General features: G+C 45.2%; 2 protein-coding genes and 1 pseudogene across 3 annotated transcripts; 1 reads left to right on the forward strand and 2 right to left on the reverse strand.

The window, feature by feature from the left end:
• Window positions 1-9,981: 9,981 nt before the first annotated feature.
• Window positions 9,982-34,837, reverse strand: IL10RB (interleukin 10 receptor subunit beta). Of its 2 annotated transcripts, none has more exons than XM_060010384.1 (7): window positions 34,694-34,837; window positions 33,305-33,428; window positions 30,005-30,162; window positions 26,230-26,330; window positions 22,287-22,434; window positions 17,337-17,494; window positions 9,982-10,812 (listed from the first exon to the last, which is right to left on the reverse strand). In XM_060010384.1, the coding sequence occupies exons 1-7, from the start codon at window positions 34,740-34,742 to the stop codon at window positions 10,531-10,533; spliced, it is 1,020 nt and encodes a 339-aa protein (XP_059866367.1). In that variant the 5' UTR covers window positions 34,743-34,837; the 3' UTR covers window positions 9,982-10,530. The 2 variants fall into 2 exon arrangements, with proteins under 2 accessions (XP_059866367.1, XP_059866366.1); XM_060010383.1 differs by having other exon boundaries at window positions 26,230-26,396.
• Window positions 34,838-35,604: 767 nt separating this feature from the next.
• Window positions 35,605-61,766, reverse strand: IFNAR2 (interferon alpha and beta receptor subunit 2). Its single transcript, XM_060010382.1, has 9 exons — window positions 61,558-61,766; window positions 55,475-55,566; window positions 53,965-54,006; window positions 52,452-52,575; window positions 50,930-51,102; window positions 48,744-48,904; window positions 46,958-47,126; window positions 41,448-41,578; window positions 35,605-37,083 (listed from the first exon to the last, which is right to left on the reverse strand). The coding sequence occupies exons 2-9, from the start codon at window positions 55,527-55,529 to the stop codon at window positions 36,376-36,378; spliced, it is 1,563 nt and encodes a 520-aa protein (XP_059866365.1). The 5' UTR covers window positions 55,530-55,566; window positions 61,558-61,766; the 3' UTR covers window positions 35,605-36,375.
• Window positions 61,767-64,299: 2,533 nt separating this feature from the next.
• Window positions 64,300-65,188, forward strand: LOC132424238 (mortality factor 4-like protein 1 pseudogene; annotated as a pseudogene).
• The last annotated feature ends 78,991 nt before the right edge of the window (window positions 65,189-144,179 follow it).

Here is a 144,179-nt window from a genome sequence, read left to right on the forward strand (position 1 = left end):
AGACAAGGATGTGGTCCCACCACTTTAATAGCTAACAGTGTGAAACCAACGCTGTGAAAAGACAATGTTAAAAGGTGCTAAACTGCTTGGGGAAACAGTCTGGCAGTTCAACAAAGAGCTAAACATAAAATTGTCCAACGACCTAGCAATTCCAGTCCTGGTTATACACTCAAGGGAACTGAAAACACATGTTTACACAAAAGCCTGCTCTACACAAATGTTCACAGCAGTATTATTCATACTAGTCAAAAAGTGGAAACAACCCAGTTGTCCATTAACTGATGAATGGATAAACAAAATGTGGTAAGTCCATACAATGGAATAGTACACAGCAATAAGAAGAAATGAAGTATCGCTACATGCTACAGCATGGATGAACCTTGAAAACATGCTAAGTGAAAGAAGCCAGTCACAAAGGGTCACATACGATATCATTCCACTTATATGACTTGTTCAGAATAGGCACATTCTGTGTCCATTGACACAGAAAGTAGATTAGTGGTTGCCTAGGGCTGGGAGGTGACGGGAGGAATGGGGAGTGATTGCTAACGGATAGGAGGCCTCTTTGGGGGGTGATAAAAATGTTCTGCATTGATAGGGATGATGGCCATACAACCTTGTGAATATACTAAAAAATTTCGGACCCTACACTTTAGATGGGTGAATTGCATGGTACCTGAATTATATCTCAGTAAAGCTGTTATTTAGTTTTTGTTAAATGCTGAAGTTGCAGTACACACAGGATGCTAGGGCAGGACTGAGGAGGGCCACTAATGTGATTTAGGGGTTGGCTGGGAACTTCCTGTGTTCTTTGCACCAATACCGCTAGCGTCGCTTCTCTGTACAGCTTCCTGGAGTCCGCCGGCATTGTGATTAACCACAAAGTCTTCCTCTGGTTTAAAATAGAAACCATCTGTGTGTCGTTCTCTTGTTTTATTTGGCAAATGCAATCTGTTGTCAATCTGTTGTCAACAAATAAGACCATATTTTCTAGCCGTGAGTTCTACATAGAATCTCTGGTAGGCTAGAAAAAGAACGGGAAAATATTAATTAAAAAAAATTGAAGTATAATTGACCTACAATGCTATGTTAGTTCCAGGTGTACAACATAGTGATTCTATATTTCTCTACAAATATAGATTACAAAGTGATCACCATGATAGAGCTAGTTACCATGACCATGTAAAGTTATTATAATATTCCTGACTATATTTCCCATACTATGCGTTTCATCCCCAAGACTCATGTATTTTGTAACTGGGAGTTGGTACCTCTCAATTTCCCCTACCTATTTTATTCACCCCCATGGCTCCTCCCCTCTGGCAACCACCTGTTTGTTCTCTGTATTTATGAGTCTGTTCCTGTTTTGTTATATTTGTTCCTTTGTTTTTTAGATTCCACATCAAAGTGAAATCATATGGTATTGGTCTGTCTTTGTCTGACTCATTTCACTCAACATAATACCCTCTAGTTCCACCCATGTTGTCAAAAATGATAAGATTTAATTCCTTGTATGGATGAGTAATATTCCATTGTATATATGCCACATCATCTTTATCCATTCATCTATCAATGGACCCTTAGGTTTTTTCCATATCTTGGCTATTGTAAATAATGCTGTGATGAACATAGGGGTGCATATATCTTTTCAAATTAGTGTTTTTGTTTTCTTTGGGAAAATATCCAGGAGTGGAATTCCTGTATTGTATGGTAGATCTATTTTTAAGTTTTTGAAGAAACTCCATGCTGTTTTCCATAGTGTCTGTACCAACTTACATTCTCACCAACAGTGCATGAGGGTTCCCTTCTCTCCACATCCTCACCAACAGTGTTTTTTCTTGTCTTTTTGATAATAGTCATTCCGACAGGTGTGAGGTGATACCTCACGGTTTTGATTTGCACTTCCCTGCTGATAAGTGATGTCGAGTATTTTTTCATGTTTCTATTGGCCATCTGTATGTCTTCTTTGGAAAAATGTCTATTCAGGTCCTCTGCTTATGTTTTAATTGGGTTATTTGTTTTTGATGTTTCACTGTATGAATTATTTGCTTATTTTGGATATTAACTCCTTATCAGATATAACATTTGTAAATAACTTCTTCCATTCAGTAGGCTACCTTTTTGTTTTGTTGATACTTTCCTTCAGTGTGAAAATGCTTTTTAGTTTGAAGTAACCCCAGTTGTTTATTTTTGCTTTTGTTTCCCTTGCCCGTGGAGACAGATCCAAAAAATATTGCTAAGACTGATGTCAAAGGACATTCTGCGATGCTTTCTTCTAGGAGTTTTATGGTTTCAGGCCTTGCATTTAAGTCTTTAATCCATTTTGAATTTTTTTTGTGCATGGTGTGAGAAAGTAGTCTAGTTTGATTCTTTTGCATGTAGCTGTTCAATTTTCCCAACACAATTCATTGAAGAGGGTGTCTTTTCCCCATTGTATGTTCTTGCCTCCTTTGTCATAGGTTAATCGCCCATGTAAGTGTGGGTTCATTTCTGGGCTCTCTATTCTGTTCCATTGATCTGTGTGTCTGTTTTTGTGCCAGTACCATACTGGTTTTGTTTTTGTTTGTTTGTTTGTGTGTTTTTTGCGGTACGCGGGCCTCTCACCGCTGCGGCCTCTCCCGTTGCAGAGCATAGGCTCCGGACGCGCAGGCTCAGCGGCCATGGCTCACGGGCCCAGTTGCTCCACGGCACGTGGGATCTTCCCGCACCGGGGCACAAACCTGCGTCCCCTGCATCGGCAGACGGACTCTCAACCACTGCGCCACCAGGGAAGCCCTGTTTTTGTTTTTTTTAACCATACTGTTTTGATGACTGTAGTGCCTTTTGAAATCAGGGAGCATGGTATCTCCAGCTTTGTTCTTCTTTCTCAAAATTGTTTTGGCTAATCAGGGTTTTTTGTATTTTCATACAAACTTTAGAATTGTTTGTTCTACTTCTGTGAAAAATGCCATTGGTATTTTGATGGGGATTGCATTGAATCTATAGTTTGCCTTGGGTAGTATGGTCATTTTAACAATACTGATTCTCCCAATCCATAAACATGGTATACCTCTCCATCTGTTTGTGTTGTCTTCAATTTCGTTCATCACTGTCTTATAGATTTTTGAGTATAGGTCTTTTACCTCCTTTTACCTGCTTTAGCACTATAAACTTCCCTCTTAGAACGGCTTTTGCAATGTTCCATAGATTTTGGATCATTGTATTTCCATTTTCATTTGTCTGCAGGTAGTTTTGATTTCCGCTTTGATTTCTTCAGTGACCCATTGGTTGTTTAATAGCATATTATTTAGCCTCTATGTGCTTGTGGTTTTTGCATTTTTTTCCCTTGTAGTTTATTTCTAGTCTCATAGAACTGTGGTCAGAAAAGATTCTTGATATGATTTCAGTCTTCTTAAATTTACTGAGACTTGTTTTATGGCCTAGCACATGATCTATTCTGGAGAATGTTTCATGTGCACTTGAAGAGAATGTGTATTCTGCTTTTGCATGGAATGTTCTATATATTAAGCTCATTTGGTTTAATGCGTCATTTAAGGCCAGTGTTTACATAGTGATTTTCTGCCCGAATGATCTGTCCATTGATGTAAATGTGGTATTGAAGTCCCCTACTATTACTGTGTTACCGTCAATTTCTCCCTTTATGTCTTTTAATATTTGCTTTATGTATTTAGGTGCTCCTATGTTGGGTGCATATATATTTACAGTTGTTATATCTTCTTGTTGGATTGATCCCTTGATCATTATGTAATGTCCTTATCTCTTGTTACAGTCTTTATTTTAAAGTCTGTTTTTTCTGACATGAGTACTGCTACCCTGGCTTTCTTTCCATTTCCATTTGCATGGAATACCTTTTTTCATCCCTCACTTTCAGTCTGTGTGTGTCTTTAGATCTGAAGTGAGTTTCTTGCAGGCAGCGTATAGATGGATCTTATTTTTGTATCTGTTCAGCCACTCTGTGTCTTTTGATTGGAGCAGCAAGTCCATTTACATTTAAAGTAATTATTGATAGCTATGTACTTAGTGCCATTTTGTTAATTGTTTTCTGGTTGTTTTTGTAGTTCTTTTTTGTTCCTTTCTTCTTTTGCTCTCTTCCCTTGTGATTTGATGACTATCTTTAGTGTTGTGTTTGCATTTCATTCTCTTTTTTTCTGTGGGTATCTATTAAAGATTTTTGGTTTGTGGTTACCATAAGGATATATATAAAATTATTTTAATTTGATGTTCTGTTAAATTAGAATACACACCAAACCCTGCATTTTCACTCCCTCCTCCCCCGTTTAATGTATTTGACCTCAAATTGCATCAATGAGGTCAATGTATTTGACCTCAAATTGCATTGACCTCAAATTTTTGTTTTGTGTATCCCTTAACTATTTATTGTGGATATAGATGGTTTTAATACATTTTTCTTTTAACCTCCTACTAGCTTTATAAGTGGTTGATCTACTATCTTTACTGTATATTTGCCTTTACCAATGAGATTTTTCTTTTTATAATTTTTATATTTCTAGCTGTGGCCTTTTCTTTTCTGCTTAGAGAAGTCCCTTTAACATTTCTTATAAAGCCAGTTTAGTGGTGCTGAACTCTTTTAGTTTTACTTGTCTATAAAACTCATTATCTTTCCTTCAAATCTGAATAATATCCTTGCCAAGTACAGTATTCTTGGCTGTAGGTTTTTTCCTTTCATCACTTTAAATATACCATGCTACTTCCTTCTGGCCAGCAAAGTTTCTGCTGAAAGTCAGCTGATAGCCATATCAGAGTTGCTTTATATGTAACTAGTTGCTTTTCCCCTGCTGCTTTTAAGATTCTCTCTTTATTTTGCCATTTTACTTACAGTGTGTCTTGGTGTGGACCTCTTTGAGTTCATCTTGTTTGGGACTCTGTATGCTTCTTAGACCTGGATGTCTGTTTCCTTTCCCAGGTTAGGGAATTTTTCAGCTACTATTTCTTCAAATAAGCTCTCTTCCCCTTTCTTCTTATCTTTTCCTTCTGGGACCTTTAATATGCAAATGTTAATATGCTTGATGTTGTCCCAGAGGTCTCTTAAACTATCCTAATTAAAAAATTCTTTTTCTTCTTTTTTGTTCTGTTCAGCTTGGGTTATTCCCACTACTCTTACTTCCAGTTTGCTGATCCATTCCTCTGTATAATCTAATCTACTGTTGATTTCTTCTAGTGTATTTTCTATTTCAGTTACTGTGTTCCTCAGCTCTGTTTGGTTCTTCTTTATATTTTCTAACTCTTTGTTAAAATTCTCACTGTGTTCACTCGTTCTTCTCCAGATTATTTGTTTTTTTTTTTTTAATATTTATTTATTTGGCTGTGCCAGGACTTAGTTACAGCATGTGGGATCTTTGTTGCCAAATGGGGGATCTTTAGTTGCAGCATGTGGGATCTTTTAGTTGTGGCATGCAGACTCTTAGTTGCAGCATGCAGGATCTAGTTCCCCAACCAGGGATCGAACCCAGGCCCCCTGCACTGGGAATGAAGAGTCTTAACCGCTGGACCACCAGGGAAGTCCTCCAGAGTTTGTTGATCATCTTTATGATCATTACCTTGAAATCTTTATTGGGATTGCTTATTTCCACTTTGCTTATTTATTCTTCTAGGTTGTTTTTTTTTTTAAATAAATTTATTTATTTATTTTTAGCTGTGTTGTGTCTTTGTTTCTGTGCGAGGGCTTTCTCTAGTTGCGGAGAGCAGGGACCACTCTTCATTGCAGTGTGCAGGGCCTCTCACTATAGTGGCCTCTCTTGTTGCAGAGCACAGGCTCCAGATGCACAGGCTCAGTAGTTGTGGCTCACGGGCCTAGTTGCTCCGCGGCATGTGGGATCTTCCCAGACCAGGACTCGAACCCATGTCCCCTGCATTGGCAGGCAGATTTTCAACCACTGCACCACCAGGGAAGCCCATTTTTTTTTAATTTTTAAAAATTTTATTTATTTTTAATTTATTTTTAAATTTTTAATATTTTTTATTGGAGTATAGTTGCTTTACAATGTTGTGTTAGTTTCTGCTATATAGCAAAGTGAATCAGCTATACATATACATATAGCCCTTCTTTTTTGGATTTCCTTCCCATTTAAGTCACCACGGAGCACCAAGTAGAGTTCCCTGTGCTATACAGTTGGTTCTCATTAGTTATCTATTTTATACATAGTAGTGTATATATGTTAATCTCAATCTATCTCCCAATCCATCCCACCCTCCATTCCCCCCCTTCTCCCACTTGGTATCCATACATTTGTTCTCTATGTCTCTATTTCTGCTTTGCAAATAAGTTCATCTATACAATTTTTCTAGATCTCACATATATCCGTTAATATATATTTGTTTTTCTCTTTCTGACTTAACTTCACTCTGTATGACAGTCTCTAGGTCCATCCATGTCTCTGCAAATGGCACAATTTCATTCCTTTTTATGGCAGAGTAATATTCCATTGTATATATGTACCACATCTTCTTTATCCATTCCTTTGTTGATGTACATTTAAGTTGCTTCCGTGTACTGGCTATTGTTGAATATTGTAACTAGTGCTGCAATGAACATCGGGTGCATGTATCTTTTTGAATTATGGTTTTCTCAGGGTATATGCCCAGGAGTGGGATTGCTGGGTCGTATGGTAGTTCTATTTTTAGTTTCTTAAGGAACCTCCATACTGTTCTCCATAGTGGCTGTATCAGTTTACATTCCCACCAAGAGTATAGGAGGGTTCCCTTTTCTCCACACCCTCTCCAGCATTTATTGTTTACAGTTTTTTTTTTTTTTTGGCGGTACGTGGGCCTCTCACTGTTGCGGCCTCTCCTGTTGCAGAGCACAGGCTCCGGACACACAGGCCCAGCAGCCATGGCTCACGGGCCCAGCCACTCCGCGGCATGTGGGATCTTCCCGGACTGGGGCACGAACCTGTGTCCCCTGCATTGGCAGGCAGACTCTCAACCGCTGCGCCACCAGGGAAGCCCAATGCTGAAGTTTTATTTGACCACCCAGAAAGTGTGATTTGGGGCTACAAACCTAGTTTTGAGATTGTAACTTCTCAGGAAAGATACTATCTTGCCTCTCCACTCAGAAATAAAACCGAAACCAAAAAGGTTCACTTGTAGTCCCTGGCGAGGGTGTGTAGTAGGCTGAATAAAGACCCTCAAAAGTACCAGGTCCTAGTCTCTGGCATCTGTGAATGTGACCTTATTTGGGAAAAGGGTCTTTGCAGATGCGATTAAATTAAGGATCTTGAGTTGGGTAAGTGATCCCGGATAATTATCTGTGGGGGCCTTAAATGCAATCACAAGTGTCTCTATCAGAGAGAGGCAGAGGGAGACACACATACAGAGGAAGAGCAGGTGATATGATTGTGGGGCAGAGATCCGAGTGATGCTGCCGCAAGCCAAGGAATGCCGGCATTTGGATGAGGCAGGAACAGGTTGTCCCCTAGAAACTCTGAAGACTTTTTCGACACATTAAATTCAGCCTAGTGATACTGATTTTGGACTTCTGATGTCCAGAACTGTGAGAGAATAAGTTTCTGTTGCTTTAAGTCACAAATTTTGTGACACGTTATTATGGCAGCCACAGGAAACTGATATAAGGGTGGGATGGGATTCACTTATTCCTGGTTCACCTTCTACAGGGTAGCGGACACTCGTTGGGATTTCAGATTTATGGGGAGGCCTCCTTTACGCCCCACCTTGAGTGAGCCCAGAGCTTTGTCTTCCGTCTCCTGAGTCCTTGTGAGGGGCTGACATCTACAGGGTTTGTCAAATGCCCTCAAGGTGAAAGGTGGTACTTGACAAACTTCTCTAGGTTTCGGCCTCTGAATATTCCTTCCTTCCTTGCTAGGAAACATCTGAAGTGTTGTTTTCCAGCATTTTAGTTGACTTCACCTGAGGGTCAGGGAAATTGCCATCCTGCGGGACAGGGAAGTCTAGATGTAGTTCCCTAAGACTGCTGACATCTTGGGGGCCAAATGGTAGACATGTCTCCTTCTTATTCGTCGTGCAGAGACATGAGCAGATTTCATCATTAAAGAGGCGATCAAGAGACACACAGAGTCATGAGGAGGATAGAATACGAGGGAGACCTCAGCAAACATCCATCAGTGGTGGGAGTTGGGGATGTATGACGCGGGAGCGGGGGAGGCACTCAGACAGTGGACAGTGCATCTCTCAGTGTGGCTAGAGACCCTGGTGGCTGAGATGCCTCTGATTCCACTCCCACAACACAAAATATGGGGCGGGCCAGGGCAGCACCTCGGGTCAGCTCCCGGCCCTGGAGGACCTGTGCCTTTCCTCGCCCCCGTCCTAGCCGCACCGTGTCTCCCACTCTTGGTAGGAGGTTGTTACACCTGCAGTCTCCAGCTAGTCATTCTCAGGCTTCAGCTGGTCCCCCGAAGGCCTCCAGGATCTCCCAGCCCTGGGGGACAGGTGTTGCTAAAAATCCCTCTGCTGGGGAATCATGCAGAGATGTGATGACTCACTCCTGTCTTTCTCCTGTGCCCACCTGGGTGGGCTTTTAGGACTGGGAGATCCACATCCACTCTGTTTTGCTTTTGGAGGCCTGCTCGGGGTTTGAGTTTGCAACCACTGGAAACTGACTCTGGCTGATAGAAGCAGGAAGCGAGTGTCTCAACCTGATCCTGGGGAGCTCACAGAATCTCAGGAAGGGTTGGAGGAAGAGCCTCGGGAGGACACAGGCAGGAACAATGTCCAAATCAGACCTAGTCTGTTGCTGATGCTAGTTCCCCCTGGCTACTGGATGCTTCTACCAGAACCCCTGCCTCTACTGCTGCCCTGCACCCACCTCCCCATCTTCCAACTGAAAGCTGGACTGGAGCCCCGGTTGTGTGCCTATAGTCCAGCAGCAAGGGGGCTAGAAAAGAGCAGGTGGCATTTTGAGCCCTTAAAAAGGGCTGGAGGGGCTTCCCTGGTGGCGCAGTGGTTGGGAGTCCGCCTGCCGATGCAGGGGACGCGGGTTCGTGCCCCGGTCTGGGAGGATCCCACATGCCATGGAGCGGCTGGGCCCGTGAGCCATGGCAGCTGAGCCTGCGCGTCCGGAGCCTGTGCTCTGCAACGGGAGAGGCCGCAGCAGTGAGAGGCCCGCGTACCGCAAAAAAAAAAAAAAAAGGCTGGAAATGAGCAGGTGGCATTTTGAGTCCCTTCACACTTGCCAAGATGGAGATTCCTCAAACATATGAAGAGGAGTTTAGGCAGGGACTGGATGAATAATGGGGTATCTCCTTTCCTTCTCTCCCAAGTTAGGTGTATCTACACGTGTACAACTTGACAGCCCTCCCGTCACACCTCCTTCAGGGAGGCAGAGCTGAACTGCGGAAGAGAATTAATTTCTCCCTTGTCGTAAGACTAGCCCCAGATTACAATCAGGGGCGCTAAGAACCCAAAACATGGTGCTCTCTCCTTCACATTATTGAAAGAAATTTAAAAATACTGAACGGGTCAACAAACTTCTGACCTTTTCCCCCATGTTGTCTCTTTTAAAAAATGTCAAATTATTTCAAATAGTGGTTTTTCTATTCTGGGGACTTTTGATGAATCTGCTTTATTTGTCTGCTAGGACATTTGTTGCTGACCAAGGTTTGTGAAGTCAGCCACACCCATGAGATTATGTAGCTGGTAAGGCCAGCTACCGTTTATTGAGTGACTGCTATGTGCTGGCACTGGGGTGGGCATTTTTCACCAAGTGTCACTAATCCTTACATCCCCAGGTACAGATGAGGAAACTGAGAGGTTACAGGCTAATAAGTGTCCGAGGTAGAATTCAAAGCCCAGGGCCTTCTATTCTCTGAAGCTTCCCAGATGCTGTCGGGCCCCTGCGCCTGGCACAGTCCCTGGCTGACAGCAGGCAGGGACTGAGGAACATCCGCTGAATCAATGAACATTAAAGATGGCACACGAGAGCCTGGTTGACTCTGACAATCACACAGATGTAGTGTCATTAAACGAACGCACACGGATTAAACGGAGAATAAGACTTTAATTGAGCACCAGCATTATATACATAAAATGTGTCCGCATAGAAAAATAAATCCAGTCGAAGTGTCCCTGAGAATCCACAAAGTCTGTGCTCTGTACGTGTACAGTGTTTGCTGACGGTTACTTTTGGGTCGAGGCCATTTTTCACATCAGTCTATCGGCACTCTGGTCAGGTTTTACGGCATCTTGGTTTTTCTTCCTCATTTTAAATATTTTTGTTTCTCACCATTTAAAACTTGTTTTTCGTTTTGTTTTTTGGGCCGTGTGGCTTGTGGGAATCTTAGTTCCCCGACCAGGGATTGAACCCAGGCCCCAGCAGTGAGAGTATCGAATCCTAACTACTGGATCACCAGGGAATTCCCTGGAACTTTTTTATGTTGAGTGAGCACATGAGGCTGAAAATCACACCTTCAGTGGCTATTTTTTCAAATCATTAAGGCCTTTATAAGGTGGCTAGTTCCCAAGATGGAGTATTTGTGCCAAGCTCCTTGGTGGTGTGGACGTTGTCCCAGCGTCTGAGGTTCTCAATCCGGGGGTTACTCAGCTGGTCTCAGCCCTTGTTTGTCGGTTGCTCTGATCACCCTCAGAGGCAGGCGTGAGAAGGAGGGGGTCGCTGTGCCCGGCTGAGTGTGTGTCCTCCTTGGAGGTCAGCTCAGAGGACCCCTGCCCAGACAAGGTCCTAAGGCTGCAGCCCGCCCCAAGGTTCGGCTTGTGGCTTTCACACACTTCTGTGATGACGCTCAGTTTGTCAAAAACTTCATTCTCATCAGACAGTGGGAAGGAGAATAAGAGAAGTGTGCTGTGATGAGGGTGGTTCAGAAACTGCAAGAGAAAAAAAAGAGTTACTTATCAAATTTCCCCATTTCTTTTTCTGGGCTCACAGTTCTATACAGAACTCCTGGCTGGAAAACGCTGTTTTAAAAAAATGGGACAATAACAGTACGACACTTCCTCAAAACACTAAAAATAGAATTACCATATGATCCAGCAATTCCACTTCTGGGTATACACCCATAAGAACTGAAAGCAGGGCCTCAGCTCTCTCCCTCTCTCTCTCTCTCTCTCTCTCTCTCTCTCTCTCTATATATATATATATATATACCCGTCTTCAGAGCAACATTATTCACAATAGACAAAGATGGAAGCGGTCCAAGGGCCCATCCATGGAGGACTGGATAAACAGAACGTGGTCTAGCCATACAACAGAATATTTTCTGCCTCAAAATGTAATGAAGCTGATACGTTACAACATGGGTGAACCTTACGCTAAGTGAAATATGCCAGACAGAAAAGGACAAATGGTGCGTGATTCCACTTACACGCGGTACCTAGACTAGGCAAATTCACAGACAGAAAGTGATGGTGGTGGCCGGGGCCAGGGGCAGAAGGGAGATGGGGAGGTTTTTCTATCAGATACAGTTTCTGCCTTGAAGATGAAAGGAGTCCTGTGACTGGAAGGTGGTGATGGTTGCACAACAATGTTAATGTACTTAATACCACTGAACTGGACGCTTAAAAGTGGGTAAGGTGGTAAATTGTATGTTATGTGTATTTTAACCACAATTTAAAAAATGCGACAGTAAACCCGCATCTCATTTGCTGAGTGATCACAGGTCCCCCTCTGAGAGTTCCTCTTGTAAACCCAGAGGGAGACAGGATGGTCCCAGAGCTGTGGGGCTGATGCCGCCTGGGCATCCTTGCCTCTAGGAAGCTGGGATGCTGTGAGCACGGGGTAGATGTGTCTTGGAATAACAGCTAGTCTCCTGTGCATCCTCAGGCTGAGCTGGGGGCCCTCTTTGGTGCTCCCCAGCAGCCTGTGTGTCCCTCTGTTTCAGCCAGCTCCGTGGCGTCCGGTGTGGCAGCCACCAGCCACTTGAAACCTGGCCGGTCTGGATCTACGTGTGCTGGAGGTGTAAAACACATACCTGATTTTGAAGACTTCGTATGAAAAAGAGAATGTAAATATTTCAACAATTGAAAAAAATAATTGAGTGCATGCTGAAATGATATTTGGGATATATTGGGTTGCATAAAATGTATTATTAATATTAATTTCCTCTGTTCCTTTTTACTTTAAAAATAACCGTGGCTACTAGCAAATTTAAAATCTATGTGCTTTGTTTCCATCTAGCCCGTTTTACGAACGATGACTCATGGTGTGTCCCTTCCAGCAGACGGGCTAGTTACAGACGGGAACCAGCGTCTAATCGTCCTCCAACACTTCAACCGTGAAGATGCCCATGTACGTTTCCTGAAATATCTGCCAAGTGCACATTCTCCACTTTTCATCCTTGTAGGTTCACCGAGGCTCTTAAATCTTCAGGACGAGGTGCAGAAACGTTCCTTAAAGCGTGGCATTCATTTTTAACTTCTTCCCCTCAGTTGGTTCCACTTTAAGGGATCAGTTAAGCCTTCCAAAAGTAATTTCCATAGCTCAGCCCTGGGAGATGACTTAACCTAAATTCTACCCTCCCCCACCCCCACCAGCCAACCGAAGGGAAAGGCAGGGGTCAGGGATTTCGCCCAGGTCCGTTGTGCAAAGGCGGTAGCTGCGGAGAGGAGGGACCTCCCCAAAGGCTCGGGTCCAGTGGAGCCACGGGAACACACTGGAAGCTACCTTGACTCTCCTGGGAGACAGGAGAGGAGAGGACAAAGCAAGACGCGCTAAATGTCAAGAAAGCGAAGGGCAGGCTGGTGGCAGGCTCAGAGTATCCGCGGTGGGTAAACCTCCCTATGGCTTTTTCAGCTAAACGTCTCCATCCCCAGCAAATCTCCCTCAACTCAAAATTAGCCTCTGGGCCAGGGTTAATGAATTCTCTGCATTTTGAGTCAAACTGGAGAATTTCATGATCTGAGGACCCTGATCTGCTCGTGGGTTCCTGGTGCTTCCTTCGCCCTCACTCCGCTGGCCCCTCTCCAGCCTCCCCCGCCCACCCATATTTCTCACTGGCCCACAGTCAAGCCTGCCAAGTCTTCTAGCCTGGGAGGCCAGAGCTCCTGCCATCTGACCCCTTAATTAAACTCGCCTCTGGCTTCGGTTCGCCTGGTTCCACACTGTCCCATCTGTCCTTTCCTGTCTGATGAGCCCCTCTGATGGTGAAGCCACAAGCAAAAAGCAGGTACACAGTTTGGCTTCCTCTCGGCTCCCCACGTACAGAACACCTCCTACGCTGAGCGAAGGGCCCGCCCGTGTGTCCTTCCTGCTGCGAACAGGCTTCTCAGAAGTGCACCTCTAGAAGACGCGCGTCTCATCCTGCTGCTGCCGCAGTCTCGCTGTCACTCTCGTTAGAAGGTTCTGGCCGCTCTGAGTCTCCTGCCTACAGTCACGCGGTCCACGTTCTATCCATGGCAGGAGCTGTGCTGCCCACACTTGTTCACTGGAGCTGAAACAGCTCCCAGCCAAGTCCCTGTCCAGGAACTGCCCTCCGCAGAAGGGAGCTGCCTTGTACGAGTCCTTCCCAGGGGCAGCCCGGACAATGGACTGGCTGGTGTGGGAACAAAGGCCTGACGTCAGTTACCACGACAACATATTAACAGGCCCAGGAAAGCAAGAAGTGGCAAGGCCTCCCTAAGAGACGCACTTCAGAGGGTGGGGGAGTCACCCTGTGAAGAGTCAGGGGCCTGTCACATCAGTTTTAGGGACCCCACGGAATAGGGAATGCCAGGACATCCTCTCCAAAGGAAGGGACCGTTATTGTGTCTTACCCGCCACCCCTGCCAGGGAAGCACGATGCGAGGTGGGCCTCTGGGTTCTGGGGGGGCAGCACATTCCACACCAGGAATATGGCTCCTGGTGTGAGTGATACAGAAGGCTGCCGGCTCTGAGGGGGCCTGGAGCAGGAAAGGGCCCCAAAGAGGGTACGGGCTTTGGAGCAAGCCGTCCTAGCCACACCTCACGCCGGCTGATGCTAGGGTATGGCCTCACCTCCCAGTGACATCTCAGCTGAACCCAGTGAACATGAAGAGGCCGTGAGAGCCGGCAGATCCTTGGAGGGTCTGCGGTGGGAAAAGAGGCTGAGTGGAGTTTATGGCAAATCCCAAGAGGAGCGTCACTGTGTGGCCACTACAGTTCTGAGGCCAGGCTGGCCACCTGCAGCCGAGAATTATACGCTGTTTGAAAACAGCTCTGGGAGTATTGGCCATGGGGACTTGGGAGAGACAGAGCCTTGGGCCACAGGACACCAGGTGACCGTGCCACCTAGAAGTGACCCTCACGAGGCCTGTCAGACCCACCAGGTCCTGAGGTGGGGTCAGAGGGCACACGTGCAGGCGGCCCGGCCTCCCCTGCATCTACCCCTGCTGCACCAGTACATCTGCCTCTGTTCACACCATGACCGCGCCGGGGGATGGGTCCTCATGACCAGGAGAAGCGGGAAGAGGTCAAACGTGGCTCACAGGGAGGTCAGCGTGGCACACGGGCACAAACCAAAGATGGCCCACAGCTGCACTGGAGCCCCAACTGGGGGCCCTGATGGCAGTGGGGGGGAAGCTCCCAATAGGCAGAGCTCCGGGCCGTGCATCTGGTCATCCCCTTTGTGTGGAAAGAAAAGTGGTCCAAGATCAAGTACTCATGGAATCCGAGGCAGGGGCCGACGGCGAGGCTGGTGGTCAGGGGCCAGAGGAAGGGAAACTGGAAGGCCAGCACAAGGGAGTCCGGAAAGAGGCGCGTGGATGGACTGTGGGAGCAGCTCCAGGTGGGGAGGTCTCTGGACCACATATGAACTCCGAGACCCAGAGAGGGGCCCTCTGCCAGTGGAGCTCTGTCAGGCCTCAGCAGTGCCAGCCACGGCCCTGCAGGATAGGGACAGCCGATCATTCCCGAAACAGGTGTCAACTCCAGTCAGAGTACACTGGTGCCCCTTCCAGAGTCCATGCCTCAGAATGTGACTTTATTTGGAGATAGGTCTTTACAGAGGTACTCAAGTTAAAGGAGCTCATTAGGGTGGGCCCTGATCTGATCTGAGGAGATTCGGACACAGATGGGAGAACGCCATGTGACGATGAAGGTGAGATGGGGGGACGCTTCTACAAACTAAGGAACCAAAGGTTGCCAGCAGCCACCAGCAGCCTGGGGAACGACCGGGAACGGCTTTTCCCTCACAGCCCTTGAAAGGAACTGACCCTGCTGACACCTGCATCTTGGGCTTCCAGCTTCCAGGAACTTGAGACAATACGTGTCTGCGGTTTAAGCCGCCTAGCGTGTGGTAATTCTGTTATGGTGGCCCGTGCTGACTGACACAGACCTCACATTACATCATGTCAGGCCATGGGACCCCATGACAGCAGAGGAGGCCAGGAGTGCAATACCCTGATGGTATCGCATGCGGGGCCACCCACCCAGCGTCTGCCAGCCTGGAAGGACGACGGCTGGCCCGCTGAAGGTACGGGGGGAGGGGGGGACTGGGAGTGGTACCAGCTTGGAGACGGTGCCCTGTGAGGACCGGCCATCGTCCTCCAGCACTGGGCACGCACTGAGAATCAATGACAGTGTGTGATAGTGTGTCCCCAAGAAGTAGAGTACAGGGGCTCAGGGACCGAGGGGTAGAAGTAGGAGTGGCCCTGCCTGCCATCACTCCCACTGACCCACTTGGGGAACTGGTATCCACGCAATCTTAGGCTCTGTGAGCTCAGAGCAGGGGTCAGCAAGCTACGGCCCAGGGGCCGAAACCAGGTTTCTTTGTACGGCTCAGGAGTTAGGCACGATTTTAGAGTTGTAAGTGACGCCATTTAAGTGGTTACGTAAGTATCTACATAATATCTCAATCTTGGTCTCAAAGCCTAAAACAGTTACCATCCCAGTGGGGGACATTTCCACCAGGAGACACAGTAGGGATCCCATCGAACTTTAAGTGATAGCTGCCACCTCGTCATGCCAGGATCCTTGTGCCGAGAAACTAGCCAGCAAGGAAAGGAGTCGCCACACGGGTCATCAGGAGGAGAAAAGGCTGCTGCTACGCGATGGGAGCACCCGGCTGGGTGATGGGGCACCTCATGGTATTGGGACTTCCCCTGCCCAATTCTGATGGCAAGTGGATAAGCACAAGTGCCCAGATTCCTGGGGTCCTGTGACCAGGGGCTCAGTCCTCGCAGAGCGGAGAGTCTGAGTCACCCCGTCAGGTCAGTAGCCTATGTCAGCAGCGGCTGGTCAGGGGAGAGGGGCCTCTAGAAGGAGAGCCGAGCAGCGAGTGTTACTTGTGCCCGTGGGACCAGCTGCAGTGATGGGGCTGGACCCTGTTCCGTTAACCTTCCTCTTGTAACCTTGTAATCTAAGAGATCGACTTAGCTCCTCGAGAAGCTGCGCCCGTGGGTCCCGGTGGTTTATGGGGTGGGCTGGAGTGGACGCTGCAATGCGCCACCCAGATGTCCTTCAGGAAGGAGGAACTTGCTCCCCTGGCTGCTGGGAGTGGGGCTGCCTCCCCACTGAGCGTCTCCCCCAAGGTTCCCGGGGCTGAAGGAGCTGCCACATCTAGTTACACCTCTTCCTGGGGGCACCCACACCCAGCCCAAGGGTAATGTGGGCCCCGGGCCCTCTAGCCTCAGCCCTGGACATCTCTACCACAGCCCCTTCAGGACTGGCATCGTATCCCTCATCCCATCCTGCTGCCCTCTCTCCCGCAGAGGTGTTACTCGCAAGGCTAGCTCCACTAAGACTTCTGAATGCAAATCTCCATTTTGGAGTCTGTTTCCTGGGGAATGAGACCAAAGACAGGATCATTTGGGGCTGAGCCTGGCACATTTTCATTTCTAAGTGTGAGAGTATAGGCAGGATGATTTCATTTCTTTAGGTCACTTCCGTCCTACAGTCTCTATCCAGGTACATCCTTTCTTCTTCCCAAACCTTTTGAAAATAGCTTTCTTGAAAAAAAAAAAAATTGCTTTCCTAAAGTCTCGGACACACATCCCGTAATTTCAGTCGCTCTCAGATGTCCCACAGCTGAAACCGCACTTGCCCCTCCTCCCATCCTCTGCCCATGGCTGTTCGCGGACACTCAGCCTACAGTTTTCCCTCTCTCATCTTTTCTGCTCCGAGCTCTGCTTTATCTCTTCCTGTCCCAGGACCATCACCTTTGCTCCCTGATGACTTGGGGCTCGGGGAAGGGAAGGTCGGAGAAGGAACAACATCCAGGTTGGAGGACGGGATCCGGAAAACAAACCTTTACCCCCTCCCGTAGGGCTGTTCCATGAGCTCAGACTTCCCTGGAGTGGCACCAGGGATGGGACCAGCGTGCAAGGTGCATGTCATTCTCCAGGAAACCACGCTGTGCTGAGTTAGGCGGCCCTGACTTAGAAGGACAACTTCTGGTCAGCGTTTCCGAATCCACACCTGGCTCCATCCTGCTACCTACCTCTTTCAGGTGCTGTGGAAGAGAATTCCTCGGGGGGATGGCATGCTTGGCCTTCTTGTAAACGCACCGCAGCAAGACGAAGCAGCCAGTGAGCGTCAGGAGGGCGGTGCACACTGAGGCTCCCAGGACCCCGGCCACGATCCAGGTGGGGGCGATTTCTGCAGGGACAAGGGGCTGGGTCATGTTCTTGTCAGGCACAGATTGGCTGACAGTGACCGAAACACTATTTTCACCATCACAATCCAATGGTAACCCCTGACCGTTGGGGGGACCCACACGTTTGTCTCGGAAGGCGTGAGGAGGAAACCCAGCAGCTGTTCGAGGATCCAGAGGTTTTCAAGTCTCACCCTTTCCTGTCTTCCTCCAAGCTGGGTTTCTGGCATGATTGCTGGTACACACACAAAAGCAGCGGCCGCAAGAACTCTGACCCACTTTACCTACTCACAGGGTAGCAATCAGCTCCCTGGTGGGGATAAAGCTCTTCTGCCTTGAAGCAGAAAACACGACTCCCTGGGCCCCAGAGCCCCGCTGAAACACACGCGCTACAGCGTTCTGAACTGAGAACTGCACAGATGACCCCACCTGATCCCCTGCACTCAGAGACCTCCCCCAACAGTGTGGTTGCCAGCAGCCTAAGGCTGAGCTCTGGGACCACCCAGCACCCCCTTGAGCTCCTCTCTGGAAAAACTCAAGGCTACCAAAGGAATTTACCTTTGTTCTGCCAATTCTTGACCTTCCTTTCTTAGTGCATTTTCACAAAAAGCTCGGGACTGTAAATCTTTCCTCTGTCCCTTTGGGACCTACATGTATCTCCTACAACCAAGGAGCGTCTTTCTCAAGGACCTGAAAGCCATTTCTTTGAAATGTCATCATCGGGAAGGAGCGAGCCCCCGTCTAAGAGTTCCAGTGGGACCTACCCTGGCATGGTTGGTGACACTATGATGAACCCCTGGGGGACAGTGCCTGGGTCTCCTTGGGTCTCCAACCCAGACATTTGAGCATCTTAGACAAGGACATTCCACAGGCACACCTGGTTGATGGTGACAAAATTCAAAGGATGCTTTTGTGACTCACCAAGAGGGGGAAATGGGGAAGGAGAGCAGACACTGTTTCACACAGGCTGTGAATTGTGGGAGAATCTAGTGATCAACACCCTCTATATAAGGCTCTCTAACTTGTTTCAGTCTGTCTGATCATGCTGTCAGGTGGACTCCCTTTCTGTTTCACAGGGAAATCGTGCCTTTGCTTACCTATGGGATTAATCTGTAGAGTGGGCTTAGATGTTACTTCCTTCCTGTCATTTACTAGCTGAGCAACTTTTGGCAAGTTACTTCACCTCTCTGGACCTTCATCTTCTGTCTCTGAAAGGGGAGAAGAGCCTTTCAATGCTCTCATTGAAAACTTGTGAGGTTTAAATGAGAGAACTATGTTTAAAAAAACCTAAAATGAATGTTTGACAAAAGCAGATTCTCAGTGGGCTATACTTTTCCTTTCCTTTTTTTAAAAAAATTATTTATTTATTTATTTATGGCTGCATTGGGTCTTCGTTGCTGCATGCGGGTTTTCTCTAGTTGCGATGAGCGGGGGCTACTCTTCCTTGCGGTGCGCAGGCTTCTCATTGCGGTGGTTTCACTTGCTGCGGAGCACGGGCTCTAGGCACTCGGGCTTCAGTAGTTGTGGCACGTGGGTTCAGTAGTTGTGGCACATGGGCTTAGTTGCTCCGTGGCATGTGAGATGTTCCCGGACCAGGGACTGAACCCATGTCCCCTGCATTGGCAGGCGGATTCTTAACCACTGAGTCACCAGGGAAGCCCTACTTTTCCTTTTCTTTTAAAAAATGTTTGGGGGCTTCCCTGGTGGCGCAGTGGTTGAGAGTCCGCCTGCCGATGCAGGGGACACAGGTTCGTGCCCTGGTCCGGGAGGATCCCACATGCCGCAGAGTGGCTGGGCCCGTGAGCCATGGCCGCTGGGCCTGTGCGTCCGGAGCCTGTGCTCCGCAACGGGAGAGGCCACAACAGTGAGAGGCCCGCGTACCGAAAAGAAAAGAAAAAAAAAAGTTTGGATTTTGTCAGTTAATAGGTGATCACTTAAGAGTCACGAAATATTTGAAATAGTTCTCTTTTCGGTCAAAGTGTGTGCCTCATGCCATGTTCCATGACATAAACCTTAAGGAATGTTTAAACGCATGATTTTAATAATGTCCTTATTAATAACGGCAATGACATCGAACCCATATTGCGGGCTCACTCTGTGCCTGGCGCTGTCCTGGGTGACACCCTTTGATTCCCCTCATTTTGCAGATGAGGCGGCCAAGGCACCAGGCAGTTCAGGATGCGCCCCACACCACTCATTACGCTCGAGTTCGCAGCAGGGAAGGACGGGACACAGGACAACCGGGCATGTACTCAGGCCTGGGGAGAGCAGTTGGCAGGTGTTTAGAGGAAAGAGGGATGATTCCAAGGTCAGGGATTCTAGGGATTCAAGCTGGGTGGGGATCCCCAAAGCACAGAATTCTGATTCAAGCACAAATGATTCATGAAAGGAATAAAAAGATAAGCTCTTTTTATTTAACGGTGCTGTTGAGAGGCTTAGCCAGGGCAGGAGGAACACAGGCAGGTCGACTCAGCCTCAGATAGAGGCGTGGCACTGGACAGGGAACTACAGAAAAAGAAAGGAGACTGACAGAGAATTCCCTCCAGAGAGACAGCAAGACTTTCCATCTTCTATATGGCTCTGCATTCCTGAGAAAATGTGCTTAATATGATTGGAGAACAGCTTCGGATGGCACTGAAGAGATCACGTGCCTGGTTGAGGTGAAAGATTCCTAGATGCAGGCAAGTAATTTGTGCATTTACAAAACGAAGGAAAAAAACCCAACAAGAAGATTCAGGAAACTCCAGGCTGGAAAGCTTGGTGTGATATCCAGAAAAAAATACAGACATTCTGGAATGGATGGTTAAGTCGCTAATTACAAATACTTAAGAAAGATAAGGACAATCACAAAAAATAATAACATGAGGCCACCGAGAAGAAATTGGCTCAAAGTGGCTGCCTTTCCTGTTTTGGATAGGGTTACTTGTTGGTAAATTACGGCACATTATGGGCTGGTTTTTCCCAAGCTGTTTTCCTTGGAATGCTCATCCTCAAAAAAGATGTTGAGGGCTTCCCTGGTGGCGCAGTGGTTGAGAGTCCGCCTGCCGATGCAGGGGACACGGGTTCGTGCCCCGGTCCGGGAAGATCCCACATGCCGCGGAGCGGTTGGGCCGGTGAGCTATGGCCGCTGAGCCTGCGCGTCCGGAGCCTGTGCTCCGCAACGGGAGAGGCCACAACAGTGAGAGGCCCGCGTACCGCAAAAAAAAAAAAAAAAAAAAAAAAAAAAAGATGTTGAAAGATCAAATATGCTAAAAATGCTAATATATAGGGTGACTTTTCTGAGAGAGAAATGCGGCGTACCATCATTTCCAAGCACATCTGACTACCGGGCTCTTGTTTTGAGAAATATCCCATAACCACTCATGGGACACGGTTGTGACAGTGCTGCACTTGGCACTGGGTGTCAATTTCAGGTCATATTTGCCAAAGTCTTACATGGTGACTTTGTGGACAGTAAAACCAAATAGCTCACATAATAGTCCACTAGATTCAGATGGATTGGTGACCAGTAAGCAACTAGGTAGGCGGTCTAGAGGGAGGTATATCCTAGACACACCAACAGTTTAAACAACGAACTGGTAAGGACCCTGAACCTCCTACCAGCAAATCAGTTGATGAGACGAAGCAAAACAGGGAGAGAAATATGTTCAATGACAAAACCCAACATTCACGAAGAACTTGATAAGCTGAAATGATGAATCACTGTGACGGCAGCACTGCAGTTGCCTCAGAATGGCAGTGACACAGAAGATGAAAAGTTTTACTCTCTCTCTGGAGGGAATTCTTCATTACGCTCCTTTGTATTTCTGTAGCCCCCAGATCAGCACCTTGCTTCCAGGAGGGCCTCCGTAAATGAAAATGGTCAGGAGCAGACCTGCGTGTATGCATCCTTTTGTGGTCTGAGCTGGCGGAACCTCTGGACATCTTTAAGTGACAAAAAGGCCCCAAAGGGCCTGACGTTTGTACACAGACATCTAGGCCACAAGTTTTTATCATTCTGTATGCCAATGCAATGCATCCGTACAAAATTACTCAGTGTCTAGGCCAACTGGTACCCTCCCCCTCCCTCTTTTCCTCCTTCCCTTCCTCCTTCCCCATGTTTTTTTTTTTTAAGAAACACCAAGCGTGGAGGCACTCTGCTAGACACTGTGGTACACATCATATGTGGGGGACTGTGTTGAGGACCTGAATTCACGAGGAACCCTAAAACCAGCTTGCTGAGGACAGTGAAGGGGTTTCCAAACTCTTCCCATCACGTGCCTGAAGGAACTGGAGATGCGCAGCCTCGGAAGGAAAGGCTTCTGGCGGGGGGTGTCAGGGCTCGACCTTGGCTGGGTGGGCTTGGGAGGACTGAGACTTGCTTCAGGGGGCCCAAGAGGACAGAACGAGCACACTGGAGGCGGACGCGTGGAGGGAGACCTCAGCTTCCCGGACGGAAGGATCTCCCATCCATCCCTTTGGTCTAGGAGTGAACGAGCTGCCTCAGAAGGTGGGGTCTCCTTCCCAGCATGAGGCGGTCAGTCGCGGCTGAACTGGGTGGGAGTTTGAGCTGGATGACGATCTCTAAGGAGCCTTCCGGCCCTCACACTCCCGGGGAGTCTCTAAAGCTACTTAAGATGCTCAGAGGAGGGACTTCCCTGGAGGTCCAGGGGTTAGGACTCCGTGCTTCCACATTAGGGGGCGTGGGTTTGATCCCTGGTCGGGGGGCTAATATCCCACAAGCTGCATGATGCCCTCGCTTCAGGAAAAAGATGCTCAGAGGAGACAGAACTGTAGACGGTGCATCTCGAGACTCACCGTCAGCGGTTGTTTGCTCACAGACAGGCTCACTCCACTCCCCGGTTTTGTTCCGATCAGGAAGAAACCCTCGAACTTGAACACAGTAAGTTGTCTGTGACTCAAGATTTCGGAGGACCTCGAAGTCATACTGACCAGTAACTGGAAACTAGTAACAGAGACAAAAATAAGAACATGCCTCAGCAGTGAAGGGACGTCATCTATTCTCCCCCGCCTCCCCGCCCCACTTACTCGTTATAATCTTTCCTTCAGGCTCAAAATAGGAGGATGAAGGAAGCAGGCGCTCCTCCTGGGTCGTCTCAGGGGCCCCGGAGACCATTCTGAGGTCGGGGTGGGCAGGGCAAGGACTGACCACGGTCCTGCCAAACCACCTCATGCCCTGAATTCTCCAGTTTAAATGACAAACAAGCCATCCCACTTCCTTTTTTAAAAAAAATAAACCAGTTGTATGGGTTGAATTTCGCCCCTCCCAAATTCGATGTTGAAGTCCTAACCCCTAGTACCTTCAAAAGTGACTTGGTTGGATAGAGGGTCTTTGTGGATGTAATCAACATAAATGAGGTCATTAGCGTGGGCCCCAATCCAATACGACTGGTGTCCTTATAAGGAGAAAATTTAGACACAGACGTGCACACAGAATGCCACGTAAGGATGAGGCAGGGATTGGGGTGATGCCTCTATATACTAAGGACCCAAAGATCGCCAGCACCCACCAGAAGCTGGGCGAGAGGCCTGGAACAGATCCTTCCTCATGGTCCTTAGAAGGAACCAATCCTGCTGACACTTTGATCTTGGACTTCCAGCCTCTAGAACCTTGAGACAATACATTTCTGTTGTTTCATCCACCCAGTTTACAGTACTTTGTTAAAGCAGCCCTGGCAAATGAACACACCAGTCATCTACAGTAAGACTCAGTGTGATTTTCTAAGTCCAGAGCATGTTCCTGACAAGGCTGCCTGGGGGTCTCCTCTGAATCACTTCTCCATTCACGAACCTGAGCTGCCCGCCCCCAAGCGGCTCGACTCCCCTCAAGGGCACACCCCTCAGCCTAACTCTGGTGGGGGCGTCCCAGACTCATCTTAGTTTAATTTAAATATATCATAATTGATGATGTATTTCTGAATTTGAGAAACCAAAATAGTTTACAGCAAAATCAAGGGAATTCAAAGAGTACATACTGCCTGTATTTCCAGCATGGTTACAATTTCCTCACAGAAGGGCCTTATGAAAAATCTGTTACGTGAATAGGAGCTGCAATAGAAAGTGAGCACAGACTCTGTTTTTACTTTAGTAATTGGTTACTTTTCTTTGGGGGCTGGGCCTGCTGACAGCTTGATTCCTTTACTGTATAAGAAGCTAAGCTCATTGAAGGTGAGAATTGGATTTTACCAATTGAAAACATGAAGAGTACAGTATAACTTCTAATCATTAAAAGCAGAAATAAAAACAAAAAACCCCTGGCTTTCATTTCCAGGAACCCAATATTTCTAAAACCTTACAATGCATTTTTTTCAAGGCTAAACTCAGAGGTTGACATGTCAGAAGCATACATGGAAGAGGGTGGCACGGATGTGAGGGCTTTTCTAGCCTTTTTTCGCTTCTGGACAACTTCTGATTTTTTCTCACTTTCTCCCATCAGGAAGAAAGAATTTCTAAAAGCTTTTAATGCTCTTAGCTCGGCGACCTAATATGGCACTCTCTCAGAGACACCTGCATTCTAAAAGGGAACCATTTAATCTTATTTCTTTCGGGCTGCTGTAACAATACCAATGACTGGGTGGTTTATCAACATTTACTTCCCACAGTTTTGGAGGCTGGGAAGTCCAAGGTCAAGGCACTGGCAGATCTGGTGTCTGAGGAAGGCCTGCTTCCTGGTCCATAGCTGGGTCTTCTCAGGAGTCCTCACATGGTGGAAGGGGCAAGGGAGCTCTCTGGGGCCTCCTTTATAAGGGCACTAATCCCATTCACGAGGGCTCCACCTTTATGACCTAATCACCTCTCAAAGGCTCCACGTCCTACTACCATCACATTGGGGATTAGGTTTCAAAGTATGAATTTGCAGGGGAGTGTGGGTGGGGTGGGGAGAGGGGGAAGGGAACACAAACGCTGAGTCTACAGCACGTATAGACTGGTAAAGGTGACCCTGCAGGCACAGTGAGGGAGGCACTGGGGAGCAGGCAGCCTTTCCAACACTCCGTGTGTCACACCAAAGTCTTCCACACTGCAGGCAGAGTGAAGGCACAAATATGTAACCATATGCCTGTCCTGAGGGCATATTCTAGGTAAGAAGCTAAAGAGATAAACTGGGTTTTGAATTTCATGCCTGGGGCAGGAGGCACTCAGGCCTGGTAACTGTGGAATCTGATCCTTAATCACAGCAGGCTGCAACCTCCAGGAGTTACCTTCGTACCCCAGACTTTGGCAGGGACACTTGCATCTGATAAGTGACCATAAAACTTTCTGTGTTGCTTCCTAGGCACACAAATCCTGGGGCCTTGACTATAAGCAAAATCATCTATTCTGTGAAGAAGGCAGATACCCTGCATCAGTTAACGAAGCATTTTTAAAAACTGAAGTATAGTTGATATACAATATCTTATTGGTTTCAGGTGTGCAACATAGTGATCTGACATTTATATACGTTGCGAATTGATCACAACAGAGCATTTTTGGGGGAGGGAGATTAACTTGAGATTTTTGGGGGGCTACATAGTATGTAGATATAAATTTAATTACATCATTCTTCAGACAATATGCATGGGTGACCCTTTCTTCCCAAACGCTTGAGAATCAGTGATAAAATCAACATTTAATGCAGAGGAGATAACATACGCATAACTTAACTTACATAAAATATACGTAAGTTAGTTTAGGACCACAGATGGCATTCAGCTCAGAAGCACTAAGTGTAAGAGTTGAACAAAGATGAATGAAAATAGTCTTGACACGTCTACACAAGGGCACGGGAACCTCACGTATTGACCATACCCATTGTTCAGGTAATGGGACAAGCTTACTTTTTTCATTATGTCATTAAATTCCTCAACAATCCTATAAAGTAGGTTATTATCCCCACTTTATTAACGAAGTGGATTATATGCTCATTTTGCAGACCTGAGAAGCTGAGGTCAAGAATGTGACTAGAGTCACACAATGGCAGGGGCAACGTTCCAACAGGATCTTTCCACTCCCAGCCCATGTTGTGAAAGGCACTGTCCCTGGAAGAGGAGGAAAGCAATGGGGAAAAGTGGGGTCAGTCCAGTAAAATGTGACACCCACCATTCATCCAGGGCTGCGGCTGCCCTGGACACGGACTTGACTATTCTGTGGTGTACTGGGGCCTCATGCCATGCAACAGTAGACATTCACTGATCACCTGACTCCGCTGACTCCAAGTTCCACCAGCCAACAGCTGAGTCAGCTCTGCCTTCTTAGGCAACTTCCCTTTGGGGAGAGAAAGGCCTGAGCTCCTGCACCAGCACCCAGGAAGCCTGCTCTGTGCATTGCTCTTGTGGAATGGGAAGCATGACCTGACATACCGGCCATCCCCCACAATGGGAAGCTTCTGGAGCTCAAGGACCAGGCCTGAGATCCTCTGGACCAGTGGTCCCCAACCTTTTTGGTACCAGGCACCGGTTTCGTGGAAGACAATTTTTCCAAGGACCAGGGGCAGGGGGGTGGTTTCGGGATGATTTATTTATTGTGCAGTTTATTTATTTATTTATTTATTGTGCAGTTCATTTCTATTATTGTGCAGTTTATTTCTATTATTATTACATCAGCTCCACCTCAGATCATCAGGCATTAGATCCTGGGGCTGGTCCCCAACAGACCCCTGCTCTGGACCATAAGGTGCTGCCACCTGGCAAAGCCTCCCTCCGACCAACACTGAGCAAAGGAGAGGGAGCTTACATCTGCAATGCATGTGATTCGCCGTGCTTACCTTTTCGTCTGAGCCATTTTTCCAATATTGCACATGATAAGTCCATGAGTTATAAATATTCCTCATGCTCCATGTTTCAGGTTCATTCTTAATTTTCGGGGCTAAGAAACGCATATGTAAAGAATTAGCAAGTGCTTCTACTTGGATTCTGGGAGGTCCGATAATGGCTAAGTATGAGAACAAAGCAAAATGACAATCAAAATTCACATGTTAAAAACATCAACATTTACTTTTCGTAACTGGGCAGACCAACTGGGCTACTGAAGTACTCTGCCCTGTGATACACTGCTGAGGTGATGCTGACAGACGTGGCTAAGGAGGATTCTTGGATTTTGTTGCTTAAAAAGAAAAAAATCTATTAACCTTTGCCTTCATTAATCAGGTTTAGTCCATTTATGTTTACTGTGATTTGATATATTTGGAATTATTCCAACTACATTACTTTGTGTTTTCTGTAAAGAGTCCCATTTTTTTTTTTTAATTCCTCTCCTCTTTTTTTCTTTCTGTTGGGTTGAATTTTCTCTGTTTCCATTGTTGGGTTGGAAGCAACAGATGGTATTTCTATTTTTAGTGTTGAACCTATATAATTAAACCACTTTCCAGCAAATACATTTTCCAACAAAGTCTGAAACTAGATCTTCCCAGACCAGGGCTTGAACCCATGTCCCCTGCATTGGCAGGCGGATTCTTAACCACTGCGCCACCAGGGAAGTCCTGGGCAATCCTTCTAATGCATCTCTCGATCTGCTCTTTGGAGGGCTGCACTTGAGTTCTGTTCATGAGATTCTTCTCCTCCTTATTCTCTCAATTGCTATCTGGTGGTTTAATTAGTTTTCAATTCCTGATGTTCTAATGATGTTCATTTTATGACCTCTGGTGGGTCCCCATGACCTTCCAGCTCTAACCCGGGAATAGCTTTTTCAATGCCGACCAGCCAGCCTGACCCAACCCATCTGCCATCAGCTGTATCCGTCCCTCTGTCCTTCATCCCGGGCCAGCTGGTCTTTCTGCCTCTACACCTGCCTAAAATCAGTCTTTATTCTTCTGCTGATTGCATCACATTTCTTTTTTTTTTTTTTTTTTTTTTTTTTTTTTATTAACATCTTTATTGGGGTATAATTACTTTACAATGGTGTGTTAGTTTCTGCTTTATAACAAAGTGAATCAGTTATACATATACATATGTTCCCATATCTCTTCCCTCTTGCGTCTCCCTCCCTCCCACCCTCCCTATCCCACCCCTCCAGGCTGTCACAGAGCACCGAGCCAATATCCCCGTGCCATGCGGCTGCTTCCCTCTAGCTATCTACCTTACTACGTTTGTTAGTGTGTATATGTCCATGACTCTCTCTCGCCCCGTCACAGCTCACCCTTCCCCCTCCCCATAACCTCAAGTCCGTTCTCTAGGAGGTCTGCGTCTTTATTCCTGCCTTACCCCTAGGTTCTTCATGACATTTTTTTTTTTTCTTAAATTCCATATATATGTGTTAGCATACTGTATTTGTCTTTTTCGTTCTGACTTACTTCACTGTGTATGACAGACTCTAGGTCTATCCACCTCATTACAAATAGCTCAATTTCGTTTCTTTTTATGGCTGAGTAATATTCCATTGTATATATGTGCCACATCTTCTTTATCCATTCATCCGATGATGGGCACTTAGGTTGTTTCCATCTCCGGGCTATTGTAAACAGAGCTGCGATGAACATTTTGGTACGTGACTCTTTTTGAATTTCGGTTTTCTCAGGGTATATGCCCAGTAGTGGGATTGCTGGGTCATATGGTAGTTCTATTTGTAGTTTTTTAAGGAACCTCCATACTGTTCTCCATAGTGGCTGAACCAATTCACATTCCCACCAGCAGTGCAAGAGGGTTCCCTTTTCTCCACACCCTCTCCAGCATTTATTGTTTCTAGATTTATTGATGATGGCCATTCTGACTGGTGTGAGATGATATCTCATTGTAGTTTTGATTTGCATTTCTCTAATGATTAATGATGTTGAGCATTCTTTCATGTGTTTGTTGGCAGTCTGTATATCTTCTTTGGAGAAATGTCTATTTAGGTCTTCTGCCCATTTTTGGATTGGGTTGTTTGTTTTTTTGTTGTTGTTGAGCTGCATGAGCTGCTTGTAAATTTTGGAGATTAATCCTTTGTCAGTTGCTTCATTTGCAAATATTTTCTCCCATTCTGAGGGTTGTCTTTTGGTCTTGTTTATGGTTTCCTTTGCTGTGCAAAAGCTTTGAAGTTTCATTAGGTCCCATTTGTTTATTTTTGTTTTTATTTCCATTACTCTAGGGGGTGGGTCAGAAAGAATCTTGCTGTGATTTATGTCATAGAGTGTTCTGCCTATGTTTTCCTCTAATAGTTTGATAGTTTCTGGCCTTACATTTAGGTCTTTAATCCATTTTGAGCTTATTTTTGTGTATGGTGTTAGGGAGTGTTCTAATTTCATTCTTTTACATGTACCTGTCCAGTTTTCCCAGCACCATTTATTGAAGAGGCTGTCCTTTTTCCACTGTACATTCCTGCCACCTTTATCAAAGATAAGGTGTCCATATGTGCATGGGTTTATCTCTGGGCTTTCTATCCTGTTCCATTGATCTATCTTTCTGTTTTTGTGCCAGTACCATACTGTCTTGATAACTGTAGCTTTGTAGTATAGTCTGAAGTCAGGGAGCCTGATTCCTCCAGTTCCTTTTTTTGTTCTCAAGATTGCTTTGGCTATTCGGGGTCTTTTGTGTTTCCATACAAATTGCGAAATTTTTTGTTCTAGTTCTGTGAAAAATGCCAGTGGTAGTTTGATAGGGATTGCATTGAATCTATAGATTGCTTTGGGTAGTAGAGTCATTTTCACAATGTTGATTCTTCCAATCCAAGAACATGGTATATGTCTCCATCTATTTGTATCATCTTTAATTTCTTTCATCAGTGTCTTATAGTTTTCTGCATACAGGTCTTTTGTCTCCTTAGGTAGGTTTATTCCTAGATATTTTATTCTTTTTGTTGCAATGGTAAATGGGAGTGTTTTCTTGATTTCACTTTCAGATTTTTCATCATTAGTATATAGGAATGCCAGAGATTTCTGTGCATTAATTTTGTATCCTGCTACTTTACCAAATTCATTGATTAGCTCTAGTAGTTTTCTGGTAGCATCTTTAGGCTTCTCTATGTATAGGATCATGTCATCTGCAAACAGTGACAGCTTTACTTCTTCTTTTCCGATTTGTATTCCTTTTATTTCCTTCTCTTCTCTGATTGCTGTGGCTAAAACTTCCAAAACTATGTTGAATAAGAGTGGTGAGAGTGGGCACCCTTGTCTTGTTCCTGATCTTAGTGGAAATGCTTTCAGTTTTTCACCATTGAGGATGATGTTTGCTGTGGGCTTGTCGTATATGGCCTTTATTATGTTGAGGAAAGCATCACATTTCTTTAAGTCATGATTCCAAACTGACTTCCTCCTCCAAAATTCAACACACAAATCCTTCTAGTTTTTCTCACTAACAGCGCTGGCTCCAACTCGTTTTTACCCTCGAGGCATTAAAGTCATCAAATTTATATTTAATTATCTTATTGCTTTATGCCTATCCTGTCCTATCTCTCCCACAAACTTCTTTAAGGCCACAGCCCTTTTTATTACATTCCCTAAGCTCCTTGTGCAAGGCCATCCACTTGGTGGGCACTCAAAGAACTCTTGCTGACGGGCCAACCAAGGGGGAAATGAAATCAAGGCAAGGTGATGACATAACAACAAAATCAAAACCAAGATGGCTTACTGTCATCCACAGGACAGAAGGTGATGTTTATCCAGTCTGAATGCTCGTCTTCAAATTGAGCCCTGACCCTCAAGGTGTGGTCACCGTACTTGGAAAGACTTGAGAAATCACATTCCGTCAAGACAGTACTTGTGCATATATCTTGGAATTTCCTGTAACTACAAAATCAGAAGAAATCATGAGAGTTCTAACCTCAGTCGCTCTGAGGCTGACTGACGCTTTATTCTTCTGCTACCAAAGGATAATGGAGGATAACGTGAGGAGAATAAAGCAAATTCTTTACTGTCAATTTCAAAGAATACTATGTATCGTTCACACGAGCATTTTCCAAACTGTGCTCCATGGAACCTTAATGATCCTTGAGGTATCATAAGACTTTCAAAAACAGTCCATCCCACAGTCAAACAATTTGGGGCAAAAACTGGGTGAGACATGAACAGGTGTCTGTCTTCACAACAGAACTGCTCAGAGACTTTCATATCCTAGTAAAACATGTCTTTCCAAACAGGGGTTGAGTATTCAACATATTTGACCAAGAAAGCTGCCTTCTTTAACTATGTATTTCTGAAACTTGTGGGGCATGGTTTGTGAAATGTTGATATTCACAGATTAGCCAAAATAAGTGTATCATAATGATTTCAAATAATGTCTTGTAAGTGACTATTGTTCAGTTACGCTGGAAAAATTATAAAATTCGTTGACCTCAGATCTCCAGCCCTGGCACCAACCCCTGAAGGGAGGGTGGCAGAAACATGAAGTGGAAGGAAAGGAATGTTTGAGAATACCTACCAGGTACGTGTAACTTAACCTCACAACAGCCAAAGGAGCTATAATTAGCTCCGCCTGAGGTAAGGAAATCCAGGCTCTGGTCTTGCAAAAAGTAGGAATCTTGTCTGACTGGCACCTTCCTGTCTTTGTGCCAAGACCAATCTGGTTACCCTAAGAGGTCATAATGAAGATGACGGTGATAACAATAATAACAGCCAACACTTGTCAAGCACATAGGTGTCAGGTGGGGCACTGATTTCGCAGTATTATCTCACTGAATTTTCACAACCCCAGGAGGGCGGAAGTGACATCACTCCTATTTTATAGGTGAGGCCCAGGTGTAGAGAGCCTAAGACGCTCCCCCATGGGACTTGGGTCTGCTTGACTTCAGAGCCCATTGCCTCAGGCACCACTCCACAGTCCACAGCACTCTTAGGAGGCAGAGATAATTGGGCTTATGCTATTTCACTGTCTGCTTTTTTCACTTAATAGACCACAAACATTTCTCTAATCAATCAAGTCTCCGTGGCTGCCTAACATCCCATCGTTGGGGAAATCCAAGGGTCATTTCATGAAGGGGGTTTTCTCACATGCGGCCATTTCTTTCCATGCATTTAAACTAATGCATGAATTGGGTGGAACACAGGAGTATTGCAAGAGTTGTTCTGCAATAACTTCCGTTTCACTAGGTCATTTTTATTGCACCTACAGATGTTTTTCTTCCCATTAAGTAGCTAATAGGATCTATTCCCCATATTTACACCTAATTGTTTTAGATGTTTCCATATTCAAATCACCAAGCCATCCTCTGAAGATCCCTCCACCACCGGCCAGCCCTACCCAATGTACACATACAACAAGAATTTGTACTGTGCAACTGCTCAGGTTAAATTCTAATCAAACCTTTTCCAGAGCCACAGAAGGGTAATCAGATTTTTCAGGATCAAATTTCTTCCACACCCAGCACGTCTTTTGTTTTCCCCAGCACAGGCCATGCTTGGTCTGCAAGTCTATGCTGAGGAGACCTGGAACCCAGGTATCCATTCTTGGTTATTGGGAGCTCTCATCTAAAAGACAAACACCTAAAACCAAACGCCGCTACTCCAATGGCAAAGAAGCAAAGAACAGAACAACAAGAAATAAACCACAGGGGAGGGGGACAGACAGAGAGGGAAGCTCATTTTCCACAGTGAAATCCCTAGAGCTATCAAGACAGAGTGGAGAAAACACAGACGAAATTATAAAACCAGTCAGTGCTAGAAAATACACCGCAGGAGAAAGATAAATCTCAGAATGATGCTTATTAATTAAGTCCTTGGGGAAACTGACAAAACTGGAATATGGCCTTAAAGGACTGTATCATTGGTGAAGTTACCAAATCTTGATAACTGTACCACAGCGATGTGAAAGGTTATCCTTGCTCTCATGAAGTACACAATGAAATATTAAGGGGCAAAAGCAAGAAAATGTGGCGAACCTTAAAAATTGGTGAATATAGGCTCTTTGGAAGTTCTTTGTATTATACTTGAAATTTTGAAATGTTTTGTTACCTGGGAATTATTTCGAACTAAAAAGTTTAAAAAAAATGTAAACGAGGATTATCTTATTCATCTTTCTCCTTCTTCTCTGACTTAGCAGGCCTTGGATATGTCTGTAAAATAAAGGCCGGGTGGGAGGAGTGTGGGATCCGTGGCATCTGAGACCCCCAATTCCTCCCTCCTCGCTGAAGGAGCTGTCTGCCTTTGACGAAGTTTCTGAGTCACATGGGAAGCAGGTGTGCGGCTCACTGGCCTTTGGCTTCCTGTTGCTGTCTGCACCTGGCACAAAGGTGCGTCATCTGCACTCCAGCCTGTGGTGTACAGTGGCAGGCTGCCAAGGGAGGGCTGGCGACAGGCTGGGCAGGTCCTGGGAGGTCAGAACACCACTGAGGCAATCGTGGTTGGTGATACCTTCCTTCATAAGCGTCTGCCCAGCAGCTGTCTTACATTCAATTTCAGAGTAACTGAGTGCTCACTATGCAAATGACCTGCACCCCTCCAGCACTGGGGTGTGCAGTTTATAACCTACTGGAGGGGGTCGGCGGTAAGTGAGCAAGGGGCTTCCTGCCTGCTTTGAATACCTCAGTTTTCTTGGATGGCTTCCACTGTTGACTTCTAGCAACACTACTCTAATAACTGGAAGATGGTCACCACTGGCATTTGTCTCTTAGAAAACACTCATAGTGACAAGCCCGATATGTTCGCATTGCGGTAGGCTGCCACTGTGGCCGATGACACTCACCATCTACATGATAAAATGTCTGTCACACCATGAACCATCACAAGAAAAAGGAAAAAGGAGTTTACTTGTCTGTTTTCAGAGAACAGCGCTTTCACAAGAATTTCTGGGACAGAAAGAAGAAGGCCAGGAGAGAGGCTCCCCCTGGGCTGTCAAGGTCACTGGGGTGACAGCAGTCAGACTCTCTCCTTGGTCTGGCCCAGTGACCAGTCCAGCCAAAGCCACCATCCTCTGACAAGAGCACCCCAGACTTACCTTTGGTACTGAGCTGTGAAAGTCAGGTTCCCCTTGGGAAAAGCAGGCGACTCCCACTGTAGAATGTTCCTGAAATTAACTGAATTCATTCTGACATTTTCAGGAGGTGGCACCATTCCTAATGCTGTAAAAATAAAGGGGAAAAAGTTGGCAGCTCTCTTCCTCTAAAAGGCTGTCCAAGAAAATAACCATATCCCATACTCAGGTCTTCCCTATGGCGCCAAGTCTTCAAATGGGCATGTGGGTGAAGGAGAGACATGCTTCAGCTGTGCTGAGGAGTCTAGATTGTATCTGAAGAGAAGAAATTGCTAAGGGGAGGAGGATAGTAAGAGTGAAGTGCGGATGGCTGAGGGTGACCTGGATTTGGGTGGTGGTAGAAAGGTGTGAAGGGGTGGGTAGATGGATTTTAGATATATTTCCAGAGGTATAAAATCTAGGTTTCCTAATACATTTGGTGTGAAGAAGTAGATGTTAATATCCACTCCTGGCTTAAGTACCTGATGGCCTGACTGGAGCTGGGGACAGGGAAATCAGGAGTCCCAGTTAGAATTTGCATTAGGTTTGAGATGTGAAGGATACGTAAGTCGGTATATCAGAGACAGCTGGATGAATGAGCCTGGGGCACAGAATATAGATCTGGGCTAGAGACAGAAATAGTTGTTAAACTTTTTAATAGAAAACGCCAAACATACAGAAAAGTACAGAGAAGAGTATATTAAACCGCCACCGGCCCATCACCCAACTAATGCCAACAGATATAAATTTGAGAGTCCTGAGCCCATAGCTGGTATTTAATGCTAGAGTTCTGCTGATACCCCCTAAAAGGGATAGTGTAGGGGAAGGAGAGAAGAGGGCTCGGGCATGAACTTGGCTGTATGGAGATCTGGTAGAGGGGGAGGATCCCAAATAGAAACAGGCTGGTAGGTAGGAGGGAAACCGGAGAGCAAGGTACCCTGGAAGGCCAGGGATGAGTTCATCAGAAAGGAAGGAGGGATCCATAGTGCTGTTTGAACCTGGGCTAGCAATTTAGAGCAGGACAGGAAGGGTTTCACTGGATTTAGAACTCAGAAACAATAGAGCTGCAGAGTTGAGGGGCAGAATTCAGATCTTGTGGTGCTGGGGACTTAGTGGGAGGCCCTGACGGCCCGCCCAGGCACTTAGTCACTTTGAGTGCGCCTCTGGGGTCCGCTCAGGGGTCGTCTTTGGGGCCATCGCTGCCCGACGTCGTAGCCGAGCCTCCTGGTTCCCGAGCGCACCTCGGGTCGGGACGCAGCGCCAAGGCGGGGCCGGGTCTCCGCGCAGGCAGCCCGGCTTGGGAAGCGCGCTGGGCGCGCGATTGAGCCGACACTCCGGAGAATGCCCGGCGTCCCCTCCCCGCAGACCCCTCACCTGACACCAGGAGGCAGCCGCCCAGCCAGCTCCGGAGGCTCTGCGCCATGGTCGCGCATGGAGCCCGGGAGGGCGCTCGGCGGGCCGCGGGCAGCCACCGGGCACCGGGGTACGCGCCCCTACGCCCGCTTCCGCGCCAGCGTAGGGAGCTCTAGTGCCCCCGCCCCGAGGCTGCTTCCGGTAACCGGCGGGGCGGGGCGACGCGAAGCCCCGCCCCTGCCTCGGACCCCGCCCCCGCGCGCCAGTCTCTAGAGGCCGTTGTCACCCGATTGGCAGATTGGCAGGGGCAGGTGCAGAGGTGGAAGGGCACTATCCTCCTCCAGGTGAGTGGAAAACGGATTGTAAAACAGATTGCAAAACTGTGCGTGCCGTGTCCCTATTACCTTAAATGCATGCTTTGAAAGGAGTCGCAAGTTAAATAAATACACTCCAACGCCAACCCAGAGGTGATATCTGGATGGTGGTGGTTTACACCATGCAGTATTCCCCAAGTTTTCTCCAGGGAACAGGCACGGCCTCTGTAACCCCTCTCCCCGCAAATAAACTGATTTTAAAGCACTCCATTAGCAAATCCAGTTTGAGAGGGTCTTCTTTACCGTAACTCCCCCCTCCCCCCAGGGATAAGCAACAACACAAAGCCAAGTCATTTCTTTGTCAATAATCGTTTCTCTCACAACACTGCTGAGTAAGGCCTAATTTCCTCTTTTTCAGCTCTGCAGTGGTGAGGTTGGAAAACCCAGAGCAGGGTAAGTACCAGGGGGTGTAAGACACTGCCTGACGTCTGTCGCTAAAACACCTCACATGAACTTGAACGCAGGGAGGGAGAATGTGCCTTTGGCCCCCATAGGCCACTGCACAGAGTTGGAGGGAGTTTTGTGCAACCTAGAGATGCCAGCAGAACCACACATCCGCTGCACATATATCCTGTCTAATAAGAAACAACTCTGAAGACATTCCCAAATTTATATTAAAAAGCGTGTTTTCTTTTTTACCAATCTCCAACCATTGTACAAAATTAAATCTTAAAATATGACACAGAGATCCTGTCCCTCTCCCTTATGCAAATGTTTCTGTATTAGTCACCCGGCCCGCACTTGGTGTGTCTGTCTTCCTCACTCAGATTGAGGAGGGTTGTGCAAGGGGCTGAGAGTTGAATTTTCAAGAGTGTAGGCGACAGAATATCATCAGGGAGGTGCCCAAGACTTGGCTGGACCTTCCCTACTTCTAACCCAACCCGAAGCCTGTGCTTCTGTTTCCTGGTGTGTGCCACTCCTTTCTCTCCCGCAGCCCAGCCTCCCTCCGCTTTTTCTGCTGCTTTCCAGCTCTTCCCTGGAGCCTTTGGTAAACAATGCTGACTGCTCCTGCTATAAACCCTGCTCTTTACTCTGGGGAACATGATGCAGAAACATTAGACATCCATGAGAATAAAGGGAATGGGCAGGGCCTTTTCCCTTCAAAGCAAATCACTTTGAACTGGTAAACAACACACTGAATGATACCAGAATACTCTGTTTCCCACCTCCCCTTCCCCCAGACTGGGAATTTGCACAGATGATGTCACCGGTCTCCTAATCTTTCCGTCGGAGAACACTTGGAGACCCCAAAGGAGCAAGTGCGGGTGCTGGGAGGGACAGCACCGGAGGTAGCAGGTGTCCAAGTTAATTAAATATTTCTTGATTCATTCATCTCATTACATAACCATCCCCCATGTCAACATCCGATTCGGAAGTGTCACTTTCATCAGAAGGAGAATCTTCAGGCCACGGATACTCCGCAGAGGGGCCGGGGAAGGGCAGCTGTGTCCCTTCTCCACTGGCCACCAGAAGAAGGTTCGATTCTGTCTCGTCGGGGTCCTCTAGCACAGCTGTCTCTTCTGGACCAGATGCTAACATTGGAGTGACTTCTGAGTCGTCGTTGTCCTCAAGGGCCCTCACGCACACAGAGTTCAAATCCACATTGAAGACAATTCTGTCCCCAGACCCCTCCGTGGGGCTGCTGTCCTCCTCGGAAAAGGGGTCCTGCAGCAGGTTCCCTCTCCCCTGGTAGCCCCTACTTGTGCATTCCGACTGCCAGGGGCTGGGCCCTGGTGCCGTCAGGGCCTCAGCATCAGCCTCGGGCTCGGGCAGGTCACGCTCCTCAGTAGCCGGGTCACTGCAGTCCTCCAAGGTGGCCGAGGACACAGAGGCGGGCCACAGCCTGCCCGTTAGTCCGTGCGTGGTGTAACCACCTGCGCTTATTCGGGGGGCTGCTTCATCATCGCTGTCACTTTCATCATCATAATTATAATTCCACACTTTCTTCTTTCTGTTGATGTGAATGAGCTCCACGGTAGCCACTTTTTCCAACGGAGGCAGCTCGGGAAATACCCAGACTGACAATTTATTAAAATTCTTTAAAAAAAAACAACAACAGAGGGGATCAATTCTGAGTGTTTGTTCTTTACTTTTTGACATCATAAAACTTAATGAGGTTAACTACACAGTGATGGGGAAGGCGGTAATGAGGACGATGACAAAAGCAACGACAACAATGGCTAATGGTTACATAGTGTTTACTATTTGCAGGGCACTGCTTTTAGTAATCTACACACGTTATCATTCATTTTACCCTCACAACCGCTCTATGAAGTAGGCTTACTACTCTTATCCCCACTTTATAGATGAGAAAATGAGGCAGAGAGGTTAAGAAACTTGCCCAAGTTTCACAAGTTTCAGGAATACTAAGTGGTGGAGGCTGGGTTTCAAACTAGGAGGTTGCCTGCAGCAGAGACTGGCCCACGCCTTCCTACTGCCATTTCCTCGCTGCTTCTTGCTTATCAGGGGAATCTATCCATTTAGTCTGGATAGATTTCAGCCCTGGATTGCTGACATTCTTAAGGGTATCAAGGAACTGTGAGTAAGGAGAGATTCTAGGGAGCCGATTCCACTGGGGTCAAAGCCCTCTGCACTGGAGGACCTTAAAGAGGCAGGTGACCCCTAAAGGGTCAGAGATGAGAAGAGCAGGGAGACTGCAGCTTGCTCTGAACCAGCACCTCCAGGACACAGAAGGTGAGGTGGGCTAAGGAGACTGGCTACAGTGGGGTCATGCTGAGGAGGGTGGTCACGAGATTCCTTTCACAGACCTGGAATCATCAATGACATCCTCCTCCTCTCTATTCTCTTGCTCAGGCTGCCCAATTTGACAAGCCTACTCTTCCCTGACTCTCTCCAGACCTAGCCTTGGGATGAATTGTTCCGTTGGGTTGCTCATCATTTTTCTTATTGATTTATGGGGGTTCTATATATAATCTATAATCTAGATGCCAATTATTTGTCGATTATCTATGCTATATGTAATTTCCCCCAGTCTCTGGTTTAACATTCTACTCTCTTTATGATAACGTTTGATGGAAAGAAGTTCTCAATTTTAATGTAAGAAGATGTATCACTTTTCTTTCTTCATGGTTTCTGCTGAATCTTCCTTGCCCCAAAGTGAAAATCTCCTTTACTGCCTTCTAAAACTTTTAACAGTTTTGCCTTTCACATTACAGTCTTTAATAAGCCTGAAATTGATGTTTGTGTATGGTGTGAGGTAGGGATCCAATTTCATTTCCCCCCATATAGGTAACATTTACTGACCTGTCAATCCTTTCCCCATTGCAATTCCTACTTGTCATTAGTCATGTTTCCACATAGGTGGGTCTGTCTCTGGGATCTCCATTTGACTAGATCTTTGATAATGCTTTTCAATAAGGTTAGATAATTTTCTCCACAATGGGCTTATGACATCTTCTGTTAGATATCTTCCTTGTTTTTAAAATATTTTTATTACCATTGTAATGGTATTATAAAAATGGTATGTTTTCATTTAAATCGCATTATTCCATTTAACTGTATGATTCCAAGTTCAAAACCAGGTAAAACTAATCTATGCTGTTAGTAATCAGGAAAGTGGTTATCCTGGAAATGGGCAGTGACTAATAGGTAGGAGAGACTACTGGGGAAGCTGGTCATGTTTTCTTTCTTGATCTGGGTGTGAGTTATGTGGGTACATTGAGTTTGTGAAAATTCACAGAGCTTTTTGCTATGGTTTGTGTACTTAATTTCTTGGATGTTGAAAAGCAACTTATATAAAAATATATTTGTTTTCTAAGTGATTGTTGCTAATGTATAAAAATGCAAGCATTTTTATATTGATTATTTTTGTGTGTAACACATTGCTAAACTTATCAGTCCTAATACTTCGTCTCTAGATTCTGAATTTCTTACTTAGCCAGTCATATCATCTATAAATTATCATTGTCTCTTCCCCCATTTTTCAGACTTTAAGCTCCATAAGGGCACATTTTTTGTTTGCTTTATTCACATCTAAATCCCCAGCACCTATAACATGTAGACACACAGTAAATACACAACACGTATTTGTTAAATGCAAAAGAGGAGAAGGAGGGGGAGGGGAGGAGGATGGAAGAGAGAGAAAAGACAATGTTTAAAATTTTTAATATCTGTTCTTGATTAAACATACATACACAAACATACTAGACCTAGGGTGTTCTGTTTTACTATTCCTAGAGTTTTTACTTAAACACAGAGTAACAATTTTTAATGGAGAAATACCAGGCGGACACAAGATAACAATACCTCCTGTCATTACTTGGGGTTAACAAAATAACAGGTATAAATATAATTGGCATATAATTTGGGTGCATTTTAAGGATGGGAAGAGCCCCAGGGAGACCTGGGAGGAGGGTTAGTAATGAGTTTAGGTAATTCAGGCAGATTACCTAGGAGGTGATGGGTGTGGTGCTAGGGGCCTTTAAATCTCAAGGCTGCATGAGAAATATGATTGGGAGTGGGATTTACCTAAGACCTCAAGGCCAAAGCAGTACTTGGCCAACGGAAGAGTTGGAGTAAAGGCTGAGAGTAAACTTGCAACTGAACACTAACATAAAAGATTCAAAATATACATTGTTAAAGATACAAAGATAAAAGTTACACTGATAGATAAAAACCAACCATTCTTGCAATACAGGGATCACAGTATGGATGAAATCCAACACAGAGCAATTTCCTTCTCATAAGCTACAACCAAATGCCACCTAGGTTCAAATACTAATTGTAAGTAAAACCTCCCAAAGCACCCCTCCCCCCAAACAATCCCTCCCCCAACCCAACCTGAATAAGAACAAGAGAAAGAAGCGTACATCATGCATAACAAAGAATGAAATAATGCCATTTGCAAAAACTTGAATGGACCTAGAGTTTATCATATTAGGTGAAGAAAGAGAGAAAGACAAATATCATATGCTATCACTTATTTGTGGAATCTAAAAAAAATGATTCAAATGCACTTATTTACAAAACAGAAATAGATTCATAGACATAGAAAACAAACTTATGTTTACCAAAAGGGAAAAGGGACAGGGGTGGGAAGAGATAAATTAGGAATTTGGGATTAACATAAACATACTACTATGTATAATGTAGGTAAACAACCAGGACCTACTGTATAGCACAGGGAACTATAGTCAATATCTTGTAATAACCTATAATGGAAAAGAATTTGAAAAAGAATATGTATATATTCTTCCTGTACACTTGAATCACTTTCTGTATACTTGAAACTAACACAACGTTGTAAATAAACTATACTTCAATTAAAAACATTTTAAAGAAACAAAAGAATTAGAAAATAAAAAGCCTACACTTTTATCACCTGTGGAGGGATATTTATTTGTGGCTGTTAAAAAAATTAGAAGAAGAGGGCTTCCTTGGTGGCGCAGTGGTTGAGAGTCCGCCTGCCGATGCAGGGGACACGGGTTCGTGCCCCAGTCCGGGAAGATCCCACATGCCGCGGAGCGGCTGGGCCCGTGAGCCATGGCCACTGAGCCTGTGCTCCGCAACGGGAGAGGCTGCAACAGTGAGAGGCCCGCATACCGCAAAAAAAAAAAAAAAGAAGAAGAAGAAGAAGGTGAATGAGTTCAAACGTAGAAAAATAAGATATTTCTGATAATTTTCTAATGTAGAAGGAAAGTGACACGATAGGGAAAATGAAAAATGATGGGCAAAGCGCTTGAGTCAAAGCACATGAGGAAGCTTTAGAAATATGTAAGATCAATACCCAGACTTGGCTGAGTGCTAAAGGCTCTGAGCAGGAAGAATATGCCTCGGGAAGCAGAGAGAAAATACGAAGACAGAATGGCTGGTTTCACTAACAATGAACACAAATGAGAGCAACTCTGGGGGACAGTTATACTGCGATAGATGAACAAAAGTAGAAAAAATGATTAATGCCAGCAGAGCTTTGGAGAAAGGTGTCCATCTCTATGTTGACACTAGCATTATAAATTAATCCTTTATATTTTTATATAAGATAAATTCACTTTGTGTATCTATTCCATGGAAGTAATCCAAACTAAAAAGACAACCTGTATAAAAATGTTCATTGCATTGTTCATAATGGCCAAAGACAGACATTGAAAGGAAAAGAAATCAATCCAAATGCCCTACAGTGGAGAAGTGATTAAGGGAAAAAGGAGACGTTAATAACAATGGAAAACTATGTTGATTATTGAAAATCATATGTGGACAAAGTATAAAAAGAAAGCAGAAAATTCAAAATAGAGGTTTATAGGGATGGAAAGGAATCCAGAGTAATAAAACACCTTGATGTTTTGAGACAATGGGGTTTTCTTCTGTGTAAATATTTAAGCATATAATGAAAATTCTTAAGTTAAAATGAAAAATAAAGACAGGAATTAAAAAAAAATACCTACCAAAACTTTGGGGAAATTATTTCTTACGCATATGTAACCGATCCGTTTCAGCATCATTACAGTGCTTATGACGACAGCAGCCACTAAAAACAGAGTAATTATTCCTCCTATTGTGGCAGATTCTGATGACTCTGTTGATGAAAATTAAATGGCTTTATTTCAAAATAAATCCAATGAACAACTGCGGTTGGGAATAAATGTACATTGATCTGGCGGTGGAGGGGTTTATCAAGGGGGCAAAAGTTGGAAAAACTATTGTTAAATACCAAAGAATGGAAAGTAATCCAAGTACACATTTTAAAAAATTGATAAAAATTCAGTTTCTAAAAGTAAAATTTCTTCCAGTAGATAATTATGCTCTGTAACTGCACTGTCCAATATGGCAGCCACTAGCCACATGTGACCATTCAAGTGTAAATTATCAAAATTAAAAAAAAAAGCTTTCTGAGTCATACTAGTCAGGTCTCCAATGCTCAACAGGCACAGTTAGCAGGCACGGCAGGCGGGGAGGAGTGGAAAAGGGGAGTTTTTCTGAAGACAACAACTGCGTCACCCTGAAGCTGGACTTTGGCCACGCCAGGAGCCTAGAACTTGCTTTGTCCTCTTAGGAGTTCTCCTTTAGTTTCCTGTCAACATTACTTTTGGAAAATCTCAATTTTCTGAATGAAAATACCTTTCTTCCATAAGTCCAACTGGACTGAGAAGAAATCAATAGTTACATAACTAAGGCTCTCTTAAATTTCCAGAAAGACTTTTCTTAATATTAATCCTAGAGCCACAGCCTCAGGCAAAACAAATACAGGAGAGGAAAAAGTAAAGATGGCTCACATATTTTTAAAGTCTTTCAAAAGGTTAAAGAATGAACAGAAAGAAACTCGGGGAAGGTCTGCTCCCTCAGATGGCAGAAGATTCACAAACCCCTTTCATTCCCATCAAGAATGAATGGGTCATCTTCAAAAAATCTACAAACAAGACATGCTGGAGAGGGTGTGGAGAAAAGGGAACCCTCATTTACTGTTGATGGGAATGTGAATTGGTAAGACCATTATGGAGAACACTATGGTGGTTCCTTACAAAACTAAAAACAGAGTTACCATATGATCCAGCAATCCCACTCCTGGGCATTTATCCAGAGAAAACCATGATTAGAAAAGACACATGCACCCAATGTCCATTGCAGCACTATTTACAATAGCCAGGACATGGAAGTAACCTAAATGTCCATCAACAGACGAATGGATAAAGAAGATGTGGTACATATATACAATGGGATATTACTCGACCAAAGAAAAAGAACAAAATAATGCCATTTGCAGCAACATGGATGGGTCTAGAGCTTGTCATACTGAGTGAAGTAAGTCAGGGAGAGGAAGACAAATACCATATGCCTTTATGTAGAATCTAAAAAAATGGTACAAATGAACTTATTTACGAAACAGAAACAGAGTCACAGATGTAAGAAAGAAACTCATGGTTACTGGAGGGAAAGGGGGGGAATAAACTGGGAGATTGGGATTGACATATACACACTACTGTATATAAAACAGATAACTAGTGAGGACCTACTGTATAGCACAGTGAACTCTACTCAATACTCTGTAATGACCTATATTGGAAATGAATCTAAAAAAGGGTGGATATGTGGATATGTATAACTGATTCACCTTGCTGTACACCCGAAACTAACACAACATTGTAAATCAACTATATTCCAATAAAAAAGAAGAATGAATGAAGGCATGTCATATCAATGGCAGTTCTACAATCAGATCTAGCCATAAAGGCACACCTTTATAATACAAAATTCTTACACGTATAGAGCTTTCATTCCTGAAGAGGATTCTGTGAACCAAAGTGATTTCTTTGGAGAAGCAATGATGTCATGGAATTCTGACCCATGGGTCCACCCCTCCTCCTGCCTCCACCCTCTACCTGAAATTGCCCCCCTCTCTGCACCCTTTCTGCTTAATTTTTCTCCGTAGTACTTACCATCACTTGACACACACTATATTTTATTTTTTAATCTTGTTTCTCTGTCTCCCAATATAAGATCTATAAGCTCAGGAATTTTTGTCTGTTTTGTTCACTGCTGTATCCCCAGTATCTAGAAAAGAATCTGGCACCTAGTAGACCCCTGATAAATATTTGCCAAATGGGGAATTCCTGGTGGTCCAGTGGTTGGAACTCCGCGCTTGTAATGCAGGGGGCATGGGTTCTATCTCTGGTCGGGGAACAGAGATCCCGCAAGCTGTGCATGCATGTGGCACGGCCAAAAAAATTTTTTTTTTGTCAAATGGATAAGCACAGCTTTCCCTCAGGACCTTACTGAAAAAACCCAACCAATTAGTTTAATGTTTGACAAAGGGGAGACATTCCTCCAGCTCTCTGGACTAAATTCCCCCATATCAATACTGCCTTAAGATACCAGTGTTCACCACTGAGTCCCAGTAAGTTAACTCTGATCCCAGGTCATCCTTCAAGAATTCCCCACCTGAGTTTGGCTAGTTGAGGGTGGCTCACACGGCCAGTTTGGATAGTGAGAGGGGCCACGTTATATGAACCTACTTGGTTCCTGAAGTTTCAGACGAGAATTGGGACATGAAATATTTGGATAGTGAGGCATACCTGTACGTTAACTGTCTCACGTAATGATAAAAATAATGGAGGTTGACAATATGCAAGATGATGTGTTCACACCAAGGAAACATGAAGTGATGGGACTGCATGCTGCTGCATGACCATTTCTTAGTGGGTGAAACAGAGAAAAGTCGGGGAGAAACTGAACCATCACAGAACAAGGATATCAACTTCCAAAGAAGCAGTGCCTTTAGTCAGGCTTGGATTCACCTAAGTGCAGACTGAGTTTCAGCAAACCACTGTCTGTCATGCCATATTACTGGGTTTTTTTATTGCTGTGATATTGTGATTTATAATAAGAAGTACATATTTAGTCTTTGTCCCCAGTTCTGAAACCCTTAGAATTTCCTAAGTGATTAGAGCAAAGAAAGTGAAAGGAGCATTTTTTGTTATTCATAACAAGCCCCTCTCAACCTCACTTGGTTTACATTAAGGAGATGATTTTTGGAAAGTCCCAGAGGATGGGCACTGGTTGCCAGGGGAACCGACCCTGTGATTTAGAGAGTTGGAACTTTCAGCCCCACCCCTTGACCTCTGGGGAGGGGAGAAGTGGGAGGTTGAAGTAATTGCCAATGGCCAAGGATTTAATCTGTCATGTCTACATAAGCCTCCTTCAAAACCCTAAATGATGGGGTTTGGAGAACTTCCAAACCTTGCCCTATGCATCTCTTCCTTCTGGCTCTTCCTGAGTTGCAACCTTTTATAATAAACAGGAATCTAGTAAGTAAACTGTTTTCCTGACTTATGTGAGCCATTCTAGCAAATTATCAAAGCCAAGGAGAGGATTGTGGGAATCTCCGATTTATAGCTTGTTGGTCAGAGTCCACGTGACAACGTGAACCTGCGACTGGCGTTTAAGTGGGGGAGGGGCAGTCTTGTGGGACTGAGCCCTTAACTTGTGGGATCTGACGCTTTCTCCAAGCAGATGGTGTTAGAATTGAGTTAAATTGTATGACGATGAGCTGATGTGGAAGAAGTGTTTGGTGTGGGAAAAAGCCCCCCACAGATTTGTAGTACAGAAGTATTCTGTTGAGCAGAGGAGAAATAATTTCTTCATTCAATTGGTTTCACAGTTCTGTTTGTTTATAAGATCACGGTATAGTAATAATAATAATAATAATAATAATAATAATAATAATACCTGGCCTTTGTCCCTGGTTCTTGGCACAGAATTTCAAAAACCCCTGGAATTTCCTCAGTGATAGAGTGCCTTTTAGGGACCATATCTGAGTTTATGTTAATGAGCTGAACTTCTGGAAATTCTGGTCCCACCCCTGACCTCTAGGGAGGGGAGAGGGGCTGGAGATTGAGTTAACCACAAATGGCTGATGATTTAATTAACCATGCCTACGTAATGAACCCAATAAAAACTCTGGACAGTGAGGCTTGGGGAAATTCTGGTTGGTGAACATATCAAAGTATAGAGAGGGTGGTGTATCCCGTCTCTGCAAGAACAGAAGCTCCTGCCCTTGCAGCCTTCCAGACTATGTACCTCTTCATCTGGCTGTGTATTTGTATTTTCTATAATAAAATGGTAAGAGTAAGCATAGTGTTTTCCTGAGTTCCATGAGTCATTCTAGCGAACTATTAAATCTGGGAAACTCTGAATCTGTCGCCAGGTTGGACAGAAGTGTGGGTAGCCTGGGGACCTAGGACTTGTATGGCAAGTTGTAGGACTTGTAGGACTTGCTGGCATCTGTAGCGAAGGCAGCCTTGTGGGACTGAGCCCCTTAACCTGTGGGGCATGCGCTAACTCCCTGTAGTATCAGAAATGAATCGAATCTCTGGACACTTGGCTGATGTTGAGAATTGGTGTTAGAACACAGATATGTTCATTTGTTTGGGGTTTACATTTTTGTAGGCATGAAGAATCTATATGCAGTTTTAGGTGTGCCCATAGGTAACTGACATTATATAAATTATTGAAGCTAAAGTCATGAAATAAAATTGGCCTGTGTATCATTCCTTTAAAATTAGCCTGTGTAACACTTGATTCTGAGGAATACTAGAGAACAAAATCACACGGCCTGGAGTTACAGCAAACACCAGGCACCCTGATGTGTCAGGCACTGGTTAGTGAAGCTCACTTCAGACACAAGCCATAGCACTTACAGTCACTTCCTTATAAATCTCGTCTTATTTTATGTTTACTCTGGTAGATCAGAGCATTAAAGAAACGCTCACTGGGCTTGGGAAATTCAGAAAGGCTTCTTTGCGGGGGAGATTTTCCTTTTTGGCAAAACTGTTGGAGACCTAGTGACTTCCCGAGAGAATAATCAGCAGTGGATGTTCCTAAGCCTGAAGGACTGTTCTCCCTGCAAATTCCTCCATTCGAAGGAAGGTTCGGGGAGCATGCTGTCTACTGTTCTGATGCTTTGGTCACAGAAGGGCTTTCAGCATTCAGCAGTGACTACCTCATTCACACTGGCAAGTTTCTCTTTCATCTATGAGCTACAGCCAACCTTCCTGAGAGCCAGGCCACATATATGAACCTGACCACATCCATCATTCTACCCTTTGATACCTCTGCAGGCAGTTGCTTCGGCAACCCAGCCTCCTCCAGCACTTGGCTTGAATAATGGCCGGGCTAAGGGCGCACAGAACTGAACTTGATCCTGACTCCCTGAAATAAAAGCATTTCCACTTCAGGAGGATTTCTGACGTTAAAAAGGAAGATACCTGATTGTCCCCATGGTACGGCAACATAAAAGTGACTTTACCATATGGTAGAGACTGACTGACAGAAAACATCTCGGTGATGTGCCTTGGTTGGAAGAAATGCCTGTGCTGCTCCACGACTTTCAGATTCTTTTCTTGAAACAGGTTTTCCCTCAGAGTAAAAGCAAAACAGGAATTTTCAAAAACTGTCGTACCTGATTCCCATCCAGGTTGGAAGAGGGTACATTTTAAGGGAGATCTATTTATTTTTCTCGGATGTTTAGGCTCGAAATAAACAGATACACAGTAGTTTGTTTTTGGAATTAACTTGTTGATGATATAAATGAAATTTTCAGTGACGTTTCCATTTATTTGGGGTTTATGCTATAAAAATAAACAAAAACATCAGTAAGACTTTAAGTGAGAATTTCATTTAGACGCAAGCCTTAAGAGAGTCTTTAGAGATTTGTCTTCAAATCTTAAACAGGGATAGAAATATCATAGGCTTGGCAAGAAAAAGTATTTTATCAGTTACTTGGGGCAAGCAATTTATCACAAAACTACATGTACGTGTATACACACACATACATGCACACGCACACACACAGGCACACATACATTTTTAAACCATGAAATCTAGTCTAGCAACTTCCTTTTACAAATGAGGAGGAAAAAGTCCCAATGAGGAATAAAGGTCTCCATGATGTCATGTTTGCAGTAAGATAATCTTGCAAAAATAAGAAAATAAGATTATCCTATTTCATTAATGATACGTGTCTATACTTCAGAAACTGCTTTTATACATATTAACTCATTTGATTATCAAAAGAGTCTGCAGGGCTTCCCTGGTGGCGCAGTGGTTGAGAGTCCGCCTGCCGATGCAGGGGACGCGGGTTTGTGTCCCGGTCTGGGAGGATGCCGCGTGCCGCGGAGCGGCTGGGCCCGTGAGCCATGGCCGCTGAGCCTGCGCGTCTGGGGCCTGTGCTCCGCAACGGGAGAGGCCACAGCGGTGAGAGGCCCGCGTACCGCAAAAAAAAAAAAAAAAAAGAGTCTGCAAAGCAGGCATTACTCCCATTCTCCAGGTGAGGAAACTGCAGCTCAGAGTGGTTAAGTAACCTCCTCAAGGCCACACAGCTTATCTGTGGCAGAACTGAGGCTGATGTCTAGTTTCCCTGTCTTCTCCTTAAAAACACTTTGCCTCTTCTTCCCCAGCTACTTCTGTTCCATTTTGGAATTAAAGAGATGATCTGAAGGTTCTTTCCTGAAGAATAACTTTTGTATAATGTTTTATAGTTTTCAAAGTACATCCTTACCAGTAGTTTTATAAATGAGGATTTCCACCAGCTCAAATACAGCCTTCTATAATAATATTTTTCTGCAAGTTTATATTTGAAAGGAGGAGGAATTATTTTTGAACACCCTGCCCCCGTAGCAAACTAAAAGCTCATGCCTGGAAAACAAGCAATGAGGAAGAAAAAGGACAGAAACCACAAGTGTCATGGTGAGAGGGCTGTCCTCGAAGGGAAACTGCAAACCGACAGTGGAGAGTCAGAACCTCTGGGTTGCATACCTGGCATAGTCGTTGCGGCCATCGTGTGATTTTAAGTCGGCAACGTTTGCTGCCTGTTTCACCGGAAGCTCCCTCCCACTGTGACGCGTAGGCGTAGTCCCTGCTCCTCTCGTGCTCATGAGATTCCGTCCACTCTCATCTCCTCCCCCAGACATTGCTCCCTGCCATGCACGCCCCGGAACATGCCTTCTTCACACGAACATGCTGTCATTTCTTCCATCTTAAAGAGTCCCTCCCTCGACCTCACTTTTTCCTCCAGGTACCACAGCATCTCTCTCCTTCCCTTTATAGAGAAACTACGGAGACCTCTTTCCTAAAGTCAGACCACACGGAAACCTAGACCCTTCAGTTTTAATTGTTCAAATCATTACAGATTTTTTTTTTTTTGGCAATGTATTCATTGCCAACTCAGTACTGTTTTGACCACTTACCTTCTTAACGGTCCCCCCTGATTGTTCTTCAATTAATGCTAAGTAAAACTGTAATTCTTCCTCATCTGGTATCTTGGGAGCGACAGACTGAAATTTCACATTGACACTGATGTGGTCTGTAAAACCAACAATCTCAAACTCTGGTGGGTCCAAAGGCAGTGCTTAGAAAACAAAACAAACCCCAAGGTCAGTCAATAAACAGCATAACCGTAATGATACCACTGTCATGATACAACCATACCTCTTTACAACTGTCTTTTAATTCCCCGTGGCCCTCGTTGAGCTGTGGGTTATATATTCTTTTTATTGGTGAAAAACTGAGAACAATAAAAGTGAAGTGATTTGTTCACTATTACCACAAGAAATGGAACACAGATTTGGGGATGAAAGGCAGTATTTCCCCAATGTTCAGGTTGTATTCTCAACACAAGAGTGAAAATGACTTCTTCTCATATAATAATAACACATAAACATTGCAGAAATATCAGAAAATACAGATAGGATTGTCTCTGAATGTGGTTAATCCTCTTTTGTCCATGCTGTACGTGTGTAAACATATCTACACATATAAAAACTGAACGAGTGTACACACACACACACACACACACACACACACACACATCTAAACTAAAATTAAGTCCTTCTTACACTGTTTTGCATGGTATATGTTTTCACTTAATTTATTTCATAAACATATTAATGTATGTTTATCTACATCATTACCTGGCAAACTAGGGCCCGTGGGTTAGATTCTGCACAGCCTGCAAGTTTGGAATGGCTGTTATTTTTGAAAGGGTTGTGAACAAATGAAGGATATGTGACAGAGACCATACATGGCCCACAAAGCCCAAAGTGTTTCTTCTCTGGCCCTTTATAGAAAGTCACTGACCCTGCTTCTTCATCATAGTTTTTCACAGCTAATTCTATTCCACTAAGCGGCTGTCCCATGATTTAACTAATTCACTCTTTTGAACATTTAGATTGGCTCTAAGTTTTCTGAATAGAATCTATACATCAGTGAGTATAGATTATAGCTCTAATTCTTAGAGCTCAATCTTTGCATTTGGCTGTAATCATTTCTTTAGGACAAATTATTAGAGGAATTCTGGATTAGAGCAGACACATGTTAAGCTTTTCCATACGTACTGCCAAACACCTTCAGAAAGGCTGTCAAAGCACGCTCCCTGCATTTCCTCGAAATCTGGGTATTTACACACTTTTAATATTTACCATTTTGAGTCTTGAAAAATGAGATCTCATTACTCTTTTAATACACATTCTTTAATGGTCTGAGTACCATGTTCTATAAGTTGGGCTATTTCTTTTCTCTGTGGACACATACACAAACAGGCAAGTCCACAATTCCAGAGAATCTCATAAGTATCTAAGTTTGCCACAGCAGGATTCAGTTGTCATCTGAATACGTGCTTTGCTAAGCACATATATGAGAGTATACACCTACACAGCCTTTAACAGGACCCTGAAGTCGAATCTTTCTCTTGGAAACAGGCTGCAGATCAGAACACTGAAGAAGTGATGGAGTCTGGCTGAGAGCCACTGCCAGCTGCTCTGTAGCTGTTAACACAAGTGCCCATGGGAGCTGACTCCAGTTGTAGGGAAAGAAAGAGAGGGCAGACCCGCTCTTGGGATCCAGTCTTCTCTGAGTCTGGGCCCCGCGTGCGCACACACCTGGGCGTTCACACGTGCAAGAGCTACTGGGCTCTGATCTGGGGCAGGGGCTGAAGTATTAGGAAAACATTGGCCCAAGGAGTTGTGACAGCTCTTACAGGCCATCCGAACTCCGTTCCCCACTTCCTGTCGGGCTGTGAAACAATGCAAAAGGTAGCAGCTTCTATACACCAGAAATGAACACAACATTGTAAATCAACTCTACTTCAATAAAAAATAAATTCAAAAGAAAAACAGCAGCTACTACTGCCTGAATGCCTGCCTCGTACAGGCATGGATGCAAAGGACAGGTTAGCATTCCACTTTTTGGAGAAGAAAACGGAGGCTCAGAGAAGAAAAGTCACCACTCCACGGTTACAGAGTTGGAAGTAGCAGGGCCAGGAGGTGAACCTTAGCCCTGCATCTAAAACACCTCTGTAGAACTTCCAACTTCATGGCAAAGCACATAACGATGATCTTGGTGATGATGATGAAGATAATAAACAAGATTGACTCACTGTCCATTGCCAGGAAGAAAGAGCCCATACAACTGACCAGCTCTGCGTTCCCTCTGAATCCAACCACTTTGGGGATGTACATCTCTGTCATGTTTACCCACACATCTGTTAGGTCACAGAATGATCTTGTGATATTTGTACAGTCCCCAACGATCTTCATATCTTCCTGTTTACTTTGAAAGGCAAAGAAATGGTAAAAGAAAACTTTAGCATTTATGGGACAAGAAACCATTAACTGCAAGCCCCACTTCCACATTCTCGTCTAGCTCTGCTCAAATGTCCCTGTGTTGTCATCTGCCCTCACAACCTTATTTCAAATGGCACACCTTACCCTGTGCCCTCCACCCCTCTCTCTTGATCCCTCTTTCCTGTCTCTACTTTTCTTCATACCATTTGCCACCGCCTGCCCCATTATATCTTTGTTTACTGATATCTCTGCCTACTTTCAGAATGTCTGCTCCAAGAGAGCAGGGATTTTGGTTCATGGTTTGACCCCTGGCATGTAGTAGGTGCTCAGTAAATATTCGCTGTATGAAAGAACGAGCAAATGTTGGGCGTTCATGGCAGAGGCCCCAGATCTCCTGGCCCCTACAGACAATCATGGATGCCCCTCGCTGAGAACCCCTGTCTCTCTGGCTGAGGACCACATGGTCCAGTCCTAAGTCAGCCTGTGCTATATGGGGACAACACAGACATCTGCTCTCTTAAGCTTCAGAAAGGTAGGTGGGTGACACATGTGACTGCCTAACGCAGGGAGAAACTTAACGACTTTAGCAGGTACCAAAGAGAAACCCACAAGAGGCCCTCCAGTGGGTCAGTCAGCAGCAGCAAAGAGCTATAAGCCAAATAAACAGCCAACAAAAGGACACCCCGAAGGGCTACTGGATCAAAGTAATGGCTTAGGAGGGTGATTGTTAGACGTGGGAAGAAGAGAGCCAAAGAGGGCTCCATCCATTAGGTCATGAGTCCCTCAGCAACCCCTAAGTAGGAAGATTAGCACAGAGAGGCTGCACTCTGCGTGGGTTAGTGACCAAGCCAGACTTTGGACCTGGGCCTGTCTTAGTCTGGACCACGCAGCTTTCTGACGTGCCACATGCCTCCCTGAGTAAAAGAAAGTAAACACAACCCATCAATATGGTCACCAGATCTTTGGACTTCTGTCCTCAGAAAATGCGGCACTTTTCAACACCCAGACTTACTGAGTTAGAGAAATAATTGTGACAAACAGACACAATAATTATTTTGCTTCTGAGGCTTTGACATGTAGAAATCAGCTTTGGTTCTAAATGCAAGCTTTGTCAAAAATAACTTTGGGTTGTTCAAGTATTCAGTGTAATTAAAAATGGATGGGTCTTTTGTCTTTAGACTTTTAAAGCTCTGATTAAAAAACCGAAATTGAGAAGGGGCGAAAGAGGGGGAGAGAGAGAAAAGCTCTATCACAAGTAAGATCACCTCTTCCCCACTCCCCACATTATAGAAAGATAATATATTTAGCAAGAGAAAAATGAAATGTCAAACCAACCTCATGATGGTGTACCACAATGTATAGTGAGTTGGTACAATTGAATGGTTTTTTAATTCCCATGATAAGACTGACTGCAAATTTCGTAATGTCATCTTTAAAGTGCAAGATTCATCTGAAAAATCTAAAGGGAACAAGAGGAGAAAAAAAAAAAAGAAACAGAGATTGAAATTTGGAGCCCAGCGTTGTACCTCGGCCACTGTTCAAACTGTCCCTTGGGATCTGGAGCCCGACGCTTCTAGCAGAGAAGCCCTCCCAAGAGCCCTGGGATCTTGGAAACACAGAAGGAACTGGTTTGGCTGGACACGAGAATCTATTAATACGATTAATAGATAAGCAACACGTTGTCAGGGTGGACAAGCTTAGGAAACAGGAACTCAGCGCTTGTAAACAGAATTTGGGCTCATCCAATTATCACTGACTCTCAGCGGCTGTTTGGATCAAAACAACCTATGTCATCCTGGGCCACCCCATCCTCTCAAGTCAACCCTCAACCCCTGCTCCAGTCCCCCTAAGTAGCTTGGCCCATGGCAAGCTTGGCCTCCTCTGAATTCCCCATCACAGAGAGGAGAGGGAGAATGTGTGTCCAGATTGAATCTTCCATTTCATCCCCAAGCCTATGCTGAAGTATTGATAGGTGCTATGAACACACCCATTTTACAGACTGTGAAATTGAGAAGTCGAGTTATGTAATGTTAGGTAGCTGGGAAGTGGCAGCAGCAAAGGAGACTTCACAGCTACACTTGTCAAACCCTGCCTTATACGGTTAAAGTTTCCTGTGGTTAGGACCTGGGCCTTGGCTTTTTGGTTTCTAAATCTTCATCCCCCAGGACTCATCACAAGGCTGGATACATATTTAATGCATAGTGGTGTTCTGTGGACAGGTTTATATGTAGGTAAGAAATTTAGTTTAAAAAAATGTGTTTTCCCTTATCTGGTACCAGGTACCAGGTAACAGGTGGAAGAATGCAAATTAATGGGAAATTATTTCTGGATGATTTTTTGTTTGGTACAGTCTGTGTCTCCTCATTCTTCCATTAGTGAGAATATTAAGAGGTGAATATTCTTTTAAGGGGTTTAAAGATTAACTCTAGTGTTAATTTCTTATAATAGTTTTATGAGACAAATGTGAAAAACAGTACTGGCTAAATTCTCCTTTAACAGGGAAAGTTTTTTTTTTTTTTTTGTGGTACGCGGGCCTCTCACTGCCGTGGCCTCTCCCGCTGCGGAGCACAGGCTCTGGACGCCCAGGCTCAGCGGCCATGGCTCCGCCGCATGTGGGATCTTCCCAGACCGGGGCACGAACCCGTGTCCCCTGCATCGGCAGGCGGACTCTCAACCACTGCACCACCAGGGAAGCCCAGGGGGAAAGTATTTGAGGAAAAAGATTCAAACAAAATGGCAACAGATCTGGGATCAGGAATCATATTTCCCACACTTTTGACTTCTAAATGGTCACTCCAACACTCTGACCCTTACACAAAATTTTGTCAAGCCAAGAAAAATCTCTTACCAGGCAAAACATACGAAATACCAAACATGAGGCTGATGTGCACTGGGAAGAAGAAAAACATGTTAGACAAGCAACAACACTTTCACCAGGTTCAATTTACGATTGCTACTCTGAGTCTGGGATTCTTCCTCACAGATGTATTTATATTGGATTGAGACTTTTCTTGCGCTAAAGAAAAAAAGCTCAAGTAAACGGTTCTTTTTTTGCGGTACGCGGGCCTCTCACTGTTGTGGCCTCTCCCGTTGCGGAGCACAGGCTCCGGACGCGCAGGCTCAGCGGCCATGGCTCTCGGGCCCAGCCGCTCCGCGGCACGTGGGATCTTCCCGGACCGGGGCACGAACCCGTGTCCCCTACATCGGCAGGCGGACTCTCAACCACTGCGCTCCCAGGGAAGCCCAAGTAAACGGTTCTTAGAGAGCTGACTTTGGTATCAGCAGCTCGTTGTCTAAGGATGTTTCGTCCTGACCGGATCCAAAATAAGATGTCTGGGAGCTGATCCTAGTCATGAGGGTTGGCTGGTTGAGGGACTGTCCTGAGAAGCAGTCATCTGTCTGGAACAATTCTCAGAATATGAATAAGCATGTTGCTAATTAAAGGATTTCCAAGGTAAAGATATTTACCAGGGTTGGTGGAAGAAGAAAGGTCTTGGTGATGGGAAGCGGGGATTCTCATGTGTTTCCTGGATGTCACCACAACTTGGCGAGTCGGGGGGCGGGTTAGGGGCATTTTTAGTAGGTGGGGGAACAAGGCTGTCATATACTCTCCAATGCATGGCACTTGTCTGGGGAGAAGTGACCAACTCATGGCTACCTTACTGATAAACTATGGAACAGATGACACAGTGATACTGAAATAGAATCAAAAGAATGGTAAAGAAAAGGCACACATGAATAGGGCTATGGAGAAAGAAATCAATAATAAATGAAGTGTGGAAACAAAAGTTCAGGGATGACTTTTTGGTTTTGTGTTGAGGAGGGAGATAAGGCGTCTGGCCTCTTTCCAAAGTAGGAATATAGTGATAAACTCCACCCTGGATTAGAATGAGGGTATTAAGGGAAATTACTCTTCAAATTACAGTGAGGCTAACCCTGTTCATTATTGAGCCTTAAGTTAATTATTATTTGTTTGTTTTCCTAAAACAACAGTAGGGCAGAAACCCATTGTGAATCAAACCATTAACGGTTGTTTCCTATCTACATTCCAATTGGCTCTTTTTTATTTTTAACATCTTTATTGGGGTATAATTGCTTTACAATGGTGTGTTAGTTTCTGCTTTATAACAAAGTGAATCAGTTATACATACACATATGTTCCCATATCTCTTCCCTCTTGCGTCTCCCTCCCTCCCACCCTCCCTATCCCACCCCTCCAGGCGGTCACAAAGCACCGAGCTGATATCCCTGTGCTATGCGGCTGCGCAGCTGATACTGGATCCTCAAGGCAGGGAAATCAATTGGCTACTCCCTAACAGGGTCCCTGGCAATGGAGCTATGAGAAAAGTAACACTTACCCATGGGATACAAATTAAGTGGTCCAACCGCTGAGACATTCTGGCTCAAAACCATCTTTGTTATTTTATATGTCCTTTCTTTACTTTCACATCTGAAAAGCAATCAATATTAGGTGATCAAAATTCTGAAGTGTCTCATTAAACTGCAAAGATAACGGACAAAGACAAGACAATGAAAGATCAGCAGGAGATTCCTGATTCCAGGCCCTTCTGGGAGCTGGACCATTTACCCCATTACACGAGCAGCTTTACCTCAGCTTCTGGCACCAATTCCCTACCTAGGCAGGTAGAAATTTTAAATTTAACTTTTGAACAGATAACATAGTCATTTGGTTCCAAAATTTTAAACATACAAAAAAGTAAATAGTGAAAAGTCTTGCTTCCTTCAGAAAACTATTTTTATTTGTTTTTTTGGTGAGTTCTTCAGAATATCTTCATGCATAAGCAAAAACAAACATGTACTCTTATCCCCCCCCAGCCCTTTTTTTTTTTTACACAGAGATAGCATATACATTCCCTGTCCAATTCCTGCTTTTTCTACTTAAAAATATATTGGGGAGATCTTTCTACATCAGCACCAAAGAGAATTTCCTTGTGTTTTTAAATAGTTGCATAGTCTGCTCTATGGACATACCATGATTTATATAATCAGTCCCCACGACGAACATCTGAGTGGCTGCCAACTGTTTCTGCAATGGATAATCTTGGAAATGCCTTATTCTGCACATGTCAAGTCTAAGTGTGAGAAAGATTCCAGAAGTAGGATTGCTAGGCCAGAGGGTGTATCAGTCAGGGTCCCAGCAGGAAACAGCACATTCAAGTTAGGATAATTTGAGGAAGATTTTAATCAAGGGACTATTTACTATTGTGTGAGCCAGATGCAGGCCAACCACAAGGAGGAGTGTAGTATCTGAAACTAACAACAGCAGGGGTTCTTACCATCCTGGGCTTGAGGCGCAGGGGGAAGATATCAACACTGGAATTTGGAAGGAGAGAATCCTGTGTGAGGAGCTAGGATGTAAGCCGACCCTAGGTGACTGTGCAGCGAGGGGGCTGAGGGATAAACGTTCCTCACTGTCTTCTCTTACCTGGGGCTCCCCATTGGCTGAACCCAATCAGAAGTCACAGGACAAGGCTGCGGGCAGCTGTACCCATACAAGACAGGATCCCAGGGCACAGGAAAGGGTGGGCAAGGTGGAGGCTGGGTTTGCAGGGGCAGACAGAAGAGACCTGGCACAAGGGGCCGTTTGTAATTTTTCCTGCTTTTCTTCGGCCGCACGGCGTGTGGCTTGTGGGATCTTAGTTCCCCGACCAGGAATCGAACCCGTGCCCTCTGCAATGAAAGCGCAGAGTCCTAACCAGTGGACCACCAGGGAAGTCCCTGCATTTGTAATTTTGATCGAAACAGTCACACTCTCGCCACTTGTGGCTGTAACAATGTACACAACTGCCTGCGACGTGCGAGAATTTCTGCTTCCCCACAAAGGAAGTGCTTGTGGGGATGGGTAGTGATTATGATCGTGATAACCATCAAGCTCTTGGATTTCTAAAAATTAAATTCATAAATGCAAAGTTGTCTTCGGACTAATATTCATTTTGTATTTCTCTTATTCTGGGTAAGATTGAGCATGTTTTCATAGATGGAAGAGCTATTTCCTTTCTTGTTATCTGTCTGTATCTTTGTCCATTTTTCTATTGAGCTGTTGCTTTTGTTTCTTATTGGTTCGAAGGAGCTTTTAAAGTATGAGGGAAACTGGCCCTTTGTGATATGAATCACGTCTTTTTTAATTTTTCTCTGCCGTTGTCACTTTTCTCTGTCACTTGTCCTTTGATTTGCCCGTGCTATCTGTGTTTTTTTAATTATTTTTTTTATTTTTTATTTTTATCTGTGTTTTTTAAACCATGCAGAAACTTCTGGGTTCTATGCTTTCAGATTTAAAGGTATTTTCTTTCTTAGCACCTGCATTTTGAGTTACAGCTAGAAAGTCTTCCTCCCTCCAAGGTGAGAAAGGAATTCTTCAAACATTTTAAGGAACCCCCAATCGGTCTCATTCCTTCTCTCCCTCGGAGCTTTCGTCTCCCTCCATCCAAACAACTGGGTGTTCTTCAGTCCCCCAAAACACGGAGGCAGTATCAAGCCCCGAGTCAAAATGAAAATGGGAGCATGCCTTGAAGTAGCAAACTCAAGAAGCAAACCAGACTCAGGAAGGTAGCAAGGAGGAAGAGGGGGTCCCCCCAGGCACACAGCCAGCTCAAGAAGCACTCTCTCATGCACAGGGATACTCGGGGCCAGTGCCACTCCCCACAGGTGCACACATGCACTTGCACCTGAAGGATGCTGGGAACCCTCTCCTGTTGCCACCCAGCACACCAGCCTGGGATGGGCTTGGGAAAATCAAACCCTGAGTCTCCCCTTTCCAAGGATCTGCCATCCCAATCCACGGCGTGCTGGTGACGCTGAAGTGTCTTTAAACCTCTGCTCCTGGCCACGCTGACCTAGAAACTTCACCCGCGATGGACCAGCTAGCCACGCCCTGGGTGAGGCGGGCCGGGGGCAGCTTCCAGTCTGCCTAGCCTACCCTCCCTGTACACATGCCAGGTGGGCATCAGTGCAACATGGGAGTCTCCCACTGGATGCAACCCAGCTGCTGCCCCCATGAAGAGTGTCAACAGTCAAGGGGTGTAGAGAGAGAGGCCAGGCAGGATCCCCATCCTGCAGAGAAGGGGCGAGTAAGACCCAAGTGTGAACTGAGACTCCAAGCCTGCCGTGTGTTCCATTGTCCCACCAGATTTCACTAACAAAACACAAGTTCAAAGATAAAATGATTAAGAATTTCAAGACAACCACAGGAGAGCAATCAACCAAGTGTGGGACTCTTCTACATGCAGGGCCCCTGGGGACTGAAGCCGGCCCCGGCTACAGTGATGAGAGTAACGAGAGCTTCAGGAAGCCTGATCTGGTTGGAGTCTGGGAGAGTTTTAAGGAGCTTCATGAACAAATCCAGGCAGGATGCCAAGATGGGAAATTAGATTTTCCAAGCAAGCAAGCATCTAGTACCAGAAGCCTAACTGGAAGTGGAGTATGAGTCACCAGGAACAAAGAGAGGGAAGAGGCGTCCCCTGGCCCAGTGCAGGACAGCAGGACTTCTAATTGTGTAGTAGTGTGTGTGTACTTCTCAGCTGCTGAAGACAGGGAAGGTTTTGCAGATGCAGAACAAAGGCAAAGATGTGATACCATCAGAACAAAACAGAGGAACCAGAGGCCACAAGACAGATGACCAGATAACAAGGGAGTCACACGCAAAGTGGCATTCTACAACCCTGGTGCGCCCATCACCTAGGGAACGTCCACAACCGTGCAGGCCCTCTGCTGAGGAGTAATGATGGGAGATGACATCACATCTCACAAAGATATCTCTGTGGATGTTCTGAATGGATACAATGTTATGGGATAAGTTGAGGTGCCTGGATAGCTCATGGGTGGTAGGTGGCAATTTTGACTTGGAATCTTTTGGATTTCTCTAGAAAACCCTGGTGAGACCTGATAGCGTGATAGTCAGGAGGACTTTTTAATGTGTTTCTAGCTTGAATTCAAGTCTGCTGTTTCGTGTGCTATGAAATGCCAGTTGTAATTCGGTGATTCTTCACTTGGATTAAATGCTCACGTTCGCACTTAGATCTGGCTTTTGCACAATATAAAGGAGAATCGTAAGATTCATGCTAGTAATTACATTTATGGTTTTTTACTTAGAATGATCTTCAATAGAAAAAAAAAAGGGCAAGTTGAGAGACACCATTGAAGAAAAGAAAAAGCTTTATATTTTAGTACCTTTGGTGGTACTTTTTCCTACTTTTTAATCCAATGGGGCCCTGCATTTTAATTTTGCTCTGGGCCTTGCAAATTCTGCCACCAGCCCAGCCTGTAGTTCACTGCTGCCTGACAAGAAACCAAAGGCTTAGGTTGAATTCAAGGCTGCCACCAGCCTTTCCAGTGTTCCCACTACTGTCCCACACAAGTGCGGAGCTCTGGGCAACACATCACATCCTGCTCTGACACTCCCATCACCACCCACCCTGCCCCCTCCCCGACTCCCCACCCAGCAATCCTTGCCATTGCTACCCAAAGAAAAAACTATCCATTTTTAAGGCCCAGCTCAAAGAGATGCAACCTGGGCAAAGTGATTCTTCTCTGAATTTCAACTCCTCCTAAACAGACAGACAGACAGACAGACAACCCTCACGGAACTTGCTGCCCCCTATTCTCCTGGTAGAGAGCAGAATGCTGTCTTTTCTCCTACCCAGCACAGCCTGACACCTTGCGCATCTTTGCTAATCAACGAATGAATGGATTCAGAAAGACTCTACAAATAAAACTACATACTTTTTCTCCTGGATATTAAAAAAATAGATACAAAAAAAAGCACAAAGAAGAAAGTAACAATCATCTTTATTTTTACCACCAAGCACCAACCATTGTTTACATCTTGGCATATTTGTTTCTAGTTTATGTCTTGTTTTGGTAAAAATACTTCTACACGCTCATTAAAAAAATTAAAAATAATGTATAAAAGTAAAATCCCAGCATCCTGATATTTCCGTCATTAACATTAGGTGAACAGAATCCCAGAGATCTTTCTGTGCATAGACACACACAACACACACACTCACACAGATGTTTCTGTCTAAATTTAATTTTACTTGGAAAAAAAACTGAAGCAAAGGCTGAAGAAATTGTTGACATTTAAATGATTTCCATAAGAAAGAACAGCTCCCTAAAATATCCCTCTAAAGTTAAAGAAAATTACAAGACATCAGGAAGTTGGAATATGATCTGTTCACAGCATTCTAACTGTTCGACCCTGTTTACCGATCCATGCTTTCAAACAAGAGAACTAGGACTTCCTTGGTGGTGCAGTGGTTGGGAATCAAGTCATTTCCTGCGACAAACTGGTCAAACCTTATCACAGATGCGCATATTACTAGGAAACATTTTCTTTAGAGCAAATTTTGCTATGGCCTCGCTTCCACCCCTTTTGTCTCCAAGCCAGAACGGTAGGGTGGAGGATACTTTGAAACCTGTCCAAGATGCGGGACAAGCGACGGAAGGCCTGTTGGTCTCAGCTGCCGGGGTCAGTTAGTGTGACACCTGGGGGAGGGGGGGACTCCAGCCCTCTCGCTGGCTGCACCTGCCTCTGCACCTCCCACCTCGTTCTGCTCAGTTTCTAAGACTTTTTGCCAAACAAAAGCAAGGAAATCAAACAAACATTAAAAGAGAGACAGACAGACAGACGGGACATCTAGAGTTTCTCAAAGCCATCGCTAGCCACACAAGTGGGTTGATGGATCCAATTAACTGGGTTTAACTGGTTTCTTTGGTCAGGGTTGAAACGCGAGCGTCGACTCGCACCCGGTTCCTCATTCCTTCCCGACCCTGGAGGGGGACCCACTCCTGTCCCCGCGACGCTGTCCCATCGCCCCGTCCTCCCTCCAGCTTCCAAGCGATGGGTCTGAAAGGACATAGGACACTCCAGCTCCGGTGGCCCCTCCGTGACCCTCTTTCGCCCGGGAACAAGGGATGGCTAAAGTCAGTTTGCTCTCTTGGAGGGCGGGCGGAAAACCCCGGACCGGAGACCCGAGCCGGTAACTCAGTTTTGCAAGGCGCTGTGGATCGAGAGGCGTTTTACTTTTGAACTTGACAGTGGCTCTCATCTCGCAGCGGCCCGCACCCTCGGTGTGGCAGGTGGTGGAGCCGCAGGGCTGGGCGCGTGAAGACGGCTCCCAGGAGGGGCGATGAGCGCGGGACGGCCGGCCAGGGCCGAGGGCAGCGCGGCCGCGGGGGCCCGTCAGTGGACCCACTCCAACGACCCGCCGGGTCGCGGGGGGCGTGGGCAGGCGGCGGCCCCCGGGAGAAGGGCGGCGGCAACCCCCCCCCACCCCGGCCCGGAGCGTCCGCGGGAGCCCGTGGAGTCCGGGTCGCGGGAGAGACAGGAATCTGGAGAGGGATTCCGGGAAGTGGCTGGGGGGAGGCGGCGTTCGCCCGGTCCCCGTCCCCTGTCCCCGCCACCCCAGTAGCCCCACATTACCTCGGCTGTTTGGCCTCGCCGTTGTCCTCGGGGTGCCAGCCTCGGGCGCACCCTCCGCAGCCGGGTTCCGCCGCCACCCCTCCGCACCCCTGGTCGGCGCTCGCGACCAGGACGCGCGCGGCTGGCGGCCCCTTCGGCAGTGACGGCTGTCGTAGGGCAAAGGCGAGAGAAGTGGCGGGGTGGTGGCCCTCAACCTCCGCTCCGAGGATGCCCCGGATAGGTCCTCGGGGTCTCCTCCCCGAGAGGTGGAGCAAGTCTTTAGTGCGGGTGCGCGCGCCGAGCGCCGGCCCCCAGCGGAGAGCTCGGGCCCGGGCGGGGCGGGGACACCAGATCTTGGTAATTTACCCAGATTTATTAAGACGGCGCCTTCCGCCGCCACCCCTCTTCCATGTAAGCTCCACTGGGGAAGAGAGAAAGGATTTTGGCTGTTGTGTTTACAGCAGGGCTGGAACAGTGCCTGTCACTTAGAACAATACCTAGCACATTTATCTACTCAATAAAAACGTGTTGAATGAATGAATGAACGAAAGACCGAACGGGCTCTCTCCTGCACCACCCCCTCTTTACTAGTTCCACAAATTGCTCAGATCATAATTCTCCAATCAATAAAACAGGGATAAAAATAGCTATCATTGAGTCGTAAAAGCTTGGTATAGTTCCAGGCTCAAGCAGAACTTTGTAAACATGGTAAATATTGGCTCCCTCCCCCTTCTCTGTGGGTCTTTCCTCTGTGCTCCTGGTTGCCCAGTCCTCCACCGATCAATGTCTTTGGGGGTAGGTAGAGAGGAAAGACAGTCCCTCATTATTTTGTTTACCTATCATTTATATCCCATCAATTTCCAAAATAGAACATGAGGTAGCTTTCAGTAAAATGTATGTAAATTAAAAAAAATTATTTCTATTTATGTTTTGGCCGTGCCCAGGGGCATGCCAGATGCAGGATGCTAGTACCCCAACCATGGTTGGAACCGTGCCCCCAGAAATGGAAGGGCGGATTCGTAACCACTGGACCACCAGGGAAGTCCCAAATGTATGTATATTTTAAACATTAAAGCTACTGAAATATACATGTTAAAATCCTTTTGAAGGAGGAGAAGAAAAAGAAAAAACAACTAACCATCTAGGTAATTCTAATTGAGAATTCAGTTTCACTTTCAGTTTTCTGACAAGGAAGGAGTACGATGCTTCACACTTTTTGTAGATGTTAAAAAAGAACATTTTCGTCCATCAAATTAACTAACATTGGCTGTTGCCCCTCTGTACGAAAGGCACAGAGACGATCATAAGAGGATGTCAGACTGTTTCACATGTTACCCTTACTCTTCATTCAAGAGGAACAGAGTTCCCACCAGTCCCATAAAACCCGACGGGAACTCATCATGGGGCCTTGGTCCTCACAAAAGACATTCAACATTGAAAATATTTTCAGCAGCAGTTTAAGAGAAGATGCAGAAATAGTCTCTGAAAGTGGAGGAAAGCCAATTCAAAATTGCATGTACCTTTTTATAAAGACATATGCATATATTACAACTAAAAATATATCAAAATGTTAACTATGACTAATTGAAGATTGGGTGATTATATATGATTATTTTTTTCTTTTTACTTTCTAAATTTTCTAGGTAAAAATTTTTACTTATACAATCAGGGAAAAGATTCGCTTAAAAACAAATGCTGGACTTCCCTGGTGGCACAGAGGTTAAGAATCCACCTGCCAATGCAGGGGACATGGGTTCGAGCCCTGGTCCAGGAAGATCCCACATGCCGTGGAGCAACTAAGCCCGTGTGCCACAACTACTGAGCCTGTGCTCTAGAGCCTGTGTGCCACGACTACTGAGCCCACGTGCCACAACTACTGAAGCCTATGCGCCTAGAGCCCATGCTCCGCAGCAAGAGAAACCACCGCAATGAGAAGCCTGCGCACCTCAACAAAGAGTAGCCCCCGCTCTCTGCAACTAGAGAAAGCCCACGTGCAGCAACAAAGACCCAACACAGCTGAAAATTAAAAACAAAAACAAAAACAAAAAACAAATGCTGTCCACCCCAAGATGTAAAGAGTTTAGTATTTGTCACTCCACTCTTCACAAGAGAAAAGCTGAACCAATGGTAAAATCAACTCTTCTTAGATCCATTAGTGAATGGAGGTCACAGGGCAAACTGCAGCCCCCAAAACTGGAGAGACGGGCAAATGCAGAGAATCAGTAGACAAGGAGCAGAAGCCTCAGAAAACAGGAAAACAAACCGTGCTTGACTTACTGCTGGAGGCTGAGCATGGACTAGCTTGAGAGTTAAAAACTCCTGGGGCGGGGCGGGGCGGGGGGTGGGGCTTTTCTGATGGCGCAGTGGTTGAGAGTCTGCCTGCCGATGCAGGACACATGGGTTCGTGCCCCGGTCCGAGAAGATGCCGCGGAGCGGCTGGGCCCGTGAGCCATGGCCGCTGAGCCTGCCGCGTCCGGAGCCTGTGCTCCGCAACAAACTCCTGGGGAAAAATCGGCCCGGATGTAGAGCTGGAGGTGCCTGAAGGCGTGTCTGACGCGGAGCTGGGCGGGGTAGAGAGTAGGGGACAGTAGTCGTCGAGATGGTGGGAGAAGGAGGAGGGGGCGGCAATCACTTAAAATTGGTGCGGAAGCAGGACCGGAAGCCTAAATTCCAGGAGGATGAGAGAGTGCTGTGCTTCCGTGGACCTCTTCTTTATGAAGCAAAGTGTGTATAGGTGGTCATAAAGGATAAACGGGTGAAATACTTTATACATTACAGTGGTTGGAATAAAAATCGAGATGAATGGGTTCCAGAAAGCGGAGTACTCAAATACGCGGACACCAATTTGCAGAAACAACAAGAACTTCAAAAAGCCAGCCAGGAGCAGTATGCAGAGGGGAAGATGAGAGGGGCTGCCCCTGGAAAGGAGACTTCTGGTCTGCAACAGAAAAGTGTTGACGTGAAAACAAAAAAGAACCAACAGAAAACAACTGGAAATGGAGATGGTGGTAGCACCAGTGAGACACCCCAGCCTCCTACAAGAAAAGGGCCTGAGGAGACCCGATTGTTGAAAATGAGGAAATATTCATGAACAGAGTTGAAGTTAAAGATTCCTGAAGAACTAAAACCATGGCTTGTTGATGACTAGGACTTAATTACCCGGCAAAAACAGCTCTTTTATCTTCCTGCCAAGAAGAATGTGGATTCCATTCTAGAGGATTTTGCAAATTATGAGAAATCTCGAGGAAACACAGATAATGAGTATGCTGTTAATGAAATTGTGGCAGGGATAAAGGAGTACTTCAGTGCAATGTTGGGCACCCAGCTACTCTACAAATTTGAGAGACCACAGTATGCTGAAGTTCTCACAGATCACCCCGATATGCCTACGTCCCCGGTGTACGGAGTGCCACAACTACTGAGATTATTTGTACGTATTGGAGCAATGTTGGCCTATACACCTCTGGATGAGAAGAGCCTTGCTTTATTACTGAATTATCTTCATGGTTTCCTAAAATACCTGGCAAAGAACTCTGCAACTTTGTTTAGTGCCAGTGATTATGAAGTGGCTTCTGAATACCATTGGAAAGCTGTGAGAGGTGCTTATACTCACTCATGTTTGGATCTCTGTAAACACATTTTTGTTTCTTAGTGCTTCTCTTGTACAAATGATGCACTTTGGAAATGTTACTGTAAACAGAAGTGATGTTTGTTTTCTGTTTGATTTTAAACAGCAAATAAAAGGGGTTACAGCTCCTTTTTTCTTTTCTTTTCTTTTTTTTTCATTTCAAAGTTGCTACCAGTGTATTCAATGATGGACAACAGAGAGACGTACTGTAGAGTGTTTTATTGCTTAGTTGACAAAGCTGCTTTTGAATGCTGGTGGTTTTATTCCTCTGACACTACACACTTTATAATATGTTAATACTATATGACAAAATGCTAGTTCCTAAGGTTCAATTCAGTGTGTATAACTGAACACACTCGTCCATTTGTGCTCCCCCTTTTTTTTATGGTGCTGACAGTAAAGACCCCGTCCTTTGCAAGTCATCTATGTTGTTCCTTAGGCATTTTATCTTTGCTCAGATTGTCAGAGAATGGTGGCTTGTTTCATGGTTTTCGTATTTGTGTCTAATGCACATTTTAACATGATAGACGCAATACATTGTGTAGCTACCGTTTTCTGGAAAAGTCAATCTTTTAGAAATTGTTTTTCAGATCTTCAATAAATTTTTTCTCTAAATTTCAACAAAACAAAACAAAACAAACCCCCAAAACTCCTGGGGACCCAGTCTTAGCGGGGTCCTCCTACTTTCTTGAGCTTTCACACAGGTGCCCCACCAGAAGGAAGAGAAAGTTTCCTTCCCATTTAGCCACAGGGAGGTGAAAAGTAACCATCTGAAATACACTGAGAGTGTTCTGTTTAAAAAAAAAAAAGCCTGCTTTCAAGGGGAATTATTTTAGCCAAATCTACTGTGACCCAGCTCAAAGGTGATTAGACAACTTAGCCCCCTCAAACCTTCCTGTCATAAGGGGAGGAAAAACAGAGGGACAGAGGCTAAGAAACTCCTCTGAGGGTCACAGTCCAGAGGTTCAGGCTCATTAAAAAGAAAAAACAAACCCTGAAATTTAATTTTAAGATTATTGAAAGTTTCCCCTCCACAAAGCCTTCCACCACACCTATAAGACTCCAGTAGATTACAACTCTATTTAAGAGAGAGTTTCTAGGGAAACCCAGAGACAACAAGGAAGACAAAAAATGGAGATACTGGAAGAAATCAAAGCCTCTGACACCTACAGGGGCAGCAAGCATTAAACACAGACTAACTCTTAACCAGATAAACATGACACTTCATAGTAAAAGATTGTTTATCTCAGCTCCTGTTATCTGATACATCATGTCCAACTTTCTACAAAAAGTATAAGGAAAAAAAAAAGCAGGAAAAACACAATCTGAAGAGACAGAGTAAGCTTGAGAACAAGATTAAGATGTGACAGAGAATCTGGAATTATCAGACTAGGTGAATACATGACATCATGCCTTCATCAAAACCCATAGAACTGCATAACATAAACAGTGAATTCTATTCTACAAACTATTACAGCATTTGGTTAATATTAATGTATCAATATTGGCTCATCAATTGTTACAGAGGTACCACACTAGCCTAAGATGTTAAAGATAGGGGAAACTGTGTGGAGGAGAAGAGGCCTGTGGGAAATCTCTGTACTATATGCTCTATTTTCCCATAACTAAAGTCTACTATATTTTTAAAAATACACATTTGTTCATTCATTCAGAAATATTCATTGAGTACCCACCCATGCCAAGCACTCTTGTAGGTTTTGGAGTGAGTAGAGTATATGACACAAGCCAAGTTCCTGCTGTCCTCTGGAGCTTATGTTCCAGTGGGTGGGGAGGTTGGGGTGATAGTGGTACAAACTATAAATAAACAAGATAACTGCAGAGTGACATGAAGACAAAACAACAGGTGGTGAGCTGGAGGCTTCCTGGCTGGTCTGGGAGGAACTTTCTCAGCTGAGGACATCTGGGCTGAGATCTGAGCTATGAGAAGTCTGAGGCCAAGAGTTCCTAGAGGGTGGGGATACAAAAATAGTTACTAATTACGAAGGGAACCAGAGTAGCTTTACAGTGACCAATACTGGCAGAGTTCGTCTTAACCAAGCAATGTGAGGTCGTCTTAACCAAGCAATGCAATCAAACACCATCAACGATGGAACGAAGTCAAATTCCACACCACTCAACAGGGAGCAATACCATATCTGTGACACTTCCATCAAATGTGCGTAACCAGAGAGAGGGACATTCTCCAAAATCTCTGGCCCTAGTCTCCTAAAGTCACGGAGGTTAAGTTGTGACGGTCAAAGTCTGAGGAATCATTCAAGACTAAAGGAAACTAAAGAGACATGACAACTAAATGCGATCTGTGACTTTGAGATAGATCCTTTTTTTTTTTGCCCTGTTTATCAATTTTATACTCATTAGCTTGCATCGGCCAATCCCAAACTCCTAATTTATCCATAGCTCCAAGCCCCCTCCAACTTTCTCCTTTAGTAACCATAAGCTATGTCTTTAAGCACTTTCAATTTAGTTTCACTATTTGAAAACTACTGTATTATTTTTAAGAACTATCCGTTGATTATATTCTACTTTAAATGTATTAGTTTTTAACCCTTTTATTCCTATTTGCAGTACTTTATTTTTTCTAATTTTTTTTAACATCTTTATTGGAGTATAATTGCTTTACAATGGTGTGTTAGTTTCTGCTTTATAACAAAGTGAATCAGTTATACATATACATATGTTCCCATATCTCTTCCCTCTTGCGTCTCCCTCCCTCCCACCCTCCCTATCCCACCCCTCCAGGCGGTCACAAAGCACCTAGCCGATCTCCCTGTGCTATGCGGCTGCTTCCCACTAGCTATCTACCTTACGTTTGGTAGTGTATATATGTCCATGCCTCTCTCGCGCTTTGTCACAGCTTACCCTTTCCCCTCCCCGTAGACCTAGAGTCTGTCATACAGAGTGAAGTAAGTCAGAAAGAGAAAGACAAATACTGTACGGTAACACATATATATGGAATTTAAGGGAAAAAAAATGTCATGAAGAACCTAGGGGTAAGACAGGAATAAAGACACAGACCTTCTAGAGAGACGGATCCTTTTAATCAGAGAGGGCATGACCAGTGACACTTGAAGAGGGTCAGAGGATTAGACGGTATTCATGTATCAAAGTTGAGTTCCTGATTGTGAGGCTGTATTGTAGTTTATATAGAAGTGTGTTCTTGTTTGTAGGAAATAAACACAAAAGTATTTAGGGGTGACGGAGGCACCAGAAAATGGTTCAGAGGTAAAGGGCTCTGTACTGTAGTTCAACTTTTCTGTAAGTTTGTGATTGTTTAAGAGTAAAATTTTATTGAAGATGTACCAAGAAGGAAGCAGAGAGGTAATACAATTTTGGGTCTTTGTGGAAAGGTATGAGCTGGAATTATACATTTGCGCATCATCAGCATGGAGCTGAAATGTTAAATAATCAATTGTGTGGGGTCACCTAAGAACAGATGGAGAAGACAGATGAGCACCGGGCCCCTGGGTCTCACCAATGTTTAGATGGTCAGGAGGGAAGCAAGGCAAAAAAAAAACAAGCAAAAAAAAGTCATACATGGTCAGTGTGGTTGGGAGGAAACCAAGAGACTAGATGTCATGGAAGCTGAGAGAAGAGAATTTCTTGATCACTTCTGTTGAATGTGTTGAGGGATTAAGTAAGACTAACTAGTGACCAGGGCTTTGCCACTCAGAGGCTGCCGGTAATCTTTTTTTTTTTTTTTTTTTGCTGTACGCGGGCCTCTCACTGTTGTGGCCTCTCCCGTTGCGGAGCACAGGCTCCGGACGCGCAGGCTCAGCGGCCATGGCTCACGGGCCCAGCCACTCCGCGGCATGTGGGATCTTCCTGGACAGGGGCATGAACCTGTGTCCCCTGCATCGGCAGGTGGACTCTCAAACTCTGCGCCACCAGGGAAGCCCTATCCGTAATCTCTTGATAAGAGCTGTCTCAGTGGAGCCCAGTTAGAGAAGAGGCTGAATAATGGCTCCCAAAGATGTCTACATCATGACCCCCAGAATCTGTGACTATGTTTACTTGTGTGGTAAAAGGGACTTTGCAGATGTGATTAAAGATCTTGAGAAGGGCAGATTATCTTGGATTATTTGGGTGGGCTCAGGGTAATAATGAGGCCTATTTAAAAGGGAGGCAGGAGGATCAGAGTCAGAGAAAGAAGATGTGAGAACAGAAGGAGAGGCCAGACATTGGAAGATGCTGTCCTTGAAGACGGAGGATAGGAGCCGTGAGCCAGTGGATGCTGGTGGACTGCAGAAGCTAGAAAAGGCAAGGACATGGACCTTCCCCTATAGTCTCCAGAAGACACAGCCCTGCTGTCATCTTGATTTTAGGACTGACCTCAAAAACTGTAAGATAATAAATTTGTTTTAAGCGGCTGAGATTGTACTAATTTCTTATAGCAGCAGTAGGAAACCAACACAAGAAGAGAGGGTTAGGAACAAAGATGGGAGGTGAGAAAGGAGAGGAAACAACTTTGAAGAAGTTTTGTTGTGACAGTGAGCAGAGGAAAGGGGTAGGAGCCAGGGTGGGCCATGGGTATTCATGGGTCATTGAGTATTTTTAATTTTTAATTAATAGACTTAATTTTCTTTTTCTTTTTTTGCGGTACGCGGGCCTCTCACCGTTGTGGCCTCTCCTGTTGCAGAGCACAGGCTCCGGACGCACAGGCTCACTGGTCATGGCTCACGGGCCCAGCCACTCTGCGGCATGTGGGATCTTCCCGGACCGGGACACGAACCCATGTCCCCTGCATCGGCAGGCGAACTCTCAACCACCGCGCCACCAGGGAAGCCCTAATAGACTTAATTTTTAAAGGCAGTTTTAGATTTATAGAAAAATTGCGTGGAAAGTACAGAGAGTTCCCATCTTACCCCTCCCTCCAGTTTCCTCTATTAATATCTTGTAATAGTGTCCTACATTTGTTACAATTGCTGAGCCAATGTGGATATATTGTTATTAACTAAAGTGCCTGGTTTACATTAGGGTTCACTCTTCATGCTGTACATTCTATGAGTTTTAACAAATGTATAATGTCATGTACTCACCATCACAGTATCACACAGAGTTAGTTTCTAAAAATGCCCTGTGCCGCATATGTTTGTTCCTCATTTTCTCCTCCTTAGCCCCTGGCAACCACTGATCTTTTTACTATTTCCATACTTCTGCTTTTTCTAGCATGACATACAGTTGGAATAATACAGTACATAGACATTTCAGACGGGCTTCTTTCCCTTAGCAATATTCATTTAAGGTTTCTCCATGTCTTTTTGTAACTTGATAGTACCTTTCTTCTTAGTGCTGAGTAATATTCCATTGTACGGATGTACGACAATTCGTTTATCCATTCATCTATTGAAAGACATTTTGGTTGCTTCCAGGTTTGGGCCATTATGAATAAAGCTGCTATAAACATCCATGTTGGACTTCCCTGGTGGCGCAGTGATTAAGAATCCGCCTGCCAATGCAGGGGACACGGGTTCAATCACTGGTCCGGGAAGATCCCACATGCCGCGGAGCAACTAATCTGGTGCACCACAACTACTGAGCCTGCGAGCCACAACTAGTGAGCCCACGTGCCACAACTACTGAAGCCTGCACACCCAGAGCCCATGCTCCGCGACAAGAGAAGCCACCACAATGAGAAACCCGCACACCGTAACGAAGAGTAGCCCCCGCTCGCCGCAACTAGAGAAAGACCGCGTGCAGCAACGAAGACCCAACACGGCCAAACATAAATAAATTAATTAAGTAAAAAAACATCCATGTGCAGGTTTTTGTGTGAACATTTTCAACTCATGGGTAAATGTCAAAGAGTGCAATTGCTGGATTGTATTTTAAGAGTTATATTTAGTTTTGTAAGAAACTACCGAATGGTCTTCCAAAGTGGCCGCACCATTTTGCATTTCCATCAGCGAGGAATGAGAGTTCTCGCTTCTTCATGTCCTCACCAGCATTTGGTGCTGTCAGTGCTTTGCATTTTAGCCATTCTAATAGGTGTGTAGTGGTATCTCATTGTTTTAAGGGATGGGTATTTTTAAGATGGGAGATTACTATGCATGTTCACAGTCTATTGAGAATGGTCCTATAGAGAGTGGTAAATTGATAATGGGGAAGAGAGGAGATAAAGGCAAGAGTGAAATTGTTGCGATAAGAGGGGGGAATCCAGGAACACTGGAGGGGCTGGTCTTAGGTAGAGGCGATGTTTTGCCTTTTGTAACAGGAGAAAGGAAGGCAGAGAGAGGGTAGATTTGGAGGCAAAAGATAAGAGAATGCCTGACAACTTTTGCTTTTTGCAGGAAGTAAGTGGCAAGGTCATCTGCTGAAAATAAATGTGTGGACAATACTCTCGTATATCAAAGACTTCATAATGGGAGGGGACCTGTGAAGGAATTCCTCCGGACTGAAGAGAGTACTCGTAGGGGTTTGACCCTTCCCTTCATAAAATCCACACCCCTACACCTCTCTGCTCTCCTGGGGGTGGGGGGAGTTCAGTGGAAAGAACGCCAAATTGGGAGTCCAAGACCTGCCTCTGGTCTCAACCCTGGCATGAACAGCCCATTGGTCAAGTCTACTTCTGAGGTCAGAGGCTTAGCTCTAACTTGCACTTGGTGGCTCCGGGCTAAGATTCTAGGTGCTGTGCTCATGATAAGCTATGAGTTCTCCCTCAAACTTGCATGTGTGACAATGCTGGAGTCAGCTCCTCCCCTGAGTCTCTGACTGAGAAACCCCCAACTGTAGTTTGACCACATTTAGCCTCTCTCTGTGCAGCTGCCCTCCTTAGCCCAGGCAAGTGGAGTGAAGGAGCAGCGAGGAGCTGCTTCTTTCAAGTCAGCTGCAAGCTGTCTCTACTAATAGCAGTTCAGGGAATTGCAGCCTTGGCACCTCGTGCCCCTGTGAGCGATGAGGAGTGGATGCCCCCAACCTCAACTAAGGGACTAAGCCACAGGCACATGACTCTCTTTCCCCACTTCTGATTCTCAGAATGGCTCATTTCCTTCCTCTTCCCCACGCTTTTTAAGCCAGCATTGCCCTCTACCTTGGCTCTAACCATACCCTCACCTTGTGGGGTATGTACCAGGGCCTTGTGGCCACTGCAATTGAATGCAGTCGAGATCATCCCCCACGCTTGCTTGAGAGATGGGTGCCACCAGGGCTTGAAAGGAAAGAAAAAAAGAAATGAGGGGATTTGAGACAACTTTCTCATCTGGAACATGCCTGAGAGACCATGTGATTCCTGAGGTCTCTTGAGACTTTGTATTGTGGCAATGAATTAATTTTGCACATACATTAATAAACATCATCTAGTGAGTGACTACATAAATGTAGGTTGATTTAAAAAAAAAACCCTAAACCTCATTGTTTTCTCTCGTACCCCAAGTCTCCCAATGGCCCATGACCATCTGTTGGGAGAACCCTGTGCATAGAAAGCTGTTGGATTCCCAGGAGACCCCGCTTTTCTACGGGAGTAACCCCAAAAGTCAGGTAGCCCATATGAGGCTGGCAAGGGCAGATCAAGGTCCTTGGACTCAAACCTAGGCCCCCGTGCGTCCCTGGGAAGCAACGACCCAGGGAGAATTCAGTCTGTGTCTACAGAGGGAAAACTGTAAGAAACTCCAAGACAAATGCTGTGAGCCCTCTTGATGGGATTAGTGCCCTCTTAAGAAGAGGGAGAGGGCTTCCCTGGTGGCGCAGTGGTTGAGAGTCCGCCTGCCGATGCAGGGGACACGGGTTCGTGCTCCAGTCCGGGAAGATCCCACATGCCGCGGAGCAGCTAGGCCCGTGAGCCATGGCCACTGAGCCTGCGTGTCCAGAGCCTGTGCTCCACAAAGGGAGAAGCCACAACAGTGAGAGGCCCGCGTACCGCAAAAAAAAAAAAAAAAAAAAGAAGAGGGAGAGATGACAGTTTGGGGCAGAGAGAGTTGGAAGTATGGGGGTCATTGAAGAAGTTTCCAGGAGGGAATTTGTTCTATGCACCCAGAGTGAAGAAGACTTCGGCTGCAAGGAAGGATTTGGAGACCAGCAGTGTGCCAATGGCCACTGATGCTGTGAGAGCAGATGAGCTACTCCAGAGAGATTAGGGAGTAGGGCCCAGGGATGTGAGGACAGAGCAGCAAGCAACCTCAACATGTACAGAACAGCAGAGGAAGGTGAGCCTGTGGATGAGACAGGAAAGGAGGGTCAGGGAGATGACAGAGAACGCAGGGAGCTGTTGCAGCTGCCGAGGGAAAAGGATGCACGGAGGAAGTGGTCCAGAGTCAAAGGGCACCGCAGTGTCAGGAGAGTTAAGGGCTGAGCAGTTGCCTGTGACCTGGTGGAGCACACGTGTTGTCCAGTTGGGAGGGCGAAAGCATGGGCTGGGGACTGAGACCAAGAATGTAGGGGGCTTGTTTGCAGGCAGTTTTGCTGGGAAAGTGTGGGAGGGAGCTAGTGTTGCACGTGTGGGGTGTAGGGAGGAGAGAGGTCCTGCTTCATTCTTACCCTTTTTCTTCTGCAAGTGGGAGAGCCCTGAGTGTGTTTAAAGGCTGGTGCAAAGGACCTAGCAGCACTTGGGAGGGGCAGGCAACAGAAAACCAGGAAGCCTGAGGTCTGAGTGAGTGGAAGTGCCAGGCGGTCTCCCCAGATATGTTCAGACGAGGCGTTTCTGAGAACAAATGGTAATTTCTACTTACATTTTGGAAGGTTTCCGGGGTGACGAGTTTGTCCTGAAGAAATCAGTCACTGCCTCTTTGGTGCTATCTGGAAGCCAAGGGCTTCGCCTACCCTAGAGGGAATACACTTTTCAATTCCATAATATGTTCTTTCATTTAAGAAGTACTTTTTTCTTCTTCATTTGTAATTAGACCTCAGGTACACAGAATAGAAATTATTAGTCATAATCCTCAGTACATGACATTCGCTCATCACTGGTCCATATTTGTCCTGCCTCAGATTAGTTATTTTATTTTATTTTTAGTATTTATTTATTTATCCAGTTTTATTAAGTTCTAATTGACATACAGCACAGTATAAGTTAGTTACTTAAAATAATATAATAACATCTATGAACCCACTTACCCTCTTCCCTCCCCAATCTAGACCCCCTAACAATAACCTACATCTAACTCTTCAGCTTCGTGACCCTCTGCCTCCCCCCAGCTGGGGCATCCAGAATCCAGTCCACCAGCTCGTTCTTTTCTTTTTCTGTATCACTCTGTTGCATCTATATGTAATCCTTTAAAAGCACTTTTAAAATTTGAGTTGTTTTTAATTTAGAGTCTCTTGGGACTATATGTTTTTCATATGATGTTAAATTTCTAAGGCGCATGCACATTGCTGCAGGTGACCGCGTTCATTCCATTCAAAGCTATATAATGTTCATCACATGAATAGAGCATTGTGGAAGGCAGAATTCTAAGAGGGCCATGAAGCTTCCTAGGCCCTGGTGTGCACACACATCATTTCATCAAACACTAGGTGCTGCTGTGATGGGATTTTACAGATATAATTGGGGTCCCAAATCAGCTCTTAAGAAAGGGCACTGGACCACTCACACGAGCCCTTGAAATCTGGGTCTGGAATCAGAGATAGAAAGCTGCAGTGGAATTTGCAGAAGAAGACTGTCATGTTGTGGAGAGGGCCCTGTGACAGGTGGCTTCTTGAGGCTGAGAACAGCGCCTGCTGACAGCCAGCAAGAAAGTGGGGCCTCTGCACTACAACCACTAGGACCTGAATTTTGCCAACAACCAGTGAGCTTGGAAGTGGACACCAGCCTCGGATGAGATGGCTGCCCTGTCCAACACCTTGATCCAGCCTGGTGAGACCCTGAGCAGAGAACCAAGCCACGGTATGTCCTGACTACTGACCTACAGAACTTTGAGACAGTAAATGGGTATTGTTTTAAGCCACTAAGTTTTTGGTAATTTGTTATGCAGCAGGAGAAAATAAACCCAACCATAATTTCCCCATTTTTCCTCGAGTATTTGTGTTGTTTCCAGGTTTTTATTATGGAGAGAAGTCCTGCTCTAAACACTCTTGTATACTTTTGCTGGTCTTACTGGTGAAAGAGTTTCAAGTATGTTTCTAAAACAGAAACTGTTGATGTGAATTTCTAACTTTTGGAGGACATGCCAAACTTTCCTCCAATGCTCTTACATCAGTTTATACTCCTACCAGCAAATATGCAACTATTTTTGTTTACGTTAGCTTCTATCTCAGTTGCATGTGGTTAGAAGATCTGGTTTGCATGATATCTATTCTTTGCAATTTGTTTAGGGTTTCTCTGTGGCCTAGTATATGATCAGTTTTTGTAAATGTTTCATGTGTGCTTAACAAAATGTTTTCTTTAAGTTTTGGGTGCGTAGCTCTCTCTATTTTTTTTTTTTTTAGATGATTAAATCTTTTACCTTCTTGCAGATTTTTTTGTTGTTGGTTGTTTACTGGACCTATCATTGATTGAGAATGTTGTATTGAAACCTTCCACTGTGAAGGTGGGTATGATCAGTTTCTCCCTATATTTCTATCACTTTTTGCTTCACATATTCTTAGAGAATTATCATATTTAGAGATCTTCCTCATCCTTAGTAATACTTTTTGATTTATTTTGTAATGTATGACTGACCATAAATCCTGATTTGCCTAAGAAGTCTTGGTTTATTTCTCTTTCCCTGTTGTAATTCTTAATTATTCTTTTTATTCTCAAAGGTATGCTGGTTTATACAATAAATTATATATAGTTACCCTAATTTTAGATGATATTAATATTGCTACAAGAGCTATCTTTTGGCTAGTATTTGCCTGAGATGTCTTTCTCCATGCTTTTGCTTTCAACCTTTCTGTGCTCTTATGTTGTATGTATATCTCTTCATCTCTATTTCAGTTATTTCTGCGCTGATCTTTATTTTTTCCTTCCTTCTACTAACTTTGGGCTTTATTTGTTCTTCTTTTTCTAGTTCCTTTAGGTATAAAGTTAGATTGTGTATTTGAGATTTTTCTTGTTTCTTGAAATAGGCCTGTATTGTTATGAACTTCCCTTTTAGAACTGTTTTGCTGCATCCCATAGATTTTGGTATGTTGGGTTTCCATTTTTGTTTGTCTCAAGGCATTTTTTGATTTTTCCTTCAATTTCTTCGTTGACCCACTTGTTGTTCAGGAGCATGTTGTTTAATCTCCACATATTTGTGATTTTTCCAGTTTTTTTCTTATAATTGATTTCTCATTTCATACCATTGTCATTGGAAAAAATGCTTCATATGATTTCAGTCTTCTTAAATTTATTGAGACTTGTTTTGTGGACTAGCATATGCTCTATCCTGGAGAATGTTCCATGTGCATTTGAGAATAATGTGTATTCTGCTGCTTTTGGATGGAATGCTCTATATCTATATCTGTATCTATATCTATATATACATAAGTCCATCTGGTCTAAAGTATCATTTAAGGCCAATGCTTTCTTATTGATTTTCTGTCTGGATGATCTATCCATTGATGTAAGTAGGCTATTAAAGTCTGTTACTATTATTGTATTGTTGTCAATTTCTCCCTTTAGGACTGTTAATATTGTCCATATATATTTAGGTGATCCTATGTTGGGTGCATAAATATTTACAAATGTTATATCTTCTTGTTGAATTGGCCCCTTTATTGTTATGTAATGCCCATCTTTGTCTTTTACTATATTCTTTTTTTTTAAGTCTATTTTTCTGATATAAGGATAGCTATCCCAGGTATCTTTCGGTAACCATTTGCATGAAACACATCTTCCCTTCACTTTCAATCTGTTTGGGTACTTACATCTGAAATGAGTTTCTTGTAGGCAGAATATAGATGGTCTTGTTTTTTTATCCACTTAGCCACTCTATGTCCTTTGATCGGAGAATATAGTCCATTTATATTTAAAGTAATTGTTGATAGGTATGTAGTTATTGCCATTGTTTTACTTGTTTTCTGGCTGTTTTGGTAGTTCATTTTTGTTTTTCCTTTTTCTCTTGCTTCTTCCCTTGTGGTCTGATGACTTTCTATGGTGTTGTGCTTAGATTCCTTTCCCATTATCTTTTGTGTGCCTACTATAGGTTTTTGCTTTGGGGTTACCATAAGTCTCACATATAGCAGCCTATATATATACAAAAGTCTATTTTAACTTGATAGCAAGTTAAGTTTGAATGAATTATAAAACTCTACATTTTTACTCCTACCATCCCAATTTTTATGTTTTTGATGTCACATTGTACACCCTTTTATTTTGTGTATCCCTTAACTAGTTATTGTAGTTATAGTTATTTTTACTACTTTTGACTTTTAACCTTCACACTAGTTTTATAAGTGATTAATCCATTACCTTTACTATATATTTACCTTTACCAGTGTGAGTTTTAATTTCATGTTTTCTTGTTACTAATTAGTGCCCTTTCTTTTCAATTGCTGGTTTAGTGGGATGAACTCCTTTAGCTTTTGTTTGTCTGGAAAACTCTTTGTCTCTCTTTCAATTTTGAATGATAGCCTTGCTGGGTAGAGTATTCTTGGTTGAGAGTTGTTTTACTTTTATTACTTCGAAAATATCATGCTGCTTCCTCCTGGCCTGCAAAGTTTTTGCTGAGAAATCTGCTGATAGTCTTAGAGGGGTTCCCTTGTATGTAACAAGTTGTTTTTATCTTGTTGCTTTTAAGATTCTCTTTAACCTTTACCTTTTTTTTTTAACATCTTTATTGGAGTATAATTGCTTTACAATGGTGTGTTAGTTTCTGCTTTATAACAAAGTGAATCAGTTATACATATACATATATCCCCATATCTCTTCCCTCTTGCATCTCCCTCCCTCCCACCTTCCCTATCCCACCGCTCTAGGTGGTCACAAAGCACCGAGCTGACCTACCTGTGCTATGCAGCTGCTTCCCACTAGCTATTGGTTTTACATTTGGTAGTGTATATATGTCCATGCCACTCTCTCACTTTGTCCCAGCTTACCCTTCCCACTCCCCGTATCCTGCAGTCCATTCTCTAGTAGGTCTGACCTTTACCTTTTGACATTTTAATTATAGTATGTTTTGGTCTGAGTCTCTTTAGATTTATATTTCTTTGGAACTCTCTGGGTTTCCTGGATCTGGATGTCTGTTTTATTTCCCAGGTTGGGGAAGTTTTTCAATCATTATTTTTTCAAATAAGTTCTCTGCCCCCCTTTTCCTTCTCTCCTGCTTCTGGACCCCTAGAATGCAAATGTTATTGGGTCCCATATGTTTCTTAAGCTATCTTCACTTTTTAAAATTCTTTTTTCTTTTTGCTTCTCTATTTGGGTGAGCTCCTCTGCCCTGACTTCCAGCTCACTGATTCTTTCTTTACTTCATCTAGTCTGCTGTTCAACGCTTCTTTTGTATTTTTCAGCTCAGTCATTGTATTCTTCATCGCTGTGACTTCTGTTCATTATTTTCTTATATATTTTCTCTCTCTTTGTTGAAGTTCTCACTGTGTTTATCTATTTTTCTCCTGGTTTGATGTACATCCTTATGACCATGACTTTGAACTTTTTATTAGGTAAATTACTTATCTCCATTTCATTAAGGTTTTTTTCTTTCATTGGGAACGTATTCCTCTGTCTCCTCATTTTGCTTGACTCTCTGTGTTTATTTCAATGTATTAGGGAAACAGCTATCTCTCCCAGTCTTGAAGGAGTGGCCTGTGTAGGAGATTAATTTTATTATTTAAACTTGCCCTAGCTTTGGTTGTCACTTGAACCTTTGTGATCGTCTAGGCAGCCTGATTTATTCTTGATAGGTTCAGTCACTGAGGGTGTGCCAAGACCTTTGAGTGTTCCAGAGGGAGGGATCTCTGTCCACACCTAGTATTAGGCTGATTAGAAGCTAGACGCTCAGGCAGCAGCTTTTTAGGTATGCAAATATACACCATCCTGTGAGACTGCAATTGTAAAGGTTACTGACCTCCAGACCAGATGATCTGGAGGTGTTTCCTTGGCAAAAGTTGCAAAAATTGTGGCTCCAGTTGAGTGTGTGAGCTCCTTTCTGGAAGATACTGGTGAGCTGTAGTGAGGCCAAGGGAGAGCACAGAGATGGTGTCTCCTGGCCTAGGTTCCCTGAGAGCACTTCTGTAGCCTGTAGATGTGTGGTAAACCTGAAGCCTACTTCTTAGGCTGGCTGAAGCTCCAGGACAAGGATTTAGGCCTTTTTTCACAAGGGCACTGGGGTTGTGTGTTTCAGTCTGCTGTCTGTGCATTGCCCTGAGGATGGTAGCCTGCCAAGAACCGTCCCTCTGATTGTTTCAGGCCAGTAGGTCCCAGAAATGCAATCTCCCCTGGCCCATCAAGGGGCATCTCCTATGTGAGCTGTGAGTGCCTTCCTGGGTTTGGTGGGACCATGCGAGCACCTCTATCCCTAGAGAGAGTCCAGACAGGGTTCTACCCTTCCAGCAGGTGCCTTAGGATTAGCAAATGAGTTTCCTTTCCATATGGTCTTGGTGTGGTTCAAACTGTGGCTTTTGTTCAAGGTCCCAGGACAAGTGAGTACTCCTGTGAGCCCTTTAAGAGGGGAATCTCTGTCAGCTCGGTGCTTTACAACCACCTAGGGGGTGGGATAAGGAGGGTGGGAGGGAGATGCAAGAGGGAGGGGATATGGGGATATATGTATGCATATAGCTGATTCACTTGGTTATACAGCAGAAACTAACACAACATTGTAAAGCAGTTATACTCCAATAAAGATGTTTAAAAAAAAAAAAAAGAGTGGAATCTCTGTTCCCTACAGCCCTATTGTTGCAGGAAAGAAAATAGAGCCGGAGAGAATGGTCATGTCCCAGGTCTCAGGTGAGTCCCTGGGACAGCCGCCAAGTGTGTGTTCTTGGCTTTGCACAGGAAAGAATTCAAGTGCAAGCCATAATAAAGAGAAAGCAGGTTTATTCAGGGAGATATGCACTCCACAGACAGAGTGTGGGCTATCTCAGAAGGTGAGAAGCCCCAGGGTATGGGTTTGTCAGTTTTTATAGGGGTGGGTAATTTCATATGCTAATGAATGGGAGGAGTATTCCAGCTATTTTGGGGAAGACGTGGGGATTTCCAGGAATTGGGCCACGGCCCACTTTTTGACCCTTTATGGTCAGCTTTGGCACCTGTGGGTGTGTCATTTAGCTTGCCGATTTATTACAATGAGTGTATAGTGAGGCTTAAAGTCTAGTGGAAGTCGACTCATCCACCATCTTGGACCTGGATGGTTCTAACCAGTTTATGTCATGTCTTCAATGGCTATCATTCTTTTAAAGGTTGTGCCTTGCCCCCTTCCTGTCTCACTATGGTTTTCCTGGACATAAGCTCCATTGGTTTTCAAAACAAGACATCTTCGGGGTTTCGGTTCAGGTCCCAGGGATTGGGGTGCCTCATGTGGGTACAGATCCTTCCCTCTTCAGGGAGAGGCTCTGTATTTGTGAGATCCCTCCTGATGGTGGATCTCTGTGCCAGCGGTGGGGTTTTTGGTGAGACTGCATCTCTGCCTCTCCTATCTGTCCTGATGATGACTCTCTTACCCTTTGTTGTGGAGGAGCTGTTCAGCCAGTTTTCAGACCTTTATCAGAGGGAATTGAACCATATTTATCTGTAAATTTGTTGTGTCTACAGGACGTGGTAAGTTCAGTATCTTTTTATCTTTTTATACCTCCATCTTTAGCTACCCCCTACCCCCTTATTTCTTGATAGTTTATTAGACTCATTTTAACTTCTTGGACTTTAACAACATTTCTGTTTCTGATGGAATCTGTAATCCAGTATTTGTTTTTGTTTGTTTCGGAAATGGTTATTCTTACCAAATGTCTTTTGTTCTTTTGACCTGTGAGCTCATTTTTTCCATGGTGAGGCTGGGGGGGTGGGGATTGATGTCTCTGTTAGGCATTATCTATGGAAGAAAGCTGGACTCTAGCCACACTTCCCCGCGAGGGTGATGAGTGAGACGGGTCAGTGCCAGACACCACCGTCAAATCTTCAATTCAGTCCTCAGAGTACCAGGAATTTTCTGGGAAAGGCAGCAGTGAGGAAAATTCCAGAAGCAGAATTCCCACTGTGGAATTTCCCGTGAGCTGTGTGAGCAGTGGCCGGTTGCCAGCACAGACATCTAAGAGGAAGAGCAAAGAATGATCCTGGCCTGCGGGCTTTTGAGATGTCTCTGAGGAGAGCAAGTTATCCCATCACTGGAAGCCCAGTTCTACTTAGGTCTGTTGGAAACAAGAGGAATCATCAGTCTGACTGAATATTTACTAGGAGAAAAGATGAGTGAGAGAACAAACTGATGTGTTCTCGCTGAGTCATCATCTGGCAGATCCAGTGATGGGCTGTGGGTGCTGGGTAGTCGCTTTACTTTTTAGGCAGTAGTTTCTTGAGTTGCTCCATCCTGTGCTTCTTTGTCTGACTCATTGGGCATGATTGATTCTCTCTGCCCCATATTTATCATTTCACTTATTTAACAGCTGGTTGGAAGAAAAGTTATAATATAATACACACACCTCAAACCAGTCAATACTTATCCTTACTACATGGCATATGCGCTATTCCTTTCCTTTCCTCTCCTTTCCTTTCCTCTTTTTCTCTCCTTCTGTCTGAGACTCACTAAAGTGATTTCATGACCCATTAATAGGTCCCAGGATACAGTCTGGAAAACATGGATTTGGAGGAAGGCAAAGGAAGCCCACAGGCTGCTGTACGTGAGGAGGTGATTAAACACAAAAACAGGGGAGGTTACTTCTTAGGTTCAAATTAGTCAGGCAGACACAGTGACAGGACCTCCCCCACCAGCCGTCCTGGCAGGCTGGGAGGCTCTGCCCCTGCCCGTTCTTGACTGGGGCAGCCACAGTGGTGAGGTGACTGTGTGCCACAGCAGCACCCCAGGCTGTGCTGGGGGCTCAGCCCGACAGCAGCTCAACACGCCTCTCACAGCGACCTGTGGGTTTCCTCTGCTTCCCTCCAAGTTAGTGTTTTCAGAGTCTAGTTCAGCACCTATTCGTGGGTCATAAGAGGAATAGGAAATAATAATAGGAAATAATCATAATAGGAAATAATAGGAGATAATAGGAACTAATAGGAAATAATCAATTTAGTGAGTCTCAGACAGCATTAGAAAAAAGAAAAGCAATGGAATGGAATAGAAAAGAGCAGAGCACATGGTACATAGTAAGGATAAGTACTGGCCCGTTTCGAGGGTGCCGCATATGGTGTCTGTGTGGTGGACGGTGCGTGTGGTGTGTGCGTCTTCTGTGTGCTATGGTGTGTGGTGTATGTGGGGAGGGCTGGGGAGGGGTGTATGCGAGGTGGATGTTCTGGGATGTAATCAGAAGTGGCTTTACCTCGAGGCTGATGGGGAAAATGTTCAAGTGTTGAGTTATGGGGAAGTCATTCTGGCTTATACGTGGTTTGCTCTGAACTTTATGTGAAATAGAGTGGCCTGGCTCATGCCCTGTCAAACATACACAGCACATCTTTAACCATTAAGGTCAAGAATATGACCTTAATGGTTAAAGAATATGACCTTTAACCATTAAGGTCAAGAATTAAGGTCAAGAATATCCACTTCGAAGGTGACAAATGACTCCCTTTCTGTGTCCATGTTAACCCTCCCTTGAAGATAAGGTTCCCTTCCCAGATACCAGGGTCCAGCTCTCTCGCTGTATATGTACTAAGCTGTCTCTTTTTTTAAATTTAAATAAAAATCTATAATTTATACAGACTTTTTCTTTAAATAAACAAGGTTTTCTTAAAAAAATATTACAGAGGGATTTTTTTCATCAGTTCTTCATACAGTACAATCCTCTTGTTGAACAAAAGTTATACTGGTAATGAGTATTTACAGATCCAAAATAGACTCGAGCTTCAGATATAAAACATTTAACATTCATTCTAGTTCACTGATTAGTCACAGAAATTCAATATCTGCCCAGATATACACAATTCAGTAAAAAGCTGTCTCTTCTGAAACCTCGAAGGAACGTTCCCTGTCATGTTAAATGCATGTTCTTTGTTCTGATAAAGGTATGACTATGTTGACAACCATGCTTTTATGCAGCAGTTCCTCAGAGCTACTGAGAGGCTGCCTCCCAGGCTATAGTCCTCAGTTTGGCTCAAGTAAAACTTTCTTCTCTTCCTTATTATATATTGATTATTGATTATTTGCTTTGACAAGGCTAATGAACTTGAACTTCAGGGACCCTAGCACTTTGCAAAGCCCTGTCCCTATTTTGGTAGTTGGAATGCTGTACTGTATTATTTTCCTTAAAGAGGGAAAAGCTTTACGGTAAGTCCCCTACATACATACGAACCTTCAAGCTGTGAACTTTCAAAGATGCGAACGTGTGTTCACATGTCCAGTCACGTGTTAGTTCACGTGTCTGATGTACATTGTCACCTGCGTGCATTCTCTACAAGTGGTTGTGCTTTTGTGTACTTACTTTGTGTAGCTTACTGATGAAGACCTGATGGAATTGGAGGCCCAGAGAAACGACGAAGAGAAACAAGAGGAAGAAGTAACCGAAGAACAGAAGAGATTCACTATGCAGGAAACGGCAAGGGGACTTTCTTTACTTGAGGAGGCACTGTTAGTTTTTGAGGCACAGGACACAAATGTAGAACGGGTACACGAAGGTTGCAGCAGCCGTTCAGGATGCAATCCAGTGCTACTGTGTCATCTACGATGAGAAAAAAAGAGCTACTACCCAGACATCACTGGATTGTTCTTTCAAGAGGGTAGATAGAATTGAATCCAGCAAGGAGCCAGAACCTGTGCCATCAGCGTCAGGCGTGAGTGAAATTGCAGCCCTCCGTCTCCTATTACTGACGATCCTTCAGCTCTACCATCTCCCACCGCCTCTCCCTCCTCTAGTCAGTAACTCTTCTTGCCTGTTCACTCGATGACAGCCCCAGTATGCCAGCTGTTGCACTGTACTACTGTACTTTTCAAGGTACGGTACTGTAAGATTAAAAATGTTTTCTTTATTTTTTTTGTAATGTTTTTTATGTATTATTTGTGTGAAAAGTATTATAAACCTATTACAGTACAGTACTATATAGCTGACTGTGTTAGTTGGGTCCCTAGGCTAACTTTGTTGGACATACGAACAAATTGGACTTACGAACGCGCTCTCAGAATGGAACCTGTTTGTATGTAGGCGAATTCCTATATTCCCCTCAAACCCTGAGCCTGTTTCTGGTTGGGCTGTAGCACACTGTACTTCCTGTGAGTCACAGTCAAACAGGAAAAACACAAAACCTTATGCTTTCACTTTCCACCTAGCAGCCAGCGCCACCTTGATAAGTACAAATTCACTCTCTCACGTGAGCTTCCTCGGAATAAAATGCAGACTCCTCAACGGGGCCCAAGGCCTCCTGTTCTTGTTCCTGCTTCCTGCTCCTGTCTTATCTGGACCCCTCCAGTTAAGACAGGAGCCATTCTCTGCCCCTGCTATAGTCTACATTAGTGTCCTGTCCTCCAACCCTTTGTTCGCCCTCCTCCCTCAGGGGGTTTGCAAGCAAATGTTGTTCCCTGACCCTGGAAGACCTTTGACCTCCTCTTTTCTGGCTGCTCCTTTCTTTCCTGGTCTCTGCTGAGCTGTGCCTCCTTCCAGGAAGCCCTCCTTCCCCAAGTGTGAGGGGAACTGACTGTTTACCATCCTTTGTTTACCATCTCAGTAAACAACGCATGCTGCGGCCATCAGGCCACTGTGGCCACCCCTACGGTGAGCCCTGAGGGAACTCGGGATGGAGATAAACTGCCCACTGCCAAGTCCTCAGCCACTGCTGCCCCCGTCCTGTGGTGCACCCTGAGGGGACTCAGGGTGGGGAAGCACACGATACAGGCCCTAGATAGCTAAGGTGCCTATCCAAGGAATGATTTCAGCGAGTCCAGACTCTTGCATCTTCCAGTACATAGAAAAGTGCTCAATTCTTTAACTTGAGACGTCTGCTTTTCTTTAACTAGCAGTTATATTTTGCTGTTCCGACTACCTGGTCTTTGTTGCAAAACCCCCTATACACCCTGGATCCTCCCTTACCTCTTCGGAGCTGTCCCTCAGAGTTCTTCTGAGAGGCTCTCTCCCTGGCTTGAAGTCCTCAGAAAGTCTGCCAAATAAAACATAATTCTCAACTTTTAAGTTGTGCATTATTTTTCAGTCGATGTGATCGTCCTGTAAAGCCCAGGGCATCCCGCACTTCTACCATCAGAGCCCGCTGACACCACGTTAAGGCTTAACTTGACCCTACGCTGTGTGCCTGTCCCATAGCAGTTCCTGTTATGATTACTCCAGGTGGGCCCTGCTGCACGTGCTTGCCAGGTGCTAAGTCCTCCCCTAACACCAACCCTAAGAGTCAGGAGCTGCTGGGGAGGGGGTGTAAGATGGCTTCAAAGATGTATTACACAACATGGGAAACATAGCCAATACTTTGTAATAACTGTAAAGTAATCTTCAAAAATTGCATTAAAAATTTAAAAATTAAATTAAAAATGTAATCAAAAAAAACCAAACAAACCAGTCAGGAGCTGTTATCACCTTCCCCATTTTACAGATGAGAAAACACAGGCTCAGAGAGGTTAAGTAACTGGCTCAAAGTCACACAGTAAGTGGTCAAGCCAGGATTCTAACCTTAGGATCTGCCTCCAGAGCCCCCTTGGTGAGCACGAAGTAGAAGGTACTCGATGAGAGCTGGTTAAATGGATTGTTAAGAGAACAGAACATGTAAAACTCGTATGTAACCTAAGCTGATCTTTAAAAAGAAAGCTCAGGAAAAAAAAAAAAAAAAGCTCAGGTGAGCCCCCAGATGGGGTTGGAAATGACAGGTGGCACAGGGGCTGGGGAGAGCTGGATTTCACTGCAAATGCCACTGTGGAGCTGTGTGCGCTTAGAGGTGGCCCTGGAGGTGGAGGAGCTCCAGGATTGAGAATGGGGGCTCCAGCGAGGTGAGCACGATACCGGAGAAATGGGGAGAGACAGCGTGCTCAGGCATCAGAGAGGAACCCCCCAACCTTCTGCAGGGCACAGGGAGAACCAGAATCTCAAAGCACGTATTGTAAGGCTGTTTGCTGTGGATTTTGTGATGTAACCATTGATCAATCTGTACCCCGCCTTGATACTTTCTGGAGTACTCACAGGGCTTTTTTTGTGTGAGTGGATTCCTTTGACAGAGCTCAAAGAAGTCTAAGGATGCAGGCCCAGTGAGCTGGCCTCATGCGTTATGACAGGGACTGGCCTGAACCCATCATACTTGGATCTTCAAAGCGACAGGGGTCCTAACAGACTTCTGGGTTCTAGAATGAATGGCTGAGTGAATCATCGTTGATGCAAAACTACCCTCTCATTTCACTGGAACTGCCCCTGGTCTCACAGCCCCAGACTCTAGCTTTTCATTTTTTTGTAAAAATTAAACTCTACCTCAAACGTTTTGACGTGCCCAGTAGGTACAAGTAACCTTATGGTAAAGCAAGTGCACTTTTAGCAAAGAATCCTACTTTCAGCAGAGAATTGTTCATTTCTGGTCACATCTACTATACTAGTAGTGGTAATGGTGTATTTTGCATAAAATCTTTGATACATGGAGGCATAAAGCTCTACATACAAAACCTTTCTAAGGATGTTTATTTGCAATGAACCAATTGTTGAGGAAGATGACCGGTTACTATTTGGAGGAATTTGTTCATCCTTAAGACAACTCTTTAGACAGGGTAGGCCACATTTTAAGACGGCAGGGTGGGATCTGTGGTATGTCTAAGGGCCAGTTCCCCTGACCCCTCAGGACATCTGTAAATGCCTTTGTTCCTGCTCCAAGGCTCTAAGTTAAGGGTGTATTGGACAGGGCTCCGTCTGCCTGGGGAGCAATGTGCTCCATTGTAGCCAGGTTGCTCTTGTCTAACTGTAGGATTGGTGAGGCCTCCCAGGCCCAGTGAGGTTTCCTGTGCCACCTCAGGGGAGCCGATCAGCAGAAGCGCCCCAGCCTTGAGTACGTGAGCCGGGGGTGGGGGAGGGGGAATTAGGAGGGAGGGAAGTCTCTGAGACTGGGCTTGAGGATGTCTGGGATGGCTCTAACTAGCCTGGGTTTATTGTCTGCCACTCCCCATTTGGTGAGTCAGGAACCTGACTGGGCCTCTGCAGATGGCTGCCAGCTGCCCTGCTTGTGTCCTGAACTCCCAGACTTTCTTCTGTGTCGTTAGATACGGGAACTTGCGTGACTTTGCCAAGAGGTGCTTGGGTCTGGGCTTTCTTTCAATCTGAGCACACCGCTGATGTCTGCTAATATGGCGGTGGGGCGAAGACCTTTGAACCACTGGTTCATCATCACGTGAGTAAAAACAATATAGGTGATTTAATTTTTAGAAAACAATGGAAACACATTTAAATAGATATGTTTATTTTTAACATATATTATAATATGTAATATATACTATATATATAATATGGAATATATAATATGTGTAATATGCAATATTTTAAAAGATACATTTTAAAAATATATATTAAAATAATAAAAAAGGTTTTTAGGGTTAAACAAAACTGCAATGGCTATTATGGGCTGAATTGTGTCCCCCCCCAAATTCATATGTTGAAGTCCTAAGCCCCAGTACCTCAGAATGTGACTGTATTTAGAAGTAGGGCCTCTGAAGCGGCGATTAAGATAGAGTGAAGTCATTAGGCTGGGCCCTAATCTAATATGACTGGTGTGCTTATAGGAGGGAACTGGGACACAGACACAGGGAAGACCATGTGAGGACCCAGGGAGAAGACAGTCATCTACAAGCCAAGGAGAGAGGCCTCAGAAGGAATCAACCCCGCCAACCCCTTGATTTCAGACTTCTGGGCTTCAGAACTGAAAAAATAAATTTCTATTGTTTGAGCCACCCAGGCTGTGGTACCGGCAGCCTGGCTGGCTAACACAGTAGCCATCTTGTTAGTGTCTGTAGCATCTATTATGCTAGGCAATGGCTCCCTCTGCTGGGTCTTTATGTTAAACGTCAAATGCCCCGAAAACAATGCATTTCATGTTTGGACACTATAAAATTACGAACAAAGTACTCAGATACTTCTTTATAGAATCCTCGATAGAATTAAGAATGTAGAATCTTCACTGGATGCTTTACAGAATCCTTCACCTGTAAGCAGGGTTGATATTAAAAATATTCAGCAGCTGGGGTGCGGGGTTGCTACTGTGCCTGGTGTGGAGGCTGGACTGAGAGGAGGGGGTGGGGAGGGTCCTGGGGGAGGAGCTGGGTGGCCAGGGCAGCATTGGGAGGACCAAGGTGGGGGGAGCAACTATGCACCAACGCTTATGGAAGATGCAGCCGTGTGGAGGGTCCCGCTGAAGATCAGTTTGTAATCATATAAAATTGTTTTCCAATACTTCCTTTTAAAAACTGCAAATCGTTTTTTTTTTTAATTAATTAATTATTTATTTATTTTTGGCTGTGTTGGGTCTTCATTTCTGTGCGTGGGCTTTCTCTAGTTGCGGAGAGCAGGGGCCACTCTTCATCGCGGTGTGCGGGCCTCTCACCGTTGAGACCTCTCTTGTTGCGGAGCACAAGCTCCAGACGCTCAGGCTCAGTAGTTGTGGCTCACGGGCCCAGTTGCTCCACGGCCTGTGGGATCTTCCCAGACCAGGGCTCGAACCCGTGTCCCCTGCATTGGCAGGCGGATTCTCAACCACTGCGCCACCAGGGAAGCCCTAAAACTGCAAATCTTTAACTTAGTCTAGTGCTCCTAGAAATAGTCCTCAAGCAAGTACTGTTTTCTAAGCAGGAAATCACTGTCCTTCTGTCATTTGTGGTTGTTCAACACACATCTCTTGTAAGTCAGATTCATGCTATTGACCTCACTCCCCTCCTGGTGGACAAAATGCATCGCTAATGCCACGAACGAGACAGCAAGTCTTGAGACCAAGTCTGGAGCATCGCAGGTAGAGGGTTAAACTTTCCAGCACTTCCACCGCTATGAAACAGAGGGCAACCCAAGCAATTTGGGCTCCAAAAAGCTATCACGAGAATGAAAAAATCAGCCCCTAGGTTGGTGCACACAGTAAGCGCCCAATAAATAATTTTTAAATAAGTGAATGGCGATCGGACACCATGAAATGAAAACACTTGGCAGCCTGCGTTCCAAACTTGGGTCGTCACTAGGCTGTTCTAGATCGCTTCTATGAAGTGAGGATTTTCTTCTGTTGTCCAGATAGCACCTTTTCTAGATGCAAATGAGAAAACCAGGGGTGAAAGCACAGAGCCCGTCCAGCCTCAGCCTCCATGACCCAGTCCAATAAGAGGAAACAGCATTTGAAATAGGGACTGCCTGGCATGCCCAGGCTGTGTGGAGTGGGGTGTGTGGTCAAACCATACTCCTTAGAAGGATAAGGAAGTTTCCAATGAGTCCTAACTTGAGCTTCCCGTTCATTCCATCACTCATGGATTCAGGAAGCATTTACTGAGTGCCTCCCATGTGCCTGGCACGTGCAGGGGTTATGGCAGTGAGCACAAGGGACACAGATCCTCATTTCTGGGAACTTACACTCATGAGGGGGACAATTACACAAATGTTGTAATCGTGATGAGATTACATCTAATTAGGGAGAAGTACAGGGTGACAGGGCAACATGAGAACAGGAAAAGGAGCAACTTCCAGCTGTGAGCGGCTGGGAAGGCTTACCCAAGACAGTCATCTCTAAGACGAGGCTTGGGAGGGGAGGCAGAGGGTGTGGTGACATGGAGAAGCCTTTCAGGAAGACAGAACAGCCTGTGTATATGTCTAAGGCAGTGGCACCATCAGAGCAGACAGGGGCGTGGCATGGGGGTGCTCAAGTCCAGCTGTGGGGCAGTGGATTTACCCAATTCCCAAGAAGATGCCCACATCTGGGCTGCACCGGTCCAGAGGATATGCTTTTTCCAAACTTGCACAAAGGGGCTTTTGGGCTGGCGGGTCCTGAAACCTGGCTCATTCAGAAAACTGAAAGTATGACAGATCATGGGGAGCGAAAAGCTCTTGGCCAGTTGCCAGCTGCTCCTCGTAGATACCTGTCCTCATCTTTTCATGTTGACCTACAAGTCCTGGACTCTCTGTTCAGGTAAAGTCCCTCTCCACCCACTGACCTTGCCCCTTAGGGAGATATCTCTTATCCCCCTGCATAAGCTCTCACCTCCTCTGGAGCCAACCAAATGCTTCATGTGCTTACATCCCACCAGAATCACCCGAGACCTTGGTTTGTGGCTGTGGTCACTCCATGCCCAGTGCATAGCACATAGTAGGTGTTCAACTAAGTAGGTAGTTGAATGAATGAATCTGTTTTCAAAAACATGGGGACGTCTCTTTGGGAACAGCTCTTGCTCTGCCTGAATGCAGGCTCCATTGTAACACGCATTTAGCGCTCACTTCTGTGCATACCGCCTGCAACCATCAAAGGTGATACACACTCTTAACCTCTAACATCTCACCTCTCTGGAGCCACAGCAGCCTTCCAGAGGCCGCCAAGAACAAAATAAAGTACTCTCAGAAAACAGGGCACTGAGGACCACGCTCTGAGTGCTGCAAAAGCAGCTGTCAGTGCTCTCTGTCCTAGCTTATTAACTCTTATTTTACACACAATGATAACTAGTGTGTATTCTCTGTTGTCCTAGCCTCCTGCAGAATAGAAGTTGTAAAAAGAAAGCATGGGTCGTTGGGTTGGGGGGTGGAAAGAAGGAAAAGAGGAGGCTAGCTGGATGAGTTCAGCCACGGCTGCTGCTTCTGGGACCCTCTTCCCAATACTCTTGCAGGGACACATGCCCTGTAGACAGTTCTGCTTTTCTGCTCCAGTTCACCCTTGGGGGTTGCCTCTGTGGTGTGACCATCAGCCCCCAGCTTCTATTTCCTCTTTCTCAGGCTTAGCCTCTGAGACACCATGGAACTGACGCTGCCTATTCTGATTACGTGCAAAAATCGTATCCCAGCCATCAAGCATTTGATCCTCAATTTCCAATTGGTTGCAAATTGGTGATCACTTAGCCTTGAATAACATAATTTCCTCTGAGTATAAGAAGATGCTTACAATTGAGAAATTCCTTGCTTACACAATTTTTCTTCTTTTCTCTTTCTGGCACCTGCCTGTGGTTTAGATGCCATATTTTAACTTCTCCTTCCTCAGAGGGTCAACCCAACTCTGCTGTCTTGTTGCATCTGGGTCTGTTCCTACTTCCACCCACAGTCCAAAGTTCACAGAAACTTCTCCGATCCCCCTCAGGTGGGCTTTTTCCTTGGGCTCTGTCCTAAAAATAACTTCACTACCATCTCAAATATGCCTAATCACCCCAACTTGCATAATTTCTGTTTTCTGCACGTAGATCATACTTTTTTTCTAATACATCAGCAAATATTTAGTGACTTCGTATTTATGTGCCCAGTATTCTGTAAAGTGTAATTGGGGAGATAGACTGGAAAACCCGATCTTGCCAACTAGAGTCATCTCAGCGGGTGAGAATACAAGAAAGCGTGAGATATGCAGCCTGGAGCACCCGGCACTGGGCAATGGCTCCCCACTTCTCTCCTCAGCGATGCAGGGGAACATGATATTTCCAGCTACCATGCATCCCCATCGGCTTGGGCTTGCTCCGCCCCTTACCCAACCAAGAAATTTTGGGAATGATGGGATATTATCAAAGGGACAGTCTTTTTTTTGGTTTGGTTTTGTTTTGTTTTGTTTTTTGCGGTATGCGGGCCTCTCACTGCTGTGGCCTCTCCCGTTGCGGAGCACAGGCTCCGGACGCGCAGGCTCAACGGCCATGGCTCACGGGCCTAGCTGCTCCGCGACATGTGGGGTCTTCCTGGACCGGGGCCCGAACCCGTGTCCCCTGCATCGCCAGGCGGACTCTCAACCACTGCGCCACCAGGGAAGCCCAAAGGGACAGTGTTTTTAATCTTTATTTTATATTGGAGTACAGTTGATTAACAATGTTGTGTTAGTTTCAGGTGTACAGAAAAGTGATTCAGTTATACATATACATGTTCCTATTCTTTTTCAAATTCTTTTCCCATTTAGGTTATTACAGAGTATTGAGCAGAGTTCCCTGTGATATACAGTAGGTCCTTGTTGGTTATCTATTTTATTTTATTTGTTTTTTTATGTTTGGTTGCATTGAGTCTTCATTCCTGTGTGTGGGCTTTCTCTAGCTGCAGCGAGTGGGGGTTACTCTTCGTTGCAGTGCACGGGCTTTTCATTGCGGTGGCTTCTCTTGTTGCAGAGCATGGGCCCTAGGCTTGCAGGCTTCAGTAGCTGTGGTGTGTGGGCTCACTAGTTGTGGCTTGTGGGCTCTAGGGCACGCGGGCTTCAGTGGTTGTGGCACACGGGCTTAGTTGCTCCGCGGCATGTGGCATCTTCCCGGACCAGAAATTGAACCCGTGTCCCCTGCGTTGGCAGGCGGATTCTCAACCACTGCGCCAGGGAAGTCCCTGGCTATGTATTTTAAATATAGCAGAGGGTACATGCCAATCCCAAACTCCCAGTTTATCCCTCCCGCTCCACTCTTCCCCCCTGGTAACCACAAGTTCCTTCTCTAAGTCTGTGAGTCTGTTTCTAATTTGTAAATAAATTCATTTGTATCATTTTTTTTTAGATTCCACATATAAGCAATATTATGTGACATTTGTCTTTCTCTGTCTGACTTACTTTACTTAGTATGATAATCTCCAGGTCCCTCCACGTTCCTGCAAATGGCATTATTTCATCCTTTTTAATGGCTGAGTAATATTCCATTGTATATATGTACCACATCTTTATCCATTCCTCTGTTGATGGACATTTAGGTTGTTTCCATGTCTTGGTTATTGTAAATAGTGCTGCAATGAACATTGGGTACATGTATCTTTTTTAATTATAGTTTTGTCCAGATACATGCCCGGGAGTGGGATTGCTGGATCATATGGTAACTCTATTTTTAGTTTTTTAAGGAACCTCCATGCTGTTCTCTATAGTGGCTGCACCAATTTACATTCCCACCAACAGTGTAGGAGGGTTCAAAGCGACAATCTTGAACATTCTCTATTTCTCAGAAGAGTCATCTTTAGAAACGGTGATACTTAGTAATAAGTCACCGTATCACACCTTACTGAGTCCCGGCCATGCAGCTTAGGCAGCTGCAGTGGAGGATGGCTGGCCGAGATAGGGCTGTTTTCTGAGAACAGATCACACTTCAAGGAAATAAACCGAGTTCTTGAACTGCCTTTGCTTCCAAACTGCTGACTGCGACCGGCAGGACCACACTGCTCTGGCAGATAAGCCTTGAAAAGGGGCAGTTGCCGTCAAGTTCTTGGTCGACCGTGGTCCTTCCTTACTCAGGAGGACCGTGTGAACATGAGTGTCTGCACACTCAAGCTTGGAGCCCATAACTGTCATTTCTCAGCCTCTCTGAGTCTTCATTTCCTCGTGTTGAAACATGGAGATCTTAATTCCTACCTCACAAGGGCTGTGGTGGAAATTCAATAATGTTGTGAGAGCCCTTAGCACTGTGCTCGCATTAAGTGCTTTCTCAATAATTATTTGCCAGGTGGAAAAAAAAAGGTATTTACTTACAAGCCTGCTATGCAATTTTTCTTGGTAGATGTACACAAGGGCCATCTGCCAGTTATATCTTGCTAAAATAAAAACAGGTGGAAACTGTCTTAAGTGGAATTGCTATAGAAGAGGTGTGTCCGTTATCATTGTTTTACAGGCTTCAGTTAATCCAACGTGTTCCTTGCTTGCTTTCCTTCCCAGGAATTGTTCCGTGGGTGAACTCCGTGAGCTGGGGGCTGTGATCATTAGACCAAGGCCATGCACCTGTCCCCTGTGGGCCAGTTAGCTCAGCTTGGTTCCACGTCCGTACACATTGATCTTAACCCAGCTGGCAGACTCACAAATGTGTGACCATGTCCCCAAGGACACCAGGGGAATGTGTTTCTGTGGATATGGCAAATAACTCCTGTCTGCTGGAGAAGCAGCTTCGCAACAGCTCTGTTATGGTTATTGTGACCTGAAGGTGGCGCTGTTTCTCAAGGAAGAGTGGTATGGGGCTTTTACAGGCTGTGTGAAATGTTGGACCGTCAGAGTTGGAGAGAATCTGCAAGGTAACTGGGTTCAATTCCCTCCTTTTCCAAGCAAGGAAACTGAGATCCAGAGATAGAACACTCTTGCCTGAAGCCAAACCACAGAGGCAAGGCTGGATACAGGTCTCCCAGATTATACACTTGCAGGTTTCACTACACTGTTTCCTGGTCCTAATGGTATTAGGCAATTAATAATGCTTACAACAAAATGCAGTGAATCACGGATACCTAAACTGGTGATGTTTCCAAAGAGCTACACTGTCATTGAATTTCAAATGTCTATTATTCCTAATCACAGGCCAGGTTCAATCTGTCTGTTTTGGTTTTTATTATAAAAGGCATTTTTATGTATCTATGTTTTCACGGATGATTTCGTTTTCTTTTCCATACAAAAGAAAGAAGGAAAATCATTGGTATGGGTGGAATTTTATTCTATACTGATTTTTTTTTGAAACGTAAGCATGATTTCTGTTTAAATGATCACAATTGAGATGTGGGTTTTTAAAAGATGCTCGTGGATAGAAGCCTGATAATGAAAATAATTCCAAGGTAGCTATTTTTAGCCCCTTTCCTAATTCACAGAAAGTGGAGCACATCAGGGAATGGATATAGTAGGTACATCCCCACAGGCACGCACAGAATCTAAATTCAGTCTTTTAGAAGGTTTCTACTGTGGAAATAATTTTTTTTTTTTAAGTAATCTTTTGCTTACTTTCCGGGGAGAGTAAGAACTGAGGAAAGTGAGAGAAGTAAGTCCTACATCCTCATGGTGGGCCTTGTCACAGGATCATCAGTGAGGTCCTCCAGGTGTTCAGAGCCTGTCTTACAGAATTCAAGGTCGCTAAAAAGACAGGGCCTGTACCTCTGCTCTTGGCACCAGTTAAAACTTTTCTTGAGATGCAGATGAAGCAGAAGACATCATTCCAGTGATAGCAGCGTCGTTTCCCCATTCACCTGGGAGAGATGGAGTTTATAATTCTTATATTTGTTTTTTTCCTTCAGAGCTAAGGGAGACGTACAAAAAGATCTTTTCTGAAATTTCGGTCTACTGGATTCAGGAAGGCTGGATTTCTATTCTTCTGAAAAATATTCTTTATCAAGTAACTTAGATTTTTTTTTTCCATTGCAGCTTCCTATGATATAGCAGAATTGCAGAATCTTCAGGTTGTGCTCTGCTCTTTATTTTTACCTCTATCCACACTCCCTTAAAAGACCCCCTTTGTTACATCAGCATCACCCGGTAGCCGGTTAGGAAGGCAGAGTCTCTGGCCCACCTCGGACCTATGGAATCAGCCCCTGATGTGTCAGCCTTCCCCAGGTGAGTTGTGCGCCCATGAATGTTAGAGGAGCACAGTCTAGAACACACAGATCTATCAGGTGGGAGCTGAAATGCCCGTAAACATTTACCTTAGTTCAGTCTCTGTTTTCATATCAGTGTTTTATCCTTCTCCACTTAGCCTCTCTCGTTCATGCAATTCCATAGATATTTATTGAGGTCCGTGATGTGGCTGAAGGGCTGAGAATAAAGATGAAAATCCTTGGCCTCCTGGAGCTGATGGGGGGAGATAGAAAAGAAACTTTACTTATATTTTTAAAAATTTATTTCTTTTTGGTTGTGTTGGGCCTTCATTGCTGCCCACGGGTTTTCTCTAGTTGCGTCGAGCGGTGGCTATTCTTAGTTGCAGTGCGTGGGCTTCTTGTTGCGGTGGCGTCCCTTGCTGCAGAGCACAGGCTCTAGGAGCACGGGCTTCAGTAGTCGCGGGGCGTGGGCTCAGTATTTGTGGCGCACGGGCTTAGTTGCTCCAGGGCATGTGGGATCTTCCCAGACCAGGACTCGAACCCTGCATTGGCAGGCAGATTCTAAACCACTGCGCCACCAGGGAAAGCCTAAACTTTACCTATATGTATAATTATATAATGTGCAGCATGTTGTAGAGCGACAAGCTATGGAAGAAAATAAGGCAGGCTAAGGGGGATGGGAGTGTGGGAAAGGGTACAGTGGCGTATGGGATGGTCAGTGCCGGCCACTCCAGCAAGTGGGGCCTCTGAGTGGAGACGGGAAGGCAGTGGAGGTGGGAACGTGTAGAGGACGGGACCTGGGGCAACCCTCTGCCACCCTCCTTTAAAGTTGCTACGTGGGTCCCTGTGTGTCAGGTTTGCCAGATATAGCAAATCAAAATACAGGACGCCCTACATTTTTGAATTTGGATTTTTGAATTTGAATTTGAACTTGTAATGTTATAATATATGCATATATATCAATAATTCAATACATGTGTCAGTACATAAGCCTGGTACTAAGTTACAGTATATGTATTAAGAAGTTTTCATCATTTATCTGAAATTCAGATTTGACTGGGGGTCCTGTATTTTATCTGGTGACTCCTCTGTGACCAATGGCCCCGGAGCAGGCCATGGCTGGAGGAGGGCGTGGCTTTCTCCGCAGAATCACCATTTCCTTTCTCCATCAATCTGCGTCTTCCTTCCTGGGTCCTGGCCAGCGGCACCCGGAAGGCAATGGCTGTCCGTGACCTTGTTGTTATCCCCATGGATGATGCCTGAAGGTGGTTCCCCTGGACCTGTTTTCTGCAGTCAGATAAGAATTTCCTGAACTAAATACTCCTAAAAAGACTTTTCTAGTAAAAAAAGACCCATATTTTAGAATACCTCTAGTTATACATTGCCTTGTGACTGTATCAGCCATCACCTGTTAGAAAAAACCACTAACCATTCCTTTGTCCATCTAGTATGTATGGGAGAAACTCATGAGATATTTTGCAGGCAACCTCCATACAACATGTCAAGTGCAGTTTTCCAAGGGCTGTTTGTGATGCGGGAAGTGTGGCCCCTTCCGCCTCTTCCCAGAAGAGTCTAGGGCATAACATCTGTCTGCCAAGCTCAGAGTCAAGCCATAACCCTTCCCCATTTAAGTAAGGGGAAATCCTCCTCCCTTCCTTTACTTATTTATTTTTAACCATACCAACTGGCAAGGACGTGGCTGCTGAAATGACAACAGCACTATGTCACTTTTCAGTAATTACCCCTTACAGAGCCCAAGCTTGAAGAGAGAAGGTTCTAGAACTGGAAGCTTTTGTGTTTTCTCATGAGGAGAAGGGTGACTATAAACAGCCCACCTGACTTAGCCAAGATAGGCTGAGGAGCCCCTTTGCTGTCTTCTCTCTTATGCTTCTGAACACCTGCCATCACAGGTTAAAGCCATTAATAACACCCAGCAAAACAAAATTCAGTTGCATTTCATAATAACAAGACCTTCTGATGAGAGGTCACAGCTGACGGTAGAAATAGAATTTCTTCTTTGCCTCCTGACTTGGGGCAGCGGGTGGCAGCAGGGACTCAATGGTCTGTTGCAATGAATTTCTAGATCCTGATCTGCACATGTGACAGGTCCTGGGGTGGGACTGGAGTGGGCCAGACAATAGGATAACTTTCGCCGAAATGTTTTGTACAAGTAACACCAACACTGTGAATTCAGCTTCAAGACAGTTTCAAAGACATCGATTCTAAAGTACCCCTGGAGGTGACAGTTTTTTCCATATACTTAGGAGTGCATTAATACTTTGTCTTTGTTTCTTATGTTCTGTTTTCAGTAAAAAGTGAGAAGACTTATCTGAAGAGAAACTAAGTTGCTGTTTAAATTAATTTGTGGCTTTATTGGAGATGCAAACGAACTTAGACCTGTTTTCTGCTGTTCTTTGGTGCGCCAGAGTATTTCTGTTGAATCGGCTGGTTTGCAATTCTAAAAACTAGTTTCAAAATTTGGGATTGTGGGGCTTCCCTGGTGGCGCAGTGGTTGGGGGTCCGCCTGCCGATGCGGGGGACGTGGGTTCGTGCCCCGGTCCGGGAGGATCCCACATGCCGCGGAGCAGCTGGGCCCGTGAACCATGGCCGCTGAGCCTGCGCGTCCGGAGCCTGTGCTCCGCAACGGGCGAGGCCACAGCAGTGAGAGGCCCGCGTACCACAAAAAAAAAAAAAAAAAAAAAAAAAAAAAAAAAAAATTTGGGATTGTGAATTAGATTGGGGTGTGTGTGTGTGTGTGTGTGTGTTACATCTGTATTTTTCACATTCTACAGGTTTTCCTACTAGTTAGTTATGACTTGGATTTGTAAAACTGGGACACTTTGATAGAAACTTCAGGACGACAATAAGTACAATAAAATGCTCCATAAAAGTGGAAAACAGGAAAACTACCACCAAAGGTCAAACAAAAGCAGTCAACCAACCAACCAGTAAGTAAACAATAAGAAGAAAGAGCACTTACATTTTAATTACTCACCAGGATATATCAGAATGAATTTGAAAAAACTTTAACGTACAAGTGCTTTTTTTTTTTTTTTTGCGGTATGCAGGTCTCTCACTGTTGTGGCCTCTCCCGTTGCGGAGCACAGGCTCCGGACGCGCAGGTTCAGCGGCCATGGCTAAGGGGGCCAGCTGCTCCGCAGCATGTGGGAACCTCCCGGACCGGGGCACGAACCCGCGTCCCCTGCATCGGCAGGCGGACTCTCAACCACTGCGCCACCAGGGAAGCCCCTATAAGTGCATTTTTAAAACATAACATTAAGTAGGAAGATTGATAGCAGTATGATTTTTTGAATATAGTTTTCACATTAAGTAACTTAGATGTGAAATTTTGTATAATTTGCACATAAACTAGTAGAAGTCATGCTACTGTAGCAGTTATATATTTTAAAATATGATTCTTTGCTTATTATAATATACATACATATACATTTTGGGGAATTTAGGACATAGAGATAAGCAAAAAGAAGAAAACAATAATCACAGGTATCGTACCAGGCAGAGAGGACCTTTGTGAATTTTAGTGTACATCTTTCCAGTTCTTTTTTCTATCTATATTTATTTTTGTTAATGGTATTGCCTAAGTTCTTTTCAAACTCTCATTTAATCTGTATATCATATGAGGAAAGGAGGAGCCTGGAAGGGAGAGGAAGGAAAATGAGATTTTGCAGTGACTCTGATAATAACATATGAAACAAAGAACTGCTAGACAGATAGAAAGCAGAGTGCCGTGGTTCTCTTCTGCTTTTATTTACGTCAAAGTAACGGTCCATGGCAGCCTGAAATTTTCATCATCAGAGTCAATCATATTTTTTGCATGGGTTAAAAGCATACATCTTCATGATGTAAGAACAGAGGATAAGTAGGATTAACTTTTCTAGTTTAGTTGTGATTCATTTCAGAAACATTTGAAATTTCCATCCTTGACATATTTGAACCTTGCCACTTAATTACGTGGATTTAGTCGTCAAGATTAGCACATTTTCCTCTCTGCTTGTAACAGAAATGTCTAACTTCAAGCCGCCTGAGTCAGAGGCAGGCGCGACCAAGGAGAAACTGAGAAGACCAGCACAATCAATTTACCCCCAAGCCAGAGGCCATCGCGAGAGCCTGCTGGGTTCAAGACCCGCTACAGAGAAATAGGCAGCCAAAGAAAGTGAAAAACTTCACCCATTCGCCCAATCCCTGAAAATAAATAGTCCGAAAACGACGACTCCAGGAAACAAATGTACTTAGGTTTCATCATCAGAGAGATTTGCAGTGGCGCACGGACAGAAGCCAGCATGAAAACAATAAGAACAAGCATAGCTGTGCGTGTCAGCCGGGTGTGTCACCATATTGTACTCAACGTGAGGATATTAATTTCACAGTTTTCGTAGATAAGTTTAAACATAGGGACATGTCACAAATAAGCAGCAGTCTCTGCGAGGCTACGTCAGCTGGGATTTCACAGTCTGCAATGTTTGAATTCAGCTGTGGGTCTCCAAGGGCCAATCAGTATTGGTGGTAATTCTTCTTAGTACACAGTCCACATGAAATGGGTGGGTTGTTTTCTTTTTTATCAAGGTGGGAGATGGTGATATAGAAATAAACAAACTCCCTTGTGGATGGTAATTGGGCCGCGTAACAGCTGCAGCAAGTCGGCTGTGGGTCTCTTTGGCGTGTTCCTTGGGAATGGTCCAATAATGACCCCATTATTTTAACCCTTCAACGTAAGCTGTGTTTGATAGCTAGCCTGGAAAAACCTGGCATGTGTCAAACAAAGAGAGAATGAAAACAAAACAACAACAACAAAACCCCCAAACCCAGGAAACACTTCCCAAAGCAGCTGCTGGTGGCATTACTTTATACACAGGTTTTATTTATACCCCGGTTTCTAAGCCACAGCCTCTAGAGGGCCAGTGCTTGGGACACAGGGATGTTTACACAAAGCAGAGTCAATTTACCTTCTAGAGGGAAAGCAGTGAAAACCTTAAAAAGTTTTTCCCAAAAGGCAGATACTGAATTATGCACATCCCTAGATTTTATTCTTTGAAAAGTTAGTTATTTTTTTTCTTCTTTAACTTTTGGTCTTTGTAGGGGGAATTTGGGGAGGAGCAGTGGGGGTAGTGATGGTGGGGGATGGGGAACAGAAAAGCAGAGGAGAAGTGGACCTCAGAATGACAGTTCAAGTTCCTTTTCCTGGCGGGGCCCAAGTTTGAGTTAGTCAGCACTTTGCTGGCAGGGATTTGTCTGCAAAGACTTGCAAAACCCGGGTCATAGGCGGGCAAAGCAGGGACAGGAAAATGTACGCCTTATGACAAATTAGGGTTGTGTTTGAATTTCCTAATCCTTGGAGTAGGGCTTCTTTTATCTTCAGCCTGGTCTCAAATTGGGCGTTTTCATTCCGTTTTGCTTTTTACCTAATTAATCACTTAAGATAGAGTGCTAGGAATCTAAAATTATTCTAGTGTCATCTTATGTAAGCTGATGAAGCAAACAAAACCCTGAACAAATCAAAATTGAGTGCTCTGTTCCTACCTGTGTTTTCAAACTAAGTTCTCTTAAATAAATGTTACAAGAAATGGAACATTCTGGAAAACAGCCAAAGATGCAAATGGAAAAGGGCCATAATAATAACAACCCGGTGGTTCTTTCTATAAACCCAATAGCCCATTAGCCACCTTGGAATTAGAGATGATTCTGGCGGAATCTGGTTATTTTCCTCTCGATTTGAAATAGAAACCAGAATGAATGAAAGGGAAATTTTAAAAGAGTTTTAGGATCATAAAATTCTCTGTGCCCTTTGAAGGTTCCAGGTGCAGGTGGATTATCATGTATTATTTGGGGGGGGGCCCAGGAAGGAGGTAAGGATGAACAAATAAACAGAACGGGGTGCTACTGAGTTTAAGATGGTATTTGATTCTTCCTTGCCTGAAAAAAAAAAAGGTACAGAGGAGGTATTCACTCACTTATTCTGTACTGTCTTTTCCGTAATTACGATTCTTTCAGTTTCTTTGAGTGAGTGGGTCAAAGTCGCTAGGAATTGGTTGTTAGAAGTCAATATTCTAAAGTTCAAAAATACATTGTTTTCTTTCCCTCCTCCTCGACTTTGAAAATGTTTTAGAGTAAAGGCTCCTGATGGCAATGGTGATTTGCGGTTAATACCCTTAGACTTCTCGTTTGGATTAATGCTGCTAATTAGTTTCTGTCCTTGACTTTTTCTAATTAAAGCATAGAGGCTTTGGTGCTAAACACCTGGGCAGATTACCTAATTAGGTGACAGAAACATACACAGTTGTTCACAGGTAATTATTTTAACTTTCACTGCTTGTTTGGTATTAAACACACTGACGAGAAGGGCATCCTTTCTACCCTACTAACCTCAAAGTATCAGTTCATTGGCAAGGAAGCTGGTACTGGTATAGCCTTCTAAATAGACAATGTTGGGGCTTCCCTGGTGGCGCAGTGGTTGAGAGTCCGCCTGCCGATGCAGGGGACACGGGTTCGTGCCCCGGTCTGGAAAGATCCCACGTGCCGCGGAGCGGCCGGGCCTGTGAGCCATGGCCGCTGAGCCTGCGCGTCTGGAGCCTGTGCTCCGCAACGGGAGAGGCCACAACAGTGAGAGGCCCGCGTACCGCAAAAAACAAAAACAAACAAACAAACAAAAAGGCACATAGCCATCCGTTTCATGTGCCCTGCAACTGGAAGCACAATCTTTAGAAACCCTTTCCAAAATGCCTTGATACAGACGTGGAGAGATGGGTTGTCTCCAGAGAGATTTTCCCAGCCCACCCTTGGGAGGAGTTAACAGCTCTGTGAGTTTCAGCATCAGGCGGTTTTGCTGTTTAGCTGAACATCCGCCCGCACAATTCCATTCAGTTGCTCCCAGGTTTGATCGTCCTCATAGCCATCGAATCAGCATTACTGTCATCAGCAGGGCAGAGCCGTTATTAGGCACCTAATTGCATGTGGAATGGTCCTGGGAGATGGAGAGCAAATACAGGAAGGCTCAGTGCAGGCCTGCCTGGGTGGATGCCCAAGGCTCGATTGGAGGTGCCTGAACGCGCACGGAGGCTGTGCAGGCCCAGATCAGGAAGCGTGAACGAGTGCCCAGACTCAGAGCAAAGGGCTCACATCCTGTAAGCTCAACCGAGGTGACAGTGTTGGAGAACCAGAGCACGGCATTTTGCATTCACGTTCTCCTGGTTCTGGCGGTTCCTGAGGTTCAAGTTCAGTTTGCAGAAAATTGATTCACAGAATGACCCTTTGCTGAAACTGTGAGAGAGATTCTTCAGTCTGGGTCTGAGCAGATTTTGGTTTCTCCACCAAAGGCAGAGACAGAGTAGAGGCAGGACATATGTCTGCAGAAAGAGAGGGCAGTGAAATTCACACAAGGAGAGGACAGTGAAATTCACACAAGGCACTGCTCATGCGTTCATGGATAAAAACGTGACGGGCAAGGGCTTGACCCTAGAAATGTGAAGCACCCGAAGTGCCAGTTGCTGGGCCAACAAAGTTAGAGCAAATTAACTGCAGTGAAACGACTGGAGTGAAACTGTAGTAAATCTACAGGGAGAGGAGGACTTCCATAAATCATCTGTAAATTCAGCAAATGACTTGAGTGACTTGATCACTCAGCCAGTACATGATGTGGCTGGTTGCTTTCTGTGCCTCAGCTGGTTTCCACGTACTGCTTAAGACCTTGGGCACATCGTCTCACTGATAAAGTGGAGATGACCTGGTAGTTGCTACTTCATAAGGTAAGGTAATGTATGAGAAAGTACTTTGGAAAATGTAAAGTATATAGAAATATTAGTCTCTACAGAGCAGTAAGTGCATTTTAGCAGCAGCTGGTGTAAAGATAAGTTCACAGAGAAACTGGGCTGAATCACACTTACCTGGGGAGAGTGTGGAACAGTCCAAAATGGCTTCTGGGTCTCCCTCCACACGGGAAGCAGGTTCTGCTCCTCCTGGGGAGATTTCATGGTACAAGTAGTCATTCAGGAACTTCCTATTGTGATGTCTGGTTGAAAATGGGCCTTTGGATTTCAAGAGCCAATCTTGGCGAGGACTGAAACTGATGCAGCCATAGTTCTCAGGTATAGGAGAGGCATAATGATGTAAGAATAAGGCTCTTTGCTTCTGAATTAGAAAAGGATGAGCCAGGCTGCGGGGAGAGGATAATTGGAGCAGAAGTGGGTGCATGAATATTTGTGGTCCGTGAGAAAAAAGAGTTTTGCACTCCTTTTCCCCACTGGCTGAATCCAAATGGGGGTAAAGAAAAAGGTCTGTGGGATGAACAAGTATGGGGGGTTTGGGAGAGAAATGAGACTGTGGGTGTCAGCGGGGGTCTAGGTGGTCTCTGCCTTCGAAGCCTCGCAGGGTCCCCTGGAAGGCCAAGTGCCACAGGTGTGGTGGCTGGAGCAGAGGTGACAAAAGCCCAGATGCACGCTCTCTCCTTCCCTGTCACCTTGGAGCCCTGTGAACCCCCCTCCCCCACCCCCACCCCCCAGATAGGAATTACTCCTGGAGAAAAGTTATCCAAGAAATGGACTGAGGTGCCTGGCTGCAAGCTGAATGGGGCCTTGAAAGAGAATTCAGGTAAACTTACTGTTGTATAATAAAGCATTTGACAGGCTTTTGTTTCTGGTTCATGAAAGGGAGCCTCTAAATCCTGGGAATTTCCCAAGTAGCAGGAGTGTCTTTGTTGCTCATGAGCCTCTTGGATCACACCTGAGTTTATACTGAGAGCTGTGATGCTGACTCAGGATCGGAGCTGGTCACCAGAAAGACCAAGCATGTGATTAGAGGGTTGGGGTTTGGGCCAGCCTGACCTCTGGCGGGAGGAATGGAGGCGGGAGATTGATTTCAACTACATGGCCAATGAGTCAATCAATCGTGCTGACGTAATGAAACTCCAATGAAACACCCTGGACGTTGAGGCTGGATGGAACTTGCTGGCTGGCGAACTCGTCAATGTGCCAGGAGGGTGACACACCTGATTCCACGGGGAAGGGGCGCAGAAGCGCTGCATTTGGGATCTCTCAGACCTTAGCCTATGTGAGCATTCATTTGGCTGGTCCTGGGTTGGATCTTTTATAATAAAACTGCGACTGTAAGTATAACACCTTCCTGGGTTCTGTGAGTCATTCTAGGGAATTGTCAAACCCGAGGGGTCATGGGAAGCTCTGAATTTGTAGCCAGTCGTTCAGAAGTGCAGGTTGCCTGGGAACCCCTGAAGTGTGGACGGTGTCTGAGGTAAGGGCCATCCTGTAGAGGACCTGGCCTTTAACTTGGGGGGCCCGAGGTAACTCTGGGTGGTTGTGCCGGAACGGTATCGCAACTGGTGTCAGAAGAGTCACCAAAAAAATTAAGTCGCAAACTCACAAAGGGGACACAAGTCCCTCATAGGGTTGGGTTTCAAGAAGCAGAGGCAGGTAAAGTGGTTCTCACGGTGCTTGGGGCAGAGAAGATCGTTGGTCAATGTCTACTCTTATTGTCTTACTTTTAATCTAGTTTTGGGGAAAAGTCCTGATGTATGACTCTTTCCCCAGGTAAATTAGGCTTCCTTCATTCTCCATATCAACTTCTTTGTCACAGTGAGAGGAGGAGGTGGGAAGGGAGACAGGAAAGATTCTTGAAAGATTCCTCTAGCTCTTGTTTTTCTTTCACGATCATTCATTCATTCACTTATCAATGTTTTCACAAAGTATCCCTGCTGTGAGCGTGGTACTGTCCTAAGCTCCCAGGATGTCAAAGTTACTGTCCTGGCACTTACCTGGTTGCTGTGTGTGTGTCAGGGGTGGGGTGGGGACCCCGACTATATATATATATACACACACACACACAATACAATATATATAATATATATGAAATATATAATATACATTGGGTTGGCCAAAAAGTTTGTTTGGGTTTTTCTGTAACATTGTATGGATGTTATATATATACATTCTTTTTTTAAAATATTCTTTTTCGCTATGGTTTAGCATAGGATATATTTTTAAAAAATATTTATTTATTTATTTATTTTTGGCTGTGTTGGGTCTCCATTGCTGCACGTGGGCTTTCTCCAGTTGTGGCGAGCGGGGGCTACTCTTCGTTGTGGTACGCGGTCTTCTCACTGAGGTGGCTTCTCTTGTTGTGGAGCACGGGCTCTAGGTGCGCAGGCTTCAGTAGTTGTGGCATGTGGGTTCAGTAGTTGTGGCTCACGGGCTCTAGAGCGCAGGCTCAGTAGTTGTGGCGCACGGGCTTAATTGCTCTGTGGCATGTGGGATCTTCCTGGACCAGGGCTCGAACCTGTGTCCCCTGTATTGGCAGGAGGATTCTTAACCACTGCACCACCAGGGAAGTCCTAGCATAGGATATTGAATATAGTTCTCTGTGCTATACAGTAGGACCTTGTTGTTTATCCATTCTATATATAATAGTTTGCATCTGCTAATCCCAACCTCCCACTCCATTCCACCCCCAAACTCCTCCCCTTTGGCAGCCACCAGTCTGTTCTTTATGTCCGTGATTCTGTTTCTGTTTCATAGATAGGTTCCTTTGTGTCATACTTTATTAAAAAGATTTTGTTATTGAAGTCTAGTCGATTTACAGTGCTGTGCCAATCTCTGCTGTACAGCAAAGTGACTCAGTTTGACCCATGTAGACATTCTTTTTTTAATATTCTTTTCCATTATAGTTTATCCCAGGAGATTGGGTATAGCTCCCTGTACTATACAGTAGGACGTTGTTGTTTATCCATTCTAACTGTAATACTTTGGGTCTACCAACCCCAAATTCCCAGTCCATCACTCTCCCTTCCCCCCGCCCCCTTGGCAACCACAAGTCTGATCTCTGTGTCTGTGAGTCTGTTTCTGTTTTGCAGATAGGTTCATTTGGCCATATTTTAGATTCCACATGTAAGTGATATCATATGGTATCTGTCTTTCTCTTTATGACTTACCTCACTTAGTATGGTAGTCTCCAGTTGCATCCGTGTTGCTTCAGATGGCATCATTTCATTCTTTTTTATGGCTAGGTACGATTCCGTTGTATATATGTACCACATCTTTATTTATTCATCTGTCGATGGACATTTAGGTTGCTTCCATGTCTTGGCTATTGTGAATAGTGCCGCAACGAACATAGGGGTGCATGTATCTTTTTTTTTTTTTTGCAGTACACGGACCTCTCAACGTTGTGGCCTCTCCCATTGCGGAGCACAGGCTCCGGACGCGCAGGCCCAGCGGCCATGGCTCACGGGCCCAGCCGCTCCGCGGCACATGGGATCTTCCTGGACTGGAGCACGAACCTGCGTCCCCTGCATCGGCAGGCGGACTCTCAACCACTGCACCACCAGGGAAGCCCCATGTATCTTTTTTTAATTACAGTTTTGTCTAGATATATGCCCAGGAGTGGGATTGCTGGATCATAAGGTAATTCTATTTTTAGTTTTCTGAGGACTGTCCATACTGTTTTCCGCAGTGGCTGCATACAATTTTAACTAGCGAGGTTAACATAGGCTCATTGAGAAGGTGATATCTGGGCAAAGACTTGAGGGAGGTGAGGGTGGGAGTCATGAGGATATCCCAGGATGCGTATTCCAGGCAGAGAAACAGCCTTGGCGTGTTTGAGGAACATGGGGGGCTGGTGGTCAGGAAGCAGCGTCAGCCAGGGAGAGTCATAGAACCCAGCTGAGGTTGAAGAGGAACTGGGGCTGGGGTAGGACGGGGGCGAATCCTGGAGGGCATCAGGCATGGTAAAGACTTTGGCTTTGACTCTGCATGCAATAGAGGAGTCCCTGCAGGGACTGAGGTCAAGCGTGCTGACTTGTTCTGACTTAGGCTTTTAAGGGGCCATTCTGGCTACTGCGTTAAGAACAGGCCGTGTGGAGCAGGGAGATCAGGTGAGGCTACAGGAAGAATCCAGACACTGTATGATGGTGGCCTGGTTGGAGGTGTGAGAAGTGGTCCTATTCTGGATATACTTTCAAGCTTAGGACTTCCCGACAGATTGGATGTGGGGTTAGAGAGAGAGGGGAAGATGCCTCCCAGGTTTTGGTCTAAGTCACAGCTGCCACTCACTGAGATGGGAAAGGTAGTAGTGACCTTCTGGGGACCATCTGCTAGTCCTGCAAAGTCATGGCCTGCTTGGTCATCCCCGGGTGGATTTATCACTTTTTATTTGTACCAAAATGGCCTGGTTTGTTCCAGCCTTTGGTGGAACTTTCCAGAGAGCTCTGGCTTTAACCTTACAGACAAATCAGCTGCTTTTAATAAGACTGATGTATGGTTTGTCCACAGAGAGCTCCTTCAGAGTCATTCATTTTTTATTTATTTATTTTTTTTTTGCGGTATGCGGGCCTCTCACTGTTGTGGCCTCTCCCGTTGCGGAGCACAGGCTCCGGGCGTGCAGGCCCAGCGGCCATGGCTCACGGGCCCAGCCGCTCCGCGGCACGTGGGATCCTCCCGGAGCGGGGCACGAACCCGTGTCCCCTGCATCGGCAGGCGGACTCTCAACCACTGCGCCACCAGGGAAGCCCCAGAGTCATTCATTTTGAGTGCTTGTTTGGGAAGTGTATATATGCATATATTTAATGTGGTGGTAACTGGAAACTAGTTAAAAAAATTTTTTTTATTGGAGTATAGTTGATTTACAATGTTATGTTTGTTTCAGGTGTACAGCAGAGTGAATCAGTTATACATATACACATATCCACTCTTTTTTAGATTCTCTTCACATATAGGCAATTATAGAGCATTGAGCAGACTTCACTGTGCTATACAGCAGGTCCTCATCATAAGATATTACGGAAAAACCCAAACGAACTTTTTGGCCAACCCATTACTTTTAATTTTAGGTCCATCCTTTGGAGTTGAGCTCTCTTTTTCACATCACTTCTGTCTCAATGATAAAAAATTAATGTGCGATTTTTTCTTTTTTTTAATTGAAATATATTTGACAGGTAACGTTGTGTAAGTTTCAGGTGTGCAACATGTTGATTTGATACATTTATATATTGCAATATGATTGCCACTGTAGTGTTAGATGACACTTCTGTGGCATCACATAATTATCATTTCTTTTTTGGGGTGGGAATAATCAAGGTCTAGTCTCGGAAGAGATATGGGAACATATGTATATGTATAACTGATTCACTTTGTTATAAAGCAGAAACTAACACACCATTGTAAAGCAATTATACCCCAATAAAGATGTTTAAAAAAAATAAAAAATAAAAAATAAAAAAATATAAAGATCTAGTCTCTGAGCAAGTTTGATGTTTCTAATGCAATATAGTTGTCTATAATCGTTATACTGTGCATTAGATCTCCAGGACTTATTTATCTACTAGTTGCCAGTTTGTATTCCTAAACAACATCTCTCCTGTCTCCCCCCACCCCTCTGCCTCCAGGCCCTGGTAACTGTGTTTCTCTTAATTCCACCCCACAAGCTCCAAAAACAGTATATTCATTGCACTGAATTTCCAAGGTCATTCTGGAATGCGTTCGGAAATACAGTCTCAGCATTTGTGGAATGATTCTGCTTGTTCAAATCCCAGGCTAAACAAGGGTTTTGTGACATTGCAGTGTGCTCCCTTTTGGAAATCTAATGGTAATCTCTTCAACAGGACAACTTGAATCTTTCAGAGAGCATTTGGGAGCCCATTAAAATGTGCAGGCGCGCTGACTTATTTTACTGTTCAGATGAATGACACTTACTTGAATATTTAGTCAATATTTAGATACTTAATTGTCTTTTTTTTTTTGCGGTACGCGGGCCTCTCACTGCTGCGGCCTCTCCCGCTGCGGAGCACAGGCTCTGGACGCGCAGGCTCAGCGGCCATGGCCCACGGGCCCAGCCGCTCCGCGGCCCAGACCGGGGCGCGAACCCGTGTTCCCTGCATCGGCAGGCGGACCCTCAACCACTGCGCCACCAGGGAAGCCCTACTTAATTGTCTTTTGAAATTACAATCAAGGTTTAAACTTCCAGGTACTTTAAAATCGTTTTCAAAAACTGAATGTCCGAATTGCGCAGAAAAGATACAGAATAAAAACCTTCACAAATGGTCAAAACCGAAAGCATCCTATAAACACAAACGTGGAGGACGCTCCTTGACACTGAAACAGCGCCATGAGAAGAAAGCATTCATGTTCACTGTCCTTGCTTCGCATTTTGTGCAAGACTTCTTTTTTTAATTTTTTAATATTTATTGGAGTATAGTTGCTTTACAATGTTGTGTTAGTTTCTACCGTACAGCAAAGTGAATCAGCTATACGTATACATATATCCCCTCTTTTGGGGATTTACTTCCCATTTAGGTCACAGATAACTCTACTCAATGCTCTGTGGTGACCTAAATGGGCAAGACTTCTGGAAGCAATGGAACTTGGCTAGATATTGATGGTTCATGTCTCCTGTTAGACTTGTTTCCAAAAACAGTTTTCCATTTTCAATGATTTCCCACAGTGTGGAACCACAAACCGAAACCTTGTCTTTAGGATTGTTTACTAGTTTTTTTTTCTTTTCAATCAGCTGCCATTGAAGAACAAAGTAGTAATGGAATTTATCATTACTCATTTTGGGTGTCTTAGGATTCGTATTTGTAGAGCATCAAGTTAGCAGCAAAGAGCATCCTTGAACTCACGTGCTGTGAACTTTACGCTTCTTCAGCTGGACGGAGGGTAGATGTGGGTGTGAGCGTTCCTGCTGCAAAAGGGTGTGATACCGACCTTGTGAGCTGTAAGCTTCATTCTTCCTGAAATTTCTACTTTGTTTCACTTACATTTTTCCTAGGAAAGGGATGAAAAAAAATTTTAGAGTGGAAAAATTCAAACTTATTTGTGAAATTTAGTGTCCAAAGCAGAGAGAATGATTTTATCAATTCTTATGTGTCCGTCAGCCAGCTCCAGCAGTGACCCACGCTTGGCCAGTCGTGTTTGATCTGTATTCCCGATCTGCTGAGGGGTTTTGAAGCCAATCCAGACGTAGGTTATTTTACCCATAAGTACATTCGCGTAGAAAAATGAAGGACTTAAAAAAAACATAACACTATAGAACAAAGGCGGTTTATTTTGAATCCTGGCTTGTGGACTGGTGCTAATTCCGGCATAATTTTGTCACCATTGATTTGCTACTTGGGACATGCCTGCCCCATTCAATAAAGGTGGATACATTAGCTATTCTGTTTGTATATTCTGGGACTGTATTTTGAAAGAGGATTTATTTATCCAACAAATATTTACTGATTCCTACTATGAGCCAGGACTGGGCTAAGCACTGGGGACTCAGAGACAGAACACCCCGAGCTGGGAAATCAGCTTTGATACAAACAGATCTTGAAACGCTTTCTGGCAGAGGTGTGTATGGATTGCTTCGTGTCTGGAAGATATTTCCTTCTCTTGCTCACAATTTAAAAATGCACCTTGGATTCCACATAGAAGCGATGTATCATATGATATTGTCTTTCTCTGACTTACTTTACTAAGTATGACAATCTCTAGGTCCATCCATGTTGCTGAAAATGCCATTATTTCGATCGTTTTTTATGGTACAAGTGAACTTAATTACAAAACAGAAATAGAGGCACAGATGTAGAAAACAAACTTATGGTTACTGGGGGGCAAGGGGGAAAGGGATAAATTGGGAGACTGAGATTGGTATATACCCACTACTATATATAAAATAGATAACAAATAAGGAACTACTGCACAGCGCAGAGAACTCTACTCAATACTCTGTAATGGCCAATATGGGAAAAGAATCTAAAAAAGAGTGGATATATGTATATGTATAACTGATCCACTTTGCTGTACAGCAAAAACTAACACAACATTGTAAATCAACTATACTCCAATAAAAATTTAAAGAAAGAATTCTAGAAAAAGAAAAAAATGAGCCTTGATCCCGGTTAACTTTCAAGTGTGGCTTATTAATTAATTAGGGATACATAATTTACAGCCCATTTTAGGTGTCTGTAGGTTTATCACAAACCAACAGGCCAGAGATGCCTTTCTCGATGCGTGCAACTCGAATGAAAAGGCTTGCCCTGCTTCTCTCCAGCTTCGTCTCCAAATAACACACATTGCCTCTGGTTTGGTAGCAGAAACACTTAAAATGAATTCTGTTCTTGGAAGTGAGGGAAGAGTGAGAGAGTGAACACAGCGGGGAAGGCTGGAAGGAGGCAGATACCAGCAGGGCCCTCAGCCTGACCAAGTCCCCAGGGGCCTCCCCAAGTAGTGGCAGGCGCCAGCAACTGCTTGGGTTTGGAGACGAGATGACTGGAAAGCTGTCAGATGCCTGTCACACACACGCGCGCACACAGAGTCTCTCTGGCTCTCTGCGAGTTCCACTTTCATCACCTGGGCCCGGCTGGCCTAGCACAGGTGGGTGAGGGCGCAGCCTCCTTAGGCGGGGGCCCCTCACTCTTTTCCCTGCCCCTCCTCCCTCTCCTCCTCTCCCTGGGTCCCTGGCACCTGCTGAATAAGACCAGATCTATGTTAGAAGCTGCTCCCTGGCCTGGGGAGGGCAGAGGCTTCCAGCCTGGGGAGCAGAGTGATGATCTGTTTCTGGGCCTCCCCCCCTTCCCCCTCCGTCCTTATCTCTGGCCTGAGGTCTCGGGGCCGCACTCTGGCTTGGTGGACTCCCACCCGTCTGGGGCCACGTGTGCTCAGCCCCCAGGGGCTGCAGGCAATATGCTTGGGCCCAGGCCCTGAACGGCTAAGCTGGTTAATTAGTGCTGGTGCACAGGAAGCCCCACCTGCTCCCAGCACACTGTGCTGCTCCGATCCCCCCACCTGCTGACTCCCAGACCTGCAGAATTCCCATCCTCCCACCCCGCCCTCCCTGGAGATCGTGCCCCCCTAAGTGCCTTGTCACGGGGCCCCAAATCAGTGGTCACAGTCTAGGCAAATCCTGCTCTGTACCCTGCCTGCAGGACAGGTGGGGCGGGGGGACAGGGGGACAAGGGAGAGGCATCCCCCAACGCTGATTGCTGGACCCTCCCTGTGCTGCCCGCAGACCCTGGGGCCACTGCCCTCCTTTGTCAAGTGCACGCACAGCACCCACGAGGATGGTTTATGGCGAACCTGGCCTCTTAGCTGGGTTCTCCCAGTGCAGAGCCTGAGACAAGGGCTTGGATGTGGGTGGTTTATTTGGAGGGGAGGGACTCCAGGAAGCAGGGCTGAGGGAGAAGGGGTTGAGAAACAGAGGGAGGAAACGCCAAGGAGAGGTCCATTATTGAGATCGCTGCTGGACGCAACAGGGTCTTGCAGGTGAGAAAAATGTCTTTAAGAGGGGCGCTTCCCTAATGGGTTCAGAATGTGTGAAGTCTTTCCAGGCTCACCTGTCATCATCCAAGGGAGCAGACAGGCTGGGGGGAAGTGCTAAATTGCTGTGAAATGTGTTCTAATCCAGACAGTGGGTCGAGATTCTCTCTCCTACTTCAAGTGACTTAAACTCATCCAACTTAGCAAACATTGGTTCAACACCTTCTAGTGGATTTAATGGAATCTAAGGCATCACTGGCTGTAAGGAATGCTGTTATTCTAAGAAGCACTAAGAAAAATACTGCTAACTAAATTATGATACACTCTCCAATGTAAGACAATTTCTTAGTTCAGAGATGAGATAGTGTGAAAAGAATGTGAGTCTTGGGAGAGACACGGCATACGCTACACCCTAGTGGGTGCTGTGGGAGATGGTGAAACTGCCTCTGCTCCCTGGAGAGGAGAAACACCCTTCACCATGCCGGGAGGTGGCAGTGACACATAGAATAGGATGACGGGAACATATCAAGTAAGAGCCTTCAGAGCATATGGGAAGAAGAGATGAATTCTGGTGGGGAGGAATCAGGGAGGTCTTCCAGGAAGAGGGGTTGGTACCTGAGCTGGGCTCAGAGGACGGCAGGGTTTGGACTGTTGGGCACGAAGAGGAAAGGCACTGTACCTGGCACAGAGCAGGAGCCCAAGAAATGACTTTTTAGACTAAGTTCCAAATAAGGTCACATTCAGAGGGGCCAGGGTTAGGATTTCCACGCGTCTTTTTTCAGGGGACACGATTCAACCCCAAACAACTGCAATTCACTGAACACCTTCTATGTGTCCAGGACTGTGCTGTGTGTGTTGAGCGTAGAATCATATTTAATCATCCCCTGCCAGCTTGGTCGTATTAACACCCCGGTTTCACGTGAGAGGGGCCTGAAGCTCAGAGAGGCCCCACAGCTAGTTAAGAAATAAGGCCGCCCTGTGGTAGGCATCATACATCCCCAGCTCTGGGACCGCCGTGAGCAGGACGGTTTTGAGGGGGATGCAGAGAAAAAGGAATCCTGGCCATTACGTTGAGCGAGCTGAAGTCTGATGGTGGAGTCAGGATCAAACCATCCAAAGGAAAGGGAAGAACCTGTATGAGGCAGATAGATAAGCATTTACGAAACATCCCAGAATCAGAGGTTGAGTGAGGGCTGGGCTGCTTCTATTTTCTGAAGCTCCTGACACATTAGGAGAAAAAAAAGAAGGAATGCTAAAAGAGGCTTATATGAAGTAGAAGATATTTTAAATGTTTACATCAAACAACTGAACACTTTGACATGGCAAAAATACAACAGCGGGCTTCCATGGTGGCGCAGTGGTTGAGCGTCCGCCTGCCGATGCGGGGGACACGGGTTCGTGCCCCGGTCCCGGAGGATCCCACATGCCGCGGGCCCGTGAGCCATGGCTACTGAGCCTGCGCGTCCGGAGCCTATGCTCCGCAATGGAAGAGGCCGCAACAATGAGAGGCCCGTGTACCGCAAAAAACAAACAAACAAACAAAAAAACAATGTCAGACAGAGTATTTAGCCTCAAATGGTGATAACATCAAAAGCCTGAAAAGTATAGCTTTCGGGGAATGTTAGCTTCTGGTTCTAGGCAGAATACGGACCACAGAGAAGAGCAGACGTGTTGACCAAACGATGAGGAAGGGGTAAACGCTGCTGGGCACCATGCTGCTGGGAGGACCGGCCATCTCCCACTGCACCATGGCCAGCAGGGAAGGGCCGTATGGTGTGAGGGTCTGGAAGGGGAGGGGTCCACGCGGAGCAGGCTGACAGAGCAGTTGGTGACCCCATTTCCCTAGCTTTCTGCCAAAGATATCTCTGAGGTCCTGGGAGAGCCACTGAATGCTCTCAGCTCTGCGTTTTCATGCCTCTGCCAGCTTAGCACCAGACAGTGTTCTCCATCCAACAAATGTTTTTAGAGAAAATGTTTTTCTGGGGGACCTAAAATCTTTTTCTTGGGGACTTCAGAATAATCAAGAAAAAGATCCTTCTTGTGAGAGGGAACGGAGCTGCCAGCCTCAATACGGCTCCTTGGAACAGGTATTTGAGACTTGGATTCAAGCAAAACTGGTACATCCCACCCGGCCTTCTGGTCTTCTTAGGACCAATTACTCCATCTGCAATCAGAAGTACCTGGGTCCCATCAGAATCTGCTCAGTCAGAATCTGGGTAGAGGCAGGGAGGGGCAGAGGTATTGCAGGTGATTGTTACACACACTGAGGCCTGTGGTCCATCACTTTAAGCTCTGGGGTGGAGGTAGGCTGGAGAAGATGGGGTAAGTTACGGATTCTTGAGGAGCAGGGGAGTAGTTTAAGTGACTGGGAAGGAGGAGGCCCATGTGCTAGGTGGGGTGGCTATTGAGGGAAGACTGAGCCAGACAGCATCGCCTCCCTGAGCCTCAGTTCTGGCCCTGTCACCTTGCCACTTATTCTGGTTGGTGTGCAGCAAACCACCCCAAACCCTAGGGGTTTAACCAACAACAGTCATTTTATTATCTCTCACAGTTTCTGCGGGTCACAAGTTCAGGAAAGGCTCAGCTGAGGGGTTTTATCAAGGTCTCTCATTCGGCTGCCGTCAGATGGTGGTCGGAGCCGGAACATCAAGGATCTGGAGCCCTTTCTCTCTCTTCGTGTATTCTCACGTGCTTCTCCAGGAGGCCTTTCTGAGTGGGATTGATTGGGCTTCCTTACATCATGGCTGCCTCATGGGCCCTTTTGCAGTGTGGTGGCTTGGGACCCTGCACAAGTGTTGCGGTGAACAGGGTGGAAGCTCCAGCCTCCCCATTTTTTCTTTTCCCTTTTTTTTTTTTGGCCGCACTGTGTGGCATGCGGAATCCTAGTTCCCCAACCGGGGATCAAACCCATGCCCCTGCAGTGGGAAGCTCCATCGCCTTGTGACTCAGCCTGGAAAGTCACGCAGTATCACCTCTGTCATGTTCGGTTGGTTACAAGTGAGTCACCAGCCTGTCTAGACTCAAAGAGAGCAGGCACAGCACAGACTCCCACATCTCAATGGAAGGACTGTCAGAGTTCATGGACTAGAGAAGGTCACGTGGGATGGAAGATGTTCTTGTGGCCATCTTGGAATATTATATATTTATATATAATATAAATATAAGTATATATACAATATAAATATATATTTGATACAAGGTGTGAAAAAATATATATAGTGATATATATATATATATAATATATATATATTTGATTCAGGACGTGAAAACAATATATGTATAAATGCCTTTCCTTGGATTTTGCTCTCAAGGAGTTGGAGCTTTCCATTTTGAAAATGAGGAGCTGGGAAGTCTTTATTTTTCTGAAAATATATCAAGGAATTTTTGAGTCCTAAGCCATAAATAGTGTTTTTCCAGATATCACTTAAAAAATTATTTGCTTAATTATACGTGGATGGGTGCTTAAGAAACACCACTTCCCATTTTATTGATCAGGAAACTGAGGTTCAGAGAAGAGACCCAGCTGGACCCAAGGTCCAGCATTATAACAGAACTAGGACTCACCAGGATTAAGAATTTCTGGGGGCTTCCCTGGTGGCGCAGTGGTTGAGAATCTGCCTGCCAATGCAGGGGACACGGGTTTGAGCCCTGGTCTGGGAGGATCCCACGTGTCGCAGAGCAACTAGGCCCGTGAGCCACAACTACTGAGCCTGCGTATCTGGAGCCTGTGCTCCGCAACAAGAGAGGCCGCGATAGTGAGAGGCCCGCGCACCGTGATGAAGAGTGGCCCCCGCTCGCCGCAACTGGAGAAAGCCCTCGCACAGAAATGAAGACCCAACACAGCAAAAATAAATTAATTAATTAATAAACTCCTACCCCCAACATCTTCTTAAAAAAAAAAAAAGAATTTCTTGTTTCCACGTGAATACACTACTGAACTGTACAATTTAAAATGATTAAGATGGTCAATTTAACGTTATGTGTTTTTCACCACAATTAAAAAAAAAAGAATTTCTGGGTTCCAGACTAGAGCCTCCATCAGGTGATCCCCGTGGGTGTGGGGAAGCCATTCACAGTTTCCGGGATTCATGTTGCAACGTCCAGGATCTGATGGCGCGCCGACGAAACTCAGACAGAACAGAGGACAGTTTGCTCCCTTGCTCGGAGCCCTGCAGTGGCTCCCGGCACACACAGGATCAGGTCTACATCTCATTGCAGGGTGTTCAGGGCTCTCCACGATCCGACGAGCTCCCTCAAAGTCTGCCTGCGAAGGGAGAGACCCAGTAGGGAGACTGGGTGGCTTCCTTACCTCTCTCACATGGTCAGTAAAAACAGGGGGATGAAATGAACCAGTTTCTTGCATGTATCATTCCTCAAAATTAATTCATACTTGGTGGAGGCCGACAGGCATTGGCTAAAGATAAAAGCTTCCGAAAAAACTGCTCCATTGCTCTCCGCACCCCACCTCCAACACCCACCCCCTCTTTCCTGAAGAGCTCTTGTGGTTTTTAACAAAGGAGAGAGACCCACTTTGAAATTTCCTGTGTTCCATCCGAGGTGTGAAGCTGAAAGAGAATAGGTTCGCCGTCTGGACTGACAGAGGAATGATGGGGGCAACAGGCTGCAGAGGGGGCAAGAGAAATCTTGGGGAAGTTTCCATACGCCGAGGAGTTTGCAGAAGAACTTGAAGCCAACTGCGCTCTTTCGAACAGTGCTTGTTCTGCGCGGATCCGATGTGTCTTAAGCGGCCCATAAAATTTTTACTACATTTTGTCCACCCACGGATACTGTGACCTGACGTGACCCAGTCAGAGATCTGTTCTGGCAATGTTTTCAGAGGGGATTGGAAGGCCCTGGCCGCGGCCGAATTGACAATGTTTGCTTTAATCAGGAATGATGGCTTCTGGTGGGAGTGGAAGGCAGGTGGTGCGGGGAGCCGTGAACTTTGTCACAGAGCAATGACTTCTGTAAAATTCACAGCAGTTCCTTCCAATTCTGTCGGAATGAGCTGGAGTGACTACAAATGTATCCTATGGGCTCCAAGGAATGATGCAAAACAGTCTTATTTCAACCTCCAGCTCATGGGAGGGGAGCTGACATGAATTCTTTTCATTGTTTGAAAGCATTTTATTTCCTATTCTTTTATTTTAATAACAGATTAAATAAGTGGAAATAGATGAGAAAATATGGACCCTGTTTTTCTAAGCTATTACAGTTAATCTATTCGGGGGATGTGTCTTCTAAATTGTTGAATTCCCCATGGTTGGTTAAGAAGCCCCCAAGGAAAAGACTGGTTTTACTTTGAGGTCCTTAAAAACCTTGAGACTTTTCTTAGCGTTTCTAAATGTGGGAGTCTAGCAACAAGTCGCTCTGGAGAATTATTTGATTCAACATTGGATGCCTTTGAGCCAGTGTTTGCTGGTCCATTTTTATGACTGTGCTGGAATTATATTGTTGACCCTTTTAAACTTCACGCTTCTTATACTTTTCTTGTTAACCTATCAGACGAGACCCGGGAATCACAGCCCCATTAGCAATACCGTTTCTGGCAACAGTAACGTCATCTTGGTGAATTCCACCTGACGTTAGGTTAGTCTACGTGACCTTGATAGAAATGGAAGCAAATAAAGCAGTCTGTAATTCTGATGAAAATATATTAGATGCAAAACCTCCAAGTGGTAGAAGTGCTTTACAGACATAAGTGTATTTGAAACAATAAAGGATCACCACTATGACCACCACTGCCACCATGACCACCACCACTGTCAGAACCCTGTGAATCAAGGCTGTCTAGAAATATTGATTCTGCTAGGATCAAGGCCACTAAGCAGCTCTGGCCAGCTCAGTGGTGGCTTTTAGCTGTCCCTGATTTGATCATTTTTGCTGAGCAATGGCCTTAGCAAATATGGCTCTTTAAGACTGTCTCCTGGCTCCACTAAGTTTGCATCAGTGTTACAGGCAAGATAAGACTGGTGACTGAATCAAAACTTACAGAAATCAAAATCAAAATAGCCACCAGAAATTTGGAATGCAAAGACTTAACTTGGTCAGGCTTGTGGCATTTGGGTGAGTGACCAAAACAAACATTGCTTTTCCTAGAGCTGTGATCCTTACCCTTGTGGAACTGTGACCCTTTCTTATTGGATATTTGGTTTGGTGACATTCCCCCCTATTTCTAAAAGAGCTATATAAGATACACACACGTGTGTGTGTGTGTGTGTGTGTGTGTGTGTGTGTGTGTGTGCGCGCGTATGTTTCAATTAAAGCGACATTGATGTAATTTTCTTAAGAAAATATTTTATTGATTTTACTGTGCTGTTTGAGGCATTTGGAGATGTTTGGGGCTTTATAAAGCCAAGGCTGAGAATGGCCATTCCAGATAGATCTGCTGCTCTATTTGGGCACCTGTCAATTAACTTTCCCCAGTTCCAGAGTGTGGGAAACAACAGGAGAGACTCATTGATTTATGCTTGGCTGTGGTGAGTGAGAAGGTGTGATTTGGAGGGTAAGGGCTGAGCTGTAACACTGCTTGGACATTTTAAATGGCCCTTGCTTTGAGCCTCAGCAGACAGCTTCCTGGCCACCTTGACAGTGGACGTTAATTGCTGAACCCAGAAGCCTTGATCCCCTCTTAGAACTCCTGACTCCAAGAGCGTACCAGACTGCTGGAATTAAGACTACGTTTTCCAGCCTCTTTTGCTGATAGGTGTGGTCATAAGAGTAATTTCTGGCCTATTGGTCAGGATGTAGATAGAAGAGTAATACCACAGCTTCTAGGGGCAGTCCTTAAGAGGTGGACTGGTTCACTTCTAAAGAAGGGACATAATAGCAAACACTTAAAGAATAGTATTTTTCTTTCGCCCTCATACATCACTGATCCTTTTAGGCACCTGTCTGTGTGCAGTTAGTGACTTTTGCTGGGGGGGTCATTGAGTGGAGGGGGTTTGGAATAAGGCTGAACAGATGAGAATCCTTATTTTACCATTTATTAACTGTGTGCTTTTTTTGGCAAGTTGCTCAGCTGTTTTGCCTTTGTTTCCTCATCTGTAAAATAAGAACAATATTCCCCGTGTTATAGGGTGACTGTGAGAACTAGGGTGGCACTGTGGGAAGAGGGCTTAGCACCACAGGAGGTTCACAAAGATGAAAGCTGTTGGTCTAGGCTTCCCTGGTGGTGCTGTGGTTAGGAATCCGCCCGCCAATGCAGGGGACACGGGTTCGAGTCCTGGTCCGGGAAGATCCTACATGCCGCAGAGCAACTAAGCCCGCGAGCCACAACTACTGAAGCCCGCGCGCCTAGAGCCCGTGCTCCGCAACAAGAGAAGCCACCGCAGTGAGAAGCCCACGCACCGCAACAAAGAGTAGCCCCAGCTCGCCGCAACTAGAGAAAGCCCACGCACAGCAACGAAGACCCAACGCGGCCAAAAACCAATCAATCAATTAATTAAAAAAAAAAGAAAGCTGTTGGTCTTATTAAGGCTGAGGTGGGGTCTGGGAGAAGGGGGATAAAAAAGTCTTGTAAGTTGTTAATTTATAATAAATCCCCAAAGGGATAGTCTTTCAAATGCATACTTATTAAAAAAATTATCAACAGGGGAAGTGTTCTTAGGAGAGAAAAGGAACTTTTTTCTTTTAGGCATAAAGCTGTTTTTCTAATATTTGAGGAAGGCTTAGAAAGTGTGGTCAGTAGAAACCAGTCCCTTGTCCCTGGACTCCAAGAAGGTGGTGCTATCTTGATGGAACTCAGTCTGCTCACCTGGGAAGTGAAGAGTATGTGGTACCACCCACTCTCTGAGGTCACACACACACCTGGACATCTGTGCCTTTCATGTTACACTACAAATGAAAACATTTTATCAGGTGTTTGCTTAAGTATGGATTATATTTAAGATACATATTTTTTTTCTTGCCTGAAAGTCACTGCAGTGAGAGCAAGCTGGAAGCATGTGCAGGGCGAGATACTTTTCTTGGTGGGCTGGTTTTCTTGATCGTTAGACCCAAACTCTCACTTATAGTAAATGGAGTGGTCTGTCCCTAGCAGGTCCCGGAAATGTGGGAGGTGTCCTTGGTGCTGAATTACAGGAAGGGGGTCCGTTAATCAACACCCAAGACCAACATCTGTGCCTTTGATGATAGAGAGATAGAGAAAGAGACAGAGATAGAGGGAGAGAGAGAGAGCGGGATGGGGGGTGGGGGGAGGGAAAAACCTGACATATGACATATTCCAGGTTGTTTGTTATGTTTTTTTGTTTTTGCTTTGGAAGGGGTGGGTGGGGCAATGTGCCGATCAGAGAAAGTCTAGAAGGAACAAGATTCTTAAAAGTAAATCTGTGGGGATGCCCAGGGGGCGGGTGCTGCCCATAGGTTTTCAGGGTTTCCCTGTGTTGTCATGGGGATTAATTAGTCAATGTTTGTGCCTTATTTTGGAGTCACTATTAGTTAAGCATGTTCGGGGAGCTATGACTCAGATGCTGAACTATTTTCAAAAGGGAAAGTGTGTGTTAAGGTTTCTGAGTGGTAGAGCACCCATACATGTAATATCACCCTCAGAAGCACCCTTTTGCTCTATATGGATGACATCTTGCCAAAATGTGTTGACTATTTTTAGCTAAAATTTTTTAGGTTAAAATTAAATTTGCAAAGTGACATCTGAGAGGAATATGTTGGAAATCTAGGGAGAATTGGAGTCAATAGCATCTTTAAGAAAATTCCCTTCTTTTCTTTATCTTTCTTTTTTTCCTTCCCCACGCCTGCTTTTCCTTTCTTATGCTTAGTCAATATAAGAAAACAGGCCTTTCCATAATATGAAGTCTTTATTGGTAGATTAAACAGCTCAAGTTTATTCAATCATTATTTACTCCATATCTTTCCATTAAAAACACTAGATGGGCCTTATTTATCTTGATAGTCATCAGAGCAGCTAGAATTGCATTCATTCATTCAACAAACATTCCTGGAGCACCTTCTCTGTGCCAGGCCCTGGTCATGGAATGGTGTTCCGTGGAGCTCTAATTCAATGCTCACGTCATAGGGGCCCCTACAGTACCAGTGGATAAGTTTTCTTATATAATTACCTATCAGGAAATGTAAAATCCTTAGATTTTTAAATATGAAAGAGATATATGCATGTGTTTTTATTAACTCAAAGTAGACCCTTATGACCATCAGTTGTTTCTGGTAACTTATAAGTAATATAAATGGCCTTGCCCTTGCTTTTAGTTAAATTTTGCTTTTCAGTTCTTCCCAGGTAAAGAGATGCTTCCCGGTTCCCTTTGTGCACTGTGCTTTGTTTCCTGGTCTGGGCTGGTCGCAGGTAACCACCAGTGTGTACTACATCTTCAAGTAGCCCATTGAAGGTGTTGTGGTCATTAAGAAATTCCTCAGGTCTGAAGGAAGACTTAGGGGTTAAAATAATACCTTGAATATTTAAAATGACTATTAATACAGACAGGGTCTTGTTTGGTAAACATCATAATATAAAATGCTCATAAATGGGTTTGTATAAACTCAAATATACCAAATCCATATACCTCCTGAATTCACTAAGGGCACTTAGTATGTGCTTTGCATGTACTCCAGGCATGATGAATATCATTTGAATATTTGGGGTATTGATACAATTTGCTCTTTGGATCTTTTCTGTTTTCCGTGGCACGCATGCTGGTCCCAGGAATTTGGAAGGACTAAACGTGGCAAAGTCTATGTCTGTAATTGATATTCAAATTTAGGTAACAGGGGCTTCCCTGGTGGCGCAGTGGTTGAGAGTCCGCCTGCCGATGCAGGGGACACGGGTTTGTGCCCCGGTCCGGGAAGATCCCACATGCCGCGGAGCGGCTGGGCCCGTGAGCCATGGCCACTGAGCCTGCGTGTCCGGAGCCTGTGCTCCGCAACGGGAGAGGCCACAATAGTGAGAGGCCCGCGTACCGCAAAAAAAAAAAAAAAAAAAAAAAAAATTTAGGCAACAGCCCATTTATAAATGAGTTACTTTTCAAAACCTCATTTGTTAAATCACCACGAGGCATTCACAGCATATTTTTCAATATAAGTACCATTCTACCCATTTTAGGCATATGGCAGAAAGGCTACTGGGGGGCAGGGTTGGAGTCATACTCATTTTGGGGGCTCCAGCACCATGTCTCCCTTGTAGTGGAGAGAATGACAGTTTACCCCTCTCTCTGAATGTCCCCTTCCATCCTTCAAGATTCAGCTCAAATGTCACACCTTCAGTGAAGCCCAGTGACCCCAGGTAGAACTTATTTGCCGTTCTGTCAGCATCCTTATAGTATTTTGTACTATGTACCACTTATCACATTGTATTTTGATGAATTAGTGATGATTTTCCTGGTGTTGCCGTGAACTTCTTGAGGGCAGGGACCTTGATTCACTTCCCTGTGTACCCCTAAGACCTAATTCTGTACCTGAAACCTGGTTGTATCTCAACAAATATTTAATTGAATATATACATATTTGTTAGAATTGCAGGCCACTCCAAAAAAAGTTAGTGTAACCTGTCATGTGGCTGAACTCGAGTGCCTAGAAGCTACCACTGAGTGTAATATCACTTCTAGGCAACAACTCATTCTAAAGTTCAATGTTGGAAAGAGAAGTGTTCAGTATGGGGGGTAGGGGGTGATGGAAAGGGTCTTTGGGGGAGGGGAAGTGAGAAGAAGAAATAAATCCCAGGCATTTCCAATAGTGATACAGTGACCAAGAGGAAGATTTCCAGGTCCGGTGATGAAGATGTGTGTCCTCAGCAGTGTGTGTCAACCATTGACACATAAGGGATGGCCATCACATTTGGAAACCAGAGAGCACTGTCAGTGAAAACCCACCAGTCTCCCTCTTTGGCCGGACATGTGGTATTTTTGGGAGCCAGGGAATGGTGGGCTGGGTCTGCTCTGCTCCCACGACACGGCGGCTCCAGGGCCCAAGCCTGGCTCCCTGGGGCTGCAGGGTGGGCAGTGTAGGTGGCAGCCACTGTACCCTGGGGACAGACAGCTCTGTGCGCTCAGCTCACCAAGTCATGAAGGGATGCCCGACATCCCTTAGGTGGGAGTCACATGCCTCAGGGTTAGCGAGAGAAAAGGGGGAGGCTTATGTGCTGAGCATGACTTATTCAAAATACTAAACCAAAACCACTTTGAGGGCCTTTTAGAAATGGCAGCTGACTGCTGGCTTCAAACCTCTCACTCATTCTCCCAGACTCCAACTTCCAGCAACATACGTCAATTTTACTCCGAAAGGCTAAGTCCTGGTATTTCAAGTTGGTTCTTCAATGTGGTATTCTTAAAACAACCCCGGTGAAATTTAAAGCCGGAAGTCAATGGCAAAACAGAGCGGGGTGCTGGTGGTATCCTGGCCTGATCTTTGAACAACGGGCTGTCTTGTGGGAAAGAAAAGAATATATTGAAAGACAAGATTGCGGAGACAGATGAAGTCCAGTGATGGCTAGCGGCTCTGTCTTGCTGCTGTCCACAGAAGGCCGGGAGGAGGGGAACATAAACAGAGGCATCTGGTCCCCCAGCATGGAGCGGCGGGTCCGTGAACCGTGGCAGATGCAGCCTCAGCTGTGATTGGGCACGAGGCATCGGTGTCCAAGCCCGGGTCACGCGCAGGGCCCGTTTTAACTGTGACAGTGCAGTGTCAAACTGCCATTCTTTCTTTCTCGGGTGGTTTTTTTTCCTCTGAAATCTGCCAGCTCTCAGAAGCAGCCTAGACTAGGCCCCTCGGGTTCACAGGCTGGAGGAAGTGAGAGGGAAAAGCAGTGAGTGACATCCAGAGAAGGATGCTGGAGGGGGAGCGGGAGAGCCAGCAGCGAGCCTGGAAAGATGTGAACAGAGGGACCCCGGGCTTTGCATCACTGAGGGCAGAATTAAGTGTAGACGAGGCACTTAGCAAATTATGCGGGAGAACATTTTTAAGGCTTTGCTTCTGAGATGTAACTGTGAGCTCTGGGAAGACTTAAAGTGTTCTTTATCAAAACTTAGGAAGATAGCGTATACACTACCAAACGTAAAATAGATAGCTGGTGGGAAGCAGCCGCATAGCACAGGGAGATCAGCTCGGTGCTTTGTGACCACCTAGAGGGGTGGGGTGGGGAGGGTGGGAGGGAGACGCGAGAGGGAGGGGATATGGGGATATATGTATACATATAGCTGATTCACTTGGTTATACAGCAGAAACTAACACACCATTGTAAAGCAATTATACTCCAATAAAGATGTTTTAAAAAAATAAAAAAACAAAAACTTAGGAAGAAAGCCAGTGGTATCATGTTTCCTAAGGATCACTTGATGTGTTCACGGCGGAAACCAAAAGAATAGGTGTATTTGTAGGAAAGCCTGCCTCCTGGCAAAACGTAACTTTGCGCTCCCAGGTCTCCGGGGAATTTAATTACTATAACTGGCTTTACCCTGAGGTTTGGGGAAATTTGGTGGAGTGGACCCCATTTGGCAATGGCTCCTAACAATTCTAAAACCTCTTCTGGGAGCGATTTGAAATACCTGGCCTTTTTCCATTTCGGGTTCACTCAGTTTCCCTCTCTCTCTCTTTTCTTGTTAGGAAGGAGGGAGTTATTTCCAGAACTTGGCTGATTTAAAAAAACACACTACCAGGGCAGGTTTTTCCTTTCTGTTTGTTTCTGAAAGCCCAAAGATGGGGGTGAGGAGATGAGGTGCAGTCAGGATCAGAGGACCATTTGTATCAGTGGGCTGAGTCTGCTGGTGAAAGCTACGCGTCTTACAAACCTTTCCTTCCATAGTCAAGCTTTTGTGTTCGGCTTTTGCTGTTCTCCTTTCTCTCTCTCTTTTTTTTTTAGTGCTTCGTCCCTCGTGGGGTTCATTCCGGGTTTTCCTTATTTCCTTTCCTGTCCCTCCTCCATCAGTAAGGGACTAATAGGTCAGAAATGACTCAGAAATCTCTAGGCAAAAAATACTTCCCAGTTCTGGGTGGAGAGACCTGACAAACACCCTAGTGATGGGGGCATCCCAGGAGCCTCGGGCCTCCGAATCCAGGGAAGTGCACTGGGGCTGTGCTTACAGTTAGCAAATACAAGGAAGCAGACAAAAAACCTAATCATCTTACTTGCCACAGTCTGATTTCTATTAAGCCCAGATAGATTCCTTACAGATGTGGATTCCTGAGCCCCTAAATCCCGTAATCTCCTATAATGGTAGAACCTTCCTCATTTCCTTTCTTTCTCGCTGTCTCCCTAGAGAGATGTAGTCCTCACATTCTGTGTTTAGAATTGGCTTCCATCTCTCACTAGTTATTTATCCTATACCACAGCAAAGTCCCTTCCGACGCTCCAGCTTGATGATATGTTTCCCATCTCTGTTCCATTTATATGTCTCTGCGTTTGACTCTCTCCCTTTGTGTCGTGTGTCTCCTCCCCTCCTTCCCTCACCACTCCCAAGGGGCTGATCAGCTTTTGGTACTAACCTCTGCACCTCTTCTACTCAAAACTGGGCATGGGATGGTGCTCTGACACCCTAAACATTTCTTGGTCTCTGAATAGAAGTCGGTCAAACGCACGGGCTCAGATCGTGCAGGATAAGCAGCGCTGCTTCTAAACGGTGTGCAAGCCGGGCGTCTCAGCCATGTTTTTTCCACTGAGTTCGTCCCTGTCCACGCGAAGCCTTTTATTCACCCTAAACGATGTCTCCCCAGAAGACCATCTCTCCGTTTATCACACCGGAAAGTATGATAAACAGCGAGTTTTCACGCCACTGTTGGTGCAAGGTGCCTTTCCTCCACAAACATCTGGCCCCTTGATAAATTGTTTCAGTGCTCCCGGCCTAGCGCAGAGCCTGCGCCGCTGCTCGGGATCTGTTCTCAAGTTGTTGCCGGGCCCCCGCCGTATGATTACAATTATGGAGCTGTTAGCGGGCAGATGAGGCCTGCGAGGGGCAGGTGGCAGCCGGGCCTCAATTAACGCACAGGCACCAAATCCCTTCCTAATGAGGCTGGGCCACCCAGAGGAGCCAGGAGGCATGTGTCAGTGACAGCAACAGAGGATTTGCAGTGGAGAGGGGGAGAGGGCAGTCAACAGGTACCTGGCTCGGCTGCAGAAACAGCCCTTTTGGAAGGGTTTCAGGGCCCAGAAAGAACCCTGGGCCAGCCGGGGCAGGAGTTGTGGGCGTGGCACCTGGGGGACTTGGTTTTGCTCCTTTCATCTTTCCGAGTGGCCCCCTCCCTGGTCACTTCACCTCCTTAGTGTGTATGAGTGAAGAGTTAAGACTGTCTCCCAGGATCAGTGGTACATGAGATGTGGCCGGCCAGCAGGCAAGGTAATGATGTCAGAAACGTAATAAAGGACCATTGTCTTGAGTGGCATTTGAATACCAAATCAGACACCGCAATAACGCAGCAAGTGTCACATCGGGCTCTGTGGTTAAGGGCTCGTTGCCATTTCCATTGCAAATCTTCGGGGGCTTTGTGTGGGTTCGTCATCTGAATTTATACGGGATTGAAATTTGTCTGGCTCCCTGTGAGCTTTTGCGAATTAAAAAAACGGCGAACAAAACTTTAAGAACTCACCAAGTGTTCGCAAGGGCGGTGTCACTGGAAGAATTCTGGGCGCCTTGGTTGCTCCAATCCCTTGTCTGAAACGGCTTCCCAGAAAGTTTTGAGACTTGCCCTGCAGTGTGTATCTCCCAGTTTTTCAGAAACTGGAAATAAATCAGGATCTCTTGCTAGCTGTGCACTCACGGTTCTGCTGTGGTGGGCAGGAGAGCACCGATTATACATGCGTTTTCCCGGGACCACAGCTCGTGCCCTGGGGAGTCTTGAGAGGGGCCTTTGTGTGCACACAATTCTCTAATCATAAACCCATATTCCAGTGTGTGGGTTAGAGCTGTGTTTGAAACTGATTTTTTGCGATTCTTCCCTCCCTCCCTTCATTCTTCTCTTGTAGCACAAAAACAGTGTTGAAGAAGGCCCGACACCTTAAAAATAAGGCAGAGAACCAGCCTTGGGGCTCTGACTGCCCCTTTGTCCACACGTGTGACAGTGTTTGGATAATATTATGAACCATATGTGTCAGGCTGGAGCTCAGAGACAAAGGGGTAAACCAAGAACCCCTGGGGACCACCCCACGCTTCTCTCCTACTGTCGTTTCTGATCCAAGTAGTATTTAATTGAACGTTTCTGTCGTTCCTCTAATATTTTGTTATAACAACATATGTCTAGAAAGAGGATTCTCCTTTTGAAAGGGGCAGTTTGCCAACCTTTATTCATCCAGCTGATTTTATCTTTACCTGTTTGCATCTCTGTGTCTTGGACAACTGAAGACTCTCTATTTAAATTCTGTGGCATAAGTTTATTTATTGTCTTGAGTATCGCATCCTTAGTCTCCAAGTCCTTTCGGGACAGTCCAGAAACACCAGTGATTGTTGAGTTGTAGGACTAGAAGATGGTACAAATTTTATTTTTTTTTCCTTCCTTTCCTCCCTCCTTCCTTCCTTCTTGCCTGCGTCATTCTCTCTTTTTTGGGGCAAGACCCAACTCCAAACCCACTTTAAGTCAAATCTGTCTTTGCTCTTCCAGAAACCCCATAGGGAATTAAATCCCTCTGTTACCGAATGAAGTCGAATTTAAGTCTTATGGACCCTGCTAGGGCCCTAGTCTGGCCTAGAGATCCTTGGGAAGGGGAGTTTCTTTCTCCTTTCAGGCTTGAGCAGCCGAATAATGAATCCAAAGCTGAGATCGACACAGCACAAGCTTTACTAAATGGCGAAAGAATGGAGAAGTGGGAACTAAGTTCTCAGATTAAGTTCTCCCCGCGTGAAGAGTAAAGGCAAAGGGAGGAGGAGTGAGGCTAATGATGGGGAGAGAGATGCATTAGTCTACTGGGGAAGGGGCAGGGCTTTTTCCGAGGGAGTGCGGTGCCACTCCCTTTTTATCTTTTTTTGGTCCTTAATGTCCAGTCCTGGCTGCCAGTGGGTGTGTCATTTAATATGCTAATGTAGTAAAATCAGGGTATAATGAGACTCAGGGTCTGTCGGAGGTCAGATCTGTTGCCATCTGGTTCCATCTGGTTTTTTGTTTGTAGTTTCCTTTCTTATCTCTAGACCCTTTGACTTAAAGATTTTTGTTAACTCCTGCTAAAGGTGGGATTGGAGGGTTCTGAGCAAAGACCTGGAGCAGCTCTTTCTCAAAGAGGCAACACCCTTTCTCGGAGACATCTAACATCTTCCAAACCAACCTAAGAAGTCTCCCCCAGTGCATTCTTAACTTCTCTCAAGCCCTGACGCATCTAGCATCTCACACCACTCACGCATCATCCCTGGGAGCGGGGCAAGGGACTGTCTTACGTGCACCCACTTTTTGGAGGAAAGAAAAAGCCCTCAGATGGGTTCAGCAATTGCTTAAAACTGCACGGCCCATTTTCAGAATCGTGATGTTTTCGTTCTGATTCCTTCAGAAGCTGACTCAGAGACAAAGATTTGAAGCAAATACTTTATTTGAGAGATGACCCTAGGAAACATTACAGGAGAAGGAGGAAATGAGATGGGGGAGGAAAGGAAGCCAATAAAATGTGTTATTAAGCTAGTTACCACTGTGGGAAACCAGCGCAACCTTCTGGGGGGACTCTGGGGATGGAGGAGGAATCCCCAGTCACAGTTATTCCAACCAAGGGGTAACCTGTCTTCACTGGTTGAAGCTGATTCCAGGGATATTAACACACCAGCACAAAGCATGGCGTCCAGGCCAGAAGCCTTCAATTAAGGAAGCAGTGTTTGGAGGAATCTTCAGAGTATACGGGATATTGATGGGATGCTGATTACATCCGCTCCACCTGACGTCTGGATACCTCACCTGGATTTGTTCTGCTTTTCCATACACTTTGGTGTGCAAGGCAAGCGTTGGAGGGACACAGGAGGGGAAGGAGATGAGGAAATGGTAGGGAGGGAGGCAGCGTGGGCAAACTTTCTTAATATGCATGTGACACTTAGAGCTAGAGCAGCGGTCCCAACCTTTTGGCACCAGCGACCGTTTTCACGGAAGGCAACTTTTCCAAGGACCGGGGGCTGGGGGATGGTTTCGGGATGATTCAAGCGCATTACATTTATTGTGCATGTTATTTCTATTATTGGGGCTTCCCTGGTGGCGCAGTGGTTAAGAATCCACCTGCCAATGCAGGGGACACGGGTTTGATCCCTGGTCCGGGAAGATCCCACATGCCGCGGAGCAACTAAGCCTGTGCGCCACAACTACTGAGTCCACGTGCCACAACTACTGAGCCTGCACTCTGGAGCCTGAGAGCCACAACTACTGAGCCCGTGTGCCTAGAGCCCATGCTCCACAGCAAGAGAAGCCACCACAATGAGAAGCCCACGCACCGCAACGAAGAGTAGCCCCCGCTCGCTGCAACTAGAGAAAGCCCACGTGCAGCAATGAAGACCCAACGCAGCCAAAAATAAATAAATAAATAAATTTATTTCTATTATTATTATATCAGCTCTGCCTCAGATCATCAGGCATTAGAACTTGGAGGTTGGGGACGGCTGACTAGAGAGATGCCACATCCCAGCAGCTTTCAAAAATTGAATTGGATGAATGAATAAATCTGTTCATTTTCATTACTTATGCTCCTGGACCAGATCAGCGGTGTGGCCTGTAGATTTCCTTGTATATTGTTAGTTAACTTTCCGTGTAAGGATGTGTGTAGTTAGAATCATAAATGTGAGCACTGGAAGGGAACTCAAAAGCCTCCTCCTGAAATAAGACAAGGATCTCTCTTATTTTACAGATGATGCTCTGAGGACCAGAAGAGTTCCCTGCTCAAGGGCCTGTTGCTCATGGTAGATGGCCCCAACCTCTTACGTCCTTATGTCTACATCCACAGGTTCCTCAACAATTGAGCCAAGGGGGATTTCTAGCCAAACCCCCGATCAGTCCTTAGCTTTGCCTTCTTCTCTACATCTTAGGCTCTATATTAGCTCTCTTCTGTTGCCCTCTGAATCCTGACTTGGTTAGTCTAGAACTCAACATCAAAGACCCCCCAAGATAAAAGTTCCATTCAGCCAGTGGTGTGTGGTAAAGGTTTGACATCTAGCTCTCTGGGGTGGGGTGGAGAGAGCTCTGATTTTTAGCATTTACCGGTTTCTGTGGTGTAAACACTCCCACAGTGGCTGTTTTTTGAACCTCCAAGAGAACATTGCTAAACACAGAGTTGGGAAGAGACACTCACAGTTGGTTCCAGTGCAAGCCAGCCCCACAGACCACTACTTCAGTCCCCAAAGAGCTGAAATGCCCACCTAACTGGGAAATCTCCCAGCCCCAAACATCTACAGTCCCAAAGCCCCGCCATCCAGATCTACTCGTCTGCGCGCTCACTATCCCCAGTCCCTCAGCACTCACCCCCACCCCAGCAGTTCTAGATCAGGGCTTGGTCCTTTCAAACTGTCCACTTAGGACAGCTGTCCCTGGGGAGGGGAAGAGAAGGAGGGTGTTCTACCTGCCTCCCACCATATGTGACTGATTATGTCTGCACACCAGGTTTGTCTCTTTCAGCCCATGAGGTGTCTGCAGAGGCACCAGACATCCCTCCAAATCTTCCTGCAAGAAACACCTTTGTTCACTGGGACAACATTGGGATGGCATAGGATGTGAAGCTGGCAATGCTCATGTTTTGCACTTAACTGTACTGGCTCATCGGGTTTACAGCCAGACCTGTGCCCATGACACCTCCTCAGGGAAGCCTTCCGAGACTTCCCTCAGTGTAGATTTCTGTTATTTCTTTTCCATTGGAGACCTTTCTTATTCTTTAATGTGATTATTAAATTATTTCTCTCCATCACTAAACTCTATGAGGGAACAGTGTGTGTCCATTTCGGTTCCTTAGGGTGTCACCAGGTGCTAGCACAGTGCCTGGCACACAGTATCAATGAATATTTGTGTAATGAATGAAAAAACCCATCAACGGAATGAATGAAAGACCTGGAGCACTGCTGCTCTTGAAGAACCACTGTTCTCCCCACCGGCTGCCCATGAGACTCATCAGTATGCTTTCCAAAAAATAGGGTGTGGGGTTTCTGGCTCTGGTAGCTCTGGAAGGTTCCAGAGGTGATGATCACGTCCATCCAGTGCTGAGAGCCACTGGTCCTGAGAAAGGGATCTGAGGGGTCTTTACGAGAGTGGTTTTCAAACGTGGCTGCATCTTGAGACCCCCGAAGCCCAGACTGCACCCTGGAACAGTGTCTTTGATGTGGTACCCACACACTAGTATTTTTAAAACTTCTGTTAACATCACTAATCATGAGAGAAATTCAAATCAACAACTCAATGAGGTATCACCTCACCGCGCTCAGAATGGCCATCATTAAAAGTCTACAAATAACAAAGGTGGAGAAAGGGAACCCTCCTACACTGTTGGTGGGAATGTAAATTGGTGCAGTTACTATGGAGAACAGTATGGAGGTTCCTTAAAAAACTAAATATAGAATGACCATATGATCCTGCAATCCCGCTCCTGGGCACATATTCAGAAAAGACTAAAACTAATGTGAAAAGATACATGCACCCCAATGTTCATAGCAGCACTATTTACAATAGCCAAGACATGGAAGCAACTAAGTGTCCATCAACAGATGAATGGATAAAGAAGACACGGTACATATATACAACGGGATACTACTCAGTCATAAAAAGAATGAAATGTCTTTTGCAGCAACATGGATGGACCTAGAGATTACACACTGAGTGAAGTAAGTCAGATAGAGAAAGACAAATATCATATGATCTCACTTATATGTGTAATCTAAAAAAAGTGATAAAAATGAACTTATTTCCAAATAGAAACAGACTCACAGACATAGAAAACAAACTTATGGTTACCAAAGGGAAAAGGGGGAGAGAGAGAGATAAATTAAGAGTTTCGGATTAACAGATACACACTACTGTATATAAAATAGATACACAACAAGGACCTACTGTACCAGGAAACTATGTTCAATATCTTGTAATATCCTATAACAGAGAAGAATCTGAAAAAAGGTTCTTTTATGCATATATCTATATATCTAAATCACTTTGCTGTACACCTGAAACTAACTTTGTAAATCAACTATACTTCAATTAAAAAAAAAGAAAAGGGCAAAAAATTTTCTGCAGGTAATTCCGACATGTAGACACAACTGAGAACCACTGCAAAGTGTCTTCTCTCTCTTAAGCTTCCTTCTCTCTCTCGTTTAGGAATGTTTACCCCTTCCCCCACCTCCATGGTCACCCCACCCTTTGACTGTGGGTGTGGCTATAGAACTTGAGGCGGCCCTGTGACTTTGGCTGGTGGGATGTTAGCGGACCTGAAGCAATCAAAGGCCTTGAAAAGCCCTTGCAGGACTGGGCTTGCTGCCTTGCACTTTTGCCAATGCCACGAAAAGAACATGTCTGGCAGCCTATTGGTCCAAGGCAGAGGAGAGACACATGGAACAGAGCAGCTCCCACAGAGCTCAGTGTCTCCCAGGCCTGCTGTGAGACACACAGTCACCCCAGCGGCTGGTGCCTGAAACACAGCTGCTCAGACAGGCCAGCCCAGATCAGCCGAACCTCAGACCACCCACAGACACGCAGACACGTCGGTGATAATAAATGACCGTTGTTTGAAACCACTGAGTTTTTGGTTCATCGCACAGCAATGGAAAACTGATACATCTTCTTTTCCACAATCGTATAAATATCCACCCGTGGCTAATTAGGTGTTAGTTCACCTTTGCGAGACCTTAGTGGTGTTAGTTTCTTCACTGCTTCCCCAAGAAAAGAAAGATTATAAATGGACAGAATTTTGACTCGCTTCTAAAATCGCACTGTGTATGCCTCCTGTAAGTCACATTGGCCAATCTCCTTCGGTTAAGTTCACAAGCTGGGGGGCTGTGTGACCTTGTGCAAAGAGGATGACAGGATTATAGAATCTCCAAGCGAGATACTACTGTTATCACACTAGTTCTTCATATATATTCATAGCTTTACAGTGTCATCAATATGGCCCTAACGTGTTTAACAAATGGCATGTATAAACAATCTATATATCAGCACCAATCACTCAGATATTTGTGTTTTTACCCCTTTTCCTGAACTAAAGAATATGGTTTAACAGGACATTTATTAATCTGGTTAGAGTACATTTATCTGGAAATTGTCAACAAATGAAATATTTTGAATGTTACCTTATTAAGTCAGAAAAGATTGATAATCCTTTGTCCCCACATACAAGTAGAATGAAATGAAGGCTGCAAGTTACATACACATACTTTTCTCCTTCACGTCCCTGGTGATTTCAATGTACAAAGTCCTCACTACCCTCACTGTGAGCCCCAGACTGAGGGGAGGCGTTCCGATATCCGGCTGGAGCTTGGGTTGGGTCTCTGCAATGCCATTTGTGTTGAAGTAGCATCCCCTGGATAAACTGGGTACCCATATCTCAGTTCTTAAATGGGCTAACCTGATGTGGGGTCCAGAGAAGGCCCCAAGAAGGGGCTCCGGGGAGGGTGCCGTGGACTCCCTGCTACTGAAGGCGCACACACGTGGGCATTATTCTGGGGAGAAGGATCAACGTTTTCATTAGATTCTTAAAGAGATCAGTGACCTCCTAGTAGGTTAAGGACCATCAACCCTAGTGGAAAGTCCAGTGCAAAGGAGAATCCTACCCTCCAAGCAATCACCCTTCAGCTTCTGCGATTCCAGGGACTCTAAGGATGGGGGCATAATAACAGTAATGGCATTTACTGAGTGCTTACCATGTGCCATGCATTCTAGGTGCTGTCTGTGCTTTACCTCTGAATTAATGCAATTTTATAGGTGGACCCTGCGAGGTTTAGAGACCAGGACTCTCTGACTTGAAGCGCAGGCTCCTAACCATTGCGCGTTGAGCCTCCTGCAGAAGAGCCTCAGAACACACAATGTGGCCCCCAAAGGGTCACACAACCAGAGGAAACATGGCAACAGCTTGCAACCTACGGACGAATCCCCCTTATTCAATGGCACTCCCCCAAATAAAAAGGGAAAGGAGCCTGCCAGAAGGACCTCGTGGTCCCAAGGTTTTCCATTCTGAGAACATCCATGCTGGATCTGTTTGTGACCCTGGAATTTGGAAGGAATATCTCCCACTGGGGCACTCAGATGCTCCATTGCAAATGGAGCGGGGAAATGTCCAGCCCTGTGCAGCCACCTCCTCTCCTAGGATGAGCCATCTGAACTGCTCCCAGCTGGTCGGCAGGATGTGAGTCTCAGGGGACAACCTGCCAGGCCCCACCCCAGTTCCAGCCTCTGGAGTTATGGCCACTCACCCTCCTTTCCCAACACCTCCAATGTCTTCTCTCCTCCCCCTTGACATCCCCATGCTTGGTTTGGCCCCAGCTACCACCTGGTCTTCTGAGTTGAGATCTCTATGAAGAACCCAGGCCCCTCACCAAGCAAATCTTCCACCCTTGCACTTATGGAGGATTCTGTCTTCTGCTCCTTTTATGTGCTTCTCTGACTGCAGCACTTAGACATTTCAAATCCTTTTGGAAAGAAGTAGGTATAAAAAAATTCAACAAATAAATAAAAATAATCCCAGCACAACTCCAGGACTCCGAGCACTGGGCTGTCATTTGTCCGTCTTTGCTCTTGCACTTGGCTTCCTTGGGCTTATGTAACTCCAAGATTCCAGAGGAGATTTTCCATTTGCTTCATTTCGCCAGCAAGAAAACATCCCTCAAAAGGGGTGGGATACGGGGCTTCCCTGGTGGCGCAGTGGTTGAGAGTCTGCCTGCCAATGCAGGGGACACGGGTTCGAGTCCTGGTCTGGGAAGATCCCACATGCCGTGGAGCAACTAGGCCCGTGACCGGCAACTACTGAGCCTGCGCGTCTGGAGCCTGTGCTCCACAACAAGAGAGGCTGCAACAGTGAGAGGCCCGCACACCGCGATGAAGACCGGCCCCCGCTTGCTGCAACTAGAGAAAGCCCTCGCACAGAAACAAAGACCCCACACAGACAAAAATAAAATATAAAATTTTTTTTAAAAAAGGTGTGGGATATGAAACACTTTCTGAAGCTATGCCCTCAGGAAACCGAAATTTATTCATCCATTCATCAGTCAATCAACAAACATTAATTGAGTACCTACTAGGTGTCAGGCTCTATGACAGGCACCAGGAGTAAAGAGGAGTCTTAGAACTCATTCATGCCTTCAGAGTATTCCCAATCTGGTTGGAAACATGTCCCTTCCTTTGGGGTTGACTCTTCCACTGAGCTTGGTGAAGAGCACATGTGTTAATTAACACAGAACTCACCTCGTTGCTGGCTTCTGACACTTATTAGTTGGGTGAACGAGAGCAGGTCACCTCATCTCTCTAAACCCAGCTTTTTCATCAGTGAAGCGAGGGTCCTAGAACTTACCATGCGTTTTACAAGCAGTAGAAGCACCGTGTGTGTACTTTCTACTCTAAATCACCAACGAGATTTTTCCCATTAAGTTTTGAGAAAGACTAGACACTAAATCAATCCTTTTAAATCCACTGCCCTCAGACTTCCTGCCACAGAAGTTCATCACCGATGTCTTCTTTCCTTCCCCCTCAAATCCCTCGTTTGGGTGCATGATAGATTCCTAGACAGAGCACTCGCACCACAACTTGTACAATTCTTGGCACCAAAACAGAGACATTGTGCTCAATTGCTGGGCTCAGGCATGATTTTGACAGTTACGATACCTGGTTCAACGTTGCCGCTAGCCGAAAGCCACCCGTTTAAACATGTTTTCTTAAACAGTGACTGATAAGTTGTTATCTTACAGCTTCTTCTGCTAATTAGACATCATGAGTCAAAGTTAATTTGGTGGAAAACATTTCTCAACTTAATGACATTTATGGGCAATTAGGCATGTGTGGAAGGGAACGCAGATTTTCATTTCAGCCTATTTCCAGGGTTTAACAAGAATCTCCTCTTTCCCGGTTGGAGATTTCTCATTCTCTGAGGAATATGTTCCATACAGACACCATGGGCCTCCTTGTTATGCTAGAAACTGGCGACTGTTTGCACGAAACAAGCTACCACACAGTAATGAGATGCAGACCAAGATCAAATTAGGCTCCATGAAGGTTTTTGTGTTGTTTAGACCCGGGTCGCGTGGCAAGAGGTCCTGAGCTTTGTGCATGGTGAAAACCTCAGCGACAGACTCATGTCACTGATAAATGTGTGCCAAACACGTATTTTCAGCCCCTTGTCAGAAATGGTTTCTATTTTTGATGTTTACTCATTTCAAAAACAGCTAACCAGGGGGAAAATACCATCCCTAAATTTCAAGATTACATGCCTTCGCTCTTGAGATTATGTAACTGTTTTTGAGGTGGGGGGGGGAGTGTTTTTGGCCAGCAAAACATTCTCAGTGGGTCATTTTGTTACAGTGAATTGACACGTCCCCTTGCCTGAGATGTAGCTGACAGGCAAAGGCATGGGCACTTGGGCACTTCAGTTCCAGCTCAGCTCCTGGACGGCATGGTACCCACCTGCCTCTGTCTCAGCCAGCATCCTTCTGGCCTGACTCTGTCTTCTCTCCAGGAGATGCTTTATGCTAGTTCTTCTCCTTTGGAAGGGGAGAGTCATCTTTATGTGTATGTACATACATACACATGGAGAGATAATAAATAGTAGTTATTCCTCCCTCCTACCCCTCTGGTAGGCTAGTTTATGGACATAAGAATGAAGATTGAAGTAGTCCAGTAATTCCAAAGCAATTCGGTGGGCTAAAGTGCAGAGTTGGGACTTACAATTAACCAAATCCTTCACCTAGGAGGCACGGGTCTTTCATACAATGCCAGGAGTTCACAGTTCTGCAAAGCCTGAATATGAGATACCCCTGGTGCCTCAAGATTTGCAAAGATTCTCATACTCTAAGTGAAGATTTAAAACATTTTATTTCTTTTGATGTACAACACACATATACATTATATATCCAAAAAAAATTTTAAAAACTATTTTCTGGGTGGTTGAAGGGTAGAATCAAACTTTACGTGACAACCAATAATGATCATTTTGCCAGCCCATTATTCCATACTTTAGGTTTAGGTGTTTAGATGTTTCCTAAGGCAGAGGGGGTTGGAGGAGTGATGGAGTGGGAAGTTAGGGTTAGCAGATGTAGGCTTTTATATGAGGAATGGATAAGCAGCAAGGTCCTTATTGCACAGAGAACTATGTTCAGTATCCTATGATAAACCATAATGGAAAAGAATATATATAGAAAAAGAATGTATACATACGTATAACTGAATCACTTTGCAGTACAGCAGTAATTAACGCAACATTGTAAATCAACTATACTTCAATAAAAAAGAAAAAAACAAAACGAATCTTTCTAAAATATAACAATATTTAATACATGAGTATTATTGTAATACACAAACATCTATGTAAGCTATAAATAACATACGCATATTAAAATAAGAGGAAAAAAAATAAGAGGAGTGCACAAAACAAAATAACGATCAGGTAAAAACTCTAAAATCAGCAAAATCAACAGCACTTTCTTCTATCGAAACTTTTCAGGAGACAGATATGATTTCCTGATGGTTTGCACTGCAATTCACTTAGACCCAAATTCACTTAGTCCCCCAAACCAATGCCATGATGAGATCTGCCCCATCTCAGGGGAAAGATCCACCCAAAAGCCCTGGGGCAGGTGTTGGTGGGCAGCTGCAGACTGGAAATCGTGATGCTGTGGAAAGGTGAAACGGGCGGGGCGGGGTCTGGCCCCCAGCACTGGAGCTAGCGCGCAGGACTGCTGGAAAAATGACTTGTCCGTGGAGAATGTCCTTGTGTGGCATCTCACCTAGACTGCCATGTGCTTGGTTGCACCCTTGCTGGCTGTGTGGTTACGAATTCTAGCTCTTTCCTCATCTGTAAAATGAAGATGACAATCATACCTACATAGCACTTCTGTTATGGAGATTAAATGAGCTTTGCATATGTAAATGGGCACTGAAAGTGCCCATCACAGTGGCAGTAGTTATAAGAATAATAGTAATGGCTAAATGTTAGCTCTTATTAGTAATGTACAGATACCAGTTTTGCCAAGAATGCCAAACGGAGAAATCAGCAGAGCAGGATTTGAGTCCTGGCGGGCTGCTCGCTGTTCACCAAAAGCCACCCAACTGCTTTGAGCTTCAGTCTCCTGTCTGTAAAATGGGGCTGATGATACCTGCCTCACAAAATTGTTGGAAGCATCAACAAGGCGGTGCCTACTGTAGGCTGTGATGTGCTGAGCATGGATGGCGTTAGAGCAGGTGGTCTAGAGCGAAGCTTGGGCTTTTCCTTTGAACTTGGGAGCTGACTGTGCCCTCCATCGGGGCATTGCCTCTGGACCACATGCTGTTCTCCTGGCCTTCCCTACTGCTCTCCCCCATCACAATATGCCTAATGGGTGCCCTTCTCTGCAGGCTCCTGCTTCCTGCCAGGTGACAGCAAGATAATCCAGCCACACACTCCTTGCTAACGGGGATTAGGGTGCTATTGGATTCTCCCTCTAGGTTAACATATGTACTTCTACGGAGGGGCCTGCTGGAGAAGATGCTTTTGCCAGAGAAATGATTCTGAGGCAGTGGGAGGGACCCTTGCAACGTGGTCAGTCACATGCTCTGTCAGCAGTCCCCGTTTTACCTCTGCACCAAAGTCTGGCCGAACTCTTCCAACTTTCCTCTCCTCCATTCCCCATCGTACAAAACTCAGAAGGCTTTTCTTGAAGGAGAACAAAATGTATCTCTTAATGAATTAATGAATTTCTCCAGTATTTCCTAAGCACCTTGTCAAACCACCATGCTTGTTGTCATTTATTAAGCACCTTCTATGCACTGAACCTCGTACTTGGTGCTTTATGTATATTATCTCATTTAATTTTCACAACCACCCCCTCCCCACTCTAGAGGTGAAGAGACAACTTATTTGTTTTCTAAAACTGTGGTAAAATACACATAACATAAAATTTACCAACCTGACCGCTTTTCGGGGTATAGTTTATCGGCGTTAAGTACATCCACATTGTCTGCAAACCTAGCCACCGCCCACCCACAGAACTCTTTTTGTCTTGTAAAACAGAAGCTCTGCACCTGTTAAACAGCAGCTCCCCAGCCTCTGACAACTACCATTCTACTTTCCGTCTCTATGGATTTGACTGTTCTAGGCGCCTTGTGTAAGTGGAATCACACAGTATGGGTCCTTTTGTGCCTGGTTTATTTCATTTAGCATAATGTCCTACATCATGTTCACATGTGTCAAAATTTTCTTCCTTTGTTATGGCTGAATAATATTCCATTGGTGGATAGACGACAGTTTGTTTATCCATTCATCTGTTGATGGACACTTGGGTTACTTCCACCTTTGGGCTACTGTGAATGATGCCATTATCAACATGGTTGTACAAGTACCTCTTTGAATCCCTACTTTCAATTATTTTCAGTATATACCCAGAAGATGCATCGTCTGAGTCTAATAATGAGGAGTCATCTGAAAAATCCACACATTCTACAGAATACTTGGCCTGTAATCTCCAAATGTGTCAAGGTCATGAAAGGCAGATGGGAACGGCTCCAGATTGGAGGAATCTTGAGAGATGTGACCACTAAGTGTGATGCCGAATCCTGGATTGGGTCCTTTGGCCATGAGGGGCATTATTGAAACACCTGGAGAAAACTGAATGGCATTTGAAGATTGGATGGTAGCATCTATCATATTAACTTCCTCATTTTAAGGGCTGTATTTTATGACAGAGAATGTTTTGGTTTGTAGGAACTACACAGTGAAGTGTTTTAGGCTGACGGAGCGTTATATCCGCAACTTACTCTCAAATAAATTAGGAAATAAAATTCTTTGTACTATCCTTGCAACTTTTCTATTCTTTTGAAATTATTTAAAAATTAAAGGAAAGATGTTTTTAAAAAAATCTACAAGGTGACATCAGAAAATGGGCCTACTCAATAATAATTAATGGATAGCGTGATAACCCTGAGTGGGCCAGTTAGTGTTTCAGCCTGGCTTTGAAGGACTGTCTGTTGCTTTATTTCCCAGCATTGGACACATTTTTACAACAGGGAGTGTAGTTTTCTCTTCTTCTTAAGCAGATGATTGGATGGTGTTCCTCAAAATCCGGAACTGAGGGGTGTGCATGCCTATTGGGAAAGCACTCCCCAGACCCCCCCGTGCCTGCAGACTCTGTATGTGTTGGAAAGTAACATCCAAAGTTGAAATAAAAGACAATGTGTATGTTCTATGAGTCTTGATGTGTTTTACCAGATAATAGCAAGACTGTTTGATTATGGAATGTCACGCCCCTCCCATCTGGGACACTGGACCCACTCCCGGGGTTATGAGTTTGCTCGGAGACATAGGGGAGAAGCTGGAAGAAGAGGGGCAGAAGAAGAGCGTTATAAAAGGCTTGGCCACGAAGGCAGAGGAAATCAGACCTGATGGAGCAGGCGTGGGAAGTCACTGCTGACGCCTGGATAGGGTAGAGCATATTGACAATGGCCTTGGGAGGGATTAAGAAGCCTGACTCAGGGCAGCCAGCTAAACTAACCCCCATTTTCCAAGAGCGGTGGCGGGCATTATGAAGTTATTTTGATTAAGCACATATGGATTCAGAATAAATTAATGAGTGCATTTGATCTGTTGTGAGAATTAAATGAATTCACAGAAAATCACAGCACAGTCACCAGAACAATAAATGCTCCCCAAACGTGAGAAGCTGCTTCCCTAAAATGCCTGCAAGTGGTACCTAACCCTGTTAGCTAAAAACCTAGGAACCTGACGGCACCGCCTTGGACACCCTTCTCCACCAACACGAGGACGGTGACCCCTTTATTTGTGATGGCGCTTTCCCGCTAGGAAATTCCCGGGTTCTTTACAAACTTTAATTTACTCAGGGGGATCGAATCCTCACAAGCTAGAAAGCAAAATAAAGCTCGTCAACCAAAATACACTCCCTCCACCTCTCTGTCTCCCTGTGTGCCGCCCCTCACCCAAAATAACCCAGGTCAGCTTTCCCCGCCCGCCCAGCTGCCGCCTCTGCCAGTCTTCGTCTCTCTCTGGCGATCAGCTGACCCACTACGCTTTGCTAATGAACCTTTAATCCGGAGGGTTTCTTTGGAGAAATTCAGCAAGGGGCCAATCCCTCTCTGGCTTTTAATGACTGCCCTCTGACTTCAACCACTTAGAATTCAAATCCATCCTGCTCGCAGGGAACAGATTCTCCCGCCAGGATGTTTGATACTGATGAAGGCTTCTTGATGCTTGGATCTGCTAGGATCACACACAGTGTGTTTGTGGTTATTGGTCTCCTGGGAGAAGCAGCTCCCTTGACGATAAACCCGCTGCAGATAAACCCAACTTTGCCGAGACCAGAATTCAAGACAGAGGGGTTGTCGGGAGCCTTGAGCTGGGATTTCAAGGGCCGCTATTCCCCCTGTGCCCCAAATTCTATAAATAGAGTTGAAACAAATATATGTCGATTTCCAGGTTGCAATCTGGGGAGGAGCCCCAGAGCTGTGTGGCTTTACAGCCCACTGGCCAGTAAGGGGCGCTGTTGACTGAGAGACTGTGGCTAAAAGCCTGGGAAGAGAAGTGACCGGTGGATGAGGTGTTCTCAGGTCCTTGGAGGCTTGCCTCTTTTGGGGGGTAGACGCGGTGGGGGGTGGCTGCGATCTGATAGGAGCTGGAAAACTCAAATGAGTGCCTTCAACTCCAGCAGTCTCACTGCCGTGCACTCTCTGAACACAAACCAACCCCCACCGCCGGTTTCCTTGCCAAGTCCTCCCTGGCAGCCCCTGCCCTGGTCCAGCCACCTCTGGATCCCCAGCAGTGTGGGTGTGGAAGGCTCCCGACCACCACAGACAGGCTCCGGGCTGAAAACCTCAGCCTACTTGTTCCATTTCCCTTCTCTATTGCCTTTTTGCTTATTTACCTCGGAGAACTATGGCCGGTGAATCCCACCCTTGCTTGCACTCAGGGCACTCGTTCCCTATGCTGAAATCTACCAAGCACTCAGCCTGACAGACTACTAGAATTGCCCACTGAAGTTTTCAAATTGGGGGAGGGAGAAATCCAAGAAGAGAGAGAAAAGAATCCAGCGACATTGGCATTACCTATCTATCCTGCTTGTGACTCTATTCTTGTAGTTGGATAATATATCCAAATGTTATACATATTGTCTTTTAAAAACTCCCCCGACCCCATTTAGTCCAGGTTTGCAAGACAGTGTGCCTCCCTGTGCCGAGATAGGATCCGGAGCTGCGACCCAAGGCAGGAGGCTCATCCCAGCTCCTTCCAGCAGCCTGAGGGCTGCGGTCGCTGGGAAGGCACTTAGAGACACCCTCAAGCAAGGGCTATAAGTGCACATTAACAGTCGCTATGTCAGTCATGCTCACTTAAAACCCTGTTGGCCACAGAGGAAAGAGTGGAGGCCTCTTGCCATTTGCTTGGGTTTCTCCTGCTGTTCTCCCTCCACAGAAGACGGCACCAAACATCAGATGTTTGAAAACTCAGGATATTGGCTCTGGGTTTGTTTTGTTTGTTTTTATCGGTCAAGTGAGGGAACCCAGGTTTTCAGAGAAAGGTGCATTTGCTCTCGAGCTGGCAGCGAACCAGTTAAATGAATACCGTCCCCCTTTCTCCTTCTGAGGTTATATTTGAAGATAAAAGTGCCCCTATTAACATGCAGATTTGGATATCCATTTGCAAAGAACAGAGTTATTTCAGATGCTGTATGGGAATCCTTTCTGTATTTGTGTCTTTGGGGGTGGAAAGTCCAGCTGCCTCTTCTAAGATTGCCCATAACTCTTCAGATGTCAACAAATCATTGAAAGGTGTCAGAATGAAGGAAATGAAAGATAATTATTCCAGCCGTGGAGAGCTACTTTGAAAGTGAATAGAACCTGTCAGATCGTCTTTTGAAAACAGCAGTTGTCTGCTTGTCTTGGCCATATTAAATGGATATATCTAGAGCCCAGTGAGGTTGTTTGAGATGATGGTAATCAGCTTAAGTTGGTTTTGGTGGAGGGAAAAAAGGCACTAGAAACGGGGCAATTACTGAGTTGGCGTGGAACAGCCGCCCTGATACGGTGACGAGGGGGTTTCTATTCAGTTCTTGAAAAACGGATTCTTACATTCTTTGTGGATGAATAAAGAGCAAAGTCCGTAAGGACTTGGTAATTTCCAGATGGGGCGGGTGTGAGGCAGCAAGGAGACGCCAAGGGGGATCCCAGTGGCCCAGGGTGTGCAGTTCAGTCTCCTCTCAGGAACTGAACCAGGGACGGGAGGACAGAGTGACCTCGAGGCCAGATAACGTGGGTACCACGTGCTTACACCGAAAATGAAAGTGAAGGCTCCTCGGACTTGGGTTACATCTCCAGGTGAAAAAGCATCCAGAAAGTGGCTTTAGACAAATGCTTGTATT

Source organism: Delphinus delphis, chromosome 4 (genome assembly GCF_949987515.2).
Source record: "Delphinus delphis chromosome 4, mDelDel1.2, whole genome shotgun sequence".
NCBI lineage: Eukaryota > Metazoa > Chordata > Mammalia > Artiodactyla > Delphinidae > Delphinus > Delphinus delphis.

What these genes read in the sequence shown, in the direction of transcription:
- IFNAR2 (XM_060010382.1), bottom strand. Translation starts at nt 55,529, where the DNA reads ATGGTTTTGAGCCAGAATGTCTCAGCGGTTGGACCACTTAATTTGTAT. An exon ending in TTGTGGTACACCATCATGAG is followed by an intron (nt 51,103 to 52,451) that starts GTTGGTTTGACA and finishes TGCCTTTCAAAG; the next exon opens with TAAACAGGAAGATATGAAGA. An exon ending in CCAACCTGGATGGGAATCAG is followed by an intron (nt 41,579 to 46,957) that starts GTACGACAGTTT and finishes TTTCATCAACAG; the next exon opens with AGTCATCAGAATCTGCCACA.
- IL10RB (XM_060010383.1), bottom strand. Translation starts at nt 34,742, where the DNA reads ATGGCGCAGAGCCTCCGGAGCTGGCTGGGCGGCTGCCTCCTGGTGTCA. An exon ending in TGAGCAAACAACCGCTGACG is followed by an intron (nt 17,495 to 22,286) that starts GTGAGTCTCGAG and finishes TTGTCCCTGCAG; the next exon opens with AAATCGCCCCCACCTGGATC. An exon ending in TTCCACAGCACCTGAAAGAG is followed by an intron (nt 10,813 to 17,336) that starts GTAGGTAGCAGG and finishes TTTCTCTTGCAG; the next exon opens with TTTCTGAACCACCCTCATCA.